We start from the raw sequence: 132,314 nt of genomic DNA, 5'->3' as shown, positions 1-132,314 counted from the left end.
GTAGTCAACACCGGCAACTCCTGCGGCGCACCTGAACCCAAGCTGTATCGACTCCGTCTTTCCCTTGGACCCTTCAGCTGCGAAGAGAGGGGGGGTCTGCTGCATGGGCAACAGCAGACCCTCCATATTACCCTGCCCAGGCTCTGTAGCTTCAGCGTCATCACAAGATGTCGATTCAACACGGGAGGAGACAGATACCATGTCACTCCCGAGTCGGACTGCACAGCCATTCTCGGCGGTGCAGAGACTCTTAAGAAGCTACACCATCGTCTCTCGAGACGAACTGCTGCCGACGGTCTTTCTTACCTTTTATTCACCAGTTTCATCCATTTTTTATTTTTCTTTCCATCTCTGAGCTTCAGATTCTCTGGCTTTCTCTCTTTTGCCCAACACACCATGCTTTTTCCCACTAAAGGGCCTCTGGACATACTTGCTTCTCTCCCTGGAGTTCTCTTCTCATCTTTTCGTGGCCAAATTATTATAATTCCTAATTTTTCAGTTCTCAGTTCTAGGGTCCCTCACTCAGGAAAGCCTTCCCTAACCCCATAGCTTAGACCAAATTTCTGTCTGAAACAAGATTATTATTTTTTATTCTGAAAACTTGTTAGTTTATCACACACTTAACTTGTCTAATTATTTGATTATCTGCTTCCTCTGGTAGATTATACATTCCAGAAAGCCAAGCTTCTGCTTGTTTTTGTTTACTCTGTTACCACACATACCTAGCAGTGTCTTGTGTTATAGATACTGTGTTAAATACAAATTTGTTGAATGCAGTAATCTAATATGATTATCTAGTTACATTCTTGTGTGTTTTTAGAAATTTTGAACATAATTAAAACAACTTAAATCTAAATACAAGAGATGCTTGAAGACTGATGGGCACACTGAGTGTATTTGACTGTTTACCAAACACATTTACCCACAAATCAGATGAAACTTATTGGCTCCATTCATGGTAACAATTAGAAAGAATCTTGCTTATTGGATAATAGAAATTACATTGATCTTGCCTGTATTACAGTTAAAACTGTGGAACATACAATAGAATAAAAAACTTTAAAAATACCAGTCATGAAATCTCAATTATTTATGATGCCATGTTAAATGATAAGGCTTTAGGGAATTTGTCTGGTGTCTTTGACGAGGTTATGGCTAGGCTTAATTTCTAGCATACCTAAAATATTAAAAATACAGCATTATCTATGGTTAGGCCCTGGCTGGTTTAGCTCAGTGGATTGAGCGTCGGCCTGCGAGCTAAGTGTCGCTGGTTCGATCTTCCAATCAGGGTACATCAGAGAAGGAAAACTCTGACTCCAAAAAACCTCCGCTTCCTTGCGGCATACCTCTTCAGGGGAAAGGCTAAGGGAGTAAACCCCGACAGAAAATCCGGAGCCGGAGTCCCTAAGGCGGTTTGACGTTGTAGTCAACACCGGCAACTCCTGCGGCGCACCTGAAGCCAAGCTGTATTGACTCCGTCTTTCCCTTGGACCCTTCAGCTGCGAAGAGAGGGGGGGTCTGCTGCATGGGCAACAGCAGACCCTCCATATCACCCTGCCCAGGCTCTGTAGCTTCAGCTTCACTGGAGAGGACACTCCAGCGTCATCGCAAGATGTCGATTCAACACGGGAGGAGACAGATACGATGTCACTCCCGAGTCGGACTGCACAGCCATTCTCGGCGGTGCAGATAGACTCTTAAGAAGCTACACCATCGTCTCTCGAGACGGACGGCTGCCGACGATCTATGGTTAACCCAAGTGAAACAACTGTGAACTTACAAAGAAGGAAAATTTTTGTAACTCACTTAAGCCATGCAATCAGTAAGTAGAAAGCAGAGATTAAAATAAAATTTCTGAGACTTCCGGCCAAGATGGTGGCCTAGACAGACACGCTGCATCTCCTTCCACAACTAAGAAGGAATACAACTACCTCAAAATTAGAGAAAACCAGAAGTTCCAGAAAATCAACCCGCATGGAAGTCCAACAAATGAAGATACAAGGAAGAAATACTTATCCAGACAGGTAGGAGGGGCGGAGTCGGGGCAGAGAGTACGCAGTGTGGTGGCAACAGCAGCAGCGGTGGCGGCGGCAGCGGCAGGTCAGCAGAAAGTGAAGTCACATATTTTAAAAAGTCGGGAGGGACACCTGGGGCGCACTCCTAGCATTAGATCAGACCACAGAGCTCATGGTTCCAGTGCTGGGGAAGATAAATCCTCACTGCTTCTGACTATGCAAACCAGTGGGGGGGGGTTAGGGTGGAGGAAGAAACTGACAATCTCTCAGCAGAGTCCACTTGTTTAAAGGGCCCCCATGGCCTTAGAACATCCACAGACCCACCCACTCTGTGAACGATGGCCAGGACAACAGCTAGAGAGATGCCAGTCTCATACGAAAGTGGGAAAAGTGCCTGGAAGGGGGGTGAGTGCTGAGCAAGTGGCAGTGTTCCTTCTCCCACCCCTCTCCCACATACAGAGTCACAACGTCATGAAATGGGTCTCCTTGTACTGGTGAATACCTAAGGCTCCACCCCTTAAAACATAATAGGTGTGACAGCTCTACCGAAGACACAGAGGCAAACAAACACAGGAGCCTGTCAAGTTGAGGATACAGAGAAGTATGGCCCAAAAAGGGGAACAGATCAAGGTTGCAGTGGGAGAATTAAATGACAAGAAGATAGACAACCTAATATATGAAGAGTTCTAACACTGGTGATAAAGATGCCCACAGACTTGACAGATATCCTTGAGTATGGCAAACACATAAGGGAAAAAGTAAAAGCTATGCTGGATAAAACGAAGGAAAATCCACACAAAACCAGTGGTGAAGGGAAGGAAACTGGGGTTCAAATCAATGATTTGGAACATAAGGAAGAAAAAAACAGACAACTAGTACAGAGTGAGGTAACAAGAATTGAAAAAATGAGGAAAGGCTTAAGAAACTCTGGGACAACTTTAAATGTGTCAACATCTAAATTATAGGGATGTCCGAAGGAGAAGAGGAAGAGCAAGAAATGGAACACTTACATGAGAAAATAATAAAGGAAAACTCCCCAAATTTGGTGAAGGAAATAGACATACAAGTCCAGGAAACACAGAGAGTTCCAAACAAGCTAGACCCAAAAAGGACCACACCAAGACACATTGTTACAGAACCCCTGGGCTGCTCCAATTGAAAACAAACCCACGGGCTCTTTAGTTAGGGGTCTGATTGCCCGCCGCCAAAAATTACAACTCTGAATATTATATTTGAGTGAAAAGAAAAATTGTTTATTTAACAGTTACACATACTCTTGCCTCCCCTCTACCAAACCTAACCAGTTTTAGAGGGGTCAGAAACACCGTTTCCCTACTTCCTAGGCACAGTTCAGCTTTACCAGCAGCTGCCAATCACTCAATCTGATTGGGGAGGTCCTTTCTGTGCTGTGGTGCCCTCCAGCTCTCAATGCAGGACCGCCTGGATTCTCAGCCTCCTTGTGAACTGTCTTCTTTCTGCAAACCACGTGGATCTCCTCTCCTTCTCCAGAGCACCTCTGCGAACACTCACCAGCGAGGGAGACAGCCCCAGAGCGTGCCCCCGAGCATGCCCCCCCTAAAGTGTTCACAGCTGCCTATATATCCCTGACTGCGTCCTCTGACGCAGTGGGTGTTGCCAATAGTTCTGACCATTGGCAGAACACCACATAGGCTCTGTGTGCTTTCCATACCATCACCTGGTTCAAGACTCTTCCCATCCACCTGAGGCTTTGGATGCATTAAAGCAATTTACATAATGAAAGACACCGGCCATCAGCCTCAGGCATGTAGAGGCATTCTGAAAGCTGCTTCCTTCTCCCCATCCCCCAGCCACAAACTCCAGGGATTTTTGGACTCCCCTGTTTCTGTAACAACATCATAATTAAAATGCCAAAGATTAAAGATAAAGAGAGAACATTAAAAGCGACAAGAGAAAAGAAGAGAGTTACCTACAAAGGGGTGCCTATAAGGCTATCAGATGATTTCTCAAAAGAAACTTTGCAGGCAAAAAGGGACTGGTAAGAAGTATTCAAGGTGATGAAAAACAAGGACCTACAACCAAGATTACTCTAGCCAGAAAAGCTATCATTAAAAATGGAGGGGCATATGAAGTGCTTCCCAGACAAAGTAAAGCTTAAGGAACTCATCATCACTAAGCTATTATTATATGAAATGTCAAAGGGATTTACTTAAGAAAAAGAAGATCAAAACTATGAACATTAAAATGAAAACAAACTCACAACTATCAACAACTGAATCTAAAAAATAAAAACAAAATCCAACTAAGCAAACCAGAATGGGAACAGAATTATAGATATGGGATCATTTGGAGGGTTATTATCTGGGAAGGGGAAGGGGGAGAAGTGGGAAAATGGTTCAGGAATTAAGAAGCATAATTGCTTGGTACAAAACAGATATAGGGAAGTTATGAATAATATAGGGAAGAGTGACACCAAAGAACTAATATGCATAACCCATGGACATGAACTAAGGGGGGTGGGATAGCTGGAGGGTACTGGGCAAAGTGGAGCAAAGGGGAAAAATTGCAATACTGTAACAACATAATCAATAAAATATATTTAAAAAATAAATAAAATAAAATGTCTGCCTGGCTCTGTGTGCTTTTTTTTAAAACTTGTACACTGGTGCCTCTTTTTTGAGAGAAAACAAATTTTATTCTTTCTCATTACCACTCTATAATTAATCTTTCAAACTTGGAGAACATTACACTGCAATTTAAAACTCTACCAAGTGACTAGTGTAGAATAGTATATTATCTATAAATGGCCTATAATAGTTTTCTCACTCTCAGGTTACAGCTTTCTGTGTTTAAATTAACATGGGCACTGAAAGTATATAAAACCTTTCTTAAAAAACAAAAAACAATGACCCCTGAAACAGATTTCAATATGAAAGGGCTCTGTGGAGTCCAAATGATATACAAAAGAAAATTCTTTTTAAAATTCTTTATTGACTGCATTGGAGTGGCATTGGTTAATAAAATTATATAGGTTTCAGGTGTGCAAATTCATAATATGTTATCTGTACAGTGTTGTGTAGATCTAAAGATTAGACAAGTATGGGGATGTTCTGTCCTCTTTTTATCTCTCTGCTGCAAACCAGTGAAGCAGCATCTCATAAAAGGTTCTGTAATCTACTTGCATCTTGGTTTCCATGAGGGGTTTGAGGTTTCAGATTCTCGTATTCATTCCTGTTCACCGCTAGAATCATTTCTTCAGAGAATAGTCACTCAGCAGCAGTATGTTTCCTGGAGGCCTCCCAGCTTTGAGCAGAGCTCATCTGCTCTCCCCTTTTGACCTCCCTCACCATCCAGGCACCCCTCAGGTTTGCCCTCCTGAGCTTCCTTCTCTCCCTTTCCCCCTCAGTTCCACTCCCTTTCTCCTAGCTAGCAACTTGGCAAGCAGTCCATCAGACATCATTAAGTACTTAAATTCACAATGGTGAAAGCACAGGACAGATGACACAGGTGGTAGAGATTATATTCTAAATCAGAAATAAGAGGCAGATCCAAAATACTTAGTCTTGCATCACTTTTGTAAAGAGAAACAGGAAGAAAAGGGACAATAAATTCAAGTGAATAAAGAGGTTGAAGAAAAATATCTTATTCAAACTATAATAGTAATGGCAAAAGCTTCACATAGAAACAAAAAAATTAGCACCTTCTATCTGACTTTAAAAGATGTATCATTATAAAAGTACTCCTAAATCACATTAACCAGGGGGAACTCAGAATTCTCTTTGTAAACCTAATTTCAGCCCATTAATCATGTTTTATGTGCATTGCAAAGAACACCTGATTCAGAGTCAGGAGCTCTATGTTCTCCTGTGACTAATTTTGCTACCTCTTGGCAAAATACCTATTATCTGGGCTCCAGAGTCTTATTTATAAATTGGGATTGTTAAACTGGTTGATCTCTTAAGACATTTTTTTAAACATCAGGATGCTATGTTTCCATGTTTTTATTGATTTGTTCCTCTTTCTTAAGACCTTCTTCACTGTAAGTAGAAATTTGACTTACCAGAATAATGTCAAATTCGGGACTCTTATTGCTAATGTATTTGCCATTTCTAACCACAGATTTATCAATTAGTATGCATAGAAAATGTCGTGTAATAAATACAAGAGTCATAAAAGATAAGCTCACTCTGCCACCCAAAGGACAAAGTTATTCTTGGGAAATGGCAGACCCAGTGTAAATAGAGCATGTAGTAATTTCACCTCTTAATTCTGGTAATCCCATTACTTCACTAAGAGACATTGAACAAATTACTTAATATTATCGGGTTTTTTTATTTCCTAATGAAAAACTAAGGGTAATAATAATTTCCTCATAGGATTAGTGTGTAGGTTAAATATGATAATTAATGAATAATGCATGACATATATACTCTCAATTTTGTTGACAGGTTGACATTATTCTCCACTTCAATTTAACTCTGCATCATAAGAGCTTTATGAAATATACTAAATTTAGTAAGGTCAAACAGTTTAAACAACATAGACTTAAAGTCAAATGGTGTCAGAATATGAAATGAAATGCAATATAATTAGATATTCTTGTGTTGGACAAGTAAGCCCAACGTGACAGACTTCATCAGACCCATATTCCTATAAAACTATTTCTCACTTTCTCCCTGCTCCTCAGCAAGCTGTCATTTTCTTCATCTTTCAACCAATTATACAAACTCACATGCACTTTCAGCAACCTCAGTCTTTCTCTGATTCCTTTATAGCAAAGTTGTCTCAAAAACTCATCTTGTAGTCACTGTCCCTAGTTCCTCATGCCCTCTATAACCCACTCCTCAAGTTCACCAGAGATCTCCAGATTTTAGTTTCAATGGTCAATCCTCAGGCCAGTTTCATTTCTCAGTCATGTTTGACCTGTTATTTGATCCTTTAATTTTCAGACACATTTTTCTTCGCTGACTTCCAGCCCTACTGCTTCTCCCTTATGAGCTGCTCCTTCTGATTTAAAGTTCTTCACTCATTTCTCCTTGAACCCTAGACCTTTGGGCATCAGAGGGCCTCAGGTCTCTCTCTTATTCCCTTTTCTGTCTATACATATTCCTACTTGGCATTTCTATTTTGATGTCTGGTGGGCATCGTCGTCGTCGTCGGCAGCCGTCCATCTCGAGAGACGATGGTGTAGCTTCTTAAGAGTCTATCTGCACCGCCGAGAACGGCTGTGCAGTCCGACTCGGGAGTGACATGGTAGTATCTGTCTCCTCCCGTGTTGAATCGACATCTTGCGATGACGCTGAAGCTACAGAGCCTGGGCAGGGTAATATGGAGGGTCTGCTGTTGCCCATGCAGCAGACCCCCCCTCTCTTCGCAGCTGAAGGATCCAAGGGAAAGACGGAGTCAATACAGCTTGGGTTCAGGTGCGCCGCAGGAGTTGCCGGTGTTGACTACAACGTCAAACCGCCTTAGGGACTCCGGCTCCGGATTTTCTGTCGGGGTTTACTCCCTTAGCCTTTCCCCTGAAGAGGTATGCCGCAAGGCAGCGGAGGTTTTTTGGAGTCAGAGTTTTCCTTCTCTGTGGTGGGCATCACAAATTTAATATATATATATATAAAAGTTTTTTAAAAGCCCTCCTGATCTTCATCCCCAAAACTGTCCTTCCTGATGTCTTGCTCATCTCAGGAAGTGACAATGCTATATAGCTACTTTAGCCAAAGATCATGTTGCCATCCTGAGCACACTCTTCATCTCCGACTCCATGCACAATCTGTAGAAAATGTTGTTGGCTCTTCCTTTTGAATAGATGTAGAATCGACCTCTTTTGATCTCCTTCACTGCTACCACTTGGAGAGAAATTCACAGTCATCTCTCACCTGGGTCACTACAACTTCTTGATCAGTTGTTTTACTGTTTCCATCATTGCCTCTCCTTCATCGTCTATTTTCCAAAAGTAACCTGATATCCTTTTAAAATAGAAGCAATCTCACGTCACCCCTCTCTTTACAAATCTTATAATGGCTTAACATTTAATTGAGTAGAAGCTAAATTCTTTGCAATAATTTACAAGTCCCTCACTATCTGGCACCCTGCTACTCTTGAACCCCATCCTTTACTCTTCCCCTCAGCTCTCTTCAGCTGTGCTGTACTTCTTGCTGTACCGAGAACAAATAGGCCAGCATGTTGTCACTTCAACTTCAGATTTCTATCCTTCACTCTTTTCAGTCCTTTCCTCGAGTATCATTTTTTCATTAATATCTTTTCTGCTCATTCTCTTTTAGACTGCATATCCCTTCATACAATACATCTAAACTCTCCTATCCACTTCTACTAGGCCAGTGAAGACTAAGCACCTGGTCAGTGAAGACTTTTACTTATGTATTTGTTTTTCATTGATTTACCTTTACTAAAATGCAATGCACAAAATGTTGTCTGCTGTTCAGTGCTATACCCCCAATGTCTGCAATAGTACCTCACACATAGTAGGCTCTCAATAAATGCTTTTAGTGCAGATTAACACTTTGTTTGATGATATTGCCCTTAAAGGTTATATTTTCTTTTTAAGAAACTCAATATTAGCAATGTATATCTGAGACTCTTCCTTCTGCCTTTCTGAAGAGGGTGTCCTAGTGGCAGGGATGGCTGAAAGTAAGGAGAAATAACTTATCATGTCAAGACACTTTTTGCAAAATATTTTAACATTACCAACATAAAAGAGAAGGCAATGATCATTTGCTTGGCTGGCCTGTTCAGTTCTTGGTGTCCCTGCTCCTTTCATCAGTGCCCTGTGTGAGTTCTCCCACGTGTCTGGCTTGCCTTTCATCTTCCTCCAGATGCAGCTGAAACATCTTTTTCAAGGTTGATTGAATGGAACTTAGAGTATACTGGGCAGTCTTTTGTGCCTTAATCATCTTCCCCATTTCGTGCCACCCTTCTCTAATTTGACAAATACAACACATTACTCTCTGAGATGAGAGGTCACCCCCTGTCCACCTTTTCTGAACCCACACATCTCATGCCATATTCTTCACGATACTTCTGTTACCCACTATAGAACAGCTGTTCCTTCCTTTCCCCGATTCCTAACCCTCTGCCTATCTCTGCCCACAGTCTGTATATGGTTGTGTGAGAAACTTTGAGTGAGTTCTCTCTCTTTTCTTGGCTTGTGTTTGCAGATTAGATGTAGTAAAGCCTAAGAGATTTGGTAAGTTTGTTTGGACCTCAGTAGAGTGATATATCCGAAGTCTCATGTCTTCCTCCTTTCACAGCTGTCAAACAATTGCAATCCCAGGAAGCATTAATAAAATGTTCAGCTTATCTTCTGAAACACGCACAAGCCCTTTGAAGACAGAGGCCACGGCTCCGTCGTCGGCAGCCGTCCGTCTCGAGAGACGATGGCGTAGCTTCTTGAGAGTCTATCTGCACCGCCGAGAATGGCTGTGCAGTCCGACTCGGGAGTGACAATCCCTGCCGCACTTGTTACAGGTGAAGGCAGATGGCTGTTGTTGCTGCTGCTGATGCTGCTTCCGCCTCGATCTTTTCTGGACCGCCTCCTCATTGCGCGCAGCCTCTGCACGTGACGTACCTTGCCTGACCGTGAGCCTCCAGGCTAGGCGGTCGTCTGCTTGAACTTCCCATGTGTTGAGATTGATGGAGCATTGTGTCATGTCCTTTTTGCAGATGTCTTTGAACCGCAGTTTTGGGCGCCCTGTCATCCTCTGGCCTTCTGCTAGCTCGCCGTAGAGGAGGTCTTTGGGGATACGGCCTGCATCCATTCTTTTGACATGGCCGAGCCACCTGAGGCGTCTCTCACTAAGAACTGCATGCAAACTGCTCATGTTGGCTCGCTTCAGCACCTCGGTGTTGGGAACCTTATCCTGCCAGGCGACATGCAGGACGCGTCGCAGGCACCTCATGTGGAAGCTGTTGAGTTTCCTTTCGTGCCTTGCGTAGGTGGTCCACATCTCGCTGCCATAGAGGAGAGTGCTGAGTACGCAGGCTTGGTAGATGCGCAGTCTGGTTTGTCTGGTTTTCTCAGTGAGGCTGGAATTGTTCCACGCTCGCCGGTTCAGTCTGGCCATAACTGTGGCTGCCCTGGCGATTCTCCGATTGACCTCCAAGTCGACTGACAGAGAGCTCGAGATGGTGGACCCGAGGTAAGTGAAATCGTTGAAAACCTCCAGGGTGTATCTGTCGATGGTGATGCATGGGGGAGTCCCCGTGCCTTGAGCCATAACGTTCGTCTTCGTCAGGCTGATGGCTAGTCCGAACTCGTTGCATGCATGGGAAAGGCAAGTGACTAACTGCTGGAGTCCCTCTTCGGAGTGTGATGTCAAGGCTGCGTCGTCGGCGAAGAGCATCTCATGGATGAGCACCTCTTTGACTTTGGTCTTGGCTCGTAGACGGGCCAGGTTGTAGAGCTTGCCATCGGATCTGGTGTGAATGAAGACACCCTCGCTGCAGTCCTTAAAGGCGTATTGGAGGAGCATGGAGAAGAAGATTCCGAACAGCGTAGGCGCGAGGACGCAGCCCTGCTTTACTCCGCTGCTGACTGGGAAGGCCTCAGAGGTTGCGCCGTTGTAGGACACCGTGCTGTGCATGTTGTCGTGAAAGGACATGACCACAGCAAGCAGATGTGGTGGACAGCCAATCTTCCGTAGCAAGCTGAAGAGTCCGCTTCGACTGACCAGATCAAACGCCTTCGTGAGGTCGATAAAGGCGAGGTAGAGTGGTTTATGCTGCTTGTGACACTTCTCCTGCAGCTGGCATAGGGAGAAGATCATGTCCACTGTTGATCGGCCAGCTCTGAAGCCACACTGGGACTCTGGGTAGACGCGGGAAGCAAGGGTCTGCAGGCGGGCAAGAGCGACCCGGGCGAATACTTTGCCGACGACGCTGAGGAGAGAGATGCCCCGGTAGTTGTTGCAGTCGCTGCGGTCTCCTTTGTTCTTGTACATGGTGATAATGTTGGCGTCTCTCATATCCTGGGGGATGTAACCCTCCTTCCAGCAGAGACAGAGTAGATGGTGGAGCGGCTGTAGCAGGACTGGTTTCCTGCTCTTTAGGATTTCTGGAGGGATTCCGTCGCTTCCTGGTGCTTTCCCGCAAGCGAGGCGGTCGATGGCTTTGCTGAGCTCTGCTGCAGTAGGTGGGGTGTCTAGCTCCTCCATGACTGGTAGGTCTGGGATGGCGTTAAGAGCAGTGTCTGTTACGGCGTTCCTCGTTGTGTACAGCTCGAGGTAGTGCTCGGTCCACCGCCGCATTTGCTGTTCCTGGTCAGTGATGACCTCACCTGTCTTGGACTTAAGGGGGGCGATCTTGGAGGGGATTGGGCCTGTTGCCTTCTTGATACCCTCATACATTCCTCGTGCGTTGCCTATATCGGCGGCTTCCTGGATGCTTCTGCACAGGTTTAGCCAATAGGTGTTGGCACAGTGGCGGGCGGTCTTCTGGACTTTGTTCCTGGCAGCCCGTAGAGCTTGAAGTGTACTGGGAGTGGGCGTGGCCTTGTAAGCCAGTAGGGCCTTCCTCTTAGCCTCGATCACGGGTTCCATTTCTTCCCAGTGAGCCTCGTACCAGTCAGCGTTCTTCTGCTCTTTCTTCCCTTAAGCAATAATGGCGGAGTTGTATATGGCGTCGCGGAGACGTGGCCAATTGGATTCGATAATGTCATCTGCCGCCATTCCCTCGCCGAGTGCATCTTCCATCCTGTTGATGAATTGCTGGGTCTTAACTGGGTTGCTGGCACAACTGGTGTTGATGCGTGGGCGACCCTTCATCTTGGAGTGGTGCAACCTCTTCGGCATTATGCGCACCTTGCTTACCATGAGAGCATGGTCCGTGTCGCAGTCTGCACTGTGGTAGCTGCGGGTGAGGAGGGTGCTGCCAATATTCGTTCTTCTGGTGATGACGAGGTCAAGCTGGTGCCAGTGGCGGGAGCGGGGGTGCCTCCATGACACCTGGTGAATCTCTTTGCACTTGAAGAATGTGTTTGTCACGCACAGGCCGTGGTGACACGAAAGCTCAAGCAGTTGCTGACCATTCTCATTGATCTTTCCTCTCCCAAAGTTTCCGAGGCAGGTGGGCCAGGCCATGTGGTCGGCTCCTACTCTTGCGTTGAAGTCTCCAAGGAGATAAAGAGCGTTACTTCTAGGGATCTTGGATAACGCTTCGTCCAGTGCATGGTAGAACTGTTCTTTCTCTTCGGTGGTGGCGCAGAGGGTTGGGGCATACGCGCTAAGAATGCTGACTGGGCCGAAAGTTGTTGACAATCGGAGGGTAAGTAATCTCTCTGTGCCTCCTGTGGGTGGCTCTATGGAGTTAACAAGCGTGTTCTTCACAGCGAACCCAACACCGTGCTGTCTTGGTTGGTCCGGAGACTTCCCTTGCCAGTAGAAGGTGTAGTTGGTTTCTCTGATAGTTCCGTTGTCAGCCAACCGGGTCTCCTGTAGAGCCGCAATGTCGATGTTTAGTCGTGCCAGTTCCCTGTCGATGATGGCGGTTTTCCTGGCATCATTGATCCACGGAAGGTCTGCAGTAAGTCCGGGACACATGGTCCTGATGTTCCAGCTAGCGAGGCGAAGAGCTGGAGGCTTCTTTCTTGTTGTTTGCTTGGAATTGCCTGGTGCGAGTGTTTTGTGGCCCAGTTTTCAAGAGATGCCTCTCTGATCCCCACGCACCCAGTGGGGCAGGCGAGCCATGGCGAGACGGCACTTAATTGGCTGGGGGCTGCCCAGCTTGAGGCGGGCGGTAGCTGTCCAGTGAGGTGCGATGACCTCTCCCACCGTCAGAGGAGACCCCTGGCGCTCGTTTCCTTCGCCAATCGGATGAGCTTATAACCGGTATCTGTCTCCTCCCGTGTTGAGTCGACATCTTGCGATGACGCTGGAGTGTCCTCTCCAGTGAAGCTACAAAGCCTGGGCAGGGTGATACGGAGGGCCAGCTGTTGGCCATGCAGCAGACCCCCCCTCTCTTCGCAGCTGAAGGATCCAAGGGGAAAGACGGAGTCAATACAGCTTGGCTTCAGGTGCGCCGCAGGAGTTGCCGGTGTTGACTACAACGTCAAACCGCCTTAGGGACTCCGGCTCCGGATTTTCTGTCGGGGTTTACTCCCTTAGCCTTTCCCCTGAGGAGGTATGCCGCAAGGCAGCGGAGGTTTGGAGTCAGAGTTTCCCTTCTCCTTAGCCTTTCCCCTGAAGAGGTATGCCGCAAGGCAGCGGAGGTTTTTTGGAGTCAGAGTTTTCCTTCTCTGATGTGCCCTGACTGGAAGATCGAACCAGCGACACTTAGCTCGCAGGCCGACGCTCCATCCACTGAGCCAAACCAGCCAGGGGTAACGGCTAACACGCACATATTCCCTGCAGTGCCTAGTGACTTCAGACCTTGTACTCTTCTGGGACTCAATATGTAGCAGATTAAGAAGACTAATTTATCATAACTTTATTGTTGCACTCAGTTTACAGAATAGATGATAAACATTATAAATTTGTGACTGAAAAAATTCCACTCTAATTTTCCTGAAAATTCAGGCTTTTCTGAGTCACTGTATAACTAGTACAAGGCTGCTTAAAAGCCTCAGAGTCACTTGTAAACAGGAGTTAAGCAGGACCATAAAATACTAGCAGCCAAAATCTTATTATTATTTCTAATAGTTTGGATGTCCGTCATGCCTTTCTTCTTCTAAAAATTGGAAGGAATGTGATAGCATCTCTACAGTGTGCCCATTGCTTCCTCCCACAATTGTATCTTCCAGCGCAGCTTGATCTCTGTGTGCCTGGACTAGCAGTACTTTCTTGATCATGCGCCAGAGGCTGGGCATGGTCCTCAAGCCTGTGCCAGAAACTCTGCAAAGCCAAGGTCATCTCCTCACAAAGAGAAAGTCAAGGACAGGGGTAGGGGCCCTCGGAGATATTCCTTAACTCAGATTGCACAGTTTTAATTCAGACTTGAAATGAACTGTACCACCTCATGGTGAAATGAAATGTGTACCCTCAGCACTCACTCTATCAGGCAATTGCTCATTAATTTTTAACAACATGTGGTGTTACATTTTTGACTCCCCCAAAACTTAACTACATCAGTTGTCCCTAGGTATCAGAGGGGGGATTGGCTCCAGGGTCCTCCCCCCAAGGGAAACAAAAATCCAAGGATGCTCCAGTCCCCTATATGAAATCACAAAGATCAATGGATACCATTGGCCCTCCACATCTGTGGACTCCATATCATGGATCAAAAACAGCACGGGTATTTATGGAAAAATATCTATGTGTAATTGGATGCACACTGTTCAAACGGATGTTGTTCAAGGGTCAACTGTGCTCATTTAAACAGGACAAAAAATTATATAAATATTATATGTATAATGGTTAGATATTAATGAAATGATGAGATTTGCCCACAGATATAAACTGTCTGGTAGAGTATTGCATGAATTAAAATAAAATTGTTTAAAACTAATTTAGATGGAGTCAACTCACATAGAAAATTCTGGAAGACTCTTGGCACGAGGCACTCAGGAGAGACGTGTTTAACAGCGGAACAGGTTGAACGGAATCGGAGCGGTGGGGCTGTGGCACCAGCTGAGGCTGCCCAGTAAGGTGGGGATGGGTTGTGCAGAACTCTGTTTGCTGGAGTAAACAGACCATTATTTATTCTGAAGGCAAAAGCCACAAAGTTTTTAAACACAGAAATATTGTCTTAGACTTATTTTTTTTAATCATATGGCTATCTGAGATGATGAATTGGAGTGTAGAAAGAAGAAAGTATATCATATTTTTGCCTTCGGTTCCTGGCACAGAACTCTTAAAACTCTTGTAGTTTCCTAAGTGATAAGAGCATCTCTTGTTTTAATATTTGGTCTTTGACCCCATCCTTGACACAGGGCTCCCAAAACCCTTGTAATTTCTAAGTGATAAGAGCACTGGGAGCATCTTTTGTTTGAATTAGGCAGCTGGTGAGCTCATGGATGGCTCCTGTATGGAGACTGGTCACCAGAAAGACCAAGCTATAATTAGAAGCTTGGAATTTTTAGCCCTGCACTGCCATCCTCCAGAGAGTGGACAGGAGGTGGAAAATGAGTAAATAATTGATCATGTCTACGTGAGGAAGCCTTCATAAAATCCCAATTGTAGGGGATTTCAGAGAGCTTCGACGTAGGTGAGTTTCATCTATGCACCAGGAGGGTGATGCACCCCAACTCCACAGTGACAGTGGCTCTTGCAGGTAGGCCCCGCCCAGATCATGCCACATGTGTCCCTCCATCTGACTGTCCCTCTGTATCCTTTATCATATCCTTTAATAGACTGGTAAATGTGTCCCCCTGGTTCTGTGAGCCGTTGCAGAAAATAACCAGATTCAAGGGACAGGCAGTCACGGGACCCTCTGACTTGTAGCCAAATTGGACAGAAATTGTGGGTGACCTGGAGGCCTACCTTTTGCAGTTGGCATCTAAAGTGGGGGGCAGCCTTGCACGACTGAGGCCAGAACCTATGGGACCTGATGCCTCCTCCAGACAGGTATGTCAGAATTGACTTGACATGTAGGACATCCTGCTGGTGACACAGATGACTGTTGTGGGGAAATCCTTCCACAGCTTTGGTAACCAGAAGTATCAGGAATGATGTGTTCTGTGTGAAAGTAAAGGAGAACAACAAAGGAAGAGAATGCTGGGGTTTTTTCCACACACAAGAGAATGGCAAAAAAAATATTCAGATGGCAATGCTAAATGTTGGTGAAGATTTGGAGCAATTCAGATCCTTACATATGATTGATGGAGATGTGGAGTGATAATATCTAGAAAACATCTTATCAGTTTCTTGTGAAGTTAAATATGCACTGCCATGTGACCTAGTAATTGCACTCTTGGTATTTACCCTGAGAAATGAAACTATTATGTCCAAAGACTTGAACACATGTGTTCATTGCTGTTATATTCATAATAACCACAGACTAGAAACCACCTTAACCCCCATGAGTGGTAAAATGAATTACACACATTATGGTATAGACATACGATAGTACACTACTGAGTGATTTAAAACAGAAAGAACTGCTGGTGCACACAATGAAACAGATGAGGCAGTTTTAAAATATGTTCACAGATTCTTTTTCATAGTCTTTAGGGCATGGAAATAGGTAATGACAATGTTCTGTATTTGCACTGTGATGATAGTGACATTTGTCAAAAGTCATCAACTGTTCCCTTAAAATAAGTGTATTGTATGTATGTAAATTATATCTCAACATATTTGTAGTTTAAAAAGAGGGTCAAATATACATATGAAACTAGAAACTAAAGAAAAGCGCTATAGACCGGTCCAAAGGACGGGTAGATGTCTGCAAATATTTGTCCTCCTAGTGGTCACTCGGTCACTTATGACCAAATCTTGGGCCTTGGGCTGCTTATGGCATTTCAACACAAAATTCAACCTAGCTAATTCTGGAAGTTCAAAGCTTAGGAAAAATGAACAATGATTTGCTCTTTTCCCACTAGAAGTTTTCGTGTTCTAGCAACATGTATCTCTTTTCCGTAGGAAAGGCTTGCTGGTGACTACAGTAAGTTCCTTACTTTGGACAGCAGGGGACGCAATTGCCTCATCAAATAAAAACCTGTGTTTTCTTAAAGCAAAGCAGCGGGCCTCAGGGCCTCATCACCTTAAAGATCCAGGGAGTATCATGAATTGACATGATGAGTAGATTTCCTCCAATGACAAGTAAAGTGCAGGAAAGTACAGCACTGACTTAATAAATAGTATCTAAAAGTAGTATCTGTAGTTCACAAATGTTAAAACGTGAAAGGATGTGACCTTTACCATCAAGGAAATACTGTAACTAACCACATGCTATTTGCAGGTGCCTGTAACTCTCACAGCCCTGGCCACTGCTTTCCAGTGTCCCAGGCATCTGCCTCTTTAAGCTCCCTGTGCATGCACAGACTTGAACTCTGGTAGGGACCAACCAAGTGCCAATGCCCCTGCTGGTGGATAGCTCAGAAAACAGCAGAGATTTCTGAGGCCAGCAGAGCCCAGGACAGTGAAGGATGGTGGTGGGCACTAGGTATTGGCTGGTGGACATTGGAGGCTGTACCCTTCTTTCATTTAGACTTTTGGGATGGTTAGGAGGGAAATCAGGGATTTTCTCTGGTGTCTATAGTGGAGCCTGCAGCAAGTGCTTGCTGTTCTGGTAGGTGGCCCACAGTGGCTCAGTAACTGCAGGGATATGAACAAGCTGACAATGTCGGGAAGATAACCATCCCCACCCTTGCCACAGAGCATGAGAACTTCATGTCCGAGAGGTCAGGGGAAGATTTTATCTACCCATGGTCCTTCCATTCTTAAAGAGCTCTTTACTAGTGAACATTGTTTGGACGTAGTTTTCTTTTTTTAAAAAGTGAATTGTTCCTCAAGTTTTCATGAATCTCTGCACTTAAAGCTGGGCTCCTCATTTTGGCCAAGACCATCACATCCTTTATTGGTGGCTACCTTTGTAACACAAGAGATCTACACACACCCTGTCCAAAAAGGTGTGAACATGTTCCTCAAATTTATAATTTATTCTGTACTTCTATTTATTGCATAAAGGAATAACCATTACACTAAAAAAAGAAACAAACAATAATAAAATAAACAGAAAGTTAAAATGCCTTTAAGTTATCAGTTACCAGTGAATGTAAAAATTCCCCCCATGGAGGCAGCCTTCTCCAGGGTAAAGGCTGGAAGGTCCACCTCTAAATGCAATCACTGGGCTGACACTGTGATCTAAAGACAGTACAGGTAACGCCACTGACATAGAGGAGGGGATGAGAGGGCTATGGCACAGCCTGGCTCAGGGAGAGGGTGTGACAGTCCTACTCTTCATATCCCTGGACAAGGAACTGAAATTTCTTCAGTATTCGGCCATTTCTGTTAGAAATAGTAAAAACCGAAACCAAGGAAGCTGAGATGCAAGATTTATTAAGAGGAACCTGCCGGGCTGTCTCAAAGGAGAGAACAGCAGCTGGCGTACAGGCTGCCACGGTTTTAAAGGGAGGGATAGGGGATGTCTGGAACAGGGTATCGGGGTGCCTAGTGATTGGTTTGGCCTGGGGGTAATGGCAGGAACAATGGGTTGAGTCTGGGGGTAATGGCGTGAACAATGGTGGGAACAACGAGGTAGTTGGTGTTCTGTTGGGTGTGTTGTTCGGGAGAAGGTACTTGGTGATTTATTGGGCATGTTGCTAGGGATAAGAATAGAATAAGGGAGTAAAAAATGTTCTACCCCCTACTGGTGTTTTGCAAGATTTGAGGAACTTTTCACTGGACTTCTCAATAGTCATTGTTTGTGGTTTTTACTTCCTGCTAATCAACTTATTGGGTGGGGGTTTTTGAGGCTCTTACTGGACCTAAGAATTTCCTTTTGTGTTTCTGACCACAGACAATACACCTGGGGTCAATACCTCCCTGCACAGGATTTAGGTGACAACTCTGTGGAATCTGCAAACATTGTCAATAACTATCACAGGTAATTCAGTGACACTCAGCTGGGTGCACGAACTTGTGTGCATGCATGTATGTATGTGTGTGTGATATTAGCAATGTCCAGAGGAAACCGTTCCAGACCATGCAGGTTCCTCTGTCCTCAGACCTCTTCAAAGACTCCTCTCCAGTGGAAAATTAGTCGTGTTAATTGAATAAGAAAGAGGGTCCTTACAAACTCTAAGTCCCAAATTTAGTTCCAAATCAAAAGCAGAACCAAGTTACTTCTATTGGGCTGAATGGATAAACTTGGCCAAGGATGCAGCTTTCAGCCCAAGAGGATCACCTTTGTTAAGATGACCTGAAGGCAATGCAGGTGGGGCTGGTTGTAGAGGCTGCGACTAGGAACCTGGGTCGGGACGGGTCCTAAGTAATCTCTCTGTAGAACCTGTTTTCTTCTCTCGGCCATGGTCACATACCACTTAAGCAACACACCCTGAGGCCCACAGTAAAGGCTTTGCCAGAGGGTTGTACTAGGAGTGAGGTTTTACCAGATCAACAGAGGATTTAGACACGGCTCTACTGCTGTACCCATTGTGTCACAGGTGAGCACACAAAGTCCTGTATGTTATCAAAAACAAACAAAAGACTTGCCTGAGTCCCTCTCTAAGCTTTTAGACTTCAGACAAAAACCCACCTGTCCCTCATCCAGGACTCCTCTACTCTGCTCAACAGCAGCTCACTTGTCCCGGCCCCTCTGATGCTGGAGAAAAGTAAACAGGGACCCAAGGACAAGACAGAGGAAGGCAGGAAGTGCTTGCTCCAGGAGGAATCTCCAGCTCAGCCAGACCTTGGGCAACCCCTTGCAACCTGCCTGGTGGCACCAGGGTGGCTGGGCTGAGCAAATCGAGTTATGTTTCCCATCACCGTCACTGGCACACTCAGCTCCTAGTCACAAGCATTCCTGGGAGAGAGTCTCCTGCAGGGAAGTAAGTGGCTTTCCTGCGAACTTAGGGGGAAAGGCCTGGCAGATGGCTCGAGATGGGATTTTTAGGGATGAACAGGTATCAAAACTGAAGAAGAAAGTTTAATAATTCATAAAATGGAATAAAATGGATAAAATTGAAATAAAGGAAGGGAGCAGGGCTAGGTACAAAAAGATGCCCCGGTCCAAAGGGCCAGAGCTTCTGCAAACAGCACATGGCTGCATTTTAAGGTTACTTAAATGCTGTCACATTACCAGAGGGACAATGGTCTAATAATGTGAGGCTTTAACACGTGACCCAAACCTGCAACAAAACCTGAAAGTATTCGTGTTAGGAAGTGACCACACAGAAAAGCTTCAAAAAAGTTGTGTTTTCATTTGTTGACATCATGGTTCTCTAAATCCATAGATGAGTAAAGCATTCCTTGACAGCTGAATTAAAAGGTAAGCAATACAGACTTCTCAGAATTAACATATTATCTGTGATGGCAAAAGGGTTATGTGTGATAAGATGAAGATGTTTATATGTAATGAATCTTGCCATGATGTAGAAAAACACCACACTTGTACGAACAAGGCAAGTGGAAGACAGAGGAGGGATAGATAACAGAGGAACCATGTTATTTTTCTCACGGGCTGTAATGAAGAAAATGAAAGTGGAGTAAAATGCAAGTCACCTGTGCATTTACAATTCTGGGTTGACTCTGAATAATTCAGGGATGCATTTTAAGGTGTTTTGGCCAAGAGCTAATTTATTTGTTTTCCAAAGAGCAAAGCTAAACAACAGCTTCATGATCCCTAAAAATGCATTAAGGATCAGGTCTTAGGAAACAGGCAGCTTTTTTAAAGTACATCTATTTACTGGTGAGCTGGACTGGTAAAAAATATAGAAAGGATAATGACAAATAAAAAGCAAAATATATCTAAGTGCAGAGGTAAAAATAGGCAAGAATCCTGGTATGTTCAGATTTCTTGATTCTTGTACCAGCAAGAGGCATCTTCAATGAAGTTGATTTTTTACTTCATTCACTAATTAAAAGATAAAAAGTTTGGAAACCATGGTTAGTATAAATTATAAAATATTATGTAATCATGATAATGAACATCTATAGAGTTTAAATAATACTAATAACTACTGAGAGACAGTATTATTCTCTCTATTTTATAGGTGAGAAAAACTAATCACATAACTTGGCTTAACATCCCACAGCTCATTTTGGCCAGAACAAAGAAAAGAATTAACATTTTCTGAGTCCAAGTTCAATTTTCTTTCCATGTTACTAAATTGTCCATCTGGCCCAGTCCTGGGACATGGCCATCTATCATTCCAAGCCTCTAAAGCATTGAATGAACATTTTTTGAGACTCTATGCTCTAGTCTCTATGACAGAAGTAGAAGATGGGCACAGCTTCCAGGACCCCCTGCAAAGTGGCCCACAGAAGGCTTTCAGCCAGCAACGGCAAATGGCACCTTGTACATGGGGAGCAATGCTCCTTGCCCACAAACTTGCCAGTCTTTTCCTGAGAAAGTGACCACTGAGGGTGTCAGGTTGATTATTCTTATAATGTCTTCTCTGGTTTCAATTCCAGAAAAGATTTATGAAGAAGAGGAGGGATAACTTCTTCCTTATAATTTATTCAGACTCTCCCTTATTTATGCTTTGCTGTTGTTGCTGTTATTACCATTTTTAGATTCAGAGACTATTTCTTCACTGATAAAAATACCATATTCAGAGCTATTGAGTTCCCTTGCCCAACTCATATAGTTTTATACACACACACACACACAAAAATATGTGGATTATAGTTTCTTGAGATACTTTGAAAGGAATAAAAACTTTTTCACCCATTTACGCATCCTCCTCCTCTTGGGTGACCATCAATTTGTATCTATGAGTCTGTTTCCATTTTGTTTTGTTTGGTGGAAGGAGAATAACAGGTTATAAAATAACCTTTTATGAAATAAATACCAGTTATAAAATAAGTCACAGGGAGTAATGTATAGCACAGGGATAGGGTCAATAATATGATAATAACTTTATAATCTGACAGACTAGCCTTATTGTGGTGATCACACGGCGAAGTATATAAATGCTGAATCACTGTGTTGTACACTGAAACTCATATGATATTGTATGTCAACTATACTCTAATATAATAAAATAATTTTTAAAGCAGAAATAAAATCATTAAATTTTATAACATGTTTTTAAATGTGTTGATTTCCTGACTACCTCACAAATTACAACTATCAGCTCTTAAACTCGAATAAAATTTGCTTATCAATCAGAGCTTTTTAAAAGAATGGATTTCTCTTTTATTCCCTTTGCTAACATTAAACTCATCACTGCCTAACAAAAATGTATACAACATTTAGCACATGTTTCAGCAGTTCTAGTCACAGATGACAAAGTAGCCATTTTCTCATTAGTATGTTAGTATACATACAACCTTGAGTTAGTTGTGTTTATGATGATGGCTTTTTTCCTTTCTGAAACTGAATCATTTTTAAAATGTAAAATAAATTGTTTTTATGTATTATAGAACATCTTTATCAAATATGATATAAAAGTTTGAAAATATTTGAGAACCAAGAAAGGACATAAAGGTCTCACACTGTGTGGTTAGTCTCTTCTGCAGTCAGCGCGAGGTTTGAACTTGCAGGTCGAGGCCTCACAGCAGGGCTGGGTACATTCCTTTAACACACACACAGCGTAAAAGTGGGGTCAGCATTTTTCTCTATAGGATTCTGTTACAAGATGGCAATAACATTTCACTTTTTAAACTAAATTATTCAGCTGTACAAGTTATAGTGGAAATGACCAAGGAACACTAATAATTTTTTAAAATGTAATGAAAACTACCACTTGAAAGGACAAAAAATTGAATTACCCAAGAAACACCCCAAATAAATTTATCTTAGATAATATCATGTAAATTAACTTAAAACTTCAAGGGAGAATATTTCTATACTATACAAATTGAAGACAGAGAAAATATATTTTACATCTTCAACTTGTTTTACCAAGACTGCATAATTCTGATAATGAAAACTGGTAATGGACACACATACACACACTACTGTTGTTTATGAATATAAATGCAAAAACTTGAATAAAATATCAGTAAAATATCATTTTATTAACATCATAACTCTTTATTACAACTATATGGAGTTTTTTCCCACTAAAATGCAAGGGTATCTCAACTACACAGAACAAAGTAATATAATCTATCACATCAAGAGACTGAGAAAAGAAGACAACTATTATTGTGATAGATAGCAAAAATTAGTTGGTAAAAATTCAGTAGCCATTATTGAATTATTTAAGCATATTGTAAGTAAACTATAAACAAAATTTTGTATCATGATGAAGAAAATCTATCTGATTAATAGCAAAAAAATCCATTAAAATAATGAGATAAAGATTGTTTATAGTCTATATTTTTATGAAAATTATAATAAATGTTATGAGACAAGAAAAATATGTGAAAGTGTAATAATTGGGTAGTATAAATCACATTTTCATTATTTGTATATGATAAAATTCTTGACCTAGAAAGAACTATAGGATCAACTATAAAAACATTAGGTGAGGGAGGGGGACCAAGATGGCCGAGGAGTAGGAACAGTGTTCTCAGCTCGCTCCTGTTAAGGAGACAATCCAGGAGGAACAAACTCGGGGAGGAATGACTGAGTGAGTGGGAATATCTGATAACGTGAACGGGGAGGAGATCGTGGGAGCAGCGTGGAGGGGGGTGGAGGGGTTTATCACAAACTGCAGGCTGAGTCATTCTGAGACTCCGTGCGTTTGCAGTATCAAGCCGGAGAGCTCACTAGCCGGGAGTGAATTCTTGTAGGGAGCTAGGGAGAGGATTTGGCCGAAAAAGCCAGAGGAGGGAGAGAACAGTGAACAACCAGGACTGGGAAAAACTGTGTGACCTGTGTCTAGAGGGAAACATCCCCAGCTGCAACCTCCGACCGAAAGCTCGGCATCCCGGGCGTGCCCAGCACTTGCGCTAGGGCCCTACAGAACAAAGGAGCAGTTTTGGGGCTAGGAGACTGGCCGCACAGAAAAGCTGCTACGGAACTCCGGACTGGGGGAGAACTGTGTTCTTGAAATCAGTGTTTGCTCTTTAGTCGCGCTAGAATCCCACAGAACAAAAGGCAGGTTTGGGGCTAAGAGAGAAATAGGACGCGCAGGGTGTGTAAGTAGGGAAGAGAGCGGAGGCGGAGGTTCTGGAGGGGAGACGGTTTTAGGGCAAGGAGAAGGGGCCGCAGGGAAGGGCTGCTGCGAAGCTCCAGACCGGCAGAGAGCTCCGGGGAAGGAGAGTGCTGCGCTGACCGACCACACTAGAGTCCCACAGAACAAAGGGACGGTGCTGTGGCGGGAAGAAAGATAGAGGGCGCAGGCCGATAGACAGGGAAGCCAGCGGAAGCCATAGCTCGGAATAGAGAAAGTTTTGGGGCAAGGAGAAGAGCACAGGCAGGAAAGCCACTGCAAAGCTCCAGACTAGGGGAGAGGCCCTGGGCAGGAAAGGGCCACTGGGCCCGGCACTTTGACCGACTGTGCCAGAGTCCTGCAGAACAAAAGGACGATCTTGAGACAGGGAGAGAGGTAGGGTGCGCAGGCATATAGACAGGGAAGAGAGCAGGAGCTGTAGCCTGGGAATAGAGACAGGACTGGAGGCAGGGCGGGGATTGCTGGCAGGCACAGGCTGGACCAACAGAGGGAAGGAGTAGCTGGACAAGCCTGAGGAGGGCTGAGGCTGCCTCGGGAGGGGACAACTAAAGGCAGCTCACAGCAGAGCAGTGGTAGGCCCACGAAAAAAAAGACTAGCAACCCCAGAATCAAGCAGAACCCTCCCACAGCCAGCCAACCAACCAGAAAAGATTTGAAACTCATGGAATTTTGAATAGGAGCAGACTCAGGAAGGAAGCAAGGAAAAACCAAAAAACAAACAAACCAAAAATACCCAGAGACTGTGCATAAAAGTTGAATTGAGTTAAAATCCTCATTCTTTTATCTCTCACTCTCTCTCTAACTACCCCTACCGTCAGTCCCTTCTTATTCTCGCTCCTTTTCTCCCCTCCCCTTCCCTCCCTTCTCTCCCCTTAGCATTCTCCCCTGCATCCTATTCTCAGTTAATTTTATAATTTTAAGTTCTCTCCCTTTCTCACCCTCTCCTTTCTCTGTGCTACGCACCTTCAACTTTATTAAATTTCTTTCTTTATTTTGTCCCCCTTCAGTCTACATTCATTTTTCTTTCATCTCTTGTCCTTATTTTCCTTCTCTCCCTATACATAATCTCTCTCTCTCTATTACACTTTATATTCTAATCTCTTAATATTCAAATTATAATTCTAATCTATCCCCCTCTCCCTTTACTCTCCCATTCTTACCCCTTCTCTTTTTCTACCCCATCCCCCCACTTCTTTCCCTACCTCTTGTATTTCTCTCCTTCATCCTATCTTTTGCCAACTCTTCAATTTCAATCCTCCCCTCCCTAATATCCCCTCTTCCTCCTGATTTCCTTCCCTCCTCTGAGCTCTTTCCCCCCCAAATCCTCTTGCTTTCCTATCTCCTATTCCTCTCTCTCTATATTCACATTTTCTCTCTATCTTGCAACTTTATATCATGTTTTAATCTCCTAATCTTTTTTATAACATATAATTTAAAAAAGAATTTTAATCCAGTCCCCTCTCTTCTACCTCCCCTTCTTCTTTTGTTCTCTCTCCTACCCTTCTCTTCTCTACTTTCTCTCTCTCTTTCCTCTCTCCCTTCCTGTCTTGCTATTTTCTACTCTGTATTTTTATCCTTAAAAAATTCTCTCTCAATCTATTTCCTACCCTCTAACCTCCCCAGCCCTCTCCTTCAGTTTCTGGCTGTCTGTCTACCTGGATGTCTGTTGTGTCTACCCTACCTCCCACACTAATCATATAGTATATACCGATTATATAATCCTAATACTATACACTTCAACTTTCACACTCCACACTGTAACCCTCCCCTCCTTTTCAAACAGACAGTGTAAGTGTTAATTGCTCTCTTACATAACCTTGATCCCAATTGCTAATATTAATACTCTATCAACTTCCAGCTCAAAAATTACCCTTCCTTCATTTAAAACAACTCCTTTCTGTTTCTCCTACAAAATAAGAGTCCCAGTATCTCCACAAGTATATTAACACGGGCTCATTTGCAGCCTATAGTGGGATTGCATTTGGGGGAGACATTGGAGGGTGTGGGTTTCTTGCCTGGGTTGTGTAATTATGTTTTAGCAGCACCTTCACAAAAGATCTCAAGACAAGGTGGGCAGAGTGACTCTCAATCAACTAACCAGAGAAAAAGATCCACCAAAAAGTAGCTGAAATACAACCAGACAGATTAAAGAAATATCATCAAGGACAACACAGACGGAGATCCAGGAGGGCAGAGGAGTAAGTGGAAGCTACACTAACCCCCTCCCAGGACCAGCCAGTACTGACTCAGCCCCAGTACAGCAGACAAACCATCCCCCTCCAAGTGGTGTCATACTAAGGGGAAATAAAAGCCCTGCCTACAGGAATTAAGTTGCCACACCCACGGTCCTTAAGCCTGACGGCTGATCACAGATTGAGTATAGTAACAACTAAAGAAGAGAGACAAAGGCAGTAGATCCCTGGAAGTCTCCAACAGGCTGCCTAGGGCCAGTCTGGTACATGATCTGACGCTACCAGAGGCAGATCCAGGAAGAACTGATCATTCCAAGAAGCACCAACAAACAAAAGGAATCACAAAAATGGGGAGACAGAGAAACAACCCCCCATCAAAAGGAAAGGTAGAATCCCCAGAAAGAGTGCTAAATGAAATAGAGGGGAGCAAAATATCAGATACAGAATTTAAAACATGGATTATGGAGAAGCTAAATGAGCTCAGCGGAAACTACAAAGAACTCCAGAAAAACTACAGTGAACTCCAGAAGAACTATAAGGAACTTACTGAGAATTATACCAGCATCAAAAAGGACATGGAAGCTATCAATAAGAGCCAGGAGGAAATGAAGAATACAATCTCTGAATTGAAGAACACAGTAGAAGGAATTAAAAGCAGGCTAGAGGAAGCAGAAGATCGGATCAGCGAGCTGGAGGACAACGTACACAAAAACTCCCAGACAGTGCAACAAAATGAAAAAAGACTGAACAAGACTGAAGAGGTTCTAAGACAGCTGCAGGACAACATGAAACGTAACAATATCCGTATCATTGGAATTCCAGAAGGAGAAGAAGAAGAGCAAGGGATAGAAAACCTCTTTGAAAAACTAATGACAGAAAACTTCCCTCACATGAGGAGAGAAAGAGTCACGCAAATCAAGGAGGCACAGAGGGTCCCAATGAAGATGAACCCCAACAGGCCCACCTCAAGACACATCATAATTAAAATGGCAACATCCAAAGACAAAGAGAGAATCCTAAAAGCAGCAAGAGGGAAACAACTAATAACATACAAGGGAGCTCCAATAAGGCTATCCCCAGATTTCTCAGCAGAAACACTACAAGCCAGAAGGGAATGGCAAAAAATATTCCAAGCAATGAAAAACAAAGGCCTACAACCAAGAATACTCTACCCAGCAAGGCTCTCATTCAAAATGGAAGGCGAAATAAGGAGTTTCTCAGACAAAGGAAGACTAAAAGAATACATCTCCACCAAACCAGCAATGCAAGAGATGCTAAAGGGTCTGCTCTAAGAAGATAAAGAAACAGAGAGAAACAGAGAAGAACACGAGTACAAAGGGGGAAAATGACAATGAATAAGTACTTATCAGTAATAACCTTAAACGTAAATAGATTAAACGCTCCAATTAAAAGACATAGGGTAGCTGAATGGATTAGAAAGAATGACCCACATATATGCTGTCTACAAGAGACCCACCTTAGAACAAAAGATCTACACAGACTGAAAGTAAAGGGATGGAAAAATGTATTCCAAGCAAATGGACATGAAAAAAAAGCCGGGGTAGCAATACTTATATCAGACAAAACAGATTTCACAGCAAAGTCCATAAAAAGAGACAAAGAAGGGCATTTCATAATACTTAAGGGAAAAATCCATCAAGAAGATATAACCCTTATAAATATATATGCACCCAACTTAGGAGCACCCAAATATGTAAGGAAAATTTTGAAAGACTCCAAGAAAGATATAGGCAGCAGCACACTCATCGTAGGGGACTTTAACACCCCATTGTCAACAATGGACAGATCTTCAAAGCAAAGAAACACCAAAGATATTGAGGCACTGAACAACACTTTAGATCAAATGGACTTAGTCGATATATATAGAAGTTTACACCCCAAAGAAGCAAAATATACATATTTCTCAAGTGCACATGGAACATTTTCAAAGATAGACCACATGGTAGGACACAAAACAAGCCTCAATAAATTCAAGAAAATTGAAATTATATCAAGCATCTTCTCAGATCACAATGCCTTAAAATTGGAAATCAACCTCAAGGAAAAAACTCAAAAACATTCAAACTCATGGAGAATGAATAACATGCTATTAAATAATGAATGGGTTAACAATGACATCAAGGAAGAAATCAAAAAGTTCCTGGAAACCAATGATAATGAACACACAACAACCCAAAACCTATGGGATACAGCGAAAGTAGTCTTAAGAAGGAAAGTTCATAGCAATACAAGCCTACCTAAAAAAGCTAGAAGAATCTCTAATAAAAAATTTAACCCTACAGCTACAAGAACTAGAGGAAGAACAACAAGCAAAACCCAGATCAAGTAGAAGGAAGGAAATCATCAAGATCAGAGCAGAATTAAATGACATAGATACTAAACTAACAATTCAAAAGATCAACAAAAGTAGGAGCTGGTTCTTTGAAAAGATAAACAAAATTGACAAGCCTTTAGCCAGGCTCATCAAGAAAAAAAGAGAGAGAACCCAAATAAATAAAATCATAAATGAAAGAGGAGAAATCACAACTGATACCACAGAAATACAAAGAATTATAAGAAATTATTACGAACAACTGTATGGCAAGAAATTTGACAACCTAGAGGAAATGGACGGATTCCTGGAAAACTATAGTCTGCCCAAACTGAATCAAGAAGAAGCAGAAAGTCTGAATAGACCAATAACAGCTAGTGAAATTGAAGCAGTAATCAAAAAACTCCCAGCACACAAAAGCCCAGGACCAGATGGCTTCACAAGTGAATTCTACAAAACATTTAGGAAAGAAATAACTCCTATCCTCCTCAGACTATTCCAAAAGATACAAGAAGAGGGAAGACTCCCAAACTCGTTCTATGAAGCCAGTATAACCCTAATTCCAAAACCAGGTCAAGACACAACAAAGAAAGAAAACTACAGACCAATATCGCTGATGAACATAGATGCTAAAATCCTCAACAAAATATTGGCAAACCGGATCCAGCAACACATTAGAAAGATCATACACCACGATCAAGTAGGATTCATCCCAGGGATGCAAGGATGGTTTAATATTCGCAAGTCAATAAACGTGATACACCACATAAACAAAATGAAAGACAAAAACCACATGATCATATCAATAGATGCGGAAAAAGCATTTGATAAAGTACAACACCCATTTATGATAAAAACTCTCAGCAAAATGGGAATAGAGGGAGCATACCTCAACATAATAAAGGCCATATATGAGAAACCTGAAGCCAACATCATACTCAATGGGCAAAAACTGAGAGCATTCCCCCTGAGATCAGGAACAAGACAAGAATGTCCGCTCTCTCTACTCCTATTCAACATAGTCTTGGAAGTTCTAGCCACAGCAATCAGACAAGAAAGAGAAATAAAAGGCATCCAAATTGGAAAAGAGGAAGTAAAACTGTCATTATTTGCAGATGACAGTGTACATAGAAAATCCTTTAGACTCCACAAAAAAACTACTCAATCTAATAAGTGAATTCGGCAAAATAGCAGGATACAAAGTCAATATTAAGAAATCGAAGGCATTTTTATACACCAACAATAAAAACTCAGAGATAGAAACTGAAAGAAAAATCCCATTTACCATAGCAACAAGAAAAATAAAATACCTAGGAATAAACTTAACCAAAGAGGTAAAAGACCTGTACACAGTAAATTATATAACACTGAAGAAAGAAATTAAAGAAGATACAAATAAATGGAAGCATATACCATGCTCATGGATGGGAAGAATCAACATCATTAAAATGTCCATACTACCCAAAGCAATTTATAGATTCAATGCAATCCCTATTAAAATACCAGCAACATATTTCACAGACCTAGAACAAATACTTCAAAAATTTATATGGAACCAAAAAAGAGCCCGAATAGCCACAGCAATTTTGAGGAAGAACACAGTAGGAGGAATCACAATACCCGATATCAAACTATACTACAAGGCCATGGTAATCAAAACAGTCTGGTACTGGCATAAAAACAGACATATAGATCAATGGAACAGAATAGAGAGCCCAGAAATAAGCCCAGGTTCATATGGTCAACTAATATTTGACAAAGGGGGAAAGAACATCAAATGGAGTGAAAAGAGCCTCTTCAACAAATGGTGTTGGGAGAACTGGACAGGGACATGCAAAAAAATGAAACTAGACCACCAGCTCACACCATACACCAGAATAAACTCAAAATGGATCAAAGACTTAAATGTAAGCCATGACACCATAAAAGTCCTAGAGGAAAAAATAGGCAGGAAAATTTCAGATATCCCACGTAGCAACTTTTTCACTGATATATCTCCTAAGGCAAGGGAAATAAAGGAAAGAATAAACAAATGGGACTACATCAAACTAAAAAGTTTCTGCTCAGCTAAAGAAAACATCAGCAAGATGCAAAGGAAACCAACCATATGGGAAAATATATTCGCCAATGACATCTCAGACAAGGGATTGATCTCCAAAATATATAAAGAACTTATACGACTCAACACCAAGAAGACAGACAACCCAATTAAAAAATGGGCAAAGGACCTGAACAAACACTTATCCAAAGAAGACATACAGAGGGCCCATAGACATATGAAAGTATGCTCAACATCACTAGCCATCAGAGAGATGCAAATTAAAACCACAATGAGATACCACCTCACACCAGTCAAAATGGCAATCATCAACAAATCAACAAACAACTTGTGCTGGAGAGGATGCGGAGAAACGGGAACCCTGGTGCATTGCTGGTGGGAATGCAGATTGGTGCAGCCACTGTGGAAAACAGTTTGGAATTTCCTTAAAAAACTAAAAATGGAACTGCCTTTTGAACCAGCAATTCCATTGCTAGGATTATATCCAAAAAATCCCGAAACACCAATTCAAAAGAACCTATGCACCCCTATGTTCATAGCAGCACTATTTACAATAGCTAAGTGCTGGAAACAACCTAAATGCCCATCTGTAGATGAGTGGATCAAAAAACTGTGGTACATTTACACAATGGAATTCTATGTAGCAGAAAGAAAGAAGGAACTTCTACCATTTGCAACAACATGGATGGAACTAGAGAAAATTATGCCTAGTGAAATAAGCCAGGCAACAAAAGAAAAATACCTTATGCTGTCACCTATTACAGGAAACTAATGAACAACACAAACAAATGAGCAAAATTGAACCAGAGGTATGTAAACAAGAAGTAGACTAACAGTAACAAGGGGGGCGGGGGGGAGGAAAAGAAAGGTGTAAGGGGATGGGTCAAGTTAAAAAATATATATATATATGAATGACCCACAGACAGGTGCAACTGAGTGGGGACTAAATGTGGGGGAGGGGAGGGACAGGGTTCAGGGAAACAAGAGGGCTAAAAAAGTGAGACAACTGTAATGGAAAAACAAATAAAAATTTTTTAGTAGGGGAAAAATGAAAATATGAAGAATGGAAATGCCAGTTCAGTGAATATTAGGACAAAGATTTTCCTTCACGTTGTATATTTTTCTCCCTATTTGATCCCTCCAGAGTTTGGCATTCTAAACAAGTAAGTAATGACATAAGTTCCTTTGCATAGAACTAATAAGACCAGTTGTCAACAGAGGTTCTTTTTTTTTTTGACCAAGTCTTTGACTGGAATGTCAAGCCTAAAGGAAACATACTTGGGCTCAGATTGTTACCAGAAAGCCCTGAGGAACTGGGAATGACTTTCAAAGGTAATAAAAGCCCGTGAGATAAAAGGCCTGGTACCATGGTTGGTTGTGCGGTCCACAGCAATCTTTCCAGGGAAGGAACGAAGGTTGTTTTCCTGAAAGATGGCTAGAAGGGACCTTAAGGCACAAGGAAAGACCAGAAAGACTTGGAAAAAACAGGTGTGTACAGGCAAGGATGAATGCCAGATATGTGGCACAGCTTCTGTGCCCTGAAGAACAGACTGAAGGTCACCCCAAATATTCCTTGGGTAAGATCCAGCAAAGCAGAACTAAAGATCATAAGTGATCATTTGCTGCTCTTGTTATGTTTATGCAAACGAACAGGATAAATTAAAAATAGACTTAATGTAGTCTCTTTAAAGACACGGAGGGTAACCTTAGGGAAAAAAATTATTATTCAAGGAAAATCACAATGATCAGTAGTAGAGTATAAAACAGGGCAACTAACCGTCTTAAAAGTTTCTTCTCCAGATTTAGAGACTTGTTTGCGGGTTATGTTACATAAATTAACACGTGTTTTTTGTTTTCAAAGGACATAAGCCAATGATCGCATTACCTGAGTGATTATCTGTACGCATAAGCCTCACTTAATCCTCTCTGCAGCGCTGCCTCCTGAGACTCAACGGTTTGGCTGAACTAAATGGCTGGGTTGGGGAAGAATGGGGTGGTCTGTGGGCTTCACTTTAAAACGGGTTTCTCTTTTCTGTCCTAATGGCTTGGACAGAAAAGGCCCAGAGGTCTGAGAGGGGGAAAAAACCTAAACTATTTACCTCAGCCCAAACTAAGTATAATGGGCAAAAGGGTTTTGGACAGGTGAGATGTGCCTAGCACACCTTCTTACAAAGAAGCTTTTTTTTTTTTTTTTTTTCCCCTAATATGGAACATTGAAAAATTAATCCCTGCCTTTTGTCATCTAGTAGTTATGGATTGAATGATGTCTCTTAACCCTTTTCGCCAAATCTGTTGCCCCCAGAACACAACAAGGACACCAGCCTGTTAAACCAAGCATGCCGTTGACCGGAGACAGCCAACTGACCTGGAGTCTGCACGATCCTTCCCCATGTGGGAAGGCCACCCTCCCCTCCACACCCCAACTCTTATTAGGGTTTTCTGGACCCAAGGGTAGGTAGGACGACGACCATGTCCAGCTTGAAGTAGCTAGAGGAGCTGGAGACCTTCGCCCATTGTCCTTTACAAGATTACAAAGGGTCCTAATATTTGAGAGGGGGGGGATAGTTAATTTTTACGAACCAGGGGTATGGACTTGGGGGGGATTGCTGGGGGAGGGGGGTGCTGGGTGGAGGGGAACAAGGGGGAGAAAATTGGAACTGTTGTAACAATATAATCAATAAAAAACATTAAAAAAAAAAAACACATTAGGTGAGTTACCAAGATAGCTGTTTAAGATATTCAAATAGCATAAAAAGTAATAATAATTAGAAACTAAAATAAAAAAGAAAACATTATTCGTACTAATAGTAAAAAAATTTTTTAATTACTTCAGAATAAACCTTCAAAATGTGCCAGAATTACATGAGGAACTTTATATATAACTTTTCTGAGACACTTTCACGGCAAATTTACTTTTAAGACAATACTTAATATTGTGAAAATGCCAGTGCCCTTCAGAGTAAACTATGAATATAATGCATTTCATTCTGAATTTGAATTGTGTTGGTGGGCAAACTGACAAGAGTTATATGGAAAAATAAACATTAAAGAATTACTATGCAAATCCTACATATATATCAAGAGAATTGTCATTAAAGATTAAAATGCATTGTATTGTTATAATCACTAAAATAGCATGATGCTTGTGTTATGATATTTAGCCAGATAGGATGATTATATTCAAAACCTAAAAACAACAAAATATGTACATTAAAAAAAAGCACATCGGATAATGGAAAACTGGATTATTCTCTAAAGGAATACACACACACACACACACACACATACATACATACACACACAGATTTTTTTTTTTGAAAAGGGAAAAGGAAAAAGCAGTTATGCTGCATTCATTCTATACTAAGTATTTCTAACTGTGGACATTTTCATACCTTAGGAGAGCCACAGTCGCATTCCTCCCCTACTTCCAGAAGTTGGTTCCCACATACTGGTTTAGTTAGTATATCTTTAGGCATTGGTGCTTGCAGCAGGCACTTTGGCTTTTGAGATAAAATGTATCTTTCAAAGTGTAAGCGGGAGGATGTACTGAAATCCTTTGGGAATTTTGAACTGTAACCAGAAGAAAAATCAGCAATACCATGGCATACTGTGATAAATAAACATGAGAATTTGACGTCTAAAAATATTACCTAGTTCAATGGAAATTCCAAATTTAGTATCTGTTTAGGCCTATGCTGTGTTATATGTGGAGGGCAGCAATGTGATCAATAATACAGTACAGCAGAATGGATTGATTAGTTGGTGATGGGAATAGTTGGCATCATCTTAATTAGATACATATTTTTAGAAAATATATTATTTTAAGTTAAAAATAACACAGTCACCATACTTATTCTCCATCTTGGTATATTTATAAATCTTAAATAATTACCCTTAATAGCTGGTAAACTTGTGCATCAAGGGGCTAGAAGGTGAGTTAATGGGATACGCAGCCATTGATAAAAAATGCCCATCCGATTATAGAGACTACACCTGAATTCTTTTTTTTTTTTTAATCCTCACCTAAGGATATTATTTTTTAGAGAGGAAGGGGGATAAAGAGAGAGAGAGAGAGAGAGAGAGAGAGAGAGAGAGAGAGAGAGAGAGAGAGAGAGAGAAAGAGAGAGAGAGAACATCGATGTGAGAGAGAAACATTGATTGATTGCCTCCTGTACTTGCCCTCGGGAGCAGTCAATCCTGCAACCTAGGTGTGTGCCCTGACTGGGGATTGAACCTGTAATCTACAGGCCTCACCTTAAATATCTACTCATCACACAACTCCCAGAGGAACACTTGGTGTTATATGGAACATCAGGCATACCAAGGACATGACCCAACTCATGTGACATCACTCCCACAAGAGCCACTTTATTCATTCTCTTAGCCTTGAAAAAAAACATTGTTTTTGTTCAGTTAATTCTTAATTGTTGTCAATATTCAGAACTAAACTAATACTTTTACAAATAAAAAGTAATTAATCATGAAGCTCCTTTCCCTGTCATTGGTTATTGTAAAATGTTGAATAAACATTTGAAATGATTGGTTCTTGTGAATCAACCATTGAGTCAGTGCTTAATATTTGCTGAACTAATGATACTTTCTCAGTAAACCATGGTTATATTAAGGTAAATATATTCTTTGTAGGAAGTCCCCAAAGATACCATAGTATGTGCTCAAAGGCCTCCAAAAACTATTGACATTGGTAGTGATTGGCCATGTCACACCAGCATGCACCTCATCTGATCTCTCTGGCCATTGATATGGAGGATGATTAATTTTGAAGTTGGCTTAGACCACAGAGGATGCTTGGATTCCCTTTCTCTCCCAATCTCCCTGCTCTTACTCCCTAACACCAGCTTAAGAATTCAGCCCTCTGTGAGATCCAATGTAAGAAAATATTCAGTTCTGTAATCCAAGGAACCTTCACTGTAATGGTCTACCAGTAGTTTTCTTTCTACTTCTATTTACTAAGTCAGCAAATGTTAATTGTACTAACTCTATATAAGGCATTATGCTCGTCTTCATAGCATATATAGAACCACAGAGAGATTTACTGTAAGTTTACAAACCTGAATAACAGCAACTGAAGATGGTGAACACAGGGAATTTGCAGCTGTTAATCCTGCACGTTTATGGGCGAAGCCACGTCCACTGTGTGAAAGTTACAGGTACATTGTCACAATCTGAATCTTTGGAACCATTAGCTTTTGTGAATTATGTTTTTGATTTTCCTTGTTTCCCTACCCTTTTTACATTCCATAGGCCCCAGAAAAGCTTATGCTATTCCACAGCAATATAACGACTGTAGATGGCTGTCCCACATCCAAGAACCTGTTTTGATAATCTGACACAGGTCTTCAATAATCTCAAAGGTGAATTGCTAATGGTAGAACTTTAGACTCTCTGACAACCAATTTGGGGTATATAAGAAACCTTTGGGATAACTATTTACTATGCCTTCTTATGCCTGGCCCTGGCCAGTGTGTGCTTACCTGAGTAGCTGAGCATGATCATGGGGCTTCATTTTCTCCAGGTTAGAATGATGCCAATTCAGAAAGTTGTGGAAGGTGACACCTGCGTTGGATTCCACCTTTATCTTATCACCATCGGACCAGATTTCCATACCTACCAAGACCACTTGAACATCTATGGTGTTATAAATCTGTGGGAAGAGTATTTTTCTTCATAAAAGTGTTTGAGATTTCTTTAGTGTTTTAGATCTTTTGCTGACCACAAATGATGGATAAGTATATCCTATTTGGAAAATAGGAATTCTAGAATTTGTGTTTCTACATTATACGTGATTTTTACCTTGGTGTTTATCCTTGTCTGCTAAATTTCTCAAAACTGCTGACCTTAAACTATGTGACCCTCCCAAGTCTTTATTTGGTAAAACCATAGGAAAGCCTCAAGCTCCAAAGTAGAAACACATGTTTACAGGAAAAATATCTTACCACATTGAGCAGGTTCATCACATCAAACACAAAGCTTCTTATCAAAGTTAGATTCCCCTGATACATGTTATACTGTGAAATACAAGATGCAAAGTATAATTAAAACCTCAAACTATAGTGAGAAAGTTGATGCAGTGTAGTTTACATTTTAGGCAAAATCACACATTTTAATGTAAATAAATGTCTATTCATTCCATATATACCTTATAAAAGATACCATGTTTCAACAAATTGTATCTCAAATGTAAGATTTTTTTGGTAAGAGGAAAATTAGGCAATCATATAAAATTTCAGGTTTTTTGTTTTTATACTGAATAAAGCAAACTAATGATTTAAATGTTTTAAACCAATTCAATATTATTATAATTTGATTATAAAGAAATTTTTGCTACTTAGAAGCACTGATTCCAGTATTTTTGTATCTATAAATATAATATAAAATATGTATAGTTTGAGTCTACTTTATATTTACATAATATAGTGAGAATTAAAAATATTTTAATAACCCATTCATTTTTGTTTTTCATTATTGTGGTTAATCTCCTGTAGCTATCTGGTATTAAGTATATTTCTAATATCTAAATACTTTGGCAGCAGGTAGATATCAAAGGGGTGAGTGAACACTGTTGCTGGCAAGATGGTAGAACTGATAAGACAATCAGGAGGACAGGCTCTGCATTTTCAGCCAGAATAGATTATTGTTTGTGTTTGCTGACAAGAAATCTTAAAAAGTTGACTTAACTTGACAAGGAGCATACATATTTCATACTCACAAAGGCATTATCCAGCACCAAAAAGAGATCAACATATTTTTCAGCCTGAAGAAAGACTTCTTGCTTTACAAAGAGTAAAAGAACATTGTTAGTAATTACCTTTATCCTAAAAGTTTTAAAAGCTTACAAAGAAATTTATTTCTTTTTCTTCAGAGGGAAGTTAAATTGGTGAATAAGTAAACAAGTTATAGGCTTTCTCTATACCAGTCATTGCTGAGCACAACAGTCTATCATATTGTTTCAGCTGAGACCATTGAAATAAATGATGTCATAGGAAAGCTCCACTTACCTCTGGGCTACTGAGTGACCTAGAGTTTCGAATGAGGCTGTGTTTTGTGCCAACGTCTTTTACACCACAGGTATAATTAGCTGGGTCTCGCTCCTCCGAGTTGTATTTGAGGACAGCATGTTCTTCTTGGTCTGTGCTTTTCAGAGGTTTTATCATGTACCTTTGATTGTGATACGTGAAGTATCCCCTGTGAGAGACAAAGACTCATATTTGAGGATTCTCTGCCAGAGTCACATGTACTGACCACACTGCTGGATTGATGCCTCTCCCTCCATCCCAAGCTCATACATATAGTATTTATTCATAAGCTTTCTGCTAACTTTGGCTAATTTAAGTGACAATCAGTATCTGTCAATACTAAAATGGATCTGGCATTATTTACCCAGAGAATTGTGAAAAAGAATAACTAAGATGGAGCTACCCCAAAGAATTTGGAATTGACATCATGAGCTCATTAAAACTTGTCCATTATTTATTTATCTATTTAGCAAATATTTATTGGCAGGTCTTAGGAAAATAATGGAGAATGAAGTAAAGGAGTATGTAGATCCCAATAACCCTAAAGGAAAGAAAAAATGCTGAGCAGATTATCCAGAGGAAGAGTTTGGAACAAGCAGTATAAAGAATTCTACTTAATGTAATAAAACTCATTCAGAAATATAAAGTTGAATCCATATGATATAATATTAAAAGCATACACATAGCTGCTCAAAAATTCATCTATGAATGTATCTCACAATAAGGGAAAAGGATTTTTGATATGACATGGTAGGGACCATGTTGAAAGAACAATTATGACTATTTTATTTTATATTTCAACCACATAAAAGATATATTTGTCTATAGGCATAAAATACGCAAACATGATAAAATGTTAATAACAGTAATCACACAGAAGAAAAACTTTATGGTGGTTACTTTCTTATTTTCTTACTTACATTTTTTCTTCTTTTTCAAATTTTCCCTAATTGATAAGAATTATCTTTTTAAGGAGAAATACCACATATGACAATTGCAGGATAGAATCTTCACAAAAATAAAACAGAATGTTTTAGGGAGTAGGATGAATAAATGTGGACACGGATCCAGATATCATCAAGGTCCTGAGTGTAGCATCTTGTTTAAATATTTCTACAACTAGCTTCTAGATCAGCAGATTATAAAATGATTGCAAGGATGAGATCTTATTCTTCACTTTAACCACATATATTCTGCATCTTATAGGTGGAGAGAATTGGACCAAGTTAGTATAAGACACAATGTCCAGGAAGACTCATTCTGTGTAATAAAATGATGCTTGGGGGAGTTCTCACCTCAACCCATCGCAAGTACTAATGCTGGCAACAGAATTCTTTTCATTCAGGATGTGTCCTTTATAGTAGCAGTGTCCCTAAGGTTGGAAAAAGAGAAAAAAAATTAAATACAAGAATAAATGTATCACAGCTGCTGTGGAAGCTGCTATCGTAAATATGCAGGAAAGGTCTTTGAGTGGCGACCTTGGCCAGGCCACGTCCCAGAAACAAAAACAGTGCCATCCTCTGAGGTTGTATGAATGTTCCACCATGGGCTCTAGAAACTCTTCGTATGAGATGCTGAGCTGTCTTTCTGATGCTAATGGGCACTAAAAAGAAGTTCAAGGAGGCTGAACCTAAGTGGGCTCGTGGCAAAAGTGGACAGATGCTGCATCTGAGAAGCAGCCAGCTCCTCTGGGATCTAGAGAACTCTCAGATTGAGGTGCAGTTTGTGAGAATGTGGATCCCTTTCGCCAAGTCCCTAAGACACTATCAATAAAATGGGGTACATATTTTTCTAGATTCTAGAGTCAAGAGGCTACACTACCACTCCTGAGCCTCTCATATTAATTGGTCCCACTTGCCATATTAATTGGTGTGTTAGTTGAATTTCTTTACCATTATCAAAATCCCAGAGATTTGTCTAAAGCTAAAAATTCAGGCATGTTTGGTGATTCATATAAGCAAAATAGGGGGTTGCTTGTGTAGAATAACCTAAGAAAGTTAATGAATAACCTCTTGTTCAAATTAAACTGATTTGTCTCAGGGTCCTTTGGAAGAAACCTTGTTATCATAAACATTTTCTCATAGGAGATTTGGAAAAGGTACCACATTAAAGTATCAGCCACCACACTTGAACATGAATTAGTTTATCAGGTAATTTCCTTAGAGATCAACGTTAGCAAAAATCCAGATATCCTTAGGATTAGAGTTTTCACGTGAGTAGGAAACGAAGAGCCCTTTTATGGCAGAAGTCGTATCTGTACATTTTTAGAGACATAAATGTTTGGGGTACCACGGGGTATGGGTGGCTCTGAGAAACTCATTTAGTTTGCTAAGTCTTTTTGATTATCTTTCTGTTCCTCTTTGGCTTTGAATTGCTGTCTGACATCTAGGCTTTGGCATTATCTGTAGGGTGGGGTGGTGGCTTAACCAGATATAAAATTGTATTAATTAAGTAATTGATATTCTACTGCTGACCTCAGGATAAATGCATGTATTATCAGAATATAATAAATAGATTATTTCTAACCCATTGATAAGTTGGTCTAGGAGAAAAGCAGACTTTTGATTGCTTCAAAAAATGCAACACTTGGAAGCCTCCTGGTACTGCTACTTTTTTAAAATGCTGGCTATGATTTTTTTTCATGCTATTTTATTGAATAGATAAGGACTTTCAAGTTCTTCAAATTTTTCAAGTTGTTCTTGGACTTAAAAATCTTATAACTTAAGTGGTGGATCCATAGAGAGTCCCAAGTATTCAGAACCTACCATGTTCTGAGGGCTTGTGGAGATTTCTTCTCCCCTTGGGGAGTAATAGGTTTCAGTGTAGTCTGGCCCCAGGAGATGCCTGCAGGGAGCAGAAAGTTACATGATACACCCACTGTGGTAATAAAGGTTAATATTTCTGGCATGATCCCCAGCACTAAATGAATAATAATGTCTACAATGAGAAGGCATTGGCATTCTGACCCATTGATCATTTCCCAACATCGAAACTCTGCTGCTGAAGCAAATCAAAGCATTAGCTACACCTGTTAGATCTAAGGAAAGAAATACCCTCAGCTACCTTTTAACTGCATATTCTCTATGTTCAAAATGGGTTATTTGGAGATTCTCTGCACATCCTTAACAGGGTTTCTGTGCTGGGTCACAAATATGCATAAAGGACCATTGCATTCCAAGAGAATTTTCCTGGCTGCTTAGAGCTTGGTGGAGCCACATCCCTGAACAAGCCTTGGACACACGTTCTTATAAAAGTAACGGAAGGTCACATCAAACGTTTAAGTTTATCTGGGTAATAAAGTATTTCAGTAAATTCCAAGAAGCATCAAGGAAGAAAGTCATTCGTGCAGCTTTATGTTTTACTCTTTGCATGTAATCTCCTAGGAAACACCAACATTTCTGAGATAACATAAGCACAAATGTATCTGAAACATCTAAAACTCAATATACTTCATGTCCTTTATCTCAAATCACACTAAATAGTCTTGAGGTTTATTTTTACACATTCTCTTAATAAAATTCAGTGATTAAACTTTCAGGAAGTACAACTTACTTGGTTTTTTGTAGGCAGAGAATGACTTCTCCATTTAACATAATCTGATACTGAAGTTCAGGTTCATATCTTTCCTTAAAAATTTAATGATATAATGATATTACTTTAAATTTTGGTAATTGCAAATGCATGTAAGATAAAAGTAGCTCTCTTATGCCTTTATAATATGTAAAATTAAATATATTATAAATTGTATAATTAAATAGATTCCCAAAAAGTACAATAACATAGTAATAATACTTACATATTAAACTAACTCTAATATGTGAAATAGGGACTAATTATTTGCCCTATGTACAGTATACAGTCCTGTGTATCCTGATGGATCACTAACAGGTTAATAATAAGACACATGTTTTTATTACATCAAAATCAAACAAAATATACTGAAGAAAATCAACCAAAAACCTACTAAGAATTAAATAAAATAACAATTATAAAATAAAGGAAATATCTGCAATAATGTAATAGTCAAAGTTAATATCCTTAACAAATTTTTAAAAATCTTGTTAATTAATGAGATAATGTTGAGTTCTCCATTACAGACAAAATAGTCAAGAAAAAGGTAATTCAGCAGGAGAAGAGGATGAAGGTAGGGGTAAGACATGAGTTTGGGAAGCTTGGCAAGGAACATTTTCAAAAATGGCTGCCTTTCCTGGGCTTTTTTTTTTTTTCTTCCACCAGAAATGTATAGAAATGCCTAAGCCATTTTATTCTTTCTGATCAAGTGAGGCAGTTAACTCCCTTTCTGCTGCTTACTTGTAAAAGCATTCTTAAAAATCCCACATTCTCTCCTGGATGAAGGGGAGATGTACATAAGGGCTTCAATATTAAACCATTAGAAAGTGCCTATGACCTCAATTCTATTAATAAAAAGTTTCTTTATTGTCTCTTCAGATGATTTGAAAATCCCACAGTCATTCACATTACTTACCTCGTTACCATAGGTCTCTGTCTGGTTATTCCGGATCTCTCTTTTGTGTAAAATGTGTAGCTTTTTAGGATGGACTACTTTATAGAGTTCTAATTCAGGTGTTTTTATGGCTATTGCTAGAGAAAGAGAGATAACAGAGATATAGAACATTGAAAGGACTTTGTTTTGGTCTTGGTTTTGCTTGGTTGTTTTGTTCAAATGGCATAGAAGACTGAATGAATTCCAATTAAGAAAATAAGCATTAAAAACAAGTTCCTCCATCTACTTGAACTTGGATAACAAAGAACTTTTCTTTTGCTCTCACTCCCCCAATCTCTGATTCTGGAAACATTTTTTTTTTTTTTTTTTGGATAATACCTCACTATATGTAAATTCTGGGCCATCGTGCCCAGAAAAGGCAGGTTTGGGATTAAAACAAAGATTATGGGAGCCAGGAATTCTACCTGTAGTAGTCCAGTTTCTTCTTCCTCTGTTGTCCTCCACAAAATTATGACTTTTTCTTTTAATGTTCTCAGAGATCTCTGTTGTCCTTTTTATGCCTTTTGCTCCCCATGATGCAACCTCTGACTAGCCCCTTTTAAAATCAACCACTTCATAGACAGATATACAGATAATTCTTCATTCTTAGGAAAGACTCTACTAAGAGCTGTTTTATTTCCTAATGCAACAATTAGCCATTATGTTCATTTTTTATTAGTATTTGCCCTCAAGACTTGAGATTTCACAGGAAATAAAGTTCTTGTTATTTTCTGGTGGAACAATTTTAAAGCACTATAAAGCCAGAAGAAAAAATTGTATATAGACTAAATGTTCTTCTTGATTTGCTTGGAATTACATTACATAGACAATTTTCTATTAAGCTTGCATAAGGTAGGAAAATAACTGATACTGAAGTCAAAATATGTGGTCTTACATCCTAGCTAGCTATATGACTTTTTAAAAGTCTCTTTGAGTTCTATCACTTTACTTGCCTAAAGTAGAGGTTGGTGTAAAAATTAAATAGCATAATGTGTATAAAACTATTTAACACCAATCTAGGAAGTTGGCAAGCACACCTAATCCATTTTTTTTCTTTACTTTTCAATCATGGATTTAAGGTCAGTTTTATTTTTAAATGTTCCCATTTTCACAGACAAGTGTCTATGCTTAGAGATAGACTCTCACTCCATGTCACTGTCAGTGTGACCTTATCGACAACAAGCAATTCTATACCTGGCTGAAGTAGGCTATCTGAAGAGAAGTAGTAAATCATAATATCTCTGTTAGTCAACCCCCAAGGTTCTGCTGTAATGGTGTCCTAAGAAGAATTCATTACATTTAAAAAATGATTTATATATATATATCACTAATAGGTCTTTATGAAAAGAAAATATAAATCCCATTAGTGGAAAGAGTTGTGGGTTTGAAATTAGAGTGAATTGTAATAATATCTAATCCTAGCTGTAGTATTAACTGGTCAGTTAGACAATTAATTTTTAATGTTGCTCAATAATGCAATTATGTCTAACTTAACTCTAATTTTACGTAAGGGTCTTCCTTGTAATCTACCTTAGTGCAGCATTTGGATAAATTGTCTTTAGATACATGACTGTCTTTATGTAATAGAAATATCAATGTCATTCAAAATAACATTAAAGATGGTTAGGAAATTCTTGAATTCTGGTTTGAAGTTAATTTTCTGCTGTCATTTGTGGCTATGTATTTTAGAAAACAGAATGATAGAACTCATAGGATTATTGAATAACAGACAAAACTTCAGAGACATCCCAACTAAATTATTATGCCAATCACAACACCTTGACAATGAGTACAGTTAATATAAGTTGAGTAAATATAAACAGTAGTGACCTTTGGGTTATATGAGCACATCATTTTCTTAAAAGTACTTTAAAAATGCATTAAATAATTTGACTTTTCTATAAAATGTCAATATATGAGTGCTTACCTTCACTTTGTACAATGAGCCAAAGAACAGAAAGCAGGACCAAAGACATGTTGGTGACCGCAGGGAGCTGAGACGTCCCACACAGCCTGAAGATGTGGTCTCCCAGCTATTTATCTTCCCCTACTTCTCTTTGTAGACTGAAAAACAAAATATAAGCCTCAAACCTTATTTATGAGATTGGAGTATGTTTCATTATGGTGTTGGGAAATTACCAAGAAGTTGCAATGTCAACATCGTGGGGATGTTCCGCATTGAGGAGAGGTGTTTATGTTTGTGGTCACAGCCTGCTTAGGAGCCACTTCTAGACAGCTGCTTGTACTAGTGCTCTTAAAAGGTGGAGAAGTACCCACTGAGACTCCGTGTGCATATTTGCATGCTTGTGAAACTGAACCAGCACTCTTGTTCTTCAGTAACCTCACATAAATTTGTTTACAAATTTAAAAAATATATCAGTAGTATCTACGTATTTAGAGAAATTGACACAGAGAACACAAAATTCATAAAACAAGTACCAAGCAAAGTTGTACAAACTAGCACATCATAATCCCTCTGCACCTCAGTCTCCTTTTCTATGAAAATGGGATGATCATAACGATACATACCTCAAGCTTCTTATAAAATTCATGTAAGATAACACATAAAACTGCAAAGAAATGTGCAAATGTAACTCTCTTGACAGTGTTAGCCTCAAATTACACTGCCTATGAAATATGTTTTAAGTGCACTGTGAGTTCTAATGCAGGACAATAACAGTGTTTTTCTGATTAAAAAATAATATATTTTCATGGTCATAAATATCAAATATGTATACTGAGGAGAAAAAAGTTGATCATCCAATGGCCCAACATTAAAAAATGATTGCTATTAACATTTGATAATTTATTCTCATCTATTTTCTATGCACTAATAAAAGGAGAGAAATAAAAGAAAATTAAATTTTAGACTTTGGTGTTTACTGTATAAAGGGTTTAGGAACCTGTATTTTTTGCATAGCATTATGACATAAAGTTGGATATTAAGATTCTATTTTAACAGCTTTTAAATATTGCCTTGTGTATACATGGTATGCATGTATTTTTATGCATATATTTCTTTGACTCCATTTCTGATTATTTCTTTTGGATAAATTACTAGAAACAGTATTATTTAGTTTAAAAATGTAAATCAATTTGAGGTTCTTGGTATATTCATATATTGACCCATCACTTCTTGAAAATTTAGCACCAAATTACTTTCCATTTACAGTTTTTCCAATAAAAAAATCTATCTTCCACTTCAACTGCTGAGCTTATTTTTACTGATACATTTGAAAGTTTGCTAGCATCTGGTTGCAAGTTTTACAATTACCTCTCTATGTCTGTGTATTGTTTTTGTTGTTGTTGTTCTCTTATGTTCTTTGGAGTCAGTTAAGTTTTTTATATTATCTTGTATTTCTTTTGCTGGTTCAGAAGATCACATTCTACATATATTCTGTAGTAGTTACCATTAAATCTTAACAAAATGTAATCTTAATTAACATCTCTACCACTAAATGAATACAATACCCTGGAGCAGTTTAACTCATCAGCATTCTGCCAGTGCCACCTTACGTATTGTTGTCAAGTATTTTGGTTCTATGAAGATTTTCAGCTGCACGTTGGTCATAATCATTAGTTTAGCATTTTATACAGATGAAGTTACTCACATGTATACTACCTGCTTTGCTCATGTATCAGTCCTTTTAAAGTTTTTTTTCATTGTGAAACATATTCTTTGATAAATTCTTTATTAAATTTTTCTTGGAGTAAGCACTTTTATGTCTTTCTAAAATATTTTCAGAGAGTATACAAGGTCTGTCTAGAAAAAGTCCAGCCATTGTTAATATAATGAGAATGGTTTGCATAACATCGATGTAACCTGGCTGCCAAGGAGAGTGGACTGGAATGCACATGTGTGAACAATGATGATGTCACTGTAATAGTCAATGGGGGCAGTAGACACTGTTAAGTGAGCATATACTGTGTGGCTGTCGCATTCAAAATGACTGAGTGAGTAGAGCAAAGAATCTGCATCAAATTTTGCATTAAGCTTGAACATTCCTCCATAGACTATTCAGATGATTCAGAAGGAAGCAGCTATGGGCAATTGGTGACTGGCAGCTTCAGTACCACAATGTGCCTGCTCATGAATCATGTCTTGTGCAGAGTTTTTGGGTAAAACATAAAAAATCACCCAGGTGACTCAGCCCTCCTACAGCCCAGATTTGCTGCCATGTGACTTCCAGCTTTTTCCAAAACTAAAATCACCTTTGAAATGGTCTGTATCATGAGGTTCAGGAAAATATAATGAGGCAGATGATGGCTACTGGGAGAACTGTGTGCGGTTCCAAGGTGCCTACTTTGAAGGGGACTGAGGCATCATTGTCCTATGTACAATGTTTCTTATATATTGTATCTTCTTCAATAAATGTCTCCATTTTTCATAACACATAGCTCGATACCTTAAGGACAGACCTCATATTTATTTCACCCTATTCTTTTATGGTACATTACCTGGGAATACAGTTTTTAGGATGACATTAATGTCACTCAGGATTTGAGAGCTATTTTTCTATCTTGGGAAAACTGTTGCTGTCAAAAATTCTTCTTTCAGTCTATCAAACTGAAATTAATTTTGCTTATTAAATATAAAATCAGTATTGCAAGATAAATTAAATATTTATTGAGCTCATATTGAGTTTGATTTACTATTAACTTAATACTGGTTTATATTAAATTAATATTATTTCTGGGCACTCCAAGATGATCCTGATACTATCACTACTATTGAGATATTCCTGTAAAAAGTCTAATAATGGAGATATATCTTCAAACAGATATAGTTTATACAAATGGCAAACATAATGATTGAGATTTGTGCATTGTATTGAAGTAGATTTTAGAAGTATAACATTTGGTGAGTAGAAAGAGTCAGATAATATTAGCTGGAAAAGAAATAGAGGAATGAGTATTCTGGTGAGAGAAACTATAATATATGAGCAAAGCTATGGCTGTGTTTGTGGAACTGCAATGTGTTCTCCAAAACTTGAATATAACAAAAATGTAACAGGTATATGATATAAGCTTGTGGAATATGCAGGGGTCCAGTTATGGAGAGACAAATGTTAAAGACTTAAAGAAGAAAGTACACTTTTGTGAAATATTTAGCTCATAAAATTGTCTGACTTGCCAATTGGTTTGATGGCAACTGAGGGAGATAGGGAAATCTAGGATCAATTCTAAGATACAGCTTGAGCAAGTATATGATATCTTTTTCAACTTGGTGAGTTACAGGAGGTGCACTTTAATTATACCCTTTACAGGCAGGAGATATATCTCCTTGTGTACCCTTAGCAGCACAACACCTTGAAGATAAAAGATGTCCAAAACTGTCCATTGAACATTTGTACCATGAAAGGAATTTATTAATTGAACTATCTTCCTGGAATACTGATTTTGTTTATTAGATAGTTGAATATCAAGTTGTAAATTAAAACCATGGAAATAACAGCAAAAAGATTATTTACTTGATGCATCTGGAGGGAATGAGGAATGACATATGTAGAGACCCTTATGAAGACACTATTCAAGAATTAACTAAACATAGGACTTAATTTATGATCATGAAACTAAGAAATCATGACGAAAATATCCTGCCCACAGAGAATTTTGTACCCATAGAACTTACAACTTAACATTCTGGAATGTTTCCTAGTAAAGTATATTTTATTATTCATGACATATTTATTATCCAACAAAAATAGAAAAAATTTATATCATAATCTTATGTGGTCATTATAATAGATCTAAGTAGCTGAAACATTATGATTCCTATTTCACAGATGACTCAAAGAGGTTAAGTGACTTACTTGAAATCATCTAGAGGGCCTGCCATATATGTCTACTAAGTCTGAGGTAAGAGAAGCAGTGCTTGATATGAAAACTAAAGGATTTCAAATATCATATTGTGGGAAAGGCCTATGATGACTTCAATTGCCTTAAGTAAGTAGCTTATTCCAAGAATATGAGAAGATAGGAATTAGTGGGTTGGGTAAAAGGTTTCAGATGAGAAGAATGAGTTTAGAATAAGTATTGAAAGGGGATCAAATTAAAGATCATTAAACATTATTTATTAGTATTCATGAAATAACTAAGGTTATAAATCACAGAAATCATCAGATGTACAAGAATTTCTCATTAGAGACTGGATTAGGTATCTAAGTTTTCTAAAATGATAGTAAGACATGTTACCATTACAGTTGTCTTAGAGTAAGATCCAAGAACTATAATGCTAGTATTTGGGAGAGGGTGGTCTTTAAATCCTAAAAGTTCTGAAATTATGGAAGGTATCAATATAGATCAAACTAATGAGTTTCTGATCAGCAAAAGAAAACATCAGCAAGATGAAAAGGAAACCAACCATATGGGAAAACATATTTGTCAATGATACCTCAGACAAGGGATTGATCTCCAAAATATATAAAGAACTTATACATCTCAACACCAAGAAGACAGATAGCCCAGTTAAAAAATGGGCAAAGGCCCTGAACAAACATTTCTCCAAGGAGGATACAGAAAGGGTCCATAGACATATGAAAGAATGCTCAACATCACTAGTCATCAGAGAGATGCAAATAAAAACCACAATGAGATACTACTTTATACCAGTCAGAATGGCCATCATGGAAAATCAACAAACAAGTGCTGGCAAGGATGTAGAGAAATGGGAACCCTACTGCACTGTTGGTGGGAATGCAGACTGGTGCAGCCACTATGGAAAACAGTATGAAATTACCTCAGAAAACTAAACATGAAATTGCCTTTTGAACCAGCAATTCCTCTGCTAGGGTTATACCGAAAGAATCCAGAAATGTCAATTCAAAAGAACTTATGCACCCCTATATTCATAGCAGCGTTGTTTACATTAGCCAAGTGCTGGAAACAGCCTAAGTGTCCATCTGTAGATGAGTGGATTAAAAAAAATGGTACATTTACACAATGGAATACTATGCAGCAGAAAGAAAGAAGGAACTCCTGCCATTTGCAACAACATGGATGGAACTAGAGAGAATTATGCTTAGCAAAATAAGCCAGGCAATGAAAGAAAAATACCATAGATATCACCTAATACAGGAGACTAATGAACAACACAAACAAATGAACAAAATTGAACAAAAAACAGAATAACAGTTAGCGGGGGGGGGGAGCAAAGGGGAGTAAATAGAGGGAGGGTCTTGTAAAGGAACTAGTATAAATAACCCATGGACATGGACAATGGGGTGGGAAATGACTGTGGAAGAAGGGGTGGGCTGGGTAGAGGGGAGCAATGAGGGAAAAATGGGACAACTGTAATGAAAAAACAATTTTTTAAAAAGAAAAGTAACATGGTGTATATGAAAGGTAATTCTGTTAAAGGTTAGTTATTCAAGGGTAATAACATATAAATTTGAAATATCAGCAGCTATACACACAATATGGCTTGTTTATAATGGAGTCGGGGTGTTGTACCACACAGTCATTCAGAGACTCAGGACGCGGTAAGTCCTGCCATTTTTAACATGTAATTTGCAATGTTATCATGGAAGTCAACATCCAGCTTGAAGATGGAGCAAGAGAAAGAGTGAGACATTTATAGCACTGGATTTAGAAATGACAACATCACATCTTTGGAACTCTATTGGCCAGAATTTGGTCACATTTTCACATTTCACTGCAAGAGAGGTTGGGACAATAGTCTAGCCATATGATCCAGAAGAAAAAGAATGAATTTGGTGAACAGCTATGTCATACAGCTTTAATGTGTGTTTGTTAGATATCATAAAGTTTCTCAGTATCAAAGGTGGGTAAGAATAGAAGTTCATAGCTGAGCAACATGAAACTCAAAGGAAATAGAAGAGAAAAGGTTTTAAAACCATCTTTGGATGCTTGGCCTCTAGGGGTGCTCACAGTTCTTAGTGGCCAGCCCAGTTTCTTTCAAATTGTATACTGTTTACAAAGTTCTATGCAAGCTCAGCTTTGAGGGTGATCACTCTACACCCTAAAATGTATATGGGTCATTTAAAGTCTACACCAACTTTGATGCCAACATTGAAATGACCATCAAGAACAAGAATGTGGATGAGGGCGCCGTTGTCAACATTTTGACCAGTTGCAGCAATGAACTGGATATTGCCTTTGCCTACCAGAGAAGTTCCATAAAGGAACTTGCATCAGCACTGAAGTCATCCTTGTCTGGCCACCTGGAGATGATAATTTTAAGCTCATTGAAAACACCTGCTCAGTATGATGCTTCTGAGCTGAAGGCCTCTATGAAGGGACTGCGTGCTCACTCATTGAGATCATCTGCTCAAGGATCAGCGAGAAGCTGCAGGAAATTTAGTCTACAGGAATACAAGACTGATTTGGAGAAGGACGTTACTTCTGACACATCTGGTGACTTCCACAAGCTGATGGTTGCCCTTGCAAAAAATAACAGTAGAGATGGCTTTTCCATTAATTATGAGCTGATTGACCAAGATGCCCAGGATCTCTCTGATGCTGGCGTAAAGAGGAAAGGAACTGACATTCCCAAGTGGATTGGCGTCATAACTAAGTGGAGTGTGTGTCACCTCCAGAAAGTATTTGAAAGGTACAGAAGCTCCAGCCCTTATGACGTGTTGGAGAGCATCAAGAAGAAAGTCAAAGGAGACCTGTAAAATGCTTTCCACAGCCTGGTCCAGCATATCCAGTACAAGCCAACATACTTTGCTGAGTGACTGCCTGACTTCATGAAGGGCAAGGGGATATGCGAGAAGATCTTGATCAGAATCATGATCTCCTGAAGTGAAATAGACTTTTTGACAATCAGGTTCTGAATTCAAGAAGTTTGGCAAGTCCCTGTGCTATTATATCCAGCAAGACACCAAGCACTGGGAAAGCACTGCTGTACCTGCGTGCTAAGTTTGACTGAGGTCGAAACCGGCACGAGCGTCCAGGAATGGAGCTCCTATGCCTCCAGCTAACAGTTCTAGAAAATCAGCTTGCAACTCCTAGCCCCTGGTGCCCATCTCTGTGAGGAAAATGTTAGCAATGTTCCCACCCCAATCTTATTTCAGTTGCCTGAGCATTGCCTGGCTTCCCCAACTAGTTTCTCTTTTTAGCCACAGAAATGAACCTTCCATGGAGTTGGAAGTGAAATCTATGATGTGAAACACGTTGTCTCTCATGTAATGTGTCACAAACAGATAAATAAGCTAAAATTTTACTTTAGAACCCAAAGATAAATAAATAAAACCATCTTTGGTGAGCAAGCAGCTTTCCAACTTTCATGGAAAATATGTGAAGTATGTAAGAAAGACACCTAAAATGGGTCAGAGTTAACCAGGTCATTGCATGAAGAGTGAGTTCACTTATGATGAATGGTATAGATGCTGAAGAGATTCAAGGTAAAAGGTAAGTTTGTTGGTGAATAAAGGTCTAGATATTTCAGTAAAAGCATTCAGTAGGGTATGCCAATTCATTCAACAAATATTTAGAAATGTTTATGCTCTTATTTTCTAGGCTCTATATAAGGGATTTGCAACATGAGATTAAATACTAGAGTTGTGAGGAAAATGACACTGAACATTAAGTGGAACTGTGCCTATGGAAAAAGAGAATGTAGAGGTGAGTAAAAGGGGGTATTTGGGGTATCAATCAAGGAATACTTCCAGCTATGGTGAACTAGTTATAACAGAGAAGTCATCTAGTGATGTCTTAATGAGCTAGAGAAAAAATTGCATATGTAACAACTATTTGAAGGCATTTAGAATAGCTAGGGCAACAAGAATTGGAATGTCCAAGATTTCCGAAAGAAGGGAAGTACACAGAAGTGAGCTTGATGTTCCCCTCCACATTTCTCTTTGGGCATTAATAATTCTTAGGTTCCAGCTAAGAGGTTATGACGCTGAGCTGAGTTCACAATAGTCTTACACAGCTACAAAGACAAAAATTGGAAGGAAGGGTACCCCAAGAAGGAGGGAGGCTAATAAACTCCCCAGGATGGGTTGGGAACTATGAATGACTGAACTCTATTAGTAAAGGCAAACAAAAAATAATCCAGCCTTTATGGGTTAAAAACCAGTTTCTGATCAGCTCAGTCTCCAATTACATTAAGGTGACTGCCTGCCAGAGGAAAGGCACATGTCAGTATAGCTGCAATACAAGTGTGCCAGCTGCTACATGCAGAGTCACAAATAAATTTCACATACAAATTTTGAAAAAAGAATGGCCCTATGATTCTACTGAAATACATTCCCAACCTGGTGTAACTCAGCTATAATTTCAGGCATCATGCAGTGACTTGCTTTGGAAAGGAGGGAATAGGCTTGCAAGGAGACATGACTGAAGCATCTAGGGCACAGATAATGTTACATTTTTCTTGATGGATGTGGTAAGTTACATGGGCTATATGTCTTGGAAAATTCATTCAGCTTCACCGTTATAAATTTTGTATACTTTTCTAAATATGTATATGTATATTATACCTCCATAAAAAATTTTAAAAAGCTTTTATATATGTATATATCTACATATCTATCCACACACACACACACACACACACACACACATATATATATATATATATATATATATATTTATTTATTTTGGATACAATATCAACAGTTGAAAACATTTGGTTTGTTGGGAGCTTGTTATTTTGTTGTCGTTGTGAAACTGTTATTGCTGCAGTCTTGTTTATGCAATAAATGAAGGCTGCATTTAAACATAAGCTGTTATGAAATCTCTGTTCTTTAAAAAACATTTCTAGAAGCCACTACACTGTTAAGGCTGTTATTATAAAGGCTTCCACTACAGCAATTTATTATATGTATATATAATTTTGAATTTGTGTATTTTATCTAGAAGTGTTTGTGCAAAAAACAATCCCTGAGATTAGCACCTCTGATAAAACAAATATTAATTTCAAGAGAGAAATATATCAAATTCTACCAACATGTTTCATTAGTTGACTATTTCTATGAACAATTTTGCAATTGCAATATAAGGAGATTAAATGTGTATTTCATTTTCCTTGGGAAAGTATTTATAAGTAATAAAAAGAGCCTGAAGCAAGGCAATGAAAGGCAAACAAACAAACAAACAAACAAAAAAAAGAAAACAGAAAAACTAGTAGGACCTTATCATATTTACTATTTGAACTTTTATAGAATATACAGTAGTCCCTCTCTATATCGCTTATCTCTAGTTCACCTTTTGTGGCCTCACTGTATCATGGGATTTTAAAAAATATTATATTTAATTATTTATCATGGGTTTTTCGCTATATCGCAGGATTTTGCAGTACTGTATACATATGTTGTTAAAGTTACATAGGTTTAAGAGTGTAGAATAAATGTAAGGTTCCTACTTCGCGGGGGGGGGGGGAGGTCTAGAACATAATACCTGTGATAAGTGAGGGAATACTGCTATTTAATTGTCAAAGATAGTGATCAATTTTTCTTATTGGATATCAAGGGAAGATAATTAGGTAAATTATAATACTTGATTTATAATACATTTTTATCCACGAATAATCCAGTTTTAAATAAATTAAGATTAAGATTTGATTTGTTAATTATTCATTTTCAATAATGTCTAAGTAACTGAGAAGATGCCACCCAGAACAAAAGCTACAACCTCTGACAGTACCTTCCATCTAAGTGGCATCCATCTAACCAATGCATCTGCTTTCCTTCCCAATCTGTATTTAATGTTGTCTTGAATATTGTGTTTATCTTTCCTTTCCTTTTCTTTTTATCAATAATCTTACTGAATCTATATATGGTTCTATTTACCTATTGCTGTATAACAAACTTTCAAGGTTCTCTAACTCATTTCTGCTGAGGCCAAGGGGAAGGGGGCTGTCATAGTTATTACTGCCTAGTGAGAAGGAAGGCCCAGGCCCTGGGCTCTGTCTCACCCTCCCCAGGGATGGAGTGAGGGGGCAAGTGTGGAAATCTAGACTTTCCAGTCAGCCTTTGCTGGGGTAGTAGACGTAAAGCCACAAATAGTTCTGTAGTGTCTGGCTGGAATAGAGCGTTTATTGTTTAAAAGTTTTGTTTTGCTAGCTTGTTTTGTTCCTGGTCCTTAAGCTGAAGTGAACAAACTGTTGGGGCTTTACTTACCTCTGTCCATTGATATTTCCAGGTCGACAGGCGGAATCTGGACAAAAAAAAAAAAAAGGAAAAAGGAAAGAAAAGAAAACACCCAGGGAACTCACTACTATGTCTTTCCTTGAATCCCAAGGCCTTAAACATTTGGTCTTTTCTCCACCTTTCAGTCTTATTATGTTTAATATATATATTCCATAAAGGGTTTTTAGTTGTACTTTGTATGAGAAATAGGAAAAATAATACACCTACTTCATCTTTCTGATTAAATTATTTTTAAAGAAACTTTGCTATCTCATCTAAGCTGTTGAATTTTTTTACCATAAATTTTTCATACTACTTTGTCATTATCCTTTCAGTGTCTAAATGATCTGTCAGGTCCTCTCTCTCATTCCCAATATTGGTAATTTTGGCTTTCTCATTATACATGACATGCTTTGGTAAAGGTTATCAACTTAATTTTTCTTTTCAAATAATCAAATTATGACTTTGTTATTTTCATTCCTTATATCTATCTTCTGTGTGTACTTCATTTTTCTAATTTTTCTAACTTTAATTATTTTTATCTATTATTTGAAGTCATTGATTTTAAAATAACATAAGCATTGGAAAGATATATGTTTTGACAGCACTATCCCACAAAATTTTATCTCTTTTATTTTATTATCTTTAAATTAAAAATATCTTCTAATTTCATTTTTCATTATTTCATAATTTGAAGTGTGCTAGTTAATAGACAAATATTTGAAACTTTCCAGGATATCTTATTTTAATAAAATTCTAGTATAGTTCTATTGTGTTCTGGAAAAATTTTTTATAACATTTCAGCCTTTTGAAATATATGAGACACATTGATAAGTATATTATCTCTTTTAGTGAAGGACCCATGTTCTCTTTAAAATTACATATTTTCTGTGGTTATGAATATTGTACTCTTTGTTAATCAGACTGTAGTAGTTGCCTAGTTAACAGTGTTGTTCAAGACTCTGTAACTGTACTGTTAACACTTTTCCTTGGTTATTTCATCAATTCCTAAGAAAAGTATGTTAAATCACCTACCATAGGTGAATTTACCTATTTATCCTGTAATGTTTATTAGTTTGTGTTTCATGTATTTTTAAGCTTTATTACTAGGTACATTACATTTAAGATTATTATGTTTTTATGATGCATGATTCACTTTACTTTCAATTGTATTTCTTATATAAAATCTACTTTTCTATAGCCATACTGGCTTTCTGATACAGTATTTGCTTATTTATTTATTTATTTTTTACATTCGATTCTGTCTTTACAGTAATGTTAAATACTCCATGTTTCTTGGGACATAAATCAAATTTTTTAAAGGCTTTCTGGGAAGTTTTCTCTATTTGATCTCTGCAATTTAATGATTTGTTCTTTAATTCTATTTATTCTACCAGTCATTCTATTTTAGTCTGTATTTCAAGTTCAGGTATTGTATTTTTTTAAACATTATTTATTTTTATTAAATTTATTGAGGTGGCATTGGTGAATAAAGTGGACAATTCTGTAATATATCATCTATACATTGCACTCTAAGTTCACCACCCGAAGTCAAATCTCTTTCCATCACCGTATATTTGACCCCTTTATCCTCTTTTACCTCCTCCACCCCCTGAACACACAAAGCAAACAAAAACTCATAGACACAGATAACAGTATGGCGGTCAATTATTACATTTTTATGCCTAGTGTTTTTCCTCGGCTCCATTTTTATGTTTCTTTTTTTTGTCCTTTTTTTATATTTGGATTGTCTTCTCTTATGCCTTTTAATATATTTGTTATATTTTGGCCCCTATCTTTAATATTTATGCATAGGTTGAAATCTGTAATGCAATATATTGTTTTTCTTTGGAAATGTTTGTTCCCTCTTGTGTAGTTTTGGATATTTTTACATGACACCACCACAATGCATATCGAGGAGAGCATCAGATAACTTTTAGCTGCAAAAGCTGAGGGAGTGGGAAGTTAGTGAATCTCCCACAGGATGGAAAACCTCAGTTACCAGAAAACCCGTCCATGACTCCTCATCCACAGACAGCTCTGGGTCAGATCTTCGCCTTCTGCCCCTAGAGAAGCAGCACCAGAATGTAAACTTTAGATCTTACTTCTCTTGTCTGGTTTTGAGGGGTTGCAGTGAGAAAACAACTGTCAGGGATTTCTTAAGACTCATTTCCCCTGGCTTCACACTGCATACTAGCCCTGACTTTAATGTTGACTCCACCAGGACTGGTTCCAATTGCCGCAAATACATATATAGACAATACTGTGTGTTCAAGACAAAGCTGGCCAGCAGCCACAGAGGCAAAATTTATATTCTGCCCTTTTAGCCTTTCCCAGAGCTAGCAGATGATTCCAAGCCAACCGCACAGGAAGTCTGCAAACAAAGCGACCCCACCCCCTGTTCTCCAGGGGGTCTTCCAGTTTTCTTAAGTTCTTCTGGGACTCAAGAGAGAGGCAGCTGTGCCCTATCAGCAATTTGCTGGAAATCACTGGATTTATTTTTGTAATGTAAACAAGATAAGTATGGTTTCTTTTCTCATCAAAATTACTTAGAGTTAGATCATCGCTCCTCTTTGTTTCCTCCTTCAGAATTTAGAAAGAAAGCAGAAGTTCATCTAAACAGCCAGTATGTCCTTAGTTGTGAGATAATGTGGCATGCAGCCCCCCTCCCTCCCCATATTGCTGCTGGAAGATGTCTTTGAGGCCATCTGAGTAAGAGATTTCACCACCTGAAGAGAAATTAGAAGACTCAAATCAGTAAAAGTTCTATTGTTTTTTATTTTTATTTTTTTTTATTGGACATTAATTCAGGGTCTGTCAGAGTTAAGTGTACCAGCGTATGATTTCAATAATCCCTGTCATCTACAAAGCAGTAAGCAAAATATTTCAAATGATAAAGTTGCAAGATGGAAGCAAGGAGATCTCTGAGTTGTATAAAGCCGAAGAAATCCACTGCTTGTTCTGACATGAGCAAGAACTAAATTTTGTTGTGTTAAGTCACCCAGGGGTGGGACTGGTTTTGTTTTGTTTTTGTTTTTGTTTGTTTTTGTCACAGGATGGCCTGTCCTGTGTTTATTATTTGTGGGAGAGTCATTGTGAACTGAGTGGCTTGGAGACTTCTAGATTCTGTCCCAGTTTGAATTCCTGAGATTCTTTTGGAGCTTATGACCTTTATTTCTACAAAAGAAGGAATTGAGAGATTTTAAGAAAATTGACCAAGGTCAGAAACAAGTTTGGGGCTATATTGCAAAAAAGTACTTTTCTGAAATCCTGTAGATTTATATTTCTCAGCTATATTTCCCTACAACCCAGGAGATTAACTATGGAACCATTCAAATCGATCATTAATAAAATGCTGAATTGACACAGTCCCTATCTAGTAGATTTTGTTCATTGATACATGATGTTATTCTGTGATGCAATAAATGATACAGCATTCAAGGACCTGACTTTCAATCCAGGAACTTAGTTATCAGACTATTGTCTCTGGCAATATATACATACTATTGTGTTAATTTTCAGTTGGCAAAAAGAAAAAAATCCCACCTCCCTTTTTAGTTTTAAGACAGCTGCAAAAACCTTATAGCATACCAAAAAGCAGTTTCCATATCACTTGAACTTAGAAACATTTATAACTATATGATAGTTTCTAGTCTCTGGGTAACCAGAGGAGCAATGACTATAATCACAATAATAAAACATCAAAATAAAAAATACAATACACATATACAAATATTAGTTAAAGTTAAATCAGTAAATGTTTATAAAGTATCTAGAATAGAGCCTGACAAAGAATTAACAATGCATATATGTTTATTAACTAAAATAAATAAATATGATGACAATGGATCATGGACTCTGAGAGCTGGAATCTAGGTTGCCTTCCTATCTAGTTTTCCCCTTGTAAAGCTCCAGATATGAGGTATACAGTTTCCATTTGACTATTTTTCGTGCTAGGACACATGGTTTGTGTATTATGTGGCAATATATTTTTACTAGGAACCCACCATTATTCCAATTCAAAATGAGAAAACAGGTTTAGAGAGGTTAAGAGGTTTACCCAAATTTACACAGCAAGTAAGGCCTACCATCACTGTCTGCCTAGGAAGGTCATAGTCTTCCAATATCATTGTTCCTATTATTAGTAGTAGGAATATTAGTATCATGTGATTGGATGACAGTAGCGCATAAATTCCACTTGATTTTCCATGGAGTGGGAATCATTTGAGTCGAGACCATGGACAAATGTGATTCCACTCCCACTAAGCTACATTTTTTTATTCAACTTCGAGTTCAGCTATGTAATAATCTGTGCTACAGTTTTGTCATGGGATCACATATGTCTTTTCTCTCAACATTTTAAGCTTTTATTCCCCCTAAAGGCTAAGGTATTTGTCTTATAATCATCTCAAAGGCAAGGCAAGGCACATAGAGAATGCTTGCTGGTTGTGTAAATGCTAAAAGAAGACAAATAAAAAAGTTCTATTGTGACATTATCTATAATTGCAACAAAATGAAACGTGCCTCGGTCAGTTCAAATGGCTATATCTGGCAAATAAGTATATAAAAATGTTCAACGTTATTTATTATTAGGAAGTGCTGATTAAAACAGTAATAAAACTTGACTACCCACCTGTTAGAATGACCAAAATCGAGAACACTGAAGCACCAAATGCTGGCCAATGCCAGGGCCGAGCAGATCCAATGGGAAGCTAAAGTGTCATATGGAAACCCAGGGAAAGTGCAGAGGAAATGTAATGGAGATGTAAAAGAGAGAATAAGAAAGAATATAAATAAATTAATTCATAAATAAATAATGTTATGTGTAGGAGGTAGACAAAACAGGGATAAATGCAGAGACAGTCTCTCTGATTATTCTGCCAATAACTAGCTTTTAATACTTAATAATTTAAACTCTTTGGGTATCTTTAAATTTTCTCACCTATGAACTGCAGTTAATTTATAACCTGTCAATTTCCAAAGAGGGCTTTCTAAGAAATGTGTAAAGGTAGTATGGGAGTATAAAAAGTAAAAGAGAATAGAAGACACATGTCCATGTGAAACAGTGTACAGATATTCCCCATAGCCCATGATTTGGGGGGTGGGGGAAGGAGATAGTACAGCTTTTAAGGTACTTTGCATATCTATGTCAAGCTTATAGGTAGATAATAGCAGTGCTGCTTCCCCAGGGCAAAAAACATAGTGACTTTCAGGATTTAAAAGGAAGGGTGAGTAGCCTTTGAGAAAAAAACATGATAGAGGGGTGCCATGATGTAGGAGGATGTTGAAGCAGCCACGTGTGAAGCAGCAAGCAGCTATGCAGTTTGTAGTCAGGATTTGGCCATATGGCCTGGGCTAGTAAGAAAGCAGGCACACCACTGCTTTGATCGCGCCTGCTTCAGCTGACTCTGAAGCCACCAAGGACTCCACCTTGCAGGCCGGACTCAATCTGGACTCTTGGAACGTGGGACAGACAAAGAGGACACTGTTTTAGGACTTGTGCCTTTCCTGGGCTTCACCGTGATACAGTGTGACATAAGCACATGCTTTCCTGGACTATTATATAGAGGTGAAGACAACATACCCAAGATCATGAAAGAGAACTGACAGGTCAGGAATGGGGAACTACTTGGCTTGGTTTTGGTTTATAGCCTTTTATGGAGCAAGGGAAGTACTGGGTGTCCTATGAGAACAGCGCTCTGAGCTGAAGTGCTCCTAGAACCACCACCCCAAGGTTGGAATATTGTAAATAAAGACCTGTTTTTCTCAACACTAATTGTTGGGTAATACACCAAGGCACCACATGAATGAGCCCTGATTTGCATGGTAACACATTGTCTACAAAGGGGAAATCTATATGAAACATTTCATATGAGCTACATAAGGCAAATACTATTGAGAAGTATTAGAAAGGATGATATTTGTAATAATTGGAAAATGAATGCCTGGGAGATTAGAGAGAATCTAAAGTAAGAGGAATGGCAAAAAAGAAGTGAATAATTTTAAAATTCAACTCTGAAACAAAGTAGGGGAAAAAAAAAACTATGGCCTTGAAATAATATTCCTGTCAGTAGCAAATGATGACTTGAGATGTAAGACAATTGGTAGAGATATACCAGTAATTGGGTGTTCTACTGATTTTTGTTCTATATCAAACAAATTATGCACAAAAAAGAAATTATGTGACCCTGTGAAGAGAGGAATAGTTTGAACAAATTTCCTGAGTCTATACAGTGTTTTCTTTTCTTCTACCTACTTATCAAAGTAATAAATGTAATTTCAATCTTTTGTTATTTCAAATGCTTTTTTTTTCTTATAATAATCAGAAGCCACAAATACTAGGAGGTACAAATTGCAAGAGCAATTCAAAACGCAACCTCTCAGTACAGAGATCAGCAAGTCAAAAGATTCTTTTTTGTATGAATGCAAGAAAAGTTCACAAGTGTGAACACATGTACATGCAGACAGCAGTAGTAAAATTCTAAGTAAGGTATAAGTGTCAGTTCAAATATCTGACACTTTTCACCCTCCATTAAAAAGAAAAGATTACAAAAATATAGTATAAGTGTTACAGAATGGGGGTCTCCAAAAATCCCCAGAGGCTGCAGGTTGGGGGATGGGGAAAAGGGAACATCTTTTAAGATGCCTTTGCATGACTATGGCTAGTAGCTTAGTGTCTCAGTTATGCAAATGGCTTTGGTTCTTCCAAGGCCCCAAGAAGATGGGAGGGGTTTTGACCATGGAATGGTGCAGAAATAGCATATAGAGCCTGCAAGGTTCTGTGAATGGTCAGAACTGGTTACCACACCCACTACATCAGAGGATGCAGTCAGGGGTTTAAAAATAAATGGCAGACATTTTAGAGAAGGTGAGAGGATCTCCATGCAGTTTTGAGAAGAGGAGAGGAGATCCACGCGGTTTGCAAAGGAGGAGGAGAACACCATGCAGCTTTGAAAGGAAATGGAGAACTCCATGCAGCTTACAAGGAGGCTGGAAACTTCTCGTGGTTCTGAATTAAGAGCTGGAGAGCACCGCAACACAGGCCAAACCTCCCCAATCAGGATCGAATGATTGAGAGCTGCCAGTAAAGCTGAACTGTGTCTGGGAAGTAGGAAGACTGTATCTCTGACTTTTCAAAAACTAGCCTGGTTTGGCAGGGGGAGGCAGAACTACGTGTTCATGGGTGTTTTAAAGAAAATAAGACTTAATGGCAGAAATCTGCAAATAACCTAAATCTATATAACCATTAAATAAACACTTATTTTTCTTTCCAGTAAACTCTGGTATTGAGAGTTATGCTTCTGGTGACAGGCAATTAGGTCCCTAATAACTAAACAGCCTGTGGGTTCCGTTTCAGTCTGGACAGCCTGTGGGTTCTGTTCTGTAAAGAATAGAGATATTAATTATCTATTTTCAGGGTAGTACAGCTAATGGAAAACAACTGGTGGCCAGCTTGCACAAATTGTGTAGCAGATGTGCCAAACCGCAAAATGATGGTTAGAGAGTCTCCCCGAAGAAACCAAATAACAAGGAGGAGACAGAATATGTAGCCCTTTTCTATATCACGGTTCACTTATCACGGCCTCACTGTATCGCAGGATTTTTAAAAATATTATATTGAATTATTTATCGCTGATTTTTTGCTATATCATGGGATTTTGCAGTACTGTATATGTATGTTGTTAAAGTTATGTAGGTTTAAGAGTGTAGAATAAGTGTAAGGTTCCTACTTTGTGGGGGCATCTAGAACATTATACTCACAATAAGTGAGGGAATACCGTACATGAAAATGGCTTGGCAGTTAGCGATAAGAGCTGGGGGTTTCCACTACTTGCTGCGAATACCTTCAAGAGCAAAGAAGGGAAGGAATAGCCACATTTTTAGACACAGTTGGAAAGACTGTACCTCCCACAGTACTCAGCCAACACGGAGCCGCGCGGAAGGGACCTGCGCACTAGGGAATAAAAGCCCCGCTGTATCGCCCCTGGGTGTGCCTGCATACCAGACACCCGATCTTGCAAGACCACCATTAAAGCCTCGCTTTCGCTGTACTTTTTGTCTCCAAGTCCATTTCTTGATGGGGTGAGGGTGTTTCTCACACATAGCAAGTAAAGGAATTTAATGTGGACAGTTAAAGAGTAAATTATAGCCCCCAACATCAGAAGTAGTTTTTTTTTTTTTTTCCTCAGGAAGCCAACAGGGAATCTGAGTTTGAGTTAGATGATTCATTCAGGCCCATCCCCATCCCTTGTGTACATAGAACAAGAATGGCTCCTGCTTCAAGACAAAGCCCTTCCAGAGAATTCTCTACAAGCAATGGGGGATGCAAGAGCCCGAGAAGCAACCCAGGGGCTAATGACAGACACCCATACTAGATCAGAGAGAGAAGGAAGCACCAAGGAGAGACCAAGCACAAAGGAAGTGCAACCCTCAGGACATAAATGAAATGAAGACCTCTCTCCTCAAGGCAAAGTGCTCCTCACCATGGTGACTAAAGGTGATGATCCACACTCTGGCTGCCCCCTCCCTGATGGGCTGTAGGGAGATGTGTCTATCTGTTAAAAGAGCTCATAACCAGACCTTCCATCAGGAGAGGCTGTTGGTCGGTACAACAAGCACAAATATATGCAGAGAAAATCCATGTGAGCTAATTCAAGTCAAATTAATTTCATATTCAACAAAAGATCATGTATCCTGAAGCAAAACAACACAATGAAATACAATTGACAAGGTGAAAAAACAGAATAGTCAAACGCTAAAGAAATAGAGATAATTCGGAATACAGAATTAAACCTACAAAAATAATCTGTCATCTTCTTAGAGAGTTTTATGAGGATGTTATATCTATACATTAAGTCGAGGCTGGTGTGAAAATGGAACAATCTGAAAACAAGAACATTTGGGGAATTAAAATAATATTACAAGTATAACATTTGAGGAAATTGTTTTGTATGTAGAGTGAATGCACAAGGATGTGGAATATAGGGTTTGAAATTTCTCAAAGAGCCCTGACCAATGTGCCTCAGTTGGTTGGGTGTTGTTCCACAAAGCAAGATCTCTGGTTCTATTCCCAGTCAGAGCACATGCCTGGGTTGCAGGGTCAAACCAGGTTGGCCCGCATGCGAGAGGCAACTGATGGATGTTTCTCACATCAATGTTTCTCTCCCTCTCTTTCTCCCTTCCTCTCTCTCTAAAAGTAAGTAAAATATTTTTTTTAAGCTGTTAAAGAGACTTTGAAGATTATTATTGTGGATTCAGTATTTACAGGACAGGAATTTCAAGAAAAGAGAAAAGAGGCAATGAAATCTTTTGTTACATGAAAGAGAAGCTTGGAAAAAAAGAGCAACTTCTCAGGAAGACATGGAATGTTACCTACAGAAGAGCACAGAGGAGTCACTGCAGTTAGGAGGGGCCCAGCCCTCTTCACACTGACACCGGAGCTCGTGGTCACACACCTGAGGAACCAATGATCCTGTCAGTTTCCACACTAGACTGACCATTGGCCCAAGGGCCCACCCATCCACCATAAGTCCATTATGAAAACAGAACAACCCCTGTTCTGCATCTTTTCACTATCTACATAACACACAAATCAATAATAAGATTTTCACATATACTAGGTTCTTAAAAGAACTTTTTCATTCAGACCCACTATTGAGGGATTAGACAAATGTAATCATCTCAATCAGTTCCCCTGAAACATTCTTTTACATCATCAAAACTGACCTAAAAATTATGTAAGATTCATCAAGGTTGGAGAAAAATTTTCAAAACTTACAGCGTGTCCTTTGCACTTAGATGAGCAATTGGTCGATTTGTAGGCTCTCTCGACATCCACACATTCTGCTTTAATGCAAACCTGAAAATGATGGGAAAAACACAGCATTTGATGCTAAGGTCCAAGGGTGTCAGCTCTGCAAATTTTTGTCTGTTTGGAATTCAGTTTTATATAATTAGCCATTATTTCTGATATCAAACTTACCTCTTTATTAGGGAAATCATAGCATTCTTTAAAAATAGGAAGATGGGATCTAGATAATTTTTATAATAACATATTTACAAAGTCCTCTTAAAGATTTCCTTACTTTATTTCATTTATCAGGGGTCAGTGCACATGGTACAAGGTACCCATTCCAACCAAGGATATTATGAAAAACATGTTAATATCACATCTTCTATAGCATTAAAAACTATCATTTATGTTAAAAAATAGTATTATTAACCTCTTTATTATTATCAGAGTGACTATCATTCATTGAAAACCTACCAATTTTGGGACAATACAATTTACTTAAGTTTAACAACCTAGTGCTAAGCACAGTATAGGTATTTATTAAATTATACTGAAGGGATAAATGCAGGCAGGCATCAATGAGTGACGTAAGCATTGCTCTGAAAACTGTTCCTGTGAAGCACAAGGATGCCTTGAAAACAAAACAAAACAAAACAGAACAAAAAAACATTTGAATAAAAATCACAATTTCAACTTACCTTCTTATCTCCACATTTAATTCCATCGGCCACCATGTCTATTTCTTGAGTGTTGTCTTCAGGATCAAATAATTTACATGTCAAGAAATCCACTATACGTCCTTTCAGGGGTAAATTATCTGACCCACCTTGACAGAACAACTTCCCGCACATGACATCACTGAGAAAAAGTCAAAATTTGCTGCAGTTGAAATACCAGGATCCAAGTTGCATTTTTATACAAATGTTAATAGCTCCCTGACTATCAATATTTAACTAATGATTTTTCTCCCTTAACACAGACTCCTGGCTTTTTGCATCAATTTCCCTTTGTTCTTCAGAAATAAGACCATTTAATGTGGAAAAAGCACTTTGTTGTTGTACCAACAACAGAGCAACACATTTCCAAGATTCCCTGCAGCTAATTTTGGCCAATTGCTTAAGTTTTGGCCAATGAGAAGGAAACAGAGTCTTAAGTACAATACAAATTCATGAAGGTGCCCTTACTTTTTTTGGTTTATTTGTTTTGGTATTTCCTTTTTGCTTTCTGGAAAGTGACAGCTGACACTGGAGAAGCCAACACAGACCAAGAGAAACACTTGGGAATGGAGGTCGTATGTGTAATGAAGCTAGAAAATATTAGAAGAATGAATTTCTAACATAATAGAGGGTACCTAGGAAACCAGTTTCTATCTTATTTCAGCTAACATTCCTCATTTATTTTCATGAATTGCAGCAGAATAATTCTCTCTACTATGGTTGGGTCAATATGAAGCTGAACCTTGGTTGATTTTCCAAGGCATCATGTGGAGTTACTGAAAGAACTATCTCCCGGAAGATACAGGTGAAACTGCTCAGCTCTCAATAAAGCCATTCATTTACTACCAAGGAGAGTAAAGTCAACACCAATAAAATTGTAGTCAATTGCTTTCTGCAGAATTCAGAAGAGGGCTGTGAAAAAGTATTCTGGGAGCAGATTGAATCAGATTCTTCTGATGTCTTTGGTAGTTGTTAAAAATTATGATTGAGGAATATAGAAAGGCATGCATTCTCTCCAAACTTGAGAGGGTGTTTTCTTAAATCATTTAGGTGAAGATTCTAGGCTACAGGGCATTCCAGGCTTACTCTTCACTCCAGCCAGTAACTATGAAACAGTGATTAGAAAGGCAGATTTTGAGGAGGAGGAAATGCTTGTGCCTCTAATAACAGAAATTATTCAGTGCTCAGACAGACAGTGATATGGGACAGTGGTGTGCACCCATGCTGCAGGGGGAAAATGGAACAACCCTACTCCTTTCCTTTAAATTTGCCCTGACATTTTCAAAAGCAGAAAGCACAAATTATGATTGTCCATACTTTAGGCCCCACTCCCCCAAGAGATAGCCCTATGGCCAAAATATATTTTGTTTAGAAAAATGAATGTGTATGTGTGTGTGTGTGCGTGTGTGTGTGTGTAATATTAATCATCTAGAAAAATTAGTGTTTAATAGAAAATTTTTGAGAAATGCTGATCTAGCCTTACCTCTTGTTGCACATTACTTTAAATGTGAAAATTTTGGAACAGGTATATGGAGTGTATTATAATTTGAATTTTTAATGTCATCTTAAAATTGCACAATCAAAAAATCTTATAGAAATATCTCAAGTTCACTGAATGTAATACTCTAACTTTTCTAGAATATCGCTAGAAAAATTAAAGCATTCTTCAGGTGTATTGTCAATGTTTTCTCTTACTGCCTTTTTTCTTTATATAATTCCATGGCAAGTTTAAATTAAATAAAACTGCACAAGCATTTTATTGGTAATTTCTCTGAGTAGGTAAATATTTGTGCCCCTAGAATCATAATGAAAGACATCAGATAGAAAATCAATGGACACATTTCCAGGCCCATTCATTTACATTGCATGCTCCATCTCAAACATCCCTCCTATTTAACAGTGATTATAGTTGTTGTCATCTGAAACAACCACCAGGAAAAACTTGAAAAGAGGGGTTGGTTCTTATTTCTCTTGTTAACTCAGTGCCTAGCTTGAAACATGGCACATAACAGTTATTCAGTGACTACCTGTCAAATGAATGATGTCCAAATTCATTTTATCTTTAAATGAAATAAATCAGAATGTGTGGCTGGATGTGAGCAATGTCCCTAGTCTGTGGAGCAGGAAGGTTCAAACAATAAGGTCACTTACTTGGCTTTACAGGGAATGTATGTGTCGTCCACTTTGTGGCAGTACCCGTACCGTGACCCATCTTCATTCCTGCTGTAACATGACTTATCTGCAACCTCAGCTCCTGGGGCCGAGCATGATCAGTAGGGGCATATTTAAAAAGAAAGAGAAAGAAAATTTAATGCTACAAAGTGTTAATGGAATATAAAACCAACAACATAGGGAATGGAGTTAATAGTATTGTAATAACAATGAATGATGTCAGATGGGTACTTGAAAAATTGGGGGATCACTGTGTAGATTACATGATTGTCTAACCACTGTGCTGTACACCTGAAACTAATACAGTTATACATTGCTTAATGGCAGGAATGCATTCTGTGAAATGTGAAACTATGCAATTTCACTGTTGTGTGAACACCACAGAGTGCACTTACACAAACTTAGATGGTATAGCCTGCTACACACACAAGCTATGTGGTCTAGTCTATTGCCAGTATAGCATGTTACTATGCTGGATACTGTAGGCAACTGTAACACAATGGTAAGTATTTGTGTAACTAAACATAAAAAAGGTACATGTCTTTTTGGATTGTTCCCTTATGTAGTGTCTTTCTTTGTTTGAAAGTCTATTTTTTTTTCTTTTCCATTTGCATGAAATATTTTTTTCCATCCCTTTACTTTTAGTCTGTGTGTATATTTTGATCTGAGGTGGGTCTCTTGGAGGCAGCATATATATGGGTCTGGTTTTATTATCCATTCAGCTGTGTCTTTTTGTTGGTGTATTTAAGCCATTTATATTTAAAGTGATTGTTGATAGATATATATGTAGTGCCATTTTATCTCACACCTGTCAGAATACCTATCATCAATAAATCAACTAACAACAAGTGAGGATGTGTAGAACGGGGAACCGTTTTGTACTTTTGGTGGGAATGCAGACTGGTGCAGCCACTGTGAAAAGCAGTATGGAGTTACCTCAAAAAATTAAAAATGGATCTGCCTTTTGATCCAATGATCCCACTTCTGAGAATATATCTGAAGGAACCCAAAATACTAATTCAAAAGAACATAAGCACCACTATGTTCATGGGAACATTATTTACAATTGCCAAGATATGGAAGCATCCTGTGTCCATCAGTAGATGAGTGGATAAAACAAGTATGGGACATTTACAGAAAAGAATACTACTTGGCAATAAAAAAGAAGAAAATTTTACACTTTGCAAAAGTATGGATGGACCTAGAGAACATTATGCTAAATGAAATAAGCCAATCAGAGAAAGACAGATACCATAAGATTTTACTCATATGTGAAATCTAATGAACAAACTGAACTAACAAGCAAAACAGAAACAGACTCATGGATAGAGAGCAGGATGACAACTAGTGGCAGGGGATGGGATGTTAAGGGTGGAGGGATTGAACAAAAAGGAAAAAGAGTTCATGGATATGGGAAAAAGTGTAATGATTATGGGGGAGGAGGGTATAAGAGGACTAAATGGTAATGGAAAAAATAAAGGTTAAATTAAATAAGGAAAAAAGATTATGACGAGTGCATGGGGATCTGCCCCCTATAGCATAGGAGGTGTGACAGCCCTGCCCAGGAAACAAAGGTAAACACAAAATGGTCAGGATGGCACAGATTATGATCAAGATCCAGGTGGCACAACTGACCAGCCAGCAAATATCTAATCTAATGGCTCAGCAGATAGAAAATCTTTCTGAGGCACAGTTCAGAGCTTTGGTTATATGAATGCTTACAGACCTAACAGAGGATCTTAAGCAAGATGGGGAAAGAATGAAGTCTAGTCCTGCTTAAATGAACAAAAATATATACCAAACTAGTGGTGAGGGCAAGAAAACCAGGGATCAAATCAACAAATTGGAACATAGGGAAGGAACAAACAGTCAACCAGTGCAGAAAGAGGATACGAGAAGTGAGGAAAATGACGAGAGGTTCAGAACCTTATCGGACAGCTATAAGCAGGCCAACATCTGAATCACAGGGCTTCCAGAAGGTGAAGAAGAAGAACTAGAAATTAAAAAATCATGTGAAAAAATAATGAAGCAGAACTTCCCTAACTTGGGGAAGGAAATACTTACAGGTGCAGGAAGCACAGAGAGTTCCAGAAAAACTGGACCCAGGGAGAACCACACCAAGACACATTATAATCAAAACGTCAAAAATTAAGGATAAAGAGAGAATCTTAAAAGCAGCAAGAGAGAAGAAGAGAATTACGTACAAAGGGGTCCCAATAAGACTATCAGCTGATTTCTCAAGAGAAACTCTGCAGGCAAGAAGGGACTGGCAAGAAATATTCAAAGTAATGAAAAGCAAAAACCTACAACCACGATTACTCTATCCAGCAAAGCAGTCGTTCAGAATAGAAGGGCAGAGAAAGTGTTTCCAGGACAAAGTAAAACTCAAGGACTCATCAGATCCAAACCACTGTTATATGAAATGTTAAAGGGACTTGTTTAGGAGAAGGAGGACCAAAACTATGAACATTAAAATTAAAACTGTGTCGCAACAACCAACAATAGAAGCTAGGGAATTGAAACAAAGGCAAACTAAATAGGTAACGAGAGAGGGAAAAGAATTATAGGTATGGAGAACATTATGGGGGGAGGTCAGCAGGGATGGGAAGGGGGGAAAGGAAGGGAGATGGTACAGGAATTAAGAAGCATTGTAGGAGGGAGTGGAGTAGACAGAAAGATGTTGAGAAGAACTATATGCATAACCAATGGGCATGAACTAAGGTGGGGGACAACTGGAGGGATGGGGGTCACTGGGTGGAGGGGAACAAAGGGAAAAGAAATTGGGACAACTGTAACAGCATAAACAATAAAGTATATTTAAAAAAGGAAAAAAATGTACAGTAATAATAGAGTATAAAGGATTTAAAATGGTGCACCTGTGTAGAGCACTTACCATGGATGGAGGTTGCAGGACTGGAAGTGGCTCTGGCTGAGTCAGTGAGTGAGTGGTGAGTGGATGTGAAGGCCTAAAACATTACTGTCCACCACTGTAGACTTTACCAACACTATGCTTAGGCTGCACTTAATTTATAAAATAATAATAATAAACTAACCTTAGCTTGCTGTAACTTTTTTATTTTATAAACTTTTTATTTTTAAAACTTTTCAACTATGTTATAATAACACAGCTTAAAGCACAAACTCATTGTACAGCTGTACATTTTTTTCTTTATATCCCTATTCTAGAACTTTTTTCCTATTAAAATCTCTCCTTTTTTACGTTTTAAACTTGGGTCAGGACCATCACCTCCCCATCCTGTTCCACTGGAGGGGGTTCAGGGGCTACAGCATGCAGGGAGCTGCCATTTCCTGTGACAATGACAACACTGCCTTCTCCTGGAACACCTCCTGCCTGAACCGCTTCCTGAGCAGGCGTCCCTCTTTTCAGAAATACGTCCACGGTGGTTTGTGTGGTTTCTTTTTCTCATCACACATTTGCTTGTGAGCAGACAATGCACCACGAGCATCCCTCGCCATTCATGAAAACTTTTCAGTGTCAGCGTCGCTGTTTGCAAACTTATCAAGGAGCCTGCTGAGGTCTGCAAAGGCTTCTGCTAAGTCCTCACTGTGAATGTTCCTGGTAGTTGTGGGTGGGGGGAGTATCCTTTTTCTTCTCCTATGGTTTTTTTCTCATGCATCTTCTTCAGCTATGCATTCCTGGTCCAGTTCTGACGACTCCTCATTAGTCAGTTCCTCAGGAACCACCTCCAGAAGCTCCTTGATGTCACCCGTGCCCACACCCAGGTGAAAGCTGTTTGTCTTCTCCCCCACAGTGTTGATTACTGCAGCCTCCTCAAAGACTGTCACACTGTCCTTAAAACCTTGAAACCTGACATTGACTGGCGGCCTTATAGATGAAAGTCCTTTCAGGCATCCATTTCCAGAATAGGGAGCTTCCATCCATATTGAATATTTGCTCTGGTGAGTGATTTTCCTCCATAAGCAGCTTATCTAGAGTTTTCAAAAAATTTTTAGCTGCCTTCACATTAGTTACTTGCAGACTCACCACTCATATTCACATTATGTAATGAATAATAACTCTTGAGTCATTTAAAGCATCCAGAGCTAGAAGTAAATTCAACATCCCATAGTCAGGTGCAGCCTTTTCTTCCAACATCACAAACAATTTTTTGCTTTGGCCACAATTGTCATAGTGCTGAGAAAAATACACTTCTCTGTCTGGTCTTTAGTCCAGGTCATTAGAAGTTTCTCCATGTCTGATACAATTCCTTCGTGAATCTTTTCTTTTTTAATTAAATGTATTGGGGTGACATTGGCTAATACAATTATGTGGTTTCTGTTGTATAATTCTATACTAGATCATCTGTATATTGCACTATGTATTTACCACCCAAAGTCAAATTATTTTCCATCACCATATATTTGGCCCCCTTGACCCTTTATTATCCCCCACCCCGCTTCCCTCTGGTAACCAACACGCTGTTGTCTGTATCTATGAGTTTTTGTTTTTGCTCATTTATTACTTTCAGTTTTATGTCCCACATAATATGAAATCACCTTGCTCTTAAGTTTTTGTTAGTCTCACTGCCTTCAGTGAAGCAGACCCTTTAACAGCTTCCATTACTTTGTCCCTGTTCTTTGAGATCGTAGCTGTGGTAGAATGGGACATGCCTGGCTGGTGAGCAATAACCACCGCTGATTTTCCACCTTCAGAGTCCTTTTTCACTTTTATCTCCTGGTCAACCACTTGACATGGCCTCTTACTGGCTACATTAATGGGGGATTTTGTACATTTAGGGGCCATGATGAAAAAACATGAGATTAAATCAATGGCAAGAGAAGATGATACATTTCACAGACACAGTAGACACGAGATGTCTAAGACACAACTGACTGTTGTACAGCAGACTTCTTTTATAAGCAGAAAGAGAACACTAAAATAATGATGAAATGGACACTACAGTAAATACATAAGTCAATAATGTAATTGTTTATTATCATTATCAAATAATATGCCTTGTACATAATTGTATGTGCTATGCTTTTATACAGCTGGCAGGGTGGTAGGTTTGTTTATGCCAGCATCACCACACACACGTGAGTAATATGTTGTGCTATGACATTATGAAGGTTATGACATCAACATGTAATAGACAATGTTCAGCTGCATTATAATCTTACGGAGCCACCGTAGGCTATGTGGTTCATCACTGACTGAAATGTCATTATGCAGCACATGATGTAATCCCATTGGTCCTTCTCAGAACTGGAGCCTGCAACAATTTGATACCAAGAGAGCTGACTGGAGTTAAAAACAATCTTTTAAATCTATTTCTGAATAATGGCTATCTTAGTATTTGAAAACATCTGATGATCTGCTGAAAGTTTAAAGAAATCTATGTAACTATGAAGACTTAGGAGGGTGCAGTCTCTATGTTAATGGCCAGCAGGCAAATGGTGACATACTCTCCTGCTGTGTGCTACTCCTGAGACAACTACATACTATGCACGTTGCACTCCTGTTTTAGCAGGAACAGCAACAAGCATCGTATTTAATTTCTCATGTAATCTTCCTCAGATCCCCATCACATAAGCAACAGAACATGGTGGGTAACAGCTCAGGTGTTAAGTAAGACTGAGCATCTGTGTGACCTGGGGCAAGTGCCTTAACCTCATGGTTTGCTTGACTGTAAAATGAGAATGTGTAACAGTACCAAACTCATAGCATTGTTGTGAGAATTAAATTAGTTAATATACATGAACCAAGAGAAGAGTGGACAGTCAGTAGTAAGTGGTTGAAAAATATTAGCCATTATTATTATTATTTTCATTGTAGCAATAAGGAAATGGAGAATCATATTGATGAAATCACAGAGAGAGATGAAAAACCAGACTTCCCACCCAGTTCTGAGTCTAATACTTATGTTCTTATTCCATGTGAGATGCCCCTCTTAAATATCAATAAAGAATATGGGGAAAAGTTGAATGTAGGCTTTCAAAAAACAAAAGAGGTTAAAATAATTAAAATTTATGATGATATTGCACTGGTTTTAAGAAAAACCATTGAACTTATAATAATTTGTAAATACAAGCCATTTTAAATGAATTTATGTCTCAATGTTAAAGATGATGAAATTAGTTTATTATCATATTTCCTTGATAATTTGTATCTTGGTAACATTTATTAATTCCTTATTATATAAAATATCTACAATAAAAATGGAATAATTTGGCATTAATAATAATAATTATTATTCTTAATCCCAAACTTCAGAGTAGCTATGGCTAATATTGCAGAGAGTATCATCCATATACTTGATGTCACATTGCTTCATAAATTACTTTTTTCCCAAACAACAATATACTTGTTCTTTCCCCAGGCATTAAGTGTTCTATAATATAACTGTAAAAAAAAAAATCATTGGATAGATACACTATAATTTATTTGACTAATTCTTATTCTTGGACTTTGAGATGTTTTCCAATTATCCACTATTATTTTTTTAAATGATGGGCGAAATACTTGTACATAAATATTCCTGGGTACAGCTTTTAGGGAAAGGGTTGCTTTTTTCATACTGTATACAGTTGTTGGCAAAAGTAGGTTTACAGTGGTGGGTACACAAAATACAGGCTTTTTTTTTTTAATCCTCACCCAAGGATTTGTTTTTTATTGATTTTAAAGAGAGGGAAAGGGAGAGACAGACAGACAGACAGAGAGACAAACAAGCAGAGAGACAGATATCAGTGTGAGAGAGAAACATTTACTGGTTGACTCCCAGACCAGGATTCAAACCCGCAACCTAAGTATGTCCCATGACTGGGAGTGGAATCCTCAACCTCTTGGTGTAAAAGACGATGCTCCAACCAACTGAGCACCTGGCCAAGGCAGAGTTTAATTCTTGTATTATTATTTATTAATTATTGTATTATTTTCTATACAAACAACTGTAAACCTACTTTTGGCCACCCCGTATGCATATTTCAAAAATTTCTCTGAAAAGATTGTGCTAATTCATACTCTTATCAGTGCATGAAGTTATAGACATTTTGTCACATCCTCACCAACATTAGGCATTAATTGTAACCAGCTTTGCCAATTTCACCAGTATAGAAGATTAACTTGTTTTCACTCATTTTTTTTACTTTATATTGCACTTGATGTACTAGTGGTATAAGCTTTGTTCCTCAGACTGTGTCTCAGTCCACTCTTGCCCAACACACAGAGTTTTATTGAGGAAGTTTTCTAGGTGTTTGTCCATTTATTTCTCAGGTTCCTTTTTATTTTGAGTGTAGTGTGAATTAATAATTACTGTTGTTTTCCTTAATTTTGTCTTTTGTATATCTTTAGGAATTATAAATGTTTCTGGCATATGATAACCCTCTTGAAACACTTTTAGGACTATGTATTCTCCCTGTTTGAAAAAAAATTGCTTCAGCTATTTAAGCATAAATCTGGAAGTGTAGCAGGAAAAGCTGTGAAAATTGAACATATATACAATATACTTCATATCCAGGATGTCCAAAGAGTTAATATTTTAATAATTACCTTTCTTATCAAGTTAGTAAGAACAATTAAAATCCTGGTTTAAAGTTTTTGAAGCTTTTTGAGTTATGCTTCTACTTTTAATTTCCTTTTCATGGTATAATTAGAGGATAAGGCCTCTAAAATTCCAGTATTAATGACAAAATGAACATTGAAGAGCACTCACTTGTCTTCATTGCTCCTGTGCACTCCCAGCAATGCCCTGTTCTTTCCTCCCCCATTCCTTACTCTCTGTCCTTCTCTAAGCACCTCTCCACTCATGCACACACACCACACACCCACACACATGCACACACCTATACATACTCATATACCACACAACTGCACACGTGGACACAACACACACCTACATACACGTGCACACACAGACTTCCAAGGGTTTACTTATCTGAAAAGGCTCTTGGTTAGGGTTACCTGGTAAAATAGTGAATCCAGTTAAATTTGAATCTCAGATACACAAAAAAATATGTTTTATTATGAGTCTGCCTCAAATATTGCATGAGACATACAGATACTAAAAGAAAAAGGTTAATCTTCAATGAAAATTTCACTGGGCCATTCTTATTTTTATTTCCTAAATCTAGGAATCCCAAATTGACCTTAATCCCTAACAGGTAGTAGCACAGTTTCTAAGAAAGAAGAATGGGACAGAATGCTACTTTGGCCATGATTCAACACTGTCACTAGGAATAGGTGTTGTTTTTGTTTTGTTTTGTGTTTTGCATGTGCATGGAAAGAGTCAGGAACCCAACAGTACTGGGGCGTGTCCTCCTACCTGATCCCCAGAGCTCAGAGCACTGTTCCTGCAGCGTGGGGCACAGCCCCATCGAGCAGTAGCCCCTCCCATTCTGGCAAGGGAAGCCATTGACTCGGAATCGGTCACGAGGGCAGATGGCAGATTGACCATCACACATTTCCGGCAGGTCACACTCGTCTTTTGCTGGTCTGCACACTGTACCAGCCTTTTTAATCTGCAGGGAGAAAATGGATAGAAGGCTTTTATTCACCTGACTTAGCAAATATCTCCAATTATGTAAGTATTATTTTCCCTCTGGCCTTTTATTGCCAAGGCAGTTAGGGGCATTATTCTATCCCAGTTTACATTTACACTGTAGAAGCCAAAGCCATCCCTTATTATGTCATATCTATTCACTTTGGCCAATGGCCTAACTCTTTAATCAATCAATACTTCTGGATTTGGAGTGGAAACACTATAGAAATATCAAAGAGAAAAATGCAGCTAAAAACCAAGCAACATCCAGATGCAAAGAAGGATGTTATTTATCCTTTTGTGGAATGCATCTTTGTCAAGACTTTCAAAGGAATTTCAATCTGTAATTCCAGAGATTTGTTGGTGAAGTGGATTGTCCAAATGAAGGAAGATAAAAGCTCAAGCACCAGGTCAGCACGCTCTGAAAGTTTTCCTGCACATTTTGTTCCCTAATTCTTAATTCCTTTTATTGTGTGCTCAGATATTTCTTTTCAACTCACTTCTTCTTAGGGATAACTTATAATGAAGGAGAAATACCCAAATATTCATTTGGTGTATTAATTCCATTACAATCTACTACTGCAAATCTTGCTCTTATTTCCTTGGTGAAACTTAAGTAAAACAATTCTTTCATTCAAATCTGAAGAGACCTGTGTGGACTCCGAAAGCATTCCTTTCCCTTGCCAAAGTGAGCAGGCAGACTCTCACATCATCCAAACACTTCTGATATCGTTATGCTGGTGATAAAATAAAATCCAGATTTTAATGGGAGCACATGAGACCTTCCATGTTCAACCCCTGCTGCTCCAGCCAGACAAGCTTTACACATTATGCATATACCTTTGGTTCTGTCTCTCTTCTTTCACTCAGCCTCCTTATTTGGGAAATTTTTCTTTCAGTCTAATTCCCTAAAATCTACTCATTACTTTCCAGACTCGCTTGAAGGCCTCAATTTCCATGCAGGATCCCCTGACTTCTTCCATGCACACAGCATGCAGTGGCTCCTCTTTTCTGTGTGTGGCACAGAAAGTGGCCCAAACTGGCCTGAATGCAGCTTTGGAAGATGCAGCTTTGAATCTTGGCTCTGCCAGTGCCTAAGTGCGTAACCTTAGAAAATGGATTTAATCTCCCTGAAAACTCATGTTCCCATCTAATATGTAACTTACAAGTTCTTTGTGAAAATATAAGTGAAAAGATTTACATGAAGATTATATACCATTATAAGAGCTACCTGGGCATTCAATTAAACATTTTGTTTTCATTTTTTCTGGTTGTTATACCATTCCCTAAGCAAATAGCAAGTCCTTTGAGGTCAAAGACTGGGTTTTTTTTTTTTTTTTTTTTTTTGTTTACATCTTCCATAATAGCTAACAAAGAGAATATAATAAACACTTGTTGAATACTACTTAAGTTATCAAATTTTCTTTCTTTTGGCCTTCTTTATTCTTTCTCCACTTCTGACATTAAAACAAAAAAAAATATCTATCCCAAACACTACCTATAACCTGGTTTACAATCTACACATTCCTTCCACAAATAGTCATTGAGCATTTAAAATGCATTAAAATCTGTGCTAGATGAGGATTTCAGTCCCCTGTCCATAGGAGCCATCCTAACAAAGGAGACATACACATAAATAAATAATTATTATAAAAAATGGAATGTAAATGCTGAATTTTTACTTGAAGGAAAAGTCAAAAAGTTTCATAAAGAAAATGGCAGGACATCTTCATTTTATGCCTTTTTTCTGTGAACTTCACTCTGAAGTGACTTCAAAGGTCAAGGACAGGGGAACCCCAACATTATTCAAAATAAATGTTTTCCACCAAACTCATTATTAAAGGGATTTATAACTAATGATGAGATTTGCTGTAAGAAGGCCATGTAGCATCTCAAGAAGCAGGACAGGAGGTAAGAATGAGCAGTATTGGCCTTGGAAATGGTAAATGTGGAGTTTGCCATTTAGTGATTTTATTATTTTGCATATTTTCTGTTATGAGCCTCTCCCTCTCCCCTGAAAAAGCAAAATGACATAATATTTACTTTAAAAGGGTGTTGGAGGATAAAGCAGCTCATGCCTGTCAAGCACTCAGTGAGGGCTCAATAAATGGTAGGTAGCATTGTTTTAGAGAGAGAAAAATGTTGCTTTGTCTATTTCACTGAACGCCAGCCCTGAGATTTTAACATCGGAAAAGTGAAGGTAGTCATAATTGTGAAGACAGAATCAAAGACTCTTACCAGGCACTGTTTGCAACACTCTCCCGATGCACATCGGAAACCTGCCTTGATTTTACACGTTTTCGCGTCACAGCAAGCATTGGTACATTCCTAAGAAATGCCAGAAACCATTGCAAATGCTGAATTACTTTTTGGTCTCATTTTAGCACAATTCATAATATAATTTATTCATCACATAGACCTCACTTTGGTATAGTCTAAAAATAATTTTCAGGGAAAAAAAAACCAGCAAAGATTAATGTTAGAAAAACTGAGATTTTAGAGCAACCAAAGGTGTGTTATTTTTCTGAATTCTACTTACATTATTTAAAATTTGAGTATCTTTCTTAGTTTACCTAGTTTTCCATAACAATACAAAAAATATGAGGGCAAACAAAAAGACAATGACAGGCTTAAAAAAATAAAATTTATCTGAAAAACATCATTAGTTCAAATGATCAGTTATATACCTATTCAGCAGTAAATTTACTCTCCAGAACATGTAACTGAAAATCAAAAATATAGTTTTTCTTTTCAATTATGACATTGACTTCAACTCTGCATAAAGCAATGTTTTGTTCCCCTTACCATTTTGTTTTGAAAGATCAGGTCCCCTACTGGTTGTAGCTGTTTAGATTCCCCAAGAGGAACAATATATTCAGAATTACAACATTTAGGGTTAATATTCTTGCCCTTATTGCAAATATAAACACCATCTGAAAAAGATTCCTTTTACATTGGATGAATAAATCTGTCATCCCGTTTTGAAGTTCCTGAGAAGCTGAACCCCTGAGGGCTTGACATGGCACAATCCCGGCTGCCCTGTGTACAAGGTGGGCTCAGACCAGGTGTTTCTAATGGTAACAGGTCCTGAGTAACAAGGGGTCAAACTGTTCCAGGTGATTCTGGGACTGCTGAACCAGTACAGCTACATCTTGGCTCCTTCATTTACCAGCGTGGTGACCTGGGGCAAGCTATATCCACTCTGAGAGCACTGTCATGGTGCTGTGTCTAAAGTAACTGTCAAGAAGTCCTAGGCACACAAGAAATGTGGAGTAATTCTGGCAGAAAGGGAGGGATGAGGGCACAAAGCCCAGGTGAGTGAGTGGTACTTAAAAAACTAGATATGGGGACGGAACCCCAAGACGGTCTGTTAAGCAATGCAGTGTTTGTCGTTAGAAAGGCTCCCCTGACAAGGATTTACAAACAAATATATATATAAATCACAAAAAACATGCAATTTTACAGGGAACCACACTATATGGCTTTTTAAAATATGGCTCAAAAGTGTTTTATTTTTAATCCTATTTATTGGGGTGACACTGATTAATAAAATGATATCGATTTTAAGTGTACAAAAACTATAGTTTTATAGTTTATCTTCTATGCAATTGAAAAACAAACTAGACTCATTTTTATAAAGGACTTGTCATACCTCAGAAGTGCCACAGTCACAGTCCTCTCCCATTTCTACCAACTGGTTCCCACAGATCGGGGTGGATATGATATCTGCAGGCAATGGAGCATTAAAGAGGCAGTTTGATATTTCATCTTCAAAAAACTTGTTGTAGCTGACACGGCTGCAGGAACTGAACTCCATGGGTATATAGAAGCTGTGAAGATAAGGAGGGAAAAAGAGAATGCAGCCATGCTGAGTATGGATGGGGATATTGGGGATGATACACCCAAAACCTGCTCCAAAAGATCAGCTCCAATCCACTGATCAACTACTAAATCATAAACTCATCTATGCAGCTGCATTAGACCACCTGGATGGACACAAACACTTCCAGCTAAATGAGCAAACATGGTCATATCTCAAAGTATAGCAGCCAGGCTGCTGCTTGGGGAAAAAAAAGAAGCTTCTGACTTAACTAGGTAATCTTATTCAGCCTTAGCTTATTTTGGCTGTAAAGTCCCAGAGGAAGTATAATTATACTTATTTACATGTCTAGGAATTTATTTTCCTTCAGAGGAATTCTTATTGAGAGAATTTTTTCATTCCACAAATAAAACTGAAGTTTAAAACTGTACTAATATCTAGAAGAGATAATATCAGAAAATGTAGCTGGCATATAGCCATGTGCCATTTCATGGAATGGAGACTAAGCCTAGGTTCAGCAAGCTGAGAAGGAAACAGAAAAGAGGAAATGGATGTGTAAAAGGAATTGTGGAATTTTCAAAGATAAAATTCTCTGGCAAGTTTGCCTAAGACAAGGCAGAAATAGGTCATCTCTTTCCAGATTCTCTCTTCGTCCTCCTGTGAGAACTTTCTCCTTGGGTTTTTCTCCTGGATCTTTTTCCCTATCACCTCCTAATGTGAACTTACTGAAAATTCGATCCATGCTAATGATTTTCTATAGATGAAGATAAAAAGACAAATCACCCCAACAGCAAAGAAGAAATATGTTTAAACTATGCCTTTGCTAATGAAAAAGTTGTTAATATAGGATGAGGTATAGGGTAGTTCACTATATATAGATACACATTCATGCTTATGCTATTTAATCATTTAAAAGCTTGACCATGTTGTGGAAGATGGCGTAACAGAGTAGCACAGCCCAGAGAGAATGAAAACCAGGGGAAAATAGCATTTTCCCAGGAAACCTTACCTTAGTGCTTTTTCCATCATACATATTGTAGAAGGGCACACACAAACATAGGAGTCATGGAACATTCCAAAGTTATGGCCCATTTCATGGGCCATCGTCCCTGCAACTCTAAGCACATTGTCGCTGTGGTCCTATGGGTGAAAACAGAAAACAGATCTTCAGATTCACACACTGAATTATCACTCAGGGTATAATTAAATATTTTTACTGTAGCCAAGTGGAGTACAGAGACTGACTTTAACTTGAGCCTACACACCATACCCACCATCTGTCCTCTCTCTCCCCGCTCCTCCCTGCCTTTGCCTCTATGCATAGGCCCACAAAATTTCAGTTCTGAATGGCTATCACAGAGCACAATACCTGCTCATTGTTCTTGTGAATGGAAGATACTTTAATAAGAAAAATTTTTGTGATTTTCTACCATGAGGGTTAGTGGCAAAACTTCTTCAACGATGATAAGAAATCAGGAACATTTACAAAATAATTTACTTCTTTCTCCAGCTCTCTTTTTAATATCTTCTAGTTCAATTGGAGGGTTTGATATATTTAGCTAATGGAGTTTTAAAAGTGTTCATTAACCTAGAACTTTAGTACATTGATATTTTTTTCAACTCTATTACTGTCAAGACTAGACTTACAGTCAATTCCAGACTTGCCCCATTGCAGAAGTCCTGCCAGTGGCCAAGTTCATTACCAGATTGTGTCTGATTAGCAGTGTTGGACTGGGGGCTTCCAGTTACCCAGGAGCAGTACAACAACAGCAGAAAATCCTTTCTGGTTGTGGTTTCCCAGTAGGGAGGCAAATTTGCTAATAACACCCATCCACAGAAACCTGATTCCCTTATCTACTTCATTTCATAGAACCTCGTAAAGAGATTCATAAGGCACAACACAGGATGGGCCAACAAGGAGCACCTGTGCCATGTAAGATGAAAAGTTCATATCTACCATTCATAATACTCTTTGATCTGGTTGAAATATATTTGGTAAACCTTGCCATCTAGTAAGATAGAACTCCCCAAATGGAGACAAAACAAACCAAAAAAATTAAGAAAAGTAGAAATGTGTTTAGGGACTTCCCAGATTGCCTTGATATTCTTTCAAATTTAGTGTATCCTCATTTAAATAGTTATTGTCATAACTTCAATGTTTCCCCTGCCTGGAATGACCTCCATGAACAAGATACTGCTTTATGATCATGCTGGACTTCTTACTGGATGTGCAAGATTGATGCAACATTTGAAATTCAATCAATGTTAATCCACCTTATCAACTAAGTAAAGTAGAAAACCTATACTAGCTTCTCAATAGATTCAGAAAATAGAGCTTTTGACAGGCTTAAACATAAAACCAATTGCTTTTTGTCCAACAAACCTGCACAATGCCAACAGAATGATAAGGAGAGCACATTGTAGACATGAAAGCAAGGCCTACAGTCATTCCAGAAAGATCTGTTGCCCTGCAAGAAAGAAATTGATATGACAACGTATGATTCTAAGCTTTATTTTGTTGACAGTTCATCCACAATTCTAAATGATTAGCAAAGACACTCACATTGTGAATACTAGTGACTATTTCCTTCAGCTATTTTAACTTGATGAGGCATTTTTTCTTATACAATGGTTGCCATATCACCTAAATCCAAGCACCTGAATGTAATCACTTTTAATATTTTATATCTATCATTCATAGTTATTATATTTTCATTGTCAATTTCATCTCTTGTCAGAAAATCAAAGGGTTTTTTTGTCCTAATAAATGTTTTTCTTTATATACAAGGTCTGTCCAGAAAGTATTTATCTTTGTAATATGAAAAGTAGAGACATTCATTGAAGAAGACACAAGATACAAGAAACATTGTACATAGGACAATGATGCCTCAGTCCCCTTCAAAGTAGGCACATTGGGACCTCACACAGTTCTCCCAATCACCATCAGCTGCTCCATTGTATTTTCCTGAATCTTATTGATGGTCTGAAATCTGTTTCTTTTTCAAAGGTGATTTTAGTTTGGGGAAAATTCAGAAGTCACAGGACACCAAATCTGGGCTGTTGTGGGGCTGAATCACCTAGGCGATTTGATGTTTCGCCAAAAAAACTGCACAAGATGCATGAGTAGGCATGTTGTGGTGATAAAGCTGCCAATCACCAGTTGCCCATAGCTGCAGCCTTCTGAATCATCCAAATAGTTTCCGCGGAGGAACGTTTAAGCTTAATGCAAAATCTGATGCAGATTTGTTGCTCTACTCACTCAGTTATTTTAAATGTGACGGCCACACAGTACACATGCTCACTCAATGGCCCCTACCACCCCCACTGACTAGTACAGTGAAGTCGTCATTATTCGTGCATGTGCATTCCAGTCCTCTCTCCTTGGCTGCCAGGTTACATCGATGTTGCACAAACTGTCCTCATTATATTAACAATGGTTGGACTTTTTCAGGACAGGCTACATCTTATTTTGATATTAGTATTGTCATATATGCTATTTACTTTTATTTTCTTTTAGCATTGTTTTAGGTATAGTAGTATTTGGAGTTGGGCCCATTCTGAAAGAATTTAATGAACCCTTTATGTTATTGAAATATTTGTCCCATTAAAGAGGGATTTGAACCACTTGCATTTATTTACAGAAATTATATATTTGGTTTTTAGTAATTCTAATCTTTTTTTGGTTTTGTATCTTTTTTTTTCTTTTGATTTGTAACAATTCCTTCTTCCTTTTTGTTATTATTTTCCTGCTATCTGTTCAAGATTCTGGCCCTGATTTGTCTCTAGAAATTTGCAAAAGATATATAATTCTAAAAATTCACTTAGTAGATGCATTTACATAAAAATTGAACCTATATTTTCCTACTTGTCCACATCAAGAATGGAGACTATTAATTTTGCCATGCAAAATGAGGAAATTAGAGAACTTCCTCCCACTTTATATTCACTGTGGAGTTTTCAGATATTTTGTTATTTTGAAATGATATGTTATATCATAATGATATTTCAAAGATTTATAACATTTTAATATTCTTTGAAAATTATATCGTAATATTCTACTTAACTCTACATTTGTTTGGGTTCAATTCTCACTACTAACTCATTTATCAAAAATAAAATATTTTCCCATTATGGAGTTATCTAGTTTGGTTCCTCTTTTTAGTGAATAGAATGTTTGGGCTCTAAGGTTTCTACCTTGTTATACCTAAGTATAGGTATCTTTGTCAGTTAGTCAGGCAAATGGGAAAACTTTCAACTTACAAATGAATGGACAATTATTTCTTTCCATCACATATTTTTAGTGTTTTTTTGTTTACTTTGGTCTATTCAAGAAATTTACTCTTGAAACTGGATTTCCACTTTCTATCTATACATCTGACATCTTGTCTATAATTTGTACCTCTCTACCTGACTCCTTCAGATACAGGAACACACTACAATTTGAGCATGGCCCTGGAGCCGGTCCATATAAGAGTTGTATTCCCTTACTATTTACTAGTGTGAGATCTTGAAAAATCATGAACTTTCCAAAAATGATCTCTTTCCTTTGGTGGGTCCTTGAGTCTGGAACTCACCTTTCCAGAAGAAACTGTGGTAGCTCTTCTGCAAAGATAACCCTGAATGAGCCAACTTGGCAGTACTTACATCCTGTGTGGTGCCTATGAATCTGGATAGGTCTGTGATTTGCTCTTGACCAACAGGACAAAAAAGCAGTGACATTGTGATTTCTGAAATTATTTCATAGGAAAGCCTTGAAGCTTTCTCTTGGGCCTCTTTGAATGCTTCTTCTGCAGAAAGCTAGTCACCTTCTAAGGTGTCCTAAATCCTGAGACTGTCATGTTGAAGGCAGTGCAAGTTAGTCCCATGAAAAGCTGTGTATGTGAAGAGATGACCCACCAGCTTTTTACTGCAGCCGTACAGGCAAGTTACCAGCCATATTAGTGAAGAAGACTTAGTGTAAATCAGGAGGATGTGAGCTGATGCTATAATAGGTAACCAGCAAAGGATATTAATTCTGACAAAATCTAGTCCACTATTTTCCATGACACCCACCATTTCCTTAGGAAGTAAAACTCAGAATTTCAAGTCATTTCTTGCTGCCTCCTTCTGTCTGATACAGCTGTCAGCTACCCAGCAAAATTTTCTTGATTTCTTTTGAGGCATATGCTCTTGTATGATTTACAACTATTAGATTTATTTCTCCTGTTTTTTTTTCTTTAATTAGTTATTTCAGCAGGATGGCAAAAGTGTGCAATTAGAATATAATATTCAATTTCTCTCTTATCCTAGAAGTTAGTCCTGGCTAGTGCTTAAAGCTAATCAGTTATTTTTAAACATTATATCTAAATCTCTCTTTCCATTCTCTAAACTGTCTTTCCTTTCTGTGTATCCAAGCAAAACAGACAAACTTATGAATCATTGCTAAATCAGTAACTTCTCTTTTTTTTTTAAAAAAGGAGCATATTCAACATAAGGTTCAAATAAATACTTTTTAAACTTTTAACCTTTTGTTTGTAAACCACTTTCTCTTACCTGGACATCACTTGCTTTGCCCAGACTTTGAAAAGCTTTAAGCTAAAAACCACCTAACATTGTGTACAAAGGGGAAACGCTATACATATGTCATTACATACAAAGGGGGAACTCTGTACATACGTGATTAACTGAGCAATATCATGATGCTTTCTCTTTTGGAGGACACTCCCCCTCCATTTAGAAAAGTTATTCAAGGTGAAGTTTGCATTTGGGGTTATCTCTATCTTGTCCTCATCATTCCAGATTTCCAACCCCACTAAGGCCACATGAGTGTTGAGCTTTTTATAAACCTGTCCAAAGAGAATAAATAGCAAAGCATCAACTTATAATGGTGATATTATTGTTAAACATCCTCAGTGTACTTTAGATTTTCAAACTTATTTATAACACCATGGTAAATTCTTTCTTTCCAAACATACTTGTGAAATAGATGTTACCATCTCTTTCTTGCAGGTGTTAGTATCCCTATTTGTTGGCAAAACAAGGACCCTTAGATATTTCAGGTTTATAAACTTCTTTTTGGGGGAGGAAAATTCCTTTCAAGACAAACTTTTCCTGCTTGCAACCTCAAGAAATGTAATTTTATATTAGTAGTTCATTACTATTCATTTTAAATGTATTTACTCAAATGTTTTGTAAAGTTCTGCGAGTCATAATATTTCAGAACTGAGCAAGGTTGTCTTGGTGTTGGTTTGGACATTAGAAAAGAAACATACTATGTGGAAAAGCCCTATATCTGGAAACCACAATGAAGTAAGTGGCCCTCTGATTCTTGTATCTGGACTAAACCAAACGCTCTCTAATGAACGTAGAATAAACTTTGGAAATAAGTTAAGTTATGAGACAATATGCTAACTCTAAAAATAAAAACTTAAATAGATACTATGGTTTATAAAACTATAAACTATAGTGCTGGTCAAAGGGTGCAAACTTCTAGTTTTACGATAAATAAGTTCTGAGGAATCAAATGCACAGCATGGTGATCACAATTAATACTACTATATTATATAATATACTTGAAAATCGCTAAGAGAGTAGATCTTAAATCTTCTCCCCAACAAGAAATAAATGGAAATTATTTGATGTGATAGAGGTGTTAGCTAACCTATGATGGTAATCATTTTTGCAACATATAAGTGCATCAAAGCAACACTTTGAACACTTTAAACTTACACAAAGTTATATGCCAATTATATCTCAATAAAGCTGAAAATAATTTCACAATGACAGACTTTCTCATGAGGCAAAATTCTGATGAGAAACCAAATAAATTATTAATTTTAAAATTAGTTTGGAAAATAATAAAAACATTGAGGAATACAATTATCACCAAAAGAGAAGTAAAAATCTAACAAGATTAAAATCCTCCCCTTTATTATTCCTTCAACTTCCTTATTCCTTTATCATTTTATTTTGCTCACCTGGTAAAGTTCTAACCTGGTTAAGGTAACTGTACTCTGTCTCCCCACTGTCTGTCCCTGACCATTGTCCAGGACACAGATGGAGGAAGCTCGTTATGCTGATGGATTTCACTTGGAAGCCATGACCACTAACCTCAAGTAGTCTTTCCACTCTCCAGAAAACCTGGGCATTTCCAAAATTCACTCAGTCTCTGCACATTTTTTTCATACCCACTCCTCTTTCTTAGAAATTCTGACACTTTCTTTTAAATTTTCACATAATTCCAAATTCACTGAGCACATAGAAGCCATCCACAGAGAACTTTCCCAAGCTCCTATAGCCCATCACCCTGCCTCCCCTGCCTTCCCCTTCTTAGGATACAAATTTGTACAAACGGTCTATGAGCTTAAGGGCAACTTTATTCATGAACTAGATCTTCTATCTTTCCCCAGATCAAAGAGATTATTCCAGGAATTCTTCCATCTTCTTGGTATTGTCAATGCTTAGCCTTCTAAGGAATTGTTTCCACTGGCAGCAAAAAAAGGGATGACAACTTGCAGGGAGGGTTGGGGGGGGGTGGAAAGAGAATTTCTGTTTATAACCCCCCCCACCCCCCCCCCCTCTAACTTACGTTCTATTTTCTGCTCCACTTTATAGTAAAACTTCTGGAAAGGATTTTCCATATTTGCTGTCTCTAATTTCACTTCTCTCATTCCCTCTGAACTCACGCTAATCATGCTTTCACTTTTATACTCCACAAAAACGCACTGGGTGACCAATGACTTCTACTTTAGGTGCTCAGAGCATCTAAAATCTTTGATTATTTTTCCTTTGATCGGCTTTTATTTCAAGTAGCTTCCAGAACAACTGTGTCCTGGTTTTCCTTCTACCTCCCTGAATCCTCCTTCTTGGCATCTGTCAGTTTTTCCATCACCCTGATCTCTCCTCTGAGAGGTACTTCGAGGGTCTGTCTTGGTATCTCTTTTCTACTGAGCTACAACCACTCCCTTGGTGAGCTTGGAGGAGGGTAGAAAAACTTTTTCTGTAAAGGTCCAGATAGAAAACACCTTAAGCTTTGAGGCCATGTAGTCTGGATTGCACAAAGTAGATGCTCAATAAATATGGCCAGTTCTTGAATTTCCTTAAGTGGAGTCACCATAACCTTTGTGTAAGAAGCTGAGATATGACCCTGGTCATTGAATCCACCTTCGTTTTCTTTCCGTCCTTGCATCAGGGGTCCCCAATCCCCAGTCCATGGCCCGTTAGAAACCAGGCCACACAGCAGGAGGTGAGTGGCAGGCAAGCGCAGCTGCAACTGTATTATAGCTGCTCCCCATAGTTCACATCACCAGTTGAGCTCCCCCTCCTGTCAGATCAGCGGTGGCATTAGATTCTCATAGGAGCACCAACGCTACTGTGAACTGCACATGCAAGGATCTAGGTTGCACGCTCCTTATGAGAATCTAATGCCTGATGATCTGAGGTGGAGCTGAGGCGGTGCTGCTAGCACTGAGGAGCGGCTGCAAACACAGATTATCATTAACAGGGAGGTTTGGCTGCACAGAGACCACAATAAATCAATGGCTGCAGACTCACATCAAAACCCTATCAATGACTGGCAAGTGACAATAAGCTGCGTCTGGCGGCAGGATATAAAGCCATCTCTCCCACCACGGTCTGTGGAAAAATGATCTTCCATGAAACCAGTCCCTGGTGCCAAAAAAGTTGGGAACTGCTGCCTTAGATGATTTGCAGGACACCACAAAGTGACCTACCCATTTTAGTTAAGCAGGCTAACTATATGTTCAACTAACAGGAAACTGAATATTAAGATTTAAATAGAAGAAAATATAGAAATCATTTTTTAAAAGATTTTGAAAATTAGATGATAAAATAATGTTTAAAGAACAGAATCAGCAACTGTGTAATCAAAATGGGCTTGAAATCTGAGTTCAAATTTTATCTCTCCCCTTTTCTAACCTTGTGAGTTTAGAGAAGTTACTTTGCTTCTCAGAATCTAATTTCTTAGCGATAAATTAGGCTCGGTACTATTTTAGCATTGCTTGATTACTAAGTGATAACGCACCGAAAGCTGCTACTGTGCCACAGCTGGCCTTCTTTTGTTTGTTCTTCTATTTTTTCCTTAGATTGGCTTTCCATTGATATTGCTTGTCAGCATTTCCTTATTGGGCTTTGGAAAAACATAAACCATTCAAACACCTTTTGTACCTTCATGACATGTGAATAGTGTGACACGTAGGTGAGAAACATCTGTCAGGTAATATTAATATTTAATTAATTAACAAAAGCTGTGGTCACCTTTCAAGAGCTAGTCAGCAGTATTTGTCTTAAGAGTATTGACTTTCTGTCCCTGAGTATTCATAGCAACATCCAATGATACTGCCTAGCAAATTAAAACTACACTTAAAATATATCATACCATGTTGACGTAATTGGCCATCTCGAACATCCTCTTCCTTATTTCCTCTAGATCTTGATTGTACTTTTTAAACTAAAAGACAAACAAGACAAAACATGGGCATTGATAAAAATGAACATAATGGGAAGGTGAAAAGGGCATCTTCAGTTTATTTTACTTATCAGTGGTTATAATTCACAATCAGTTATAAAAGTTAGAAGTTAGAAACAAGTGCCTCCTTATTTCTCCAACTAAATTAAAGCACTTTAGGAGTAGAGATGGTGCTTTGTCCCCTAAAAGACTAGCTCAGCATAAAGTGTTAATGTCAGAACTAGAAGAGATATAAATGTATTTCAGTTAAATATCATGATTTTCCAACGTGTAGAGAATCAGTGAAAGGAATAGCTTATTCACTAAAAAAAAAAAAAAAAAAAAAAAAAAAAAAAAAAAAAAAAATTGAACTGTAAATGAATTTAGTATAATAAGAGAGGTCAAACTTTAGGGCCTGAACTAATTAACTTACTCATATCATCATAGTACAGAGTTTTTCTATTGAGATCACACACATGAATCTCAGGTTCAGAACACTCAATATATGAAAATGCATTCTTATAAAAAAATAATGAAAACTACCAAAAAGTGTTTTTTTCAGAAGATTCCATTCATTTGTCTTTTATATTTACCACTCCCTTATGAGCATAATCTAATTTACCAATGATTTAGTGAGTTAAGAGAAGCCAAAATGACAAAGACATTTAATTGGAAACTAAGTTTGGAGCTCTTAAGACAGCATAAAATTCAGTGTATACATATCATATTGTGCTCATTCTTGAAAAGAAGAAATTATGCCAGACTAATTATAAGTCAAATTTTATAGATTCAGAACAATTTGTAAAAGAGAATAGCTCATAGTCATGCTTTTTTAAAACCAGCCCATATAGTTAATATCTCATATAATAATATAGGTAGAAGGGGATTATAAAAGACACATTTATCTGATATAATCACCTCACCATGATCCACGACCAAATAATATTCTATGTATTTCTTTTGTTCCCAAACCTTCCGGCCATTTAATTTCTGTAATAAATATAAAAAGAAAAATTACTAACACATCTTTTTCTGCAAGTCATACTTTTATTAGAAATGTGTGATTTGATAGGAGATTGATTGTTATCTGGGAATAAAGGAATACAGGATTACCATTTTAATTCTAATTAATCAGCTAGAATCATCTATAGACAAGGCTCAGAATGTCAGAGCTAGAAGAGATATCAGTGATGTTCTAGCCTGAACCCTTTATTTTACCAAAAAATTTAAGTGTTTACACAACTAATAAATAGGAGTGCTTGAATTAAAACCAAAGTCTTCAGATGTTTTGAACAGTGAATTTTCTGCACTATACTGCTGTGAAATAGACAAACTGATGTCTGTATCCTCCTAGTGTTTGTTGTTACTGTTCTTACTGCTCTTTAGTGTCCTTTTATTCCTATTCCAGTGAATGCTCCCTCCTTTACCTATGGTGCAATGCCCCAAGTCACCACCTACTCTGTTCTTTTCTTCTTAGAAAGAACTGGATCTCTTTCCCACATTCCAAGCTTCCCTATTTTCTGTTCCCTTCTCTCCACAACACAAAATAAAATAAAGCAAAACAATCACAACAAAAAAACATGGTGTCATGTTGAAAAGTAGCAAACATTATCTGTACTAAATAGTAAATCATCAAAGTTTATTATGTTGCATTCTACAAGTGCTTGCCTTTTAAGAGGTAAACAAGTTTTCATTAACAGGAACAGATTACTGAAGATAGACTTTCAGGTATTCTCCAATGAGATATGTACCCATCTCTCACCTTCCACGGGAGCAATATATTTATTCACATTTCATGGGCACTGCAGATACAGCAGTGAAATAGACATGTCCAAGTGCTTAAGGAGCTCACAATAGACAAATAAACATGGCTATATCAGGCAGGCATTAGTGCTATGTGGAGGGTTAAACAGTATGGTGTAAAATTGCATGAATAGATGGTTAAAAAAATGCTCTAAAGAGCTTGTTCTGAAGCTGCCATATTAATGAAAACAAGAATCTGGTCAAAGGAAGATGAATTGAAAGATAATTCCAGCAAAGAAAAAAAAAATGAGCAAAAAAGACCCCAAGATGAATTGATATTGGCATGCGTAAAGTACAGCAAGAATTGGTGTTTGTCAGAACATAACAGGGCAGTCCCTGGTGGATGAGGAAATGATACAGGGGGAGATTAGAGAGGTAGGTGAGGCACTAGTCATACAGGGGTCTGTAACTCAGGGGCAGGTTTTGTTTTTTAAGATTTTGTGCTAATGCAATGAGAAGCCATTAGAGAGATTTAAACAGAAAAGTGACATGATGTGATTCAGGATAAAAGAACCACTCCAGCCATCATGTGGGGAGTGGATTCTACTGAGGTGGAAGTGAGAGGGGAAAGTTGGGTGGAAGCTGTAGCAATGGTTACTGTGAGGGTTTGATGCCGAGCGGGAGTTGGGAAGAGGGAACAACGTGAAAGATCGGGACTATGTAGAGGCATTGGCTGATGGATACTATACGAAGAGAGGTGAACAAAACAGGAATCAAGGATGATTTCCAGATTTGGGCCTGAGCACATGGTGAATTGGGGTACTGAGACAGGGGAGAATGAGGAAGAAGCAGGTTTCGTTTGGGGTTTGGAAACTGGTAGTTCTATTTTTGACCACATTAAGTTTGTGATATTAGACATTCCAATGGATGCATGAAGTAATACAGTCTGGCCTATAAAGGAGAGGCCAAGGCTGGAGGTATATATTTGATGGAGATTGGTGCAGAGCTCCTACTTAAATGAGGCATAGCACAGGATAAGATTACCCAGAAAGTATGTGCGGATAAAGCAAAGAATGGGACTGACCCAGGACTGAGTTTTATGGGGAGCCTCTAACATTTAGTTGTCAACCAGAGGAAGGGGAACTGAGAAGGCACAGCACTAGTGAAAAAAGGTGGAAAACCAAAAACCAACCAACCAAACAAACAAACAAAATAATGTCATGGAAGCATGGTTACTTGCATATGGTTAACAAAGAATTGAAGCAGAGACCAGGTCTATACCAGCTAAACCAGGAGATAAACACTCATAGCTAAGAGTGGTTCCTCTGGCTAGTAGCATTTAAAACACCCAGCCAGTTGAACCCAACAGCGATTTTGTTTTATTCAGACCAATTCTGTTCAGTGTTTATGGGTTCAGCAAACATTTATAAGAGATGACTCTTCTGTGCCTGGAAGCTGAATTCCATATATGAAAGCACATTCTAAATTCCTGTGGGCAGATCCTATATTTATTTTGCTCGCTGCTTCATCCCCAGCATGTATGGATGTACTAGAAGAAAGATTTGTTGAGTGAATTCATTCATGAAGACAGTAGGATATTTTATCTTAAAGTAATAATAATACTTTACAGTGGTATATGTTTTAGTATTGTGAAAATTGCCTGCTCTAGAGGGCAAGCCTTATACTTATTTTTAGCCCTAGCACACTGACTCATAAATATGCATTAAATAAATCAACATACGACAAGGTTTTAGTGTCTTCCTAACCTACTACCTATTTCAACAATGACTAAAGTTTCAGTAAATTGCAGTTGCTAACACTGGAACCCAGGGCAGACAGGACAGGATACATGAGAGCATTCCAAACAAGAAATAAAGGTTTGCATACAGCCAGGCTGGTGGCAGGCTGGGCCACATGCTGCTGAGATACAGGAGCCCATAACACATCATCTGTCCCACAGGCGGCATCAGTCTTCTCTGCGTTGGGATCATGCTTGAAGAGTGCATGTTCCTGCTCGTCCCGACTCATGGGACTTAAAGGTTCAATGAAGTACCTTTCATCTCCTTGACTGAAGTAGCCCCTGAAACACACGAGAATCTAGGTTTCTTGAAGGATTATTCCTGCACTTGAGTGCTACATTTGAGAGGCTCCAAAAAGTTAACATTGCAAAAACACCCCAAGCTCATGGCAGTAGAACACAGTGTAACATTATAGCTGAAGAACCCCACAGAGATGACCTAAACTTATTTTCTCTGTGAGGAAATGAAACCTGTTGGGGACAAGTGACAACTGCAATCTTATAGCTAACCTAGGTCAGAGCTGGCACCAGAATGAAATTTCCTGACTTTCGGTCCAGTATTCTTCCTATTCCTTTGCTTTGCCTGCTCTCAGGGTGTACTGAAAATTAAAGAGATTTTGGAGTCTTATACATAAAAATTAAAACTCTGGGCCTATCACTTATTAGTGGTGGTACCATGGGAAGTTACTTAACCTCACATAGATTCAGTTTTTCTATCTGTAAAATGAGAATAATAATACCTACAATATGATGGTTATAAAAATTGAAGAAGATAATAGGTAAAGCATGTAATCAATGAATAATGCCAATTCCATCTTAATTCTATCTGCTGAAGCCCCAAGCTAAGTTTCATTCAACCAAAATTTAACAAGCACCCATCATTTATTAAGCTTTAGACTAGAAGTAGATGGTAAAAAGAGTCAAGGTTTCTCTTCTCTTAGAGCTTATATTCAAATAAAGAAGATAGATGTTGATTAAAAAATTACATTTGATCCACAAATATATAATTATATGACCAATATGCAATATATAGAATTAGAGCAAATAATTGCTAAGAAGAAAAAGGAAAAGTACATATAATAAGGCAACTAACTGGATTAAGTAAACAAAGAATGAGAATATAAGAAGGGCTGTGAGGAGATAAATTAGGTGGTTTATTACAATTATCTGCATAAAGATCATGGTAGTTTGGATGAGGATGTGGCAGTATAGAAAGAATATAGTAAATAATCTCAGAACATATTTAGAGAATATAATCATAGGAGTTGATAATGGATTAAAAATGGGTAGTCGAGGGGCAATAAGTCATCAAGAACCTAGGTTTCTAGATTAGGCAAGTGGTTGTTGGTTCATTATACAATCCACTGAGATAAGAAGCACTGTGAAAGTATCAGATTTTGAAGATTTCATGAAGATATACATATATGAAAAAGGAAATGAGATAATCAAATCTGGGCATCAGAAATCTGGGTATGTTACTGCTGGCAGATACATGGGGAGCCCTTAACACAGAAAAAAAAATGGGTGTGACAGGCATGAGTAGGGCAAGTCATAGATTGTAGAGTGAAGAGAAACGGTGAAGAAGAGCTCCCGGCCCCTAAAAGATTCTGTCTTTAAAACTGGGATGCGAAACCTCTACTTTGAAAACAAGGAAACGATCAAACACAAGTAATTCAGAAAGCAATTCTGGTTTGTTATTTATAAACTGCTATCAACAGGAGCCATGTTCCCTTCAAATTTAAAAAATTTAGCCCTTAGAATTTATATTTATCTATGGTATAATTAATTAGATTGGATAGTCTTTAGTTTTATTAAACACACACATACACACACCATCAAAGATACATCCAAACCATCATGAAGTCTCACCTTAGGCCCCTACACGTGCTGATACTAGCTTCAGAAAATGCTGCATTAATGACGTGTCCTTGGTAATAACAGTCGTTCTAAAGAAAAGAGGGAAGGGGTTTTATGAGGGAGGGTGTGCATGTGTTTTAGACCCATTGCTAAATTCAAATTTAAAATAGGATCTATGTTTTAAAATCATCGTATGCTGAACAACAGTCCACTAAGGATATTAAAAGCATTTTTAAAGTTTTTTAAGGTTAAAATCTTTACTATTTAGTTAATGATCTCAAATGACCACAAAGTGTTAACTAAGTGTTGGTGTGCATGTTGGTGTTGCGGAGAAAGGACAATAGGGTGCATACTGTCTGGGAGAAACCAACTTAGAGATGTGTGTTTGAAACCTGAGCTCCCCAAACATCAAGCATTCATCCTTTCCCTTGACTGCTCATGTTCTTTCTAACAACTGTGAGCTCTTTCTATTGAATGTGTCACTCAGATTGCGTTATTATTTCTTGATTTATCCCAAGAGTTTCACCAGACTAAGTGAAAACCCTGCCTCCATTTGGAGCAAAATGCCCAACCCTAACCCTTTCTTATGGTATGTTCTTTCTTACGTGTACACCTTTCTACTTTGGGAGAGACAAGGTATTGGCCCTTGTACACCCCTGTGCTCCTGCAGAATTTTATAGAAGAGATGTGTGGAGGTTTTCCAATAGAAAACAGACCTCTGAAAAGATGGCAATGATAACATACCCTCTGTGTTACTTCATACTGTTGTCTTCGCTGAATAAGTGTGGAGTGGAAATTATTTAAAGAAAACACAGAATTTTACAATCCTACCACTAAGGAAATAATCCTGAGTTTCAGAGACTACATGATCTAGAGGTGACAGACATTAACATGGAACACCAGAGGTAGGTGATTCTTCAGTCTTCTAATAAAAATAAGAAGCTCCTTCTGCCTGATCTCCTATAGGGATAACTTGAAGGCTGGTAAGGTTACCATGGGTGTCAAGAAATGACTTTGGGTTTGTCAAACTCTCCAAATGATGGAGGAGCAATTAAGAAGTGACTGGTAAATAAAGTACTAATGCTATAAATGCTGCTTCCCTTCCACTATTTGTTTGGCAATGGCACTGCATTTGGGTGTGCAGGTCATATCCCAGTTAACACTCAATCTAGGATACTCCATTTTACCATGATCTGCGGCCTGGTGGTGACCTCCTTTCCAGAGGAGTTATATTGTGTTTCTGTGTAGCCTGGTGCAAGGAGGTCCCTGGAGACAAAAAGAAAGAAAGTCATGCTTACTCATGCTAACTGAAAAGCTCAGTGACCAAAAGGAGCACTTTAATTGGGCAAGCAGTGAGGTTTTAACTCCTGAACTCCTCCTCTGAACCTCTGAGGACAAGTCCAAGCATGAAAGAGACGCTCAAAATAGTGAGAGCGAGAGGTGCAGGGACCTTCGTGAGCAGATGGGACAATGCCTGCTTGCTCACCAGACTTTGCATGCTTGTCTAAGGAGAGATTGGAGGAGAAATCTAACCGAGAACAGGGAAGCTGGTAAAAAAAAAAAAAAAAAAAAAAATGACTGAAAAGAGCAATGCTCCCCTCCAGTGTAAGCAAATTGCTTTTCCACCTAGCCCTTCACCAGGGACTAGTAAAGTTTATTGAAAATTAACTTGCACTTGGTAGTTATGGCCCTTCCAGTGTTTCCACTAAGCTTCTTAAAATTCTTTCAATGAGACCCTCTAGAAAATAGGAGCCTGACTATATTTTTTAAAGAGATAGGGTGAAGAGAAAAGGAAGTAACTAATATGTATTAAATGCTGTATCTACACTGATCACTGGGGTAGACCTGTTACATGAGTCATTTAGTAAATCTTATCAACAATCCTACAAGGTAAATATTTTTCTCTTTATTTTTCAGATGAGATTAAATAGTTCAAGTGGCATAGAATTACATTTAGGTCTGCCTTAATCCCAGGCCTGTCTAATTTCCATTATACCACACTATTTTCAAACTCCAATCAGTTGTGATGTTTTGCAAAAGGTGAGAGTATGTTTGCCTATCTTGCTGTCCTATATAGAATAATTGAGGGATCCAATGAGCTTGAAAGCACAGATTTGGAAAAACTACTTTTGAAATAGTGTAGAGGATAATCCATATGTGGGTGAGAGTTTAGGCAGTGAAACTTGAAAAGGAACATGGAAGTTTGATGAACAGCATGAATAGTACAAAGGAGCAAGAACCCAACATAATCTGCGAGAGAAATGGCCAGGTTAGGGGACCGCTGGGTGGATAGGGCATTGGTGTTGGAATCTGGGGAGCCCGGCTCTGGTTTTACTACTCACTGTTTCTTTGCCCCTAGAGTTTATTTAATTTATATGTCTTTTTTTTCCCCCAATAAAAATGGTTGTGAATTGCTTTAAAATCTAATCTTTCAATGCTAGAATAATAAAATGAAATAATGTAGGAGAAGAGTTAAAAATCTATAGCTATTTTATAGAATTTGATGAAATGTATGTCTACTTGCACCTCATTCATCATTTGTTATTAGAAATATCAAAGTACTGGTAAACTGTTGTTTTATCCAATGTGTTTCTGTGACTTCAGTAGGAATAAATATTCATTAACCCTATTGGGCCAGTTGAGAGCAAAAGCTGATTAGCTCAGGTTTACAAGGTTTACATGAGCCATATGTAAGAACAGATTCAATTAGCACACTTCCCACATGCTAATTTGCTGTTGGTGAGGATTATATCAAAAGCAAAGACACTTACTTGGATTTTTTCAAATAAAGCACTGCGATTTTTCCATTAACTGTCATTTTATATTTCAATTCAGTTTCAAATTTTTCCTGTAAAAATGCACAAACATTTGCTGGTAATTAAACACACATACAAATATTCATTTTGCTAGGGCCATCTGTTTAGTCATTAGCAAGCAATGCCTGCTTTTCTTTAGCACTAGTCTGTATAAGGCTAAATGCTCCTGCCTCTTTTAACAAATCAAACAACTTTGCTAACTGAGTAGACAAATTATCTGTGAGACCTTTATATTCATCAATCTATCCACCTATCCATCTATCTATTCATTTATCCATCTATGCATTTTAAAAATATTATTTGAGTACCAGTTATTTGCAAATATGGCTTGGTTCTGGAAAGTTAGTCCAAAGTAACAAAAAAATGGTACCTACTGTCATAAAGCTTGTTATTTTGTACGAAGACAGACAATAAATGTGAGTTACATTGTATGATAAATAATATAAATATGGAAGCATTGTGGGATGTCTAACATCCTAAGGGAAGGAAAGGCTTTCCTGGAGAAGCAATGCATAACTGAGAGATGAAAAAACAGTTAACATGGTCTTGATCTTGCTGCGACTTTGCTGTACCTTCTTTGGGCATGGAGAATCAGGTAACTTCCATTGGTACAACTGGGCCTTTGTTTTCAGATCATAGTCCTAGACCCATGATTCATCTCTGATTCTGACCTTCTTGAGGAAATTTGGTTCATTGTTAGTGGTTTGAATCAAGCCATTAGCAATTGCAGCATGATGTTCCTTCTGCTCTGGTAGCAGAAACTGCTGAACAAATTTTGCCACAACACGTTTCATGCCAAGATCCTATGTCAAAATCTAGGACACAGTAGTTTTTGGAATCTTCAGATCAGCTTCTAGTTCTTGCACTGTCAGTCACTGATCTTTGTTGATTGTAGCCTGTACACATTCAACATTCTCAGGTGTTCTGCTTGCTGCAGGCCTTCCAGAATGTGGATCACTTTCAACAGATTCTTGGCCATCTTTGAAGCATTCGTGCCACACTTTTATTTGTGCTGCACTCATTACATTGTCCCTGAAAGCCTTCTGAATCATCCAAATAATTTTTGTGGAGGACTGCTCAAGCTTAACGCAAAATCTGATGCAGATTCAAGTTCTGAATATACTCACTCAGTCATTTTGAATGTGACAGCCACACAGTACACATGCTCACTCAACAGTATCTACTGCCCCTGCTGACCAGTACAGTGAAGTCATCATTGTTCACGCACGTGCATTCCAGTCCACTCTTTTTGGCTGCCAGGTTACACCAATTTCGCGCTAACCATTCTCATTATATTAACAATGGCTGGACTTTTTCTGGACAAACCTCTTATATATAGAAGGAGCTATAGAAGACTATACAGAAGATTTTATTGGGTAATGAGTTTTGACTTTGTTCTATAAAACTAGGTTATTCACCTGGCTACACCCAACATCTAAACATTCACCGGGAAGTGCCAAGACATTCTTATTAAAGAGATCTAAATACAGCAGACAACACGATTGAGAACCATTCTGCTGCCACACCTGAGGTTCAGCTTTTCCTCTCTCTTCCCTCTCCTGCCCAGAACAGTACCTGAGCTCATCAAGGGACAACAGTGAATTAGACCCATCAGGTCAGGGGTATCATACAGAGATTTGCCATCTCCAAGGTCAGCTATTTTGATCCCTATCTTCTTTTAATTATCAATTACTAATGTCTTCTCTAGGGTCAAATGTCCATGACCATAAATATCTCATACTATGGGCCTAGATGGGGAGAGGCTACTATAATTTAGTTCATTTTCATGAATAACAGATGGTCAAAAAAATCCTGAGTGTGAAAAATAAAATTTATAAGGAATCTCTGTAATCACTTATTATTCAGGTTTAGGAAAGACCAGACAGAATAAAAATATTAGGAGGATACAAGAAATAAACTTCTAATCAGAGGAGCCTTTCAGATATCTGTTTCTATTATCATTTAGAGTTTTAGTGGATCTTCACCTAAAAATATTACTGGGGTACTGTTTAAAAAATAATCATTACTTTTGGAGTGGGAGTTTCAGCCGACACAAGCATAGAGATTATGAGAGAGGAAACAGCAACGAAGAAAACCAGTCTCTATGAAACAGGGTGCACTGGGGAAAGTTATAACTGTGCTTCTCAAGCATGATCCCAGGTGAAGAGCAATGCCTGCTAATAAGAACTGTGTCCAGTCTGTGTTCTATCTGGGTTCCGAACTAGGAGTTAGGAGAGTAAAAAAGCACCTGGATTTGGAGAACATCCACAGAAGAAAATGATGTGGAGTCTATTGAGTTAGTTTAGTTTGTCACAGGGATATAAGTATATGAACATTTCCTCCAGAAAGCAATTCTGTGGGTAAGGTTTAGGGAGTGGATTAGAATAGGAAGGCCACAGTCCTGGATGGTCCTGAATGTGAACAGATCTGTAGAGTCAGTAAGATGCTTATGGGCACACAGGAAATAGAAAGGCCCAGGGAAGATCTTAATTCAAGTCTTGCCATAACATACAGAAAATCAGCGGACACCGGTGCCCAAGTCTCCTATCCAGTACAGGGCACAGCTGTACAATAATAAGTACAACAGTACCACACTCCAGGAGGCCTTGAGATGTGATTAATCTAGACTGAGAGTTAGGGGGCATCTATGGGATACAGAGATCCCTTTGGGCACATGCATTATGAATTCTGAATGTTTTGAGTAATAGCTAATCACTTTTTTACACAAAGAAGGACAATAGTCTCAGTACAGAAACCACTAAAGTAAGTTCCAAGATCTTGGCTTGTATCTATAAGACAGTGTTTTTATTAGTCATAATCTATACCTGAACAAAAAGAGAATATTCTATGTCAGGGGAAAGAATGTGCCTGCTGTGTGGCAGACAAGAATGTCACTAGATTTAGGTTTGGCACACAAGTGTGCTATGCAGAACTCGGTAACCCTGACAGGGCAGGACTGAAATACCAGATTTTTGGCAGCATGGGATCTTATATTTGTGAATGGGAGAGACGTCTCTGGTGTAGTTCAACATGTTCACAGGAAGATAACTCAAGTCACATAGCTTGATTGCCAGATAAAATACAGGACACCAGTTAAATTAGAATCTAGATAATAGTGAATATGTTTTCCATATTAGCATGTCCCATACAATATTTGAGATACTAATAATAAAAAAAAACATTATTTGTTTGACACTTAAATTTAAGTGGATATCCTGTATTTTTGTTTGCTAAATCTATAGGATAGGGACTGGGAGATGAGGGTGAAGGAGGAACAGAGACATGGCAAAGACATAGAACACATTTCTTTATTGCCCTCAGTAGTTTCAAACTCAGAAGTGAAAATTACACACACTCTTATACAAACAGACATATACACATACACACACCACCGCTATAATAAAATCAACATAAAAAAAAAAGATCCAAGACCAAATGGCATAACCCAGACCATGACTAAAGCATGCCTTCAGAAAAGGGATTTATCTATCACAAAAAAATGAAAATTGGACTTGGCTTCACATATAGAGCGAACATTTGAAGTAGCGAGGGCTCCATTAGAAAGGGCATATGGCTATGCAAGCATGCTCTAACGAAAGGCCTTAGGAATACCCAGGGTAACTAAAAAGGGGATTATGTTGAGAAGCAGAAAGATAACAAAATGGCTTAATAAGCCATAGCATTAAGCACAAAGCACCTTAGAGTGTAATTTTATGAGTTACATAGGATAACATCATAGCATATTCTTGAACGGGAAATAATTACTGCAGCCTGGTTTGGCATATAAGATAAACATGACTATTACTATTTCTATTTTCAGCCGAAGAATTTGAAGTCTGTGTGTGCCTAAATGTACACAGGGAGAATGAACAAAGCTAAGATGTGAACACAAAAAAAAAAAGCCCTCTGAAATCAGGTCCCTTACACTTTCACAGAAGTTTCATATAGCCAGTTAACAGAAGTTGACTAGATAGTTATTTTCAATAAATATCAAGTACATTGTATCAACTGCATCCATCTACTTAATCATTTAACAAATTGATCATCTAGTATGTGCCAATAACTACTTTATGGTTTTTTATCAAAATAAACTGCTCAAAAGCTTAAATTTATTTTGCAGTTGTGAAGAACTCACTATATAACTGTAATGAAAAACACTGGACACACATTCAAGTTGTTCTCAAAATACTCAGTGAAGAAAGGTACCTTGCAGTATCCATCTGGGAACTAGGAGTCCCCAGTGAGCTGCATCTTACAATAGGTAGATGCAAGTTATTATTTATGTCTCATTTATTTGGATTTCCCTGGCTCTCATGGGTGAGTTCCAGCTGTAGGTAATTAGAAAATTCTTGTTGAATTAATGATTGTTGTAGTGTTCCTTTTTTGACTGAGAATGTGTCACTTCATTAAGTACTAAGATTTATACAAACTTGAATAGCTGCCTTTTTAGAAAAGATAGAGGCAAATGTCATGTTTAATTACAGTGATTAATCTTAATTTAATATGTATATATGCAGGCATTCATCTACAATATTTTATTTCTGCTTCAGTTTTAATGTTGATGGTTTTGTTTGTATGTGGGTGTATAGATATATAGATAATAAGTTTATCAAATTTCTTTGGGAATAGGTAGAATAAATTATATATTACCATAAGAATGTTAAACTTGTATGACCTTAGACAGTTTATTTTAACTGTCAGAACCTTAATCTGGAACATAAGGCATAATGTTGTATTTTTGTGAAGATTAATAAGCATATCATTGGTCAGGAAACAAATACAAATGTGTGTATATATGTGCATATGTGTTTATATACTAAATATAGTTATTCAGGTTGTTTTTGTCTTGGATAAATCACAAGCTGTACCTGTTGATCTGGCTCCTTGGCCCCTCTTTTATGTAGTGGGTGGAGTCTTCTGGGATAAACCACTTCATAATTCTTTCCTCCAGGGTAATCTTTTAGAGCAATTACTGAAAAAAAAAAAAAAAAAAAAGGAAGGGGCACTTTAGCTGAGCAGAAGCATTGCAGGCTGGTTGGAAATGGTCTTCCTTACATGTTTCTGATGAAGGAGGCCACAGGCCAGGGCTCTCATTATGTCAGAGTTGTTAGAGCAGTTGCCAAAAGATACCCCAAAAATCAGAGACACACTCTTCCTTTCAAATCTTTACTTTAACCTATACCTCTAAATAATTCCCTACTTAAAATACATTTTTTAAAGATTTTATTTATTTTTAAAGGGAGGGTGAGGGAGGGAGAAGGAGAGGGAGAGAAACACCCACGTGTGAGAGAAGCATGATGGTTGCCTCTCATACACCCCCTACTGGGGACCTGCCCACAACCCACGCATGTGTCCTGGAGTTGGACCAGGGACTTTTCAGTTCACAGACCAGCAATCAATCCACTGAGCCACACCAGCCAGGGCGACCCCACTGAAAATATTCCTTTTTGTTTGTTTGTTTGAATATGCTTTATTGTTTATGCTATTACAGTTGTCCCAATTTCTTTTCCCTTTGTTCCCCTCCACCCAGTGACATCCCTCCCTCCAGTTGCCCCCCCCTTAGTCCATTCCCATTGGTTGTGCATATAGTTCTTCTCAATATCTTACTATCTACTCCACTCTCTCCTACTATGCTTCTTAATTCCTGTACCATCTCCCTCCCTTTCCCCCCTTCCCCCTCCCCACTGACCTCCCCCCCAAAAGTTCCCCATACCTATAATTCTTTTCCAACTCTTGTTGCCTACTTAGTCTGCCTTTGTTTCAATTGCTTAGCTTCTGTTGTTGGTTGTTGTGATAGTTTTAATTTTAATGTTCATAGTTTTGATCCTCCTTCTCCTAAACAAGTCCCTTTAACATTTCATATAACAGTGGTTTGGATCTGATGGAGTCCTTGAATTTTACTTTGTCCTGGAAGCACTTTCTCTGCCCTTCTGTTCTGAGTGACTGCTTTGCTGGATAGAGTAATCGTGGTTGTAGGTTTTTGCTTTTCATTACTTTGAATATTTCTTGCCAGTCCCTTCTTGCCTGCAGAGTTTCTCTTGAGAAATCAGCTGATAGTCTTATTGGGACCCCTTTGTATGTAATTCTCTTCTTCTCTCTTGCTGCTTTTAAGATTCTCTCTTTATCCTCAATTTTTGACATTTTGATTATAATGTGTCTTGGTGTGGTTCTCCCTGGGTCCAGTTGTTTTGGAACTGTCTGTGCTTCCTGCACCAGTAAGTCTATTTCTTTCCCCAAGTTAGGGAAGTTCTGCTTCATTATTTTTTCACATGATTTTTTAATTTCTAGTTCTTCTTCTTCACCTTCTGGCAGCCCTATGTTTCAGATGTTGGCCCGCTTATAGCTGTCTGATAAGTTTCTGAGCTTCTCCTCATTTTCCTCTCTTCTTGTTTCCTCTTTCTGCACTGGTTGACTGTTTGTTCCTTCCATATGTCCCGATTTGTTGATTTGATCCCTGGTTTTCTTGCCCTCACCACTACTTTTGTATGTGTTTTTGTTCATTTCAGGAGGACTAGCCTTCATTCCTTCCCCATCTTGTTTAAGATCTGCTGTTAGGTCTGTAAGCATTCATATAACCAAAGCTCTGAACTGTGCCTCAGAAAGATTTCCTATCTGCTGCTTTGTTAGATTATATATTTGCTATCTGGTCAGCTGTGTCACCAGGATCTCTATCTCATGATCCCTGCCATCCTGACCATTTTGTGTTTACCTTTGCTTCCTAGGCAGGGCTGTCACACCTCCTACACTATAAGGGGTGGAGCCCTGTGCACTGGTAAGAACCGGGCGACCTGTCTCACCACGCTGTGGCGTTTTCTGCAGCAGTGGGGGTCCAAGATGGATTTCTGCTGTTCACTCTCTGCTGAGAGACAGGGAGCCTTCTCCTCCTCCATCCCACCCCCTCCAGCCTCACAGTCTAAGGCAATGGAGGTCTGCCTTCCCTGGCTTTGGAATCGCAAGCTATGGGTCTGATCTGCAGCCAGGGATGCTCCCCAGGCACTTCTCGTCTCCCCTTAAATACGGGTGTCTGTGCTTACCGCTGTCCTGCTTCCATCACTGCTGCTGCTGCAGAATTCTTCTCCCTGGCTTCACTCCTCCTACCTGTCCGAATGAGCACCACTTCTTTATAACTTCATACATTGGGCTTCCATTTATTTTCTGGTACTTCTGGTTATTTCTGGTTTTGTGGTAGTTGTAATCCTTCTTAGTTGTGGATGGAGACAGAGCGTGTCAGTCCAGGCCTCCATCTTGGCTGGAAGGCTCCTGTGTTTGTTTCCTTTCATGTCCCAGGGAGAGCTGTCGCTCCTACTATGTTGTAGAAGGCAGAGCCTTAGGTATTTGTCAGTAATGGGCGACTTCTTTCATCATGTTGTGGAGCTGTATGTAGGGGAGGGGTCTGAGAAGGAACAATGCCATTTTCCCAGCACTTGCCCCTTTTCCAGGCACCTCTCCCACTTCTTCACTGGACTGGCAGCCCTCTAGCTGCTGCTCTGGCCGTCATTCCTAGAGTGGGTATGTCTGAGAATGTTCTAGGACCATGGGTACCCTTTAAACAAGTGAACTCTGCTGAGAGACTGACAGTTTCTGCCTCCATTCCTACCCCCACTGGTTTGCACAGTCAAAAGCAATAAGGCAGAATCAGAAGATGGTGAAGGAGTGAGGGGAGGCTGCGCTTTCAGGCTCCCAAGACCCGTCTGCAGTTTGGGTTAATTGCAGACAGAACATCTCAGTGAGCAGCTGGACACTGGTAGGAGTCGAGCCTTGACACTGCTGGATTAGAGAAAAACCATCTGGGAACAACCTGTTTAGTGAGGATAGCAGAGGAAAAGGGAACAAAACGGGATTCCTGCCTGGGGCGGCTGCCCGAGCTGTGGCTGGAAGTACACAAAGGCTTTTTGGCGACCACAGGCTTCCCCAGAGAGGAGTCGGGAGGACAGCGGATCTCTGCCCGCTGGCAGAGACAGGACTCGACCAAGTGGCATTGGCACTGAAGGACAGGAGACAGCATACTGCTGTGCAAGTGAGAACATAACTCTCTTTTATATTTTTCTCTTGTGGACTGCGGACAGGGGTGGAAAGTTTGGGGGTGGTAGGACACTCTTGAGGAGCGCAGGCACAGAGGTGCACTCGTCCACTCCCCAACCCTCCCTTTGGGTCACGCGGGCGCGCATAGGGAAGTGCCCTCATTCACTGGCCCAGGTGTATGGGGCAGTGAGTCCAGGCGTCCCTCGGACACTCCCCAATGGACATAAGATCAGTGCCCCAACAGGCTCAGGGAGGACCCACTGAACACGCAGAGGACCATGCGCAGATACCCCTAGACAGCTCCTGTGGGCGCCGGGTCCCAGACCAGAACGCAGACCACTTGCTTAGGCTCCGCTCATGCCTGCCCAGACGGGTGCAGGAACAGGGGGCGGCTGCGGCACTGGAACAGCAGGCGGCAGCGACTCACAGATGCTCACTTCCACTGTGCACAAGTGTCTGGACCCACCCTAAGAGGCAAGAGACCAACTCCCGGAGCACAGCTGGGCTCCTCAGGACTCAGGCTAGCTCTTGGGCCACCTTGCGTGCGCATGGGCGTGAGAGCGAGGAAGCACCTCGGCCCGGCTTCAATAGACGCCAGTCACTCACTTCCACTGTGCCCAAGTGTCTGGGACCCCGCCCTGGGAAGCTAGAGACCAGCTTCCGGAGCGCAGCTCCACAGGCCCGAGGCAAGCTCTCGGGCCGCCCTGCGCACCCAGGGGCTCGAGAGCAAAGGCACCTCAGCTGGCTCCAGCGGGAGCCAAGGGAGCACGCTGTGCTGGCCATTGCGGGCGCGCACTGCTGTTGCAAGGAACAAGAACCTCTGACCTGCCACATTAGATCAGAAAAAGAAGACAACACATGAAGGCTGAACTGAGTAAAAACATTCCTTCTTTTTTTTTTCTTTTTCTTTTCTTTTCCCTTCCTTAAAAAAGGGAAAAAAGAAGAGAAGAGGAGGGGAAAACAAACAAACAAACAAACAAACAAATAAACAAAAATACTATATCTCTAATTTGTTTCACATAATCTCTCCTTCTCATCCTTCCCCTTTAATCGCTGTTTATTTGTTTGTGTGTCTAGTTTAGCCTCCCTTTCACTCTAAATAAATAGAATATAACTACTAGATAAATCCAATACTATACAATCCCACTTTCTTAATATATTCTGCATTTTTCCATCCTTTTCTTCTATTTTTATTAAAATACAATGTAAATATTACCTACTGGCTTGCATAGTCTCAACTATTATTAATCTATCATCCCCTCTCTCAAAAATCATATTTTTCCTCCCTAAAAACAACTCTTATCTATTCTTCCTATAGTGTAAAAGCTCTAATCTCTCTACATTTATATTAATACTGGCTCGTTGGCTGACAATAGCGGGATAGAGGGTGGGGGATATTTCTGAGGCTGTGGGTCTCCTGCCTGGGCTGTGTGTTTATGTTTTTAACAGCATCTCAACAAAATAACTCAAGAAAGTGGAAAGAGTGACTCTCAATCAACTAGCCAGAAGGAAGATCCTACCAAAGAGCATCTGAAATATAACCAGACAGCATAAACAAATGACATAAAGAATAACCCAAGAACATCAGGCTCAGGAGATCAAAGAGACTGCACAACTGAAACCTCCAGATCTCCTATAAAGAGTCTCATACAACAAAGGTCGGAAGTCAAAGCAGACAACCCCCCCCAAAAAAACAAACAAACAAGAAGAATCCAACATGGTAAGATGCAGAAATAACATCTCAATAAAAAGAAAAGAGGAATCCCCAGAAAGAGAGGCAGATGAAATAGACATAGCCCAAATGTCAGGCACGGAATTCAAAACAATGGTGGTGAAGAAGCTCAATATACTTGACAACCTTAAAAACAACTATGACAACCTCCAAGGAAGTTACCAGCAGCTCCAAGAAAATTAAAGGGAACTTGCAGAGAACTACACCAGCATAAAAAAAGACATAGGAACTACTAACAAGAACCAGGAAGAAATGAAGAATTCAATCTCTGAACTGAAAAACACAGTAGAATCAGTCAAAAGCAGACTAAACGAAGCAGAGGATCAGATTAGTGAGTTAGAAGATAATGTAGAGAAAAATTCCCAGACAATACAGCAAAATGAAAAAGAATGAAAAAAATATGAACAAGATGTAAGGGAATTACAGGATAGCATGAGAAGAAATAATATCAGGATCATCAGAATAAGAGAGAGAGAAGAAAAGGAGCATGGAATTGAAAAACTGATAGGAGAAATAGTGCCAGAAAATTTTCCCAATCTGATGAGAGAAAAAGTTATATAAGTTCAGGAAGCACAGAGAGTTCCAATGAAGAGGAACCCAAAAAAACCCACTCCAAGGCACATCATAATTGAAATGGCAACATTCCAAGACAAAAAGAGAATCCTAAAAGCAGCAAGAGAAAACAGCAAATAACATACAAGGGAGCTCCAATAAGGCTATCGACTGATTTCTCAACAGAAACACTACAAGCCAGAAGGGAATGGTCAAAAATATTTCAAGCAATGAAAAACAAGGGCCTACAACCAAGAATACTCTACCCAGCAAGGCTCTCATTCAAAATAGAAGGTGAAATAAGGAGTTTCTCAGACAAAGGAAGACTAAAAAAATACATCTCCACCAAACCAGCATTGCAAGAGATGCTAAAGGGTGTGTTCTAAGAAAAAGGAAGATAAAAAAAGAGTAGAGGAAGAGAGGTACAAAGAAAAAATGAATAAATACATGTCAATAATAACCTTAAATGTAAATGGATTAAATGTTCCAATTAAAAGACATAGGGTAATGGAATGAATAAGAAAACAGGACCCACATATTTGCTGTCTACAAGAAACACACCTCAAAACAAAAGATTTACACAGACCGAAAGTAAAAGGATATAAAAAAGTATTCCAAGGAAACGGACGCGAAAAAAAAGCTGGGGTACCAGTACTCATATCAGACAAAATGAATTTCAAAGCAAGGGCAATAAAAAGAGACAAAGAAGGACATTTCATAATGCTTAAAGGAACAATCCATCAAGAATATATAACATTGATAAACATATATGCACCCAATGTAGGAGCACCCAAATACATAAAGCAAATACTAGAAGACCTCAAGAAGGATATCAACAACAACACAGTCATAGTAGGGGACTTCAACACTCCATTATCAACAATAGACAGATCATTGAAGCAAAGAAACACCAAGGATATATAGGCATTGAACAACACATTAAACCACATGGACTTAACTGATATTTCTATAACTTTTCACCCCAAAGAAGCAAAATATACATTCTTTTCAAATGCACATGGAACATTTTCAAAGATAGACCACATAATAGGTCACAAAACAAACCTCAACAAATTCAAGAAAATTGAAATTCTATCAAACATCTTTTCAGACCACAATGCCTTGAAACTAAAAATTAACCTCAGGGAAAAAAATCAAAGACACCCAAACTCATGGAGAATGAATAACATGCTATTAAATAATGAATGCGTTAACAATGACATCAAAGAAGAAATCAAGAAATTTCTAGAAACTAATGATAATGAACACACAACAGCCCAAAACCTATGGGACACAGCAAAAGCAGTCCTAAGAGGGAAGTTCATAGCAATACAGGCATATCTGAAAAGGCTAGAAGAATCTCAAATAAAAAAGCTAACCCTAAAGCTACAAGAACTAGAACAACAATAAACAAAGCCCAGGGCAAGAAGAAGGAAGGAAATCATCAAGATCAGAGCAGAATTAAGTGACATAGAGACTAAACAAATAATCCAAAAGATTAACAAAACTAGGAGCTGGTTCTTCGAAAAAAATAAACAAAATCGACAAGCCTCTAGCCAGGTTCATCAATAAAAAAAGAGAGAAGACCCAAACAAACAAAATCAGAAATGAAAGAGGAGAAATCACGACTGATACCACAGAAATACAAACGATAGTAAGAAATTACTACACACAACTGTATGGCAAGAAATTTGGTAACCTAGAAGAAATGGACAAATTTCTAGAAACATATAACCTTCCAAAACTGAATCAAGAAGAAGTGGAAAGTCTCAACAGACCAATAACAAAGAAGGAAATTGAAACAGTAATCAAAAATCTCCCTGCACACAAAAGCCCTGGACCGATGGCTTCACAGGCAAATTTTACAAAACATTTAGGGAAGAACTAACTTCTACCCTCCTCAAACTATTCCAAAAAATCCAAGAAGAGGTAAAAATCCCAAACTCTTTCTATGAAGCCAGTATTACCCTAATCCCAAAACCAGGTCAAGACACAGCAAAGAAAGAAAACTACAGGCCAATATCACGGATGAACATCGATGCTAAAATCCCCAATAAAATATTGGCAAACAGGATCCAGCAATACATCAAAAAGATCATACACCACGATCAAGTGGGATTCATCCCAGGGATGCAAGGATGGTTTAATATTCACAAATCAATAAACGTAATATATCACCTAAAGAAAATGAAAGACAAAAACCACATGATCATATCAACAGATGCAGAAAAAGCATTTGATAAAGTACAGCACCCATTTATGATGAAAACACTCAGCAAAATGGGAATAGAGGGAGCATACTTTAACATAATTAAGGCTATATATCAGAAGCCTGAAGCCAACATCATACTCAATGGACAGAAACTGAAAGCTTTCCCCCTGAAATTAGGAACTAGATAAGGCTGTCCACTCTCTCCACTCCTATTCAACATAGTGTTGGAAGGCCTAGCCACAGCAATCAGACAAGAAAAAGAAATAAAAGGCACCCAAATCAGGAAAGAAGAAGTAAAACTACCATTATATGCAGATGACATGATAGTATACCTAGAAAACCCTATAAACTCCACTAAAAGACTACTCGATAGAATAAGTGAATTTGGCAAAAGAGCAGGGTACAAAATAGATATACAGAAATCTAAGGCATTTTTGTACACCAACAATAAAAACTTAGAGACAGAGACAAAAAAGAAAATACCATTTCCTATAGCAACAAGAAAAATAAAGTACCTAGGAGTAAACTTAACCAAAGAGATAAAAGACCTGTACTCTGAAAATTATGTAACATTGAAGAAAGAAATTAAGAAAGATACAAATAAATGGAAGCAAATACCATGTTCTTGGATGGAAAGAATCAACATCATCAAAATGGCCATACTACCCAAAGCAATTTACAGATTCAATGCAATCCCTATTAAAATATCAACGACATATTTCACAGACCTGGAACAAATACACCAAAAATTCATATGGAACCAAAAAAGACCCCGAATAACAAAAGCAATCTTGAGACAGAAGAACACAGCAGGAGGAATCACAACACCACATATCAAACAATACTACAAAGCCACTGTGATCAAAACAGCCTGGTACTGGCATAAGAACAGACATATAGATCAGTGGAACAGAATAGAGAGCCCAGAAATAAATCCAGGAATCTACGGTCAACTAATATTTGATAAAGGAGAAAGGAACATAAAATGGAGTGAGAAGAGCCTCTTTAACAAATGGTGCTGGGAGAACTGGACAGGGACGTGCAAAAAAATGAAACTAGACCACCAACTTACACCACACACGAAAATAAACTCAAGATGGATCAAAGACTTAAATGTAAGCCGTGACACCATAAAAGTCCTAGAGGAAAACATAGGCAGGAAAACTTCAGATTCTCACATAACAATATCTTCACAGATACATCTCCTAAGGCAAGAGAAATAAAGGAAAAAATAAACAAATGGGACTACATCAAACTAAAGAGTTCCTCCTCAGCAAAAGAAAACATCAGCAAGATGAAAAGAAAACCAACCATATGGGAAAACATATTTGCCAATGACATCACAGACAGGGGACTGATTTCCAAAATATATAAAGAGCTTATACAACTCAACATCAAGAAAACAAACAACCCAATTAAAATATGGGCAAAGGACTTGAACAAACACTTCTCTGTAGGGGACATACAGAAGGTCCATAGACACATGAAAAAATGCTTGTCACTAGCCATCAGAGAGATGCAAATAAAAAGCACAATGAGATACCATTTTACACCAGTCAGAATGGCCATTATCAACAAATCAACAAACAACAAGTGCTGGAGAGGATGTGGAGAAACGGGAACCCTACTGCACTGTTGGTGGGAATGCAGACTGCTGCGGCCACTATGGAAAACAGTATGGAATTACCTCAAAAAACTAAAAATGGAACTGCCTTTTGAACCAGCGATTCCACTACTAGGATTACACCCGAAAAATCCTGAAACCTTAATTCAAAAGAACTTATGCACCCCTATGCTCGTAGCAGCACTGTTTACAATAACTAAGTGCTGGAAGCAGCCTAAATGCTCATCTGTGGGTGAGTGGATCAGAAAAACTGTGGTACATTTACACAATGGAATACTATGTAGCAGAAAGAAAGAAGGAACTCCTGCCATTTGCAACAACATGGATGGAACTAGAGAGACTTATGCTTAGTGAAATAAGCCAGGCAAAGAAAGAAAAATACCATATGATATCACCTAATACAGGAAACTAAAGAACAACACAAGCAAAAGAACTAAATAGAACAAAGAGCAGAATAGCAGTAAATGGGGGGGGGGGAGAAGGGGGATAAGTAAGGGAAGGGTCTAGTCAAGGAATGTGTATAAATGACTCATGGACATGGACAATGGGGAGGGATATAATTGTGGGAGAGGGGGTGGGTTGGGTGGGGGAGAGAAATGGGGGAAAAATGGGACAACTGTAATTGAAAAACCAAAAAATAAAAAATAAAAATAAAAAATAAATCAATAAGGCTTGATTTTCCCCGGTGCTGGGACAGTGAGCTGCGTGGTCTGGTGAGGAGCTGGGAATGCTCCCCAGGTATCCCTCCTGACTTTTTAAAACATGTAACTGCACTTTCTGCCGGCCTTCTGCTGTTGCCACTGCTACCACCACACCATTTCCTCTCTGCCCTGGCTCCACCCCTCCTACCTGGATGAGTATTTCTTCTTTATATCTTTGTTTGCTGGACTTCCATGTACTTTGGTTTTCTGGAACTTCTGGTTGTTTATAGTTTTGAGGTAGTTGTAGTCCTTTTTAGTTGTGGAGGGAGAAACAGCATGTCTGTCTACACCTCCATCTTGGCCGGAAGTCTACTGTACTAAAAATATTCCTTTTGAATTTTTTTACTTCTTCTTGCTACCTTGGATCCCCTGGAGAGGCTTGGAGCAGGCTATGTAGACAGAAGCCAGCAGAGAAGGCAGAAGCCAAATGAATCCTCTATGAAAGGTAAGTGACAGAGTAGTGAGTTGAAGCACTCTCAGAACTACACAGTGTTAGAAGAATGAAATCACTAAGAGGTGTCATTTCAGATTCTAATCTTTTTCCTTGGGTTTCCCAATAGTAGTGTTGTACACTAATGAAGCAAAGGCTCCAACACCAGCTCCATAGAATGGGCTGGATTTTTGCAGTGCAGACAAATCTGCATAGAACCCATAAGACATATTTCAAAACTTTTGAGAAGCGGGCAATTAGAACATTATTGCTGGCCTGGAAAGAAATTTCTGAGCCTGCTGTTATAAGTTATCTCATGCAGCCTCTTATCTACAACTTGGGTTCTCAACTCAGCATTGCATGCAGAGGGAAATTCAGTTTTTCTAAAGCTGACACATAGTCCAATGCCTGTTCTGTGCAGAGTGAAGCTTGAGGAAAGGTCAGCAGACCTGCTCTCTGGCTGCTGAAGAGAGAGGCTGCGGGTCCACGCAGAATGCAGATGCCACTGAAACCAGGGCCCGGCCCAGCGACTGACCAACACTAAGGATTAGAAGGTCCCCTCAAGGAAGCCTTAGCTCATTGCAGTACTCACACCTACAGTCTATGGTAGCATAAATTTGTTACTATGGTTGATATTTTAACAAAGAGAATGGAGTATTTTTGTTAGTCCCCTTGGATGACTGTACAATTATCCCAATAGGCTCCAAAGAATAAATATTTATTTTAAAAGATTTCTTTAGAAACTAAAGCAGTAATTTTCAAAATTCCTGGTGATATAGCAAGTTTCTTCTATGATCTTAGGGTGGCTTTATTTCATTTGATCACTCAGAACTATTTACATCTAACTTTGAAACATTAAAAAGTGATTTAATTCTCTAAAAACTCATTGGATCAAAAATGGCATATTAAAATGAGGAAACAGCTTTTCATTCAGTGGCTTGAGATTTCAAAAACACTTAAAGCCATAGCATCAACACTAGAGTACCTTAATTTTAGGTTTAGTTGGTTTTTTAAAATTATTCTAGAAGAGAAGTCAGATCAAATGATCTCTCGCCAGTTCAAGTAGTCTATGATTTTATGCAAATAAATATAGAATGACCTATAATATCTTCAAAGAGGCAATAATCACTTGGATAAAGTTCTAATCACTTGTGGTAAGTCCCATCACATAGTCACACTTCTAGTATGCCACAGGTTCACCCAGTCACTTACTGTTACAGAGATTATCACTGGCCATCTTTTATTTCTATTTAATTAATTTTGGGTAAAATAAAATAATAATATTACTTATAAACAATTTTCGTAACAGAGGGTCAAAAACCTAAAAAACATCCAGTCAATTATTGTCTTTCCACTGAGTGAAATTTTTGTAATTATCACAATTACTTCAAAATAATATATGAAGAAGTAAGAAAATTGCTCTTGCCAGGAATTAACTAATGGTATCCACACAGTTATCTACAGCCGCCTGTAACTCTGTGACATCAAGCAAGTACCACACCACATGGCACAGGTGCTGGCTGGTGGGTAGGGTCCTATCGATGCCATTAGTCCCATTGGTATGGAGTTCATGAAGCCATCTACTCACCAATGCTGCAAACAGAGCACCTCTTTTTAAAATGCTGTATGAAAAAGTTGTTTTCATCCATAATACACATCATTTTGTTAGGAAATATTATCTAAACTTCCCCTGGATTGTAAAATAATAACACATGCACATTGCCATTCAGAAGTGGTAAGGAACAGGCCAATCTGACCATCACAGTTTTTCTTTGGTAGAGACGCTGATCCCCGTGCTTCTAGTTAGTATCTGAATTCTAATGTTTTGTAGAATCCAAAATTACCAACTGACTCTCAGATGTGGAATTGAAATACATAAATTAGTGGAGAATTTTAGTTTCAACTCTTTGATGGTAGAGCATTTCCAAATGGCAAGCAATATATATCAATAAGTAAAATAAACCAGGATATTTCTTTTGAAATTCTTTGGCAACCTCTCACTGTCTCCAATTTAAAATGAACAGTTTCTAGATCTTTGCAAACTCTTGCAACATGGTACATTTTCTAAAGAAAACAGCGACAACATGGATGGAACTGGAGACTATTATGCTTAGCAAAATATGCCAGGCAGCGAAAGACAAATACCATATGATATCACCTAACACAGGAAACTAATGAACAACACAAACAAAGGAGCAAAATAGAAGCAGAGGCTAGTAAACAAGGAGCAGATGAAACAAGGAGAAGGGAAAGGGGGAAGGGGGTAAGTAGGAAAAGGGTCTAGTCAAGGAACTAGTATAAATGACCCACGGACATGGACAATGGGGTGGGGATTGACTGTGGGAGAAAGGGTGGGCAGAATGGGGGAAAAGTGGGACAACTATAATAGAAAAATAATAAATAAATTTTTAAAAATCAAAAAGAAAGAAAACAGATAGACTTTCCCTTAATGGCATTCTTTTTCTGAAACCAAGAAGGCCCCTGAGTGAGTATAATCTGAGATATAATAAATTACACAACAGTAAGAGAGATGCAGCAGACTTGGATATTGTTTGGCTCATCCATCCTTAAGGCTGATGGAGATGGTTCAGCCTCCTCCCAGCTGAATTACACAGGCTAATTACTTTGAAGCCTGTGGAACAAACACAACTAACTGCCATCCAGGGATTATACAAATTCCAGCTGTAACACAATATGTTTCTACTAATTTGTTGTTAATACCTGCTTCCTCTCTCCCACAGAAATCACATCCTAGATCAGTCTGGACTAGCAAAACTAGATGAAAATAAAAAGAAATCTGTTATTTTGGTTTGGATTAGATAATTATTTTTTATGTTTATTAGTTTTTAAGAAGTTAAAAGTTCTTGAAAAGATTAATATGAGACAATAAATCTGGCAATATTAATATAACAGATAATATAATCTGGGTTGCTTCGATCAAGTAATAACAAGGCTTTATAAAATAAAATTGGTCAAGTATTTATTTCTAATTTGTCATATTTATTATCACCAGAAATGAAAGAACTAAACATGAAAATGTGAGCTCAAAAGGAACAGAATGAGCCACTGGTCTCAACAATAATAGCAAACACTTTCCAAAGACTTCCACACAACAATAAAGTGTCAAATCCACTGACTCTTTGGCGCTCTAAAAATGAAAAGGTGAATTTTGGTGAATCTCACTTTTTGACTCAAGATCAATTCATTATTTAAATTATGCTGAATGAAATCTTCCAATTGATTTTCATATTCCCAGGTCATATATGTGTATATGGATTAAGTACATCTCTTTGCCTGTCATTTACATTGAGTGCTTATATCAGTCAATGCCCCCCACACACAAAAAGAACAGATTAAAACCTGCCCAACTAGTTAGTAAAATTTATTAAACAAATATATTTAGAGAAGATGAAAAGCAAGCAGCTCACTGATGTATTTCACAGAACCTAAGAAAGCTAAACACCTACTTGGAACTGAAGACAGGAAGACAGTGGCCGTCAGCACAAGTCCTTGCAACATCCTGGGCAACCCCAGGAGTGTGGTGCCCGTCCTTCTCACTCAACCAGACTGGTACTGCTTGCCACCACCTGTCCAGTGAGTCGGAGTGAAACTCCCAGGCTCATTCTTGTCTCTGTTTCAGGAAGTGTTTACTGAAGGTGTTGCACAACCTTGAAGTTCTGGTGCTGAAACAATGGCACAAGCAGGCGGAAGTTCTCACTGCCTCCTGGCTCTAAGGTTCCTTTATCCTAAGCTCTGGTTTTTCTTTTCTCTCCACTCAAAAGTAGTGCGTTTCCAACATATTGCTAGAGCCCAGTAAGCCATCATGAGATAATGGCTTTGACATATTGATAAATGTGTCAGGTAAGGGCATTCCTGCTTTAACTCATATTTCAGATTGTATAATTCCTATATTTTATCATTTCTGAAATATTGGGAAAGCCCCTTCCCTTTAATACACACCTGGTACTGTTTGAAGTGCATGCTATACATTGTCACTAATTCTTACAAAAACTTTTTTGATGTAAGTCTCAGCTTTCCAAATTACATATTAGGAAACTGAAGCCTGGAGGTGTGAAGAAAGCTGTCCCAGGGACTCCAGTGATGTGCAAAGATTGCTTTGTGGTAGCATCAACCAGCATGGGGTGCCCAGGCCCCAGCCTCATCCTGCAAGGAGCACAGTTCATGACAAAATGAGTATCCAAAGGAAACAGCATCCTTCAGAGATGCCAGCTGGGGGGAGGTTGATAGTGAAAGGATCCATCAAACAAGAGGCAGATAACTAAGGAGTATTGTATCAGGATTGAGCGTCGGCCTGCGAGCTAAGTGTCGCTGGTTCGATCTTCCAGTCAGGGCACATCAGAGAAGGAAAACTCTGACTCCAAAAAACCTCCGCTGCCTTGCGGCATACCTCTTCAGGGGAAAGGCTAAGGGAGTAAACCCCGACAGAAAATCCGGAGCCGGAGTCCCTAAGGCGGTTTGACGTTGTAGTCAACACCGGCAACTCCTGCGGCGCACCTGAAGCCAAGCTGTATTGACTCCGTCTTTCCCTTGGACCCTTCAGCTGCGAAGAGAGGGGGGGGTCTGCTGCATGGGCAACAGCAGACCCTCCATATCACCCTGCCCAGGCTCTGTAGCTTCAGCTTCACTGGAGAGGACACTCCAGCGTCATCACAAGATGTCGATTCAACACGGGAGGAGACAGATACCATGTCACTCCCGAGTTGGACTGCACAGCCATTCTCGGCGGTGCAGATAGACTCTTGAGAAGCTACACCATCGTCTCTCAAGACGGACGGCTGCCGACGATTGTATCAGGGAGGATGCAGTCTTTTGGTTGGTACTGCCTTTTTATTGGTGATTTGGGAGGCATTACTTGGAGCTGAGGCTCTGTAGCACAGCATGATACTCTCTCCTGGTTTTCTTCTGGGTGCACATTTCCAAAAAGAAACCACTGGAATAACAGATACAGATAAATAGGGTGGGGAGATAGTCAAAGTGTAAAACACCTTTTTTAAATGGTAGATGAGCCCTCCCTCCCAGGAGTAGATGGACCTAAGACATCGGAGTGAGAGAATGGGAAAGGACTCTATTATAGATAGTTTCCTAAGACATATAGTTTGGATCTGATTACATTAATATAATTGTCCTACTGTGTTTTCTGTATATTTGTTTCATTTAATGCCTTCAAAATGTCTTCAAAAATAATTACTTAGAACCACTGAGTTATATGAAGGAGAGACGATGTCTGGACATCTACCTAAGAATGGTTATTAATGGAGCACCAGGATGACTTTATTGTGATTCTGTTTCACACCCAGGACAATGATGGCTCAAATTCCAGGTGTTCTAGTCACCAAGGGCAGAAGCTGGATTGCACATGTGCAAGAAAGTTTCTTTCCAAAAAGATCTTCACAAAAAGTCTCTCTTCAGTCCAGAATTCTCTCTATTCTATCTTTCCATTTTGATTCTTTCAAAAAATGCCATGTAGAAAGAAGAGGAGATGGTTTTAGTGCTAAAGGCTGGAAATGGGAGGAAAGTACAATTCAGTCCATCTCCCTGTCCCCACTGGACCAAGGAGATGCAAGGTCTTCTTCAGTGGAAATGAAGGGAATGGCATTTACTGGGTGATTACAATGTGCCAGCCAGTTTCTTTATGCTACCCTGCGGCAACCTTCACAACTCTAAGAAAGCAGTGTTACTGAAACCAAAGACAGCAGATCTTTTCTGGTCATATTTGACTAATCTTGTGACCATTGGGTATAGAATATTTCATACTTGATTTTTATAGTTAAATATTTATAAACTTCCATGCTTTTATAATTGCTTCTGAAACGGACAGAGAGGAACCACGCCTTCAATCCAAAGACAGCTATAGAGCCACTGACAGCTGAGGCCCCTGCCTTCTTTGCTTTCCGTGAACCCAGTGATGCACAGACTGTGGAGAGTTGGCACAGACTAAATGCTTCTAGTGATGCTAAAAGGTGTGTGTCTTGGAGGTTTAAGAGACTTGGGTTTTAACATGGCTGAATATATTCCTTCTCTCTGCTCCTTCCATACTGGAAACTTGTATACATATTGAAACCCTATCTGATCACATCTTTGCCATGATTTTGGGTAATGGAACAAACTAAAGTATGAATTTAGAGTTTGAAAGTAACCTCCAAGAGAAGACTTGCCATTGTCAAATTCAAAATTTTAAAGCAATTTTCGTCTCTAAGTATAAAATTCAACTACTGAGAATCATTCTAAAAATTATCTAAAATGTAAAATGAGTTTCATGCATCAATATGTTAAGGACACTATGAATAAAAGATAAAATTAAAATTAAATGCCCAAAAATAAGAAGATGGGTATTTACTACATACCTAGTCAATGAAATATTAAACCAACATTTAAAATGACCTATAAAATTAATTTTAATATTATGGGGAAGCTTTACATCATGATATTAGGACAAAAATAAAGCAATAAAGTTATACACAAAATAATCAAAATTAAATAAGAACTTCAAAAAGCTATTCAGAGTGAAATACAAAAACAGAAAAAAATTCCAAAGTATTTAGGAAGGGCTTTCTATGGTTTGTGCTAGGAAGATGTGTTTTTTACCCCTTTTCTTTCTCTTTTTAAAGCTTAATTCTTAAGTAGTGGTTAGCATTACTTGAATAGTTTTAAAATTATGAAAAACAATCAGAAAATATATAAATCTTTTCCAAAATTATTGACTGGCCTTCCTTCCTTAAACCGAGCTCTCCTTTAAGAGATTTATAATCATCCTTGCACCCCCAAGCCCCCAACATAATGCTTAGAAAATAGGAGCCACTAAATATATGTTTGCACAGTGAATTCATGACTGAAAGAGGGTCACCCTAAAAAACAAGCAGAGCCTCTGAACCACAGGGTATGAGCAGGTGAGTCTTAGAAGGAAAGAAGGAAAAAGAGCTGTTAGTCTTGTAAAGCCAAAACAAAAAGCCTTAGGATTTCCAGTTCCAACTTATCATGTTCTCACCTGTGGTAAGTAGGTAGTATGACACAAAGGAAGGAAGGCTATTTGCTTTAAGCTTGGTAAATACAGTTTTACATAAGACAGCTGAGATTGTTTATCATCTTTCAGGTGCTATATTTACATAAGATTTTACTTTCTTGCTTAGGTGTTAGTTTTATAATCAACCAATAACCCCTTTGCCCCTGAATTACTAACTATGTGCTTAAGACAGGTTACATTCCATTAGATTCTTTGTAGCCTGAAGTAGCCTTTCTCCTCATTGTATGACATTTACATTAAAAGAAGTAGGCCATTGGCAGAGATTTACTGGGTCTAATCAAACTGATGCATCATTTCCACGACCTAATATACTTAACTAGCAGACAAGGGCTGACGAGCACTCTGTCTTCCAGGTAGAATGAGGATGGACTTTGTTGAGCTTTATAGCTGTAATTCCTACTTTTTCTGTGCTCCATTGCTGACCTAGACTCTCCCCCATTCTCCTTCTGGTATAAGAACTACAATTAAGACCCAACGTTATGTGTGCCTTTATATCTGTAGGAAACCGAGAGGGCCTACATTGACCAAACAACAAGCTTCTCTCCCTACTCTGTTCTCATGGATAAGGTCCCCTAGTCACATACCAGTCCTTATCACAGGCCCTGCTTATCTCTGAGGAGCAAGTTTCAGTTTCCTGCCAACCTGCAGAGTTACTCAGGCAAACCAAGCACACACACCCACAAGGACCAGGGGTTACCGGAACTACCTCTGGTGCTGCTAAGCTTGCCTCCCACAGCCCCTGGTTGTTCATTCTGTTCCCAAGTGCAACCCTTGTGTGCTTGGGCATGGCATGAGCTTTCTCCATTCCTGGGCTGTGCATATATGTGGCATAAACTGTTGCTGATGTCATCTTTCCAGTGACAGGTGTGTGTTCAGCCATACCCATAACCTTAGAGTTAGAACCCATCCCTCACCAACAGAATAAGTAGAAGACAAATAAGACACTCCAGCCCACACACCTCCAGGAGCAGTCACATGTCCTCTGGAGGTGTTCTGTTTCTATCCACCTGAGTTTGTCAGGTTTTGGTTTCACAGTTAAATGCCCACAGGGAGATCTTACTCCTCTGATTTATAATCAGGGGTAGAAAGAGGTTTCCTGTGCTTACTCTCGTGGTCTGCCCTACACATGAAAATCCATACTGACTGAAAATCTTCACCATCTCAATGAATCTCAACTCCATCTGCATTATGATGACCTTCCAAGCTGTACAGGACGTGCACTTGGATACTCCACACTCACCAGTCTGCCCCTTAGGATCTCTGATCCTGCCTCTCGCTCACTGGAATGGAGTTTTATTGGATTACTCTGTAGTCCTTGACTATGTCAGTCATACCCTTGCCTCAGCATTTGCTTTGACTGATTCTTCTGCCTGAAATGATCTTCCTTCAGATACCTACCTGCATGCTGAACTACTTCAAGTATTTGGTCTAAGACCACTTTCTCAATGAAATGTAACCTGAGCAGAAATTTCTATTTTTTCTCTTCTCTAGCATGACCTATAACTTTCTGTTTGTTTTCTTTATTGTACACATCACATATTAGCATTCTGTGTTACACAGGAGTGGGCAAAAGCAAGTTTACAGTTGTGAGTTTATAAAACAGTTTACTCTTGGGTTATTATTTATCTTTTATTGTATACTTATTTGCATTATTTGTCTTATTATTGTTATTATTTTGTACTCTTACTTAGGATTTATCTTTTATGTAGTGGTGGCTGGTAATTTAACCTACTTTTGCCTACCCCTGTATTTTATTTTATTTTATTTATATTCAAACTTTTTTAAAAAATTTTTAAGTATATTTTATTGATTATATTGTTACAATAGTTCCAATTTTTTCCCCTTTGCTCCCCTCTGCCCAGCACCCCCGCTCCCTCTGCAATCTCCCCCTACCCCAACTAGTCCATGCCCATGGATCATGCATACAAGTTCTCTGGCCTCACCCTATCCTATATTATTCTTTAAAAAATAATAATAATAATTAATTTTTTATAACAATAAAAAATAACAATCCCCCCTCTCAGACTTAAGACCCTTTATATTCTTATAAAGGACAATGGGTGAAGGTTTCATGCTCCTCTAGCTGTTTCAAGCTGGACACGGTCATCATCCTACCTACCCTTGGGTCCAGAAATCCCTAATAAGAGTGGGGTGTGGAGGGGAGGGTGGCCTTCCCACATGGGGGAGGATCGTGCAGACTCCAGGTTGGTTGGCTGTCCCCGGACAATGGCATGCTTGGTCTAACAGGCTGGCATCCTTGTTGTATTCTGGGGGCAACAGATTTGGCAACAGGATTAAAAGGCATCATTCAATCCATAACTACTAGATGACAAAAAGCAGAGATTAATTTTTCAATGTCCCATATGAGGGAAAAAGGGGCTTCTTTGGAGGAAGGTGTGCCAGGTGCATCACACCTGTCCAAATTTTTTTTGCCCATTTTACTTAGTGTAGGCTGAGGGGAATATTTTAGGTTTTCCCCTCTCTCAGACTTCTGGGCCCTTTCTGTCCAAGCCATTAAGATAGAAAAGAGAAACCAGTTTTAAAGTGAAGCCCACAGACCACCTCATTCTTTACCAACCCAGCCACGTAGTTCAATATTACTTCAGCTTTAAGGACACATATAGACTAGAAAAAAATGAAAAATGATATTCTATGAAAATGAAAAAAAGAGTAAGGATAGCTATATTTATATTAGAAAAGATAGACTTTAAGTCAAAAAATGTAACAAGAGACAAAAATGTCATTATATAATGATAAAGGGATCAATTGATAAAGAGGCTACAGCAATTACAAATATGTATGCACCCTAACAGAGCAGCTGTATATAAAGCAAGTACTAGCACATCTGAAGGGAAACATAGACAGCATTACAATAGGAGTAGGAGACTATACTACTCTGTTTTCGACAATGAATAAGTCACTGAGACCAAAAATAAGGAAACATTGGAATTGAAATACACTTTAACCAGATGAGCCTGACATCTGTAGTACATCCCAAACGACAGCAGCAGAACAGACACTCCTCTCAAGCACACTCAGAACATTTTCCAGGATAGATCACATAGTAGGGCATAAACCAACTCATAATAAACTTAAGAATACTGAAGTCATATCAAGCATTTTCCAATCACAGTGCTATGAAACTAGAAATAAATAACAGGAGAAAACCTTGAAAATTAACCAATATATAAAAAGTAGACAACACGCTCCTAAACAAACAATGAGCAACAGAAGGAGTAAAAAGGGAAATCAAAAATATCTTTAAATAAATGAAAATGAAAATACAACAAATTCTAACTTGTGGAAAGTAGTGAAAGCAGCTCTAAGAGAGAAGTTTACAGGGGTAAATACCCACATTAAGAAAAAGAAAAGATATGGAAACAATCTGTCTACTCATGGATGAATGAAACAAGAAGATATGATAGATGCAAGAATTCAGCCATGTATTGTAAAAACAGACATTTATTGAAGATACAAGATACAAGAAGCATCGTTGAAGATACATTTATTGAAGATACATTTATTGAAGATACAAGATACAATGATGCCTCAGTCTCCTTCAAAGTAGGCACCTTGCAACCTCACACAGTTCTCCCAATTGCCATCAGCTGTCCCATCATATTTTCCTGAATCTCATCAATAGTCTGAAATCTCTTCCTTTTCCAAGGTGATTATAGTTTGGGGAAAAGCCAGAAGTCACGGGGCGCCAAATCTGGGCTGTAGGGGGCTAAGTCATCTGGGTGATTTGATGTTTCACCAAAAATCTCTGCATGAGATGTGATTCAAGAGCAGGCGCTTTGTCGTGATGAAGCTGCCAATCACCAGTTGCCCAAAGCTGTGGCCTTCTGAATGATTCAAATAGTTTCCGCAGAGGAATGTTCAAACTTAACACAAAATCTGATGCAGATTTGTGGCTCTACTCACTCAGTCATTTTGAAATGTGATGACCACACAGTACACATGCTCACTCAATGGCATCTACCGCCCCCACTGACTAGTGTAGTAAAGGTGTCATTGTTAACACATGTGCACTCTGGTCCACTTTTCTTGGCTACCAGGTTATATCAATGTCACACAAACTCTTCTCCTTACATTAACAATAGTTGGACTTTCACTGGACAGACTTTGTTATGATTATCATTCAGTCATAAAAAAAAATTCTGACATTTGAGATCTTGAGGACAATAAACTAAGTGAAATTAGCCATACAGAGAAAGACACATACTATATGATCTCATTATATGTGGAATCTGTAAAATGAGGCAGAACTCATAGCAACAGAAAATAGAATGGTTTTTGTCGGGGTGGGGGGATGGGAGATATTGACCAAATGGTAGAAACTTCCAATTATAAGATGAATAAATTTTAAGGATGTAATATAGAGAATGGTGACTATAGTTCACTCCTGCATTATATACTTGAAAGTTGCTGAGTGTAGATCTTAAATGTTATTTCTGCAGAAGACAAAAATTGTCATTATGTGAGATGATGTATAGGTTAACTCATTTTATTCTGTTAATCATTTTGCAACGTGTATGTGTATCAAATCATCACATTGTACACCTTAAATGTATACAATGTTATATGTCAAATATATCAGTACAGCTGTAAAAAAATTAAGTTAAGAAAACAAAATACATATTAAAAGAATAATAATAGAAGCTAAAAATTGTGAAACAATAGCTTCAGGTTGCTGAAAAAAACTGTAAATCTATAACTGCATAACAAAAATATGATCTTTCAAGAAGGAAAAAATAAAGGTATATTTCCAAAAAAAATTTTTAAATAAATAATTTTCTAACAGTGTAGAAGCTGAAAGATTTCAATAAAAAAATTATCAAAGAAAGATCTTATATACCAGAAAAATGTTAAATATAAAAATTACAAATATGTAAATCCATATAATTACTGACCATTAATTTTGACAATAACATCTCATATTGGAGTAAGAAAACAATCTAAAGCTAAAAACTGAAAAACAATGGCATCTGGGCCAGGATAGGATATATGCAGTTCAACTATTCCAAAGTCCTTAAATTACTGGGGATGTAACCGAACACAGGTCTGTCTGCCTGCTGCTTTGAAAACCAATACTTGAGAGGAAGGCGCAGATGTAAAGGAAAGCGGTTTATTTTCATATGCTGGCCATCTGGAAGACTCACATCTCAAAGGTTTTTATAAGCGGGGAGAGGGGAGCACAACAAAGAGATCAAAGGAGGGGTTGCAAAGTTATCTACATGAAGATGAACGCAGTCCATTTGGATAAGGCAAGTGATGGTCAGTGTGCGTCATCCTGGCTTCACATTTGAAGGTCAGCAAATCTCCCAGAGCTGGGATGCCTGAAGGCCTCAGTCTGTGTCTTTTGAAGTTAGTTCCTAGGATTCTTATGCAAACATGCTATTTACCTACAAGCTACATATTAGTCAGAGTCTGCAATTACAGGCACAAAGTCAAAAAAATTGTGGGGTGGGTGACAGTTTCCCACCTTACAGTTTTCCACTGTTATAGGGAGATGAATAAACACATTTATTAATTTTATAATTTTATGTAAATATACGTATTAAAATGTAAAGATATCCTCTACAAGAATATAATTAGAATGGATATATATATATATATATATATATATATATATATATATATATATATAAAATTAGTGGAGGAATAGCTAAATTGGGAAACAGACAAACATAACTAATCAAAAGTAAATCAAGAAGGGAGGGAAACAGACAAAAAAAATAAAGAGTAAGCACATGAGTTAAAGTGGAAATACATACAAATATATTGGTCATCACAAAAATGTAGAGTATCAAAAAGTTGCGATATAGAGAGGGACTACTGTAGAAATAAAAGTAGATGGAGAAAATGTAATAAACACTCAAAACCAAATGATGACACAATAGCAGACCAACAGTCTTTAAGCCAAAACATGTTTCTAGAGATAAACAAATTCCCTACACATTGACAAAGGTTTCAATCTACCAGGCTATATAAACATTTTTAATCTCATGTATCTAATAACATAGAGAGCCCAAACTGACAAAACAAGGAGACACTGAGAAAATCATAGTCATAGTAGAAGATTTAACACATCTTCCTAATTGATAGAAGCAGAGAAACATTGATGTTTACAAAAAGTATTTGAGCAAAAAAAAATGAGAAAAACATCTAAAGTATATACACAGGACACTCATATGCAAAACAGATGGTTTCAAATTTACTTCAAATACATACAAAACTTTAATAAAAGTTGACTATGTATTATGTAATAAAGTAAAGTAAGTTTTCAAAAATGTTGTTTTGTGAAGATTATGTTTCCAGACCATAGCACAGTTAATTTAGAAATCAAAAGGAAATTAAAAAAAAATTAAACTCTTAATAAGACCAGTTGTTAATAGAGGTTTTTTTACCAAGACTTTGACTGGCATGTCATGCCTAAAGGAGACATGCTTGGGCTCTGGTTGTTACCAAAAAGCCCTGAGGAACTGGGATTGACTTTTGAAGGTAATAAAAGCCCATGAAAAAATAAATTAATTAATTAAATTAAAATTAATTAATGAATTAAACTCTTATGAATGGGAATTTAAGAATAGAGTTATGAATATTGGAACATCAAGCAAGCACAAATCTTAAGGGAGATTAGAGAATTCCTAGAACTGAATAATAATACAAATGTTACCTAGCACCCATGGACTCAAGTCCATATTCTCTAGATGGTTAATGAATAAGCATAGGAATAGAACTGCATTCCACCTGCATCGTTAAAGTTGGCCGAGAAAAGAGAATGACAAGGAGCCAAGGAACGCTGAGTGCTTCCTCTCATTCCCAAAGCAGGACAGGTGGGCCTCTCACACCTGCATCTCAGCTGAATGGAAGAGAGTAGACGTGTAATTACTTTATCAATCATGTACGTCTCAGTTGAGAGTAAAGCATCTTCTTTTCTTTTTTTTTCTTGAAGATAAGCTTCAAAGAAGGATAAAAATACTGTGAGAACACTGAGTACCAGAAATGGGAGGGATTGACTGAAACAGTATTGTTAATGAAGGCAAAATGTTATATTACAGAAAGGAGAGGCTGCATATACCAAAGACAAAAGCATCAACTTTACAGTTTCATAGCAAGATTCACTTCCTTTGAAAGTCTAAGTCAATGATTTTTTAGCTCTTCTTTGGTTCAGAAAACCCTTAGAGAATTTAAAGACTTGATCCCAGACAAATGAAAAACAAAAAAATAAAAAACAAACAACAACAACAAGAACCCCACAAAATTCTGCACAGATTTTTATGTGGAGGATACTGAGCCCCAGAAGTCCATTTATTGGTCTGAGCTCAAAATCAGTGTCCTGTAATGTACACTGATCTGTGGTATCAGAGGTGTCAGTGCTGACAAGGAGGTGCTTCCATCCCTTCTGTAACAGATGCCTCAGCCCCTCAAACGAACCAGCTAGGACGGTCAGGCCTGGGCACCAACAAGCCTCCTACGTTGCTTTCCTTTGTCAGGAAGACCCACAAATTCAAGGAGCTGGTTCTGGAGCCCTTCTCCCGTGTCCTAGGACACTATCTTCCTCAGCTGCATTATTTGGTAATGTTCAAAGCCTGGGAAGTTCGCCAGGGGAGCAAAGATGCTGGGAAAGTGGAGTAGAGTTTGACTTGAAGAGTTGGGTTCTGGCCTCGGAGCTACAGGCCGTGGGGTGTTAGGCAATGCTCTTGACCTTTCTCCATCTCAGTTTCTTACCTGTAAAATAACACAGTCAGATAAGATGGCTTTTCACTTTACTTTCTGCACTGTGGATGCTTCTAGGAGAAGGCGGTGCTAGAAGTGCCACCTGGGTTTGGAGGGTCTGGTAGGATTAATGAACAAATAAAGTCAGTTTTACATTTTTGGTGAACCTTTATTAAGTCTCCAAAGTGTGCTAGGAGCCAGCTTTAAATTTTTCTATAAAAAAACAGACATAGGAAGCTAACTTTATTTAGAGAGTTCGGTGTGTTACTTGAGAGTAGAAAGACCTTCCATTTATAATAAATTGTAAAACATCTATTGAAAATAGATGAGTCACCAAGATATTTTCTACATCTTGTTATCTTTGTGGGTCCTGAGTCTCAGGGAAGACAAATCAATTTATAAATATTTATGTTTTATATGAATATTCCCACTGTGCCACACTGGAAAATTCTGGGCTCCTGCTTTCTCTCACTTTTAAAAATTTAACTCTTTATGATTTCACAAAACAATAGAAATGTACAGTTGTAAATACGAAGGTGATTAAAGAAATTAACTTGTGGTGATACTATTTCTTTGTAAATTTTTTATATATGCATAAAAATATATTAAAATATATACACATGTAAGTATAATTTATGTATAAATTATATGTTAATACTGCCCTGGCTGGTTTGGCTCAGTGGATTGAGCATCGGCCTGCGAGCTAAGTGTCGCTGGTTCGATCTTCCAGTCAGGGCACATCAGAGAAGGAAGACTCTGACTCCAAAAAACCTCCGCTGCCTTGCGGCATACCTCTTCAGGGGAAAGGCTAAGGGAGTAAACCCCGACAGAAAATCCGGAGCCGGAGTCCCTAAGGCAGTTTGACGTTGTAGTCAACACCGGCAACTCCTGCGGCGCACCTGAAGCCAAGCTGTATTGACTCCGTCTTTCCCTTGGACCCTTCAGCTGCGAAGAGAGGGGGGGTCTGCTGCATGGGCAACAGCAGACCCTCCATATCACCCTGCCCAGGTTCTGTAGCTTCAGCTTCACTGGAGAGGACACTCCAGCGTCATCGCAAGATGTCGATTCAACACGGGAGGAGACAGATACCGTGTCACTCCCGAGTCGGACTGCACAGCCATTCTCGGCGGTGCAGATAGACTCTTAAGAAGCTACACCATCGTCTCTCGAGACGGACGGCTGCCGACGATATGTTAATACATTAACATATATTTTATATGAACATAAATTTCATGTTAATATATTGGTATTTATATACACTTATATATAAAGTATATACATATCGTCGTCGGCAGCCGTCCGTCTCGAGAGACGATGGTGTAGCTTCTTAAGAGTCTATCTGCACCGCCGAGAATGGCTGTGCAGTCCGACTCGGGAGTGACACGGTATCTGTCTCCTCCCGTGTTGAATCGACATCTTGCGATGACGCTGAAGCTACAGAGCCTGGGCAGGGTGATATGGAGGGTCTGCTGTTGCCCATGCAGTAGACCCCCCCTCTCTTCGCAGCTGAAGGGTCCAAGGGAAAGACGGAGTCAATACAGCTTGGCTTCAGGTGCGCCGCAGGAGTTGCCGGTGTTGACTACAACGTCAAACCGCCTTAGGGACTCCGGCTCCAGATTTTCTGTCAGGGTTTACTCCCTTAGCCTTTCCCCTGAAGAGGTATGCCGCAAGGCAGCGGAGGTTTTTTGGAGTCAGAGTTTTCCTTCTCTGATGTACCCTGACTGGAAGATCGAACCAGCGACACTTAGCTCGCAGGCCGACGCTCAATCCACTGAGCTAAACCAGCCAGGGCCACTTACTTATATAAATATAAATATATTAATATATTTACAGCTGTATCTTCACTTAAAATATTCCACCTTGCTGAATAAATACAAAAATTTTTTTAATGTGTTTTATTGATTATAATATTACATTTGTGCCAATTTCCCTTCCCTTTGCTCCCCTCCACCCGGTGGCCCCCCTCCCTCCAGTTGTCCCCCCCTTTTAGATCATGTCCATTAGTTGTGCATACAGTTCTTCTCAACCTCTCTCTGTCCATTCCATTCCCTCCTACCATGATCCTTAATGCCTATATCATCTCCCTCCCTCTCCCCATTCCCCCTCCCTGTTGACCTCCCCCCAATATGTTCCCCGTATCTATAGTTCTTTTTCCACTCTCGTTGCCTGTTTAGTTTGCCTTTGTTTCAATTCCCTAGCTTCTGTTGTTTCTTGTGATGCAGTTTTCATTTTAGATTTCATTGTCTTGATCCTCCTTTTTCTAAACCAGTCCCTTTAACATCTCATATAACAGTGGTTTGGATCTAATGAACTCTTTCAGTTTTATTTTGTCCTGGAAACACTTTCTCTGTCCTTCTATTCTGAATGACAATTTCGCTGGATAGAGTATTCGTGGTTGTAGGTTTTGGATTTTCATTACTTTGAATATTTCTTGCCAGTCCCTTCTTGCCTGCAGGGTCTCCCTTGAGAAGTCAGCTGATAGTCTAATTGGGACCCCTTTGTACATAATTCTTTTCTTCTCTCTTGCTGCTTTTAAGATTCTCTCTTTATCTTTAATTTTTGACATTTTGATTATAATGTGTCTTGGAGTGGTTCTCCCTGGGTCCAGTTTTTTTGGAACTCTCTGTGCTTCCTGGACCTGTAAGTCTGTTTCATTCCCCAAGTCTGGGAAGTTCTCCTTTATTATATTTCACTCAATTTTTCAAGTTCTAGTTCATCTTCCTCGCTCTCTGGCAAACCAATGATTCTTATGTTGGGCCTTTTATAGCTGTCCCAGAGGTTTCTGATCCTCTCATCGTTGCTTCCCATTTCCTCTCACTGCATTGGTTGACTGCTTGTTCCTTCTCCATATTCCGGTTTGTTGAAATGAACTCTGGATTTTATTTCCTCATCATCTGTCTCGTATGTGGTTTTGTTCCTTTCGTTATGAGTGTTTTTCGCTTCTTTCTCATCTTTTTCCAACTCTTTTGTGAATTCTGTAAGCCACCTGATAACAATGGCCCAGAACTGATCATCTGACAGGTTTCTTATCTGTTCATCTGTCAGGTTCTCCATCTGTTGCCTGGTGAGCTGTGCCAGCGGGATTTCTATAGTTGTCTGCCTCATTTTGACAGATGAGTTTTGTTTTCTTGGGCCGGCTGTAGTGGGCAGTGCCTGTGTACGCGTCACAATCCAGCGACCGGTGCCTGTCCGCGACCTATTTCGCAGCCCTGTGGCGCTTTCTTTGGGGGCGGGGGTCCAAGATGGATTCACACAGTTATTCCACTAGGAGACCGGGATCCGTCCTCCCGCCCCCCTGGGCCTCACTGTTCAAGGCGATGTGGTGGCTGCTTTCCCCTGCGTTGGGGTCGCGAACTGCCGGGGGTTCGACTGCAGCCGGGGTTGTTCTCCCCGCCGCTGTCCCAGGTGCGACCGCAAACAGCGCCGCCCCCTTTCGCTCTTACCTGCCCAAAGAGCGCCGCTGGTTTATAACTTCATATGTTGGGCTTCCATGTAGTTTTATTTTCTGGAATTTCTAGTTATCCTTTGTTTTGAAGTAGTTGTATTCCTCTCTAGTTGTAGAGGGAGACCTAGCGCATCCGTGTAAGCCTCCATCTTGGCCGGAAGTCAAATACAAAAATTAAGCAAAACAACTTTCTGGCTTAGAATATGTCACAGAATTTTAATATTTCCTAAACTTTTCCTTATTATCTAATATTATTTTAAATGATATTGCAATATAGTAATTCCTTCCATTAATATAGCTATTTATAATTTTATAAAGTGTTGTTACCAACAAGTCTTCATTTAATTTCACTTAAACTCATGGGATAAATGTTTGGTAGTGAATTCTGAACTTTGCTCTGTCTATAAAAGCTAAAAGAGACAATAAAAGTTGAGAAGGATTTGTGTTTCTTTTTCTTATTTATTTCCTAGTAAATGTTCCATATATCCTGTGTGAGTCTAGAAAATAAAATATCAACATATCAATTTTAAAACTGTTTAAGATTTAAATTGTGTCTTCATATTCTAGGGTTTGTTATAATTTTTTTAAACTTTACTTTTATTGTTGATACTATTACAGATGTCCCCATTTTCCTTCCCTGTGCCCACCCCCACTGAAGCTCTGCCTCCTTCCCTCCGGCAATCACCACACTGTTGTCTGTTTCTATGGTTTATGCATATAGGTTCTTTGGCCAATCCTTTCACCTTCTTTCATCTAGTCACCCCCAACCACCACCACCACAGCTGTCAGTCTGTTCCATGTATCCATGACTCTGTTTCAGCTTTGTTCCTCAGTCTTAGAACTTTATTCCAATTTTACATATTGCTGGTATAAGCAGTAGCCCAAACCAGCACCTTATCTTTAGCAAATAACAATATTAAAAAATATTCCTATCTCCACAATGATTGGAGAGTACACATTTACCCACTAAGTAGTCCCTGAGAGCATACATAACAAGTTAACAATAAAAAAAAGAAAATGGATTTTCTTGACATGCCCACATTTTCAGGCATGGCACTAGAGTCACACGAGGTGCATCACTGAGAAGACAGTATGAAACCAGTAGTGACAGTCAGGTAAGGACAGTGGCCTGGAGCTGAGGCAATCCATCCAAAGTAAAATGGAAAGTGCTGGAATTTTATGAAAACGTTCTAAAAAGTAACCAAAACTTTATAAGAAAATGTGTAAAGTTGGAAGCTACTTTCCCTAAAATTTATGTTTCCATAGTTCTGGGTTCAAACTCTGCTCCCTGGCATTTCTAGCACCAATTATATTTTAAATAAAATGATTCCATGAAAAAAAAAATGATTCCATGAAACTCCGTTGGTCCTGAATTAATGTTTCTATTTATTAATTAATTGTTGTTATTACTAGTAATAATGACACAGTGAAACTGCTCAAGTTTCATAAGTGAGCTAATCTTGTGATATTTTTGGAAAAACTCCCAGAACAAACAGTTAAACTAAATATTTAGAGTTTGCCAATCACAAAGAAAAAAGATGGAATATAAAAAACACATGGTGGGGACTTCCAGCCAAGACCGAGGCCTAGGCAGTCATGCTGGTTCCCCCTCCAAACTAAGGAATACAACTACCTCAAAACTAGAGACAACAAGAAGTTCCAGAAAATTGAGCTGCATGGAAATTCAACAAATAAAAATATAAAGAAGAAATACTCATCCAGAGAGTAGGAGGGGTGGAGCCAAGGTGGATAAGACGCAGTGTGTGGTGGTGACAGTAGCAGTGGCAGCAGCAGCAGGCCAGTGGAAAGTGCAGTCACATGTTTTAAAAATTCGGGAGGGACACCTGGGGAGCACTCCCAGCACCAGACCAGACCACACAGCTCATGGTCCCAGGGTTGGGGAAAATAAGGCCTCATTGCTTCTGACTGTGCGAAACAGTGGATGTTGGGGCAGAGGAAAAAACTGCCCATCTCTCAGTAAAGTCCACTTGTTTAAAGGGCCCCCATGGTCCTAGAACATCTGCAGACCCCCCCCTCTCTGGGAACAACAACCAGGGCAACAGCTAGAGGGGCGCCAGTCCCATACGAAAGTGGGAGAAGTGCCTGGGAAAGGGGCGAGTGCTGGGCAAGTGGCATTGTTCCCTCTCAGACCCCTCTTCCACATATGGTGCTACAACATGGTGAAACGGGTTGCCCTGTACCGATGAATACCTAAGGCCCCACCCCTTATAATGTAACAAGTGTGACAGCCTTAAAACACAGAGGCAAACAAACACAGGAGC

General features: G+C 38.8%; 2 protein-coding genes and 1 pseudogene across 4 annotated transcripts; 1 reads left to right on the top strand and 2 right to left on the bottom strand.

The window, feature by feature from the left end:
• Positions 1 to 20,162: 20,162 nt before the first annotated feature.
• ADAMDEC1 (ADAM like decysin 1) lies at positions 20,163 to 43,873 on the bottom strand. The gene is made up of 14 exons (XM_090290199.1): positions 43,722 to 43,873; positions 41,777 to 41,892; positions 40,843 to 40,916; positions 40,056 to 40,134; positions 38,586 to 38,662; positions 37,273 to 37,459; positions 36,984 to 37,046; positions 36,211 to 36,282; positions 35,749 to 35,918; positions 35,326 to 35,407; positions 34,511 to 34,641; positions 33,649 to 33,826; positions 22,045 to 22,125; positions 20,163 to 20,459 (listed from the first exon to the last, which is right to left on the bottom strand). The coding sequence occupies exons 1-13, from the start codon at positions 43,768 to 43,770 to the stop codon at positions 22,054 to 22,056; spliced, it is 1,350 nt and encodes a 449-aa protein (XP_090146325.1). The 5' UTR covers positions 43,771 to 43,873; the 3' UTR covers positions 20,163 to 20,459; positions 22,045 to 22,053.
• A 5,443-nt stretch (positions 43,874 to 49,316) lies between these two features.
• Positions 49,317 to 50,677, top strand: LOC150000234 (annexin A2 pseudogene; annotated as a pseudogene).
• Positions 50,678 to 56,162: 5,485 nt separating this feature from the next.
• On the bottom strand, positions 56,163 to 115,397 carry ADAM28 (ADAM metallopeptidase domain 28). 3 transcript variants are annotated; one of them, XM_090288980.1, is made up of 20 exons: positions 115,291 to 115,397; positions 101,419 to 101,522; positions 96,506 to 96,582; positions 94,922 to 95,000; positions 93,747 to 93,823; positions 91,967 to 92,159; positions 89,255 to 89,326; positions 88,268 to 88,339; positions 84,547 to 84,716; positions 81,275 to 81,359; positions 79,901 to 80,031; positions 78,724 to 78,901; positions 77,310 to 77,399; positions 74,856 to 75,051; positions 66,553 to 66,655; positions 64,384 to 64,543; positions 63,671 to 63,751; positions 63,269 to 63,347; positions 58,526 to 58,604; positions 56,163 to 56,621 (listed from the first exon to the last, which is right to left on the bottom strand). In XM_090288980.1, exons 1-20 carry the CDS (start codon positions 115,340 to 115,342, stop codon positions 56,615 to 56,617), a joined length of 2,085 nt encoding a protein of 694 aa, XP_090145106.1. In that variant the 5' UTR covers positions 115,343 to 115,397; the 3' UTR covers positions 56,163 to 56,614. The 3 variants fall into 3 exon arrangements, with proteins under 3 accessions (XP_090145106.1, XP_090145105.1, XP_090145107.1); XM_090288979.1 differs by lacking the exon at positions 56,163 to 56,621 and adding an exon at positions 56,957 to 57,069; XM_090288981.1 differs by lacking the exons at positions 56,163 to 56,621; positions 89,255 to 89,326 and adding an exon at positions 56,957 to 57,069.
• Between the last annotated feature and the right edge of the window lie 16,917 nt (positions 115,398 to 132,314).

Source organism: Furipterus horrens, unplaced genomic scaffold, assembly GCF_987537825.1.
Source record: "Furipterus horrens unplaced genomic scaffold, mFurHor1.1.pri manual_scaffold_10, whole genome shotgun sequence".
NCBI lineage: Eukaryota > Metazoa > Chordata > Mammalia > Chiroptera > Furipteridae > Furipterus > Furipterus horrens.
The sequence above is the reverse complement of the archived record's forward strand: the minus strand, read 5'-3'. Positions and strand labels throughout refer to the sequence as shown.

Coding starts and splice junctions, on each gene's coding strand:
- ADAMDEC1 (XM_090290199.1), bottom strand. CDS start 43,770: ATGTCTTTGGTCCTGCTTTCTGTTCTTTGGCTCATTGTACAAAGTGAA. Junction 37,047..37,272: donor GGTCACTCAGTAGCCCAGAG/GTAAGTGGAGCT, acceptor CTCTTTGTAAAG/CAAGAAGTCTTTCTTCAGGC. Junction 22,126..33,648: donor GCGACTGTGGCTCTCCTAAG/GTATGAAAATGT, acceptor TGTGTGTTAAAG/GAATGTACCCAGCCCTGCTG.
- ADAM28 (XM_090288979.1), bottom strand. CDS start 115,342: ATGTTGCAAGGACTTGTGCTGACGGCCACTGTCTTCCTGTCTTCAGTT. Junction 75,052..77,309: donor AGTGTTGCAAACAGTGCCTG/GTAAGAGTCTTT, acceptor TTCTCCCTGCAG/ATTAAAAAGGCTGGTACAGT. Junction 57,070..58,525: donor GATTTTGGTCATTCTAACAG/GTGGGTAGTCAA, acceptor CTTCTTTTGTAG/AAATAAAGGTCATAAGCTCC.